At 42.5% G+C, this 144,179-nt stretch overlaps 1 protein-coding gene across 7 annotated transcripts; it reads right to left on the bottom strand.

The window, feature by feature from the left end:
- Positions 1 to 31,345: 31,345 nt before the first annotated feature.
- On the bottom strand, positions 31,346 to 143,119 carry IKZF2 (IKAROS family zinc finger 2). 7 transcript variants are annotated; one of them, XM_050899749.1, is made up of 8 exons: positions 143,114 to 143,119; positions 140,332 to 140,380; positions 139,498 to 139,605; positions 79,893 to 80,159; positions 69,998 to 70,165; positions 45,968 to 46,105; positions 38,480 to 38,623; positions 31,346 to 32,517 (listed from the first exon to the last, which is right to left on the bottom strand). In XM_050899749.1, exons 2-8 carry the CDS (start codon positions 140,363 to 140,365, stop codon positions 31,793 to 31,795), a joined length of 1,584 nt encoding a protein of 527 aa, XP_050755706.1. In that variant the 5' UTR covers positions 140,366 to 140,380; positions 143,114 to 143,119; the 3' UTR covers positions 31,346 to 31,792. The 7 variants fall into 7 exon arrangements, with proteins under 7 accessions (XP_050755706.1, XP_050755707.1, XP_050755710.1 ...); XM_050899750.1 differs by lacking the exon at positions 143,114 to 143,119 and having other exon boundaries at positions 139,498 to 139,602; positions 140,332 to 140,365; XM_050899753.1 differs by lacking the exon at positions 143,114 to 143,119 and having other exon boundaries at positions 79,971 to 80,159; positions 139,498 to 139,602; positions 140,332 to 140,365.
- Positions 143,120 to 144,179: the final 1,060 nt, after the last annotated feature.

Below are 144,179 nucleotides of genomic sequence, written 5' to 3'. Positions count from 1 at the left end.
TACCTCACCTCTCTTTCCTCTTGCAACCCAAAGGCTTTGATTTCTTAGCACGTGAACCTGAGCTCCCACTTCACACCCCGCCATCCATCCGTGCTTCTGGATACAGCAGTTACAAGTTACATGCTCTGTGATATAGCACAGAACTAACCTGAGCTTGCTCGCATCCCAGCAACCCACTCACCTGTCGTTACTGGACACGTGTCCATATGATACCTGAAAGCGCTCTTAGACCCTTCGTTGATAGACAAAGTTTCATTCATGTGTTTTCTCGCCTGTGAAATCCCCATTGCTCCCTGAGAGATGAATACATACAGATCCTAAAAACTAACCCGACAGATGGGAAGCAGTATAATGAAGGGGCCTTACTTCTTACAGAATCTCAAGCTTTCTCCTTGGGCCTCTGAAGAGTTGGAAAACAAGGTCAGTATAAATAATTTTGTATCCCAAAGCTGTTTAATAAAAACATCCCTATGTTTACCAGACTGCTGCTTAGCCATGCGCTTGCTGACATCTGCCTAATTGGAGAGCAAGAATTTCAGGGTAACCGCTTCACACTGATCAGAGTTTCTGGCCAGAAATCTGGGTCAGATCCAGTGTCGCATTCACTGGAATTTGACTTTTTCCACATTAAGAGTCTCCTCTGTAAGCTGACGTGTTGCATTTGAAAATAAATATTAGTAAGTAATGTCAAGTGTGAACTGCAACACTCAGGGGAATTCTCCTTAAAAGCACGGTTAGATCTGTATCAAACAAACACTCCTGCACATGCCTTGTGGTCTTTGGGAAACATGGGCTGTCACCTACAAAACCCAAATGAGCTTGTTTCATTTCTGCCATGAGATAGTGGTACTCAGGGACGAACACTGTGGCCGCTCAGTCCAGAGCACAGCCAGATCATACGGCCTGATTGTGCTGATCTTGCAAAAAAGAAAAAGCATTTGCACCATGATCCTTATGCAATGTGAGTCACAGACCTAAAAAGCTTGAGAAAAACTCAATGTTTAAGTTTAACATACAGATGTGGCGTCTAGAAACTGAACAAGAATGTCTGCATCCTATAGGCAGATAGCAGAGAGAGCCGCCATCAGCATCCATGGATGCTTCCCACTAACACACCTTTAGATAGCAGCTTCTATTCAGTATCCTACAGGAGAAAACATAGCTATAATATCTTAACGTAAGGGGATTTTGTTTTGATCCTAAGTGGCATCTTAATTTCAGATTTAGCAAGTGGCAAGCTGTGTGTCAGATACTGCCCAGACAAAACTTGTCTAAATTTAGAGTTGAAGTCACTGCTGACAAACCATGACTTTTAACCTCAGGAAAACCAAAATCTTCTCAGTTACTACCAATTTGCATCTTCAAGATTAATGACAAGCATCTGAGAGGGTCCACAAAGAGCCTGAGCTTGCGAACCTGTTGCTGCGGGCTCAGAAGAGGATGCTGCATCTGCCTGGACTGTGTTTCTAAGGACATAGATGGGTGAAAAGCTGGAACAGAGAACTGGGCAGTCTGTGTGTCTCTTTCCATGGGCTATTTTCTGACATGTCATAAAACAATGACTGTGACTACGCCGGCTTCCCCAGCTGGTTTCGGGCTGTCAGAGAGCAAGGGAGCTACTCCCAGCCTTGGGAGAGACGGCTTGCATGTACCAAGGAGTTACGTTTTCAGATCTACTCTGGAGCCCTGTGGCACTTACTGTGCACCGAGAACAGCATTTTTGTGACTCATTTATCATCTCTCCTTCCCCTCTGCCCTGCAAGCCAGCAAAGTGGGGTGCTCTGGGGAGACTTCAGATTTGCCAGACAGCCGAATTTGACCCACGCTGTCTGGGCTCGCCTTGCCACGGGGGCATGAGCTCACCCTCCCTCTGCCAACCTCGGTGCCACCCCAGGCTCCAGGGTTGGGTTGGGATGAATGCACCAAAGGAAAGGAGGGGAGGGGAAAAGAGACCTGCATCCCAAATCTGAAGCCCCTCAGAAGGGTGTGGAGGAAGGAGGAGCAAGGGGCTGGGAAGTGCCAGAGCCGCATACCTGGCGTGGGGCAGGTGAGTGGAGCACAATGATTTTTGGAGGGGGAAGGATCTTGGGACTGATGGATTTTGGTGCGGATATGACAGATTTCTTCTCTGGGTGGGAAGGGAAGAAATCCCCCCCCATCCACACACTAAGCACTGGCTGTAAAGCTACAGAAACTGCTGGCCAAGGCAGAATAGTCTTGAAAGGGGTTCATCATCCAAACTTAGACATCTTATCCTCCTCCCTCTTTGCCCTGATATCCACTTGAAAGCAGCTGATGAACAAACACACTGCTGTTTTCCTTAAAAATAAAACCAGCAGCCCTTACACTCTGCACTGATGTTAAAAATTCACTCCAAAGCAGACCCAAACCTTCAAATAATAGCAAAAGAGTGGACAACCATTGGAGCGCGACACTACCGCCGGGGCCATGGCAGTAGCATCCCAAGGCTCCCTGCCTTACACCCAGCAGGGGCTTCTCTTCAAGTCCACTTTTCCCCGCCTGTGCATCTGTGTGTAACAGGGGAGACGCGTCCCAAAGCATGGGCTCCTCTTTCTGCCCAAGCCCTCCTGAAATATTTAATCCTTTCCACCTCCACAGTTTTTAGGGTATCCAAGTAGCTTGTAGCTACTTATAACTATATATAGCTTATAATTATACAGCTTATGACTATAAGGGCAGTTATTACACGTGCCTTCAGATGCATCTAGCAATGAGGAGACAGGATTTCAAGGCAAGGCTATCTTCAGTTTCCCTAAGCAATATTATTGCACTTCATTGTGGTGTTTTGGAGTCTTAGTCCATGAAGAAACACGTGGAGAAATGCCTTTGGGTACAAAAGTACCGAGTTACACACCTGCATAGATTTCTGAAAGACAGACATCACCACTATGGGCTTTTAAATGCTATATTATTCAGTTCCAGATCAAATTTCTCAAAGAAGGCAAAAAACCCCATATCTTCTCCTTCAGTACTATGGACTGCATGTTCAAAGTTTCAATATGAGCTTTCCCATACAGGTGGTGTCTAGCTTATACTTGCCACACACGCTACATTCTTACTGCAGTATTACTACTTAAAAGCTATTTTTCTTCAGGACAGCCTTTATCCCCAATATCCTGGCAAAGAATGGAAATTCACAGGACAGAGCAAAAGCTGCAGCCAAGAAAGTATTTGAACTGAAGTGCTCCAACTCGTGGCTTGCTTTAGCATCTTCACCCTCAAAGAAAGACCTGAAACTCCCTCCATATTTCATAACCATTTAGTTACATATCTGACTAGCTTCAAATCTACGATGTTGTTCAAAATCCAATTATTTTACATATTAGAAGAAAAAAAATGTGTACAGCTCGCATTATGCATGAAAACTCATAGTCAAAACTAATTTCTTAGCAGGTTCGAACAGCCTAATGGGGAAAAAAGGTATAAAATAGACATTTTGCTTAATCTGTGGCTAGGGGTAAACATTCTTAGCCAACTTGTAACCTTCTGTTTCCAAGTTATGTTAAAGGACTACAAAAGTGCCCAAATTCCTGAAGTTTATATTTTTCCAGTTAGAATGTCATATTTTTCATTCTTGTTTTATACATCACCTTACCTAGTTGGTCATCCAAACCCACAGTGTCCTTTACCTGTCTGGGAACGTGTTCCTCCCAGAAGAAGAGGAAAAGCACCATAAAACTCCAGCTGAAGTGCTACATGAGCATGCAAAACAAAACACTGCGACTGCACAGCATGCACATAATCCCCTTTGTAAACAGCTGCAAAAATATATTCTTTTTCAGTGTCAGGAAACCTCAAACACTCAGGCTCTGGGTTTATTTCAGACCTGAATCCCGTAGCCTAATAGTGCACATCATCTAGCACCTACCCAGTCCACACGTACTGATTTCCCCAGCACAGATATTTTCTTGCCAAGGGGTGGCGAAGGCTTACCTGGCCTCTCACTGTCCTCTTCAGGAAGGAGGGGAAAAAAGAGTTGGTCTGGTATTTCCAGTTGCTGTAGTCAGGAGAAGGGGACAATAGTCCTTTCGTAACTTCCAATGGCAAATCTTTTTCTTCGAAAATGCCTTCCTGAATATCGTCTTAGATGTGTTGCTGCTGTCTGCTGGCATACTCTGAACCTTAGAGGTCAAACCTCTTTCCATCCCGTGTGTCCTCCGTGCTCAGTACCCAGCATTTCTTGCCAGCAAAGCAGAGGAAGGCAGAGGAGTGACTTTTCTTTCCAAGGCTCTTCATATCCTGCAGAGAAAGCACGGTTAATGCTGATAGGAACAAAAGCCGCTCTCGAAGGGAAATTCTGTCCTCGGATCCATCAGAAAGGAACGAGGGAGCAGGGTCTGACAGAGCAAGTAGAAAATCAGGATCATCCAAGTTAGACAGGACTGTTGGCAGCTATTTTCTTCCTAGTTTTGATGGCTCTTAGCTATTGTCATACCTGGAACCAAGTCAAATGCATGCTTATCCCGCTGTGCAAAGCTATTTCTTTCAGCTTCTATAATAAATCAGGGGCATTAGCAAACTCTTACACAGGTTGCAATAAAGAACCATCCCATATTTAAAATGCACCAACTTCCAGCTGAGATTGATTGTGCTCCCTTTTAATTTTCATTGCTTAATTTTAAGCCAGCTAAACTCTCACTTTTTCCAAGACCGCTCACGCCAAGTGCTGAATTCCCCGATCACCTTCAGGCCCCAGCAGGATGGAGAGAGCCCTCGGCTCCCTGAGCATCAGGCCCTGAATAGCTCTAGGATCTCACCTAGGAATCTGCTCCCCAGGGAACTGGTCTCACCTAGGTTGCTCATACCCATTTTTACTACTCACGTGGTGAAGCGAACATGCAGTTTTATGTATTTAGAATGGCATCCCCCACATGATTCTCAAAACCCTCATGGCTGACCCTGAAGCACTTCTCTCCATCAGTACAGTTTGCACCCGCACGTGCTGGCACCCCACGGGACCTCCTCCATTCCCACCAGCCACGCGGCTTTGCTTCTGTTTTGTCAGGAGTGGATGAGCACCCACACTGCCGAGGATGCTCTCTGGGATTCTCATTGCACACCAGCGTTTTCACGGCAATGCCATGATTCAAGTTAGTTTGGAAAGTTTGAGCAAACCCTTTCAGAGAGTTGTGAGAATAATTAGTTCTGCATAAACTGAAAAAAGCCAGAGAAACAAACAAATAAAAAATTCCTGAAGTTTGCCATTTCTGCAATGGAGAAAAATGTTTCGTTGGTGATCTAACATCAGCTATGAATAGCCACAAAAATACCGTGCAATTCTGAAAAATGGTGACTGATACACTTTTGGCTGCTGCTGCAAGAGGATGATGAACACTTCCCCTTCAGGATGATGGCAACCGTCCTATATTATTGCTCAGACCTGAGTATTTTAAGTGAGTAGAGAAATCTACTGCTCGAAATAAAATTAGACATGAATGGCTGAGGAGAGCCTTGACCTTTTTATGTCCGTTTTTCTGTGAAATTTTGTAAACTTTATTGGAGGCCACTTCCTGCATTCACAGAAAGCTACTTTTCTTCGTTAATACCCCAATAAGTCTGCAGAACGACGTCAGAGCCGGAACTGCTAAAGAACTGCTTTTAACCATTTCCTTTCAGATAAATGTAATCATCTGCTCAAACGCCGTTATCAGAAATCAGCTGAAATCTTTTGCCATCTCTTCAAGGGCTTTTTTCCCCCCTGAGGAGCAGCACGATGAACAGTCACATAACCAACTGCTGACAGTGGGAGATGGGAACTTTGAATAGATTGACTATGTCATTCCAAGTCCTAGCTCCATAGCACTAACTTTAATTGCCAGATAATTTCCACCTGCTCCTCTAAAATTTTGTATGAATATACAGGAGATTTCCACTACGAAGTAGCTTTCAACACCATATGGGAGACTAAGTTATTCCCATTTCAAAGATGAGTTTGTGAGACCAAGACAAACAGCTTGTTGACACTTGAAAATTGACTAGAAGAGCTTTTCTGGATGCTCTTAAGCTAGAATAAGAAAATATATTAAGTCAAGTTAAAATAAATCAACTCTTATTCCAATATGAGTGCTATTATATTTTGCATTCAGTACATCAAACCTTATGGATGTGCTTCTACATATACATGAGTCCAAAGGCTCTCAGAAGCCACTTTCATTGACTTTACTGGGGCAAGCTCTTGAGAAAGGGGCTAAAGGGTTGCAGCCTTGAGACTTACCAGAGTTCCCAAGAGGCTGGTCCCCATAGCAGAAACCTGGGCCTGGAATGGATGGAGGTGTTCCCTGGGCTGTGAACGGGTAGGAAGAGCCGCATGTCTCAAGACAAGATCCTTTTAAACATCACACCAACAGGCAGCTGCCCCAGCTCAACAAAAGGACTAGGAAACCTTCAGTGAGGGAATGATGAGGATGGAGGTACCTTTCATCTCACCTCCCCATAACTCTGCACTCCTGGGATTTCATCATGCTTGAGATTCACTCCTCAGTGTGGCACTTCAATCTTTCAGATTAAGAATTTGAGCAGGATAATTCTCCTTCCAAAAAAGGAGAAGGAAAAAGCAAAAAGCAAAAGCTTTCATTCAATATCTCATTGGTTAAAGTTTTTTCACCAAACATATGAGACCTAATTTCAACCTCTGTCTGAAGATCAGATGCATCTTTTCTGCAGAGTGAGAGGGTGAAATTGTCACTCAAGACTAACTCATCCAGGAGAAAAGGTAACTTCTACTATGGAGCCACCATCACTCAGTAAGACTCAAAGTTATCTGACGATAATAGCTTGAACATAAGCACTCATCATCCAGACAAATTATTTTAATGTTTGCAGAAGGCTGAGAAGCCCAAAGCTGTCAGACAAAATGAGTGAGACTCTGGTGCCTAAGTCCCTTAGACACTTTTGTACATCCCAGCCACAGCTTATCAGAGAAATACCCTATGGATGCTGTAAGCACTGCCTAGTTTTTCTAGGATTAACGATCTCCATTTTAACCACCTGCTTAACGATAAGCATTGAGGACAATCCCCTTCAGACCTCTTTTGTGCGTTCTTTGACCATCTAGCAGTCTTTCTTGATGGATTTGAGATCTTCTCCTTTCTACAAGAGAAAAATGCGATGGGTTTTATCCCAAGAGACTTAAAGCCTGATGCTCCACATATGGCAGAATCCCCAATCACACCCACCAAGACTGATTAGCTTTTCTTTAACTGGCTTTTGTTTTTTTTACCAGCATGACATTTACCCACGCGTGGTTTTCTGCACATGCCTGGACCAAAGCTTGGCCTCTTTGGCATGGCCACGGCCAGAGCTCCAGGGCAGGCAGAAGTGGGCACTGCCAGCTTCCCTGCCACATCCACCTACTCTGTGCCCAGCCTGATCCTCAGCATCCAAAACCTCGGTGAAGACCCCCTCAGCTCTTCTCCTCCCAAGGGATCTTGGAGAAAAGCTCTCCCTTGGTTCAAAGTGATGCACGGCGCCTCACGCCCTCTCTCCACAAACACGGTACCCTGCTGCCAGCCTTTGACCAGGCTCTTCTGCGGTCGTGTCCCCCAGCATCCCTCAGGAAGCCTCCAGCCACGGCAGGGAGCATCACGCTACGTTTTACCTTCGAATGCCTGCCTGAAGTCCGACCCCAGCCTTTGCCGCATACACCTGCAATCACTCCTGTCACAAGACGAGACTTCTTCACATCTTTCCAAGTCCAAACAAGATGACTCTAATAAAATGCCAACATTAGAAACGAGTGACTCCATTTGGAGCCCGGCTCCTCAATAACTACCTAACACGTTAGCTCCCTTGCAGGGTCTGTTCTGCATTTCATCCACTCAGTGCAGCTGACAAGGTGATTTCATAGCTGTCAGAGCTGGGATCCGGTGCCTTCAATAAGGCACATCCCCTGGGCACTGTCTCTGCGGACACCTCTCATCGTAGCCATTCTCATGCTTAATGACAGATAGGGGCCAGCTCAGTGGACATCTCAACTTCACAGGTACAATTTTGGGGGGCAAAAACCTGTTCTGGGTACCTAAGGCTTGTTTATCCCTGAGAATCAAACTTCAGAACGCTTCTCATCTTTCTCCCTAATTGAACCTTTTCTCTAAGTGCATGGGATGCAAACAGATTGGGGAAACCCATATTGCCCTCGGTGCTATGCCAGATTTTCAGCCTTGGGCCGTCTCTCCTGCCTGGAGAGAGCAGAGAGTTAACAGCACCCTGATCTTCTTCTGACCTGTCAGCCTGGTGATATTTTCTCATAGTTTAGCACTACCCCACTGCTGACATATTTCACATGACACACTCTACAGCCAGAGACCTCAGTTTCCCATTTGCTGTCACACATAGATAATCCCCTGAGTGCAAAAGAAGAAGCTGGGGGAGAAATTAGCCAGCAAAGCCTGAAGAAAATGGAGCGGAGGATTCCTGGGAGGAGCAGTGGACAGCAGAGGGGACCACAGCTTGGAAAAACAGAGGAAACTCAGGCGGAGCGGGACCGCCGGCACGGCTCCATCACTATCCCTCGTACAGCGGCAGCACACCGCTCCCCCATCCCGGTCATCAGTGCCTTTTGTGCAGGGAGATGCCTTTCATAAAGCCATCCCGGACTTTGGCACAAGCTCGCACAGCCGACACTGGCAAGAGGAGCAGCGAGGGTGCCGCAGGTTAAGCGTCGCCCGCGCTTGCCAAATCAAGCTGGGGAAATTCGTAAGGCAACAGCCTTCCACTTTGCTTGGCTCCAGGCAGTGCTATTAGTCTCTCCGCTTAATGAGCATTAACCACCGGCACACAAACAAACACGCCAAGCTTTTACATACGGCCGCCCTGAGTCTGATGGAGCAATAAACAGATGAGCTAAGCTGCTCTTTACATAAGGATACATTTCACGCATCGGTGAGGGAGGGAATGCGATTTTTCTGCCACAAAGCATATTCCGTGAGAAATTACAGGTGTGTTTCTCATGCCTAGAGAGAATAATAATGATTTTAGAATTCCTGAATTAGGCCAATCATTCATCCATGGGGAAAAAAAAAAAAAATTAAAATAAAATCCTGCCTGACAAGCTGCCACCTGAAACCAGAGGCAGGCTCTTGACCTAAAACCAGCCCTCGCCAGAAAGGCGTCTGAAGGAGGTAAAAGGAAGCCCTTTGTTTTTTGAATTTTTTTTTTTTTTTTAAGAAGATAAATCACATGGATCTTCAAACCAGCTGCATGACAGGTAGGACAGCATAATGTAAGGGGTTCCCATAGTACGATCAGAAAAGGATTGTTTCTTTGCTAGCTACACACATAGCAAGACAGTTTCTGTCCTAAAGTGCTTGCAAAAGGGTTAGAATATTATTTGGAGGCCTGAAATGGAAACATCTCAGGATTGGATTTGAATTTTCCCTTTTCATCTCCACAGCAAAACATAGATGTATCTGGAAAATATTGCATCGCCAGGGTTTCATTACCCCTTTTGCTTCTTCGCTAGCATCTCCAAAGGCAGGGAAAACACGAGGTAGCAAGCAACAAGGAGAAATAAAAGCATGGAAGGAAGCAAAGCAACAGGCATCAATTAGGCTTTTGTTCGGATTTTTTTTTCCTTCCATGGTGAATGGGAAGGGAAGAAAGAAATTAAAAAAACCCCTTATGTCAACATTTTTTAAAAGTCCGGGCCTTTAAAAATGCTGCACGTTTCAGTCCCCGCAGAATAAAGCGCCAGTTCACGCCAACCACAAGCTATTCTGATACAATCTGCAAAATTCTTTTTCTAGTTATTTTGATGAGCGCTGAAAAATTAGCAAGACAGCACCTGAAAGTACCCGTTTCTGTTATCCTAACCCTTGCGCATCCCGGCTCTAATACAGACTTCTCCCAGGGGCCAGGCAGGTGATTTCACCCCTCTTGCCCGGCAGCAGCGATGTTTGCTGGGGTGCGATGGGGAAACACAAACCATGGGACCAGAGCACCCATCAGGGCACTGGGGAGATCAACCACAGGCTGCCAGGATTTACTGTCTCCACCTGCGAAGGTGGCCTGAGCAGGTACAGGGTGAAGATGGGCCTCGTCCCCCTAGCACAGTAAATCTCCCCTGCAGACAGAGGCTTGAATAAATATTATCCTGATTTAATTCTTTTTACCATGAGAGCTAAACTGGTTCTTGTCTCTGTGTGGTGGTGTTAGACTGCTTGGTCTCCTACAGTCCATTTCAGCTCTACGTTTCTGTGCTTCTAACTTATTATTGGAGCTAGATAAAAACTTGTGTGGGGAGGGAAGGTGGTGGAGTCACTTTTTTCACCTTTTATTTTTTGTCAATCAAGTTTTAGAATAACCTTATCAAAAACTCCCCTAAACCAACATGGGTTCCTGGCTGGTGCCTGCATCTCTGTGCATATACCAGCATTTTCCAAATGCAATAGATGAGGCGATTCCTCTCCTGTCTGGGCACAGAGCAGGTTTTCCCCCTCGCTCCTTGCTTTCCCCAATGCCTTTCATGACATATTGCCATGCCATCGCCTCTTCTCACCCCCCAGTGAAATTGCATGGATAGGTGAATTAGCAAACCCCACCCAGTCTGCCGTGAGCAACTCTCAGCTATTAATCACTCATGGCTGTTTGGTGAGCTTTGTGAAATTTGACTGTTTTCCTCCTTTCCTCAATTCGCTTTCTTGGGTCCTTGTGCCTACATGGGGGCTACAAAAAAAGAAACACCAATTGCTTTGCAATTCAGCAGGGCTGCAAGACCCCACTAGCAAACACAACACCTGCTGGCGTGGGGAAGACCATCCTGCTTGTAACCTGGTCGGTGTCCTCATCGGAGGAGGAAATTCAGCTGTCCACTCACCCGCAGAGCCGAGCCCAGGTCCAGTCTGAGGCAGGGTATCTGAAGAGGATGGTACCCTCGGAGGTCGTACTATCTCACTCCATCCTCTGAGACTCGGCACCTGTACGTTACTGGATGAACTACAGCTACGGTACAGATGGACATAGGTGGACCTCTATCACCCTCGCCTTGTTCATCGGGTTTGCCTGCGGGTAAAAGCAGAGGCTAATCATTAAGTGACACAAACCAAGCCTCCATGGTGGAGGTACACAGCAGATTGTACTGAGTGACAGGAATAATAATTTATTTCTTTATATTTGAGGTCATTTAACCAACTTTTGCTCATCCCTTAGATGATGCGTCTAAATATCGCAAACCCGCTCACGCCTTACAATAACAACAGGGGCTTTAAAACCTTTAAAGTTTTTCACAAGAAGAGCTTAAACGGAGTCTTTGTTTGTAGCTCTACTTGTCACTAGCCCTGGCAATTGGGTTCCAACCTCTTTGGTGCCAAAATGGGACAGTGCTAGTAGTCCCATCCCAGGTCTCAGAAAATAGGCATCTGAGTAACACACGAGGCATGGTACAGAGACGGTGATCCCGGAGAGACGCAGCACCTACTCCTAGGTTAGGTCCAAGGTGCACTGGGGGCCAGAGGAGAAGAGGATGCTTTATTGGGATCGGACAACTTCAGCCTCAGATGCCTTTCTGTAACTATAAAAACAAAGGTTCTCATTCGCTTGATGAAATAAGCAAAAAGGTAAAATTATTTCTGAGTTTAACCAAATTCCAGCATATTTCAGCCAAAGCCCTGAGCATACCACCTGATGGGGAGGAGGAGGAGGGCCACGTCCTGTAACAGGAATCATCACACGTGCTCCACTTCCTCCGCTCTTCTCTGCTCACTAGATCTTTATCACGAGAGATCGCTCATGCTGTGCTGTTTCCTCTTCTTGTTACGATCTCCTGCACAACAGGGACTTCTCAGAATTTTAATGCTTAATAATATATTTGACCTTTCCATTAGTCCAGCTTTTGGTTGGCTTTCACATTAACTTCGTCTTTTTTGGGTGGCACACATTGCAAACTGGGCAGAAACATGCACCAATTCACATTAGAAAACACTGTAAAAACCAGATTAACGTACTCCACAATTAGGTTTCAGAGAATGCAGGAGTCATTACAATTTGGGAAACGATACCACCTTTTTCAAAACAGAAGTGGTGCCAGGTGTGTCAGAGATGACTAAGTTTTGAAGAAAAACAAGACATACTTCTCATTTATTAGTAAAATTCAAAAAGTTAAATAAAATAGTATTATTTGGCATTGCTCGAGACTGAGCTCGCTCTCTTACTGCTGCAGAAGCGCAGGGCAAATAGCAGCAATACAAATATTAGCTGGTGCCGGGACTCCAACACCACCACTTCTCAAGTCACCCTTTTTGATATTTCCCAAGAAATCAGCACTAACAGTTTCTTTGCTTTTATATCTCTGCTGCCTAGTTTCATTCTGTGTTATAATACCCTTATCCGGGATAATCTGAATTTATCTGACAGCAGTATTTCATGCATCGGTGTATTAAAATGCTTTCCGAGAGCCTACCTTTGGTTCTCTTTTGAAATAGGTTTCAAACTACACTAAATTGAGATACATTTATTGATTCTATTACTATTGATTCATACTGATTCAGGTGCTTATTTGGGAGTAAATAAAGTGAATCAATTTTATTTGAAATACTGCAGCTTTTTATGTGATCCCATTCCACCTGTGGGTGATTTTCTGGCTTCCCTTCCCTCACTTCTCCACAGCGATTTAATACTTGGTCCATTTTTTTTAACGAGGATAGCAGTGACAGCTATCAATTACCTGATGACAATCACCAGATCAGCCCAACTTGTCTTCTGAAGAACCCTTCCTGAACCACACTTGGCCTTCTCTGGGCATTTTCCACTGTCCACATTTTTCTAGAACTCCTACGCAAGCATAAGGCATCCTTCGAGCAGAGAAAGGTACTGCCTTTGGTCAAAGTTTAATTCTGTCAATTTGGCCTGAGGTCACACGTCAAACAAGTCCAGCAAAGCCTTCAGCGCCGTGTCTCTGGGCTCTGAGTGGCACCCGAGATGCTCCACACAACACAGCAGGAATCCTTCTTTCGACTGTCATGGTTGTGTTTCCTCAAACTCCATACCAATGATGACCATTTTAGCACGTCCCACTTCTCTGTATGTGCATACAGACCTCCAGGCCTCCTACATATCTCTATATACACATTAAAAAAGAGGCGTACACATACATTATATTGGGAAACGAAATAGTAAGAAAAGCTGAGAAAGAGAAATGTCCCTGTTCCTCCCCACCCTGAAATAAAGGGATTAAAACTAGTCGCGCTATTAGATATGTACAAAGGACAAGTTGGGTGCCTTTATCTTGTCATCGCTGGTTTACAGCTACAAGGGCCTGTTATTCCCCTATGATGTTTCCTCTGGGGTGACAAAAATCTGTTTCAAAATGTTCCCAGCCGTGGTTTGAGGCTTCCTTGCTCAGGGCCGGTAGATAAGGCGGCTCCCCGTCGCTACACGTGCTGCAAGCAGGGAGCGGAGCCCAGCAACTGGCGCCAACTGAAAAAGGAGCTCTGCCCTGATCTTATCCGTCCAGCGCGTGCAACACCCCGCCTTGCTCCACACGGGCATCCTGTTTCCCAACGCCGCCGTGATCTTTGCACAAGAAAAACACATTCGTAACTGTGAAGGTGGTCAAACGCTGGCACAGGTTGCTCAGAGAGGTTGCGGCGACCCCGTGCTTGGGGATATTCAAAACCCAGCCGGGCACAGCCTTGGGCAACCTGCTCTAGGTGACCCTGCTTGAGGAGGGGTTTGGACCAGGTGATCTTTCGAGGTCCCTGCCAACCTCAACCGTTCCGCGATTCCGAAAACTCCAGCCTGACTCAGAGCACAGCTACCAAAAGCGACTTTGGCAACGGCACAGAGAAGATGGTTACTCTTTAATGTAACTATGATCCGCACGGTGTTAATGCCAAATTGCCCCAGTCATCCACCAAGAGCTGGGAGTGCTAGATCCCGTACAAACTCAGAAAGGAAGATTTGACTCCATTCCTCTTTCTGCTCCCCTGTATAGACAAAATTACATTGCAATATCTGGAGAGGCAATGCTCTGACCAAAGAGCTAGCTTCATTATTAATACTGTTTAAATTAAATGTCACATATGGGATATATTAATTATACTGGTTCACAGCACTATTTTCAGGTTTTTTTCCCTCTCTCCATCCTCCCAAAATGAAGCATCAGGTGGTGCCTTGTGAGTAGAAGAATATGGGTACCATTTGGGTGGAGTAAGTGATCAGCAATTAATTAATTTTAAAGTGACAGGGAACAGTAAGAGCATGGGAGGTGAGAAGCAAAAGATGTGACACATGGCTGCAACTCAATATGCCAGCATAGTGAAATCATAGCTCCACACTGGCTAAGTGAAGCAGGTTTCATTCTTCCACCTATGAATGAATGCATAGAAAAAAAAATAATAAAATCAAAGGTGACGTGGTGAAATTGTCCTTGGGAAGCAGTGGGCGTAACAGTGACACTTCATACGATTAATAGAAGCAATGAAGGTAAATGCAAGAATGCGAAAGGCTGTGTGCCATGTGAAGATGCTCATTAACTGATTCGCTTGCTTGTTTTGCCATTTCCCAAAAGCAGAACCTGGCGACAACCCTTACAAGTTGGATGTGCACATGATTACACCCCTTCTTTCCTCTCCTTGGAGCTGAAACTATAAAGTCAACCAAGCGTCTTGTCACCGGCACCTTGGCAGCACTCTAACCAGTCCCTTCAACTGGCTTGGGGAGGAAGGGAAGAACCCTTAAGTTAGTCCCACTTCATAACCATGTCTTCAACTGCAGTGTCCATGGCTTCCTCTCCAGCAGTCTATCCTGGAGGGTCCAGAGTCCCGACATTTAATAATCTTACTCACAACTGCCAGAATTTTTGTCCTTCCTTGCTTCGCCAGACCATCCAGTGGCAACGTATGAACAGGATCATCTCTATCACACCGCTGGATTTGTTTGCACACAGATTCAGGGAGAAGAGCATTTTCTGAGCATTCCCTGCCACCCTGTATAGAATGGAAGCATTCACAAAAATTAATATTCAAATAGGAAACCGGACCGAATTCTGCTTAACTACACACGTGGTGGCTCTCCAAGAAACTATCTGAATTAACACCAGTCAGCTCCAGCTGATAAAAATATTTTGATAGATAATCATTCACTAGGAAATGGCTTAAAAGTACCAGCTTAATTCCAAATAAATTAACAAACAAGCTTGCATTGGCTGTACCTGCCGCTGGGTTGAAACTGAAATTTAAGAGACAATGCATTCACTGCCTTGACTACCTATACTCAGTCCTTATCCTTTTTCGAAGCTCATAAGGTGAGCACTAGCAGATTGCTATGCTTGCTAAAACATTGATTTCATAGAAATTGCTTTGGATATGGAAAAGAGATAACACAGTTTTGTTGGTTTTTTTTTTTAAAACAGCCAAAGAAAACAAGGTGACAAGTGTCAAATGATATTATTAAAGTTCTTTTCTTTGTTAGTAGATTCTTAAAAATGCTTAAACCCCAATAATTTATATGAACCAAACGCATCAGAAATACATTCTTAAAGCTTTGACCATAGATAATTTATCAGCTGATTAAGAATAGAGATTTCTTTCCTAATTATGTGAGCATGGAGCACTTGAAGATTTTTTCACATTACAAGAAAGTGAATATTATTCATTAATCAAGTCTCCCTGCCCCCTCCCCAGCTCTGCTAAAAGCAGAAAGTTAAGTGGGTCAGGAGAAGGGTTACAAGTGATGCTGCAAGACCAGAGATAAGCCATCAGGCAGTTGGAGGGGAAAGCATTTTATCTAGAAGAACAGGCCTGACTTTTGTTCCATCGAGATAAGCACTAGAGCTTCTCTGTGTGGGGAAATAGCCCAAAATAGCTGTTGTGGAATACCCCTGCCTAAATACTTCCCAAGATAGATACACAGTGCTTTGCACTAAACCCTCTTTTTGGTCCACTGCGGAACGGGATAAGCCAAGCGGTGCAAAAGGCTCTGAGAATGACGAATTAGAGGGTACCCTGAGAGAGCAGCAGTGGGAGAACTATTGTGCTATAAAATCACCATTCGGCTTATTCCACCATCATTTTCCCCTAAAAAGAAACTTCAGGTTAGGGATTCTGGTGGTGTGTAAGTTTGGTAGCGGAATGAGGCAAACGACTAAAGATAAAATTGCATCAGAGGTCATCCACGGTTTATTCAGCCTAGCTTAGATGTGCACAGATCAGCCTGAAATAACAGCAAAGGTTTCCCTGTTAACAACCTGGGTCTCAAAGAAGTCTCGGCAATGCAGCAATACACCCGATGAAATGAAGTACGTGGGCTGTATTGCAGTCGTCTGAATTTGGCAGGACAGGAGAGCCAGAGGTCACCAAAATATCGGCAACTTCACGTGAAGCTGAATGAACTGGCTAGTGATGCTATCTTCAAAACCATTCCTTCCTTAAGATCTTAAGTTTTCTTTCATAACTGAGTCTATACCAAACTCAGAAAGTCCTTCACCTTTCATCTGTTACATAAAGTTGTCTCCTAAGAGCAGTTGAAGTGTCTTGTACAGGGTGCATCACACCAGCTTAATCTTAAAAACTTCCTTTCCAGCAGATATGGCCAGCATAAAAATGGTATCCTATTGATACTGTTATCGCTTTCCCCCGCTCTGGAGAAAACAAAAAAAAAATCAATGCTCACATATTAAATGGATCACAGCCCATCTATGTACTGGAGAGTTTTCAGTAGGAACTGTGAATAGGACATCATCCAGCTGCAGTGTTTCTAGCAAGGTCCCATGTAGATCTGGTTTTGACCCAGATCATTTAATACCTTATCAAAAGATCTAATCAAAAAACCAGAGAAATAGAGCCAATAATGTTCACAGATGAGGCAGATCTGTGAGAGCATGATAAAGATTAGGACGTCAGTTATCCAAAGCCATCTGCAGCTGTTGGGTAGCTGGACTCATTTGCCCAACATGTGTTTTAGTACATCTCAGCTTCAGATCAGACATCCAAGGACCAGCGATGCCGGTCACATTTATAAGGAGGGGGGTTGTGTTGCGAAAAGCAGCGATTCAGGCAAAGCTTAGAGGTCAGCTAAACACAGGGTAAAAGTGCAATGCACAGTTGTAAGCACAGCTCGCTGCTCCACAAATACTGAAAAGCCATTCATCGGAACACAAGGATATATATCTCTGTATATGCCCATATATAAGTATATGGGGAAGAGTCTCAAGAAGCAGCAGCAAGATGTTAGAGGGGCAGTTACTGGAATACTGTCTCCAAGCCTGGTATCCATGCTTTGACAAATAAAGGAGTCAGAATAGCGTTACAAAAATATCTTTGGACTTCTGAAAATGAGAAGCAGCTTGGTTTCTTTTTATAATTAGATGATAAAACCGTTAGTGCTAGCTAGGACCTATTTTGCTCTGTGCTAGAACACCACCTAGCTCCGAAGGGCTTCTAAGAACTAACATAACGCAAATAATCAATATCAACCTGGACTGATTTAAACCTTGCTGTGTTCTAATGTCTACTGACAACTTCTGTTTTCTTACTGGAAGAAAGGGGAGAAAAGTTGAAGGCAAATAAAGAGAACATTTGACTGAAGAAATTAATTTTTAAAAAGAACTCCCAGGAAAAAGCACTTCAAATACCTTATCATGGCCACACAGCAGCAGCATAACACTCAGTATGTACTGCAGGCATCCGAACCGTGTATTCACTGCTCGGGAAATGCAACCGTCGCCCAAACACTACGCATTTCTGCCACTTCAGTAAAAGGACAAGCTTTTCAAGCTGGTAGGACTTGGGTTGTTTTCAGGTCAGCCATCGAAACATCTCTTTGATAGGTAACAATATACAGAAGTATCCAAGGACAACTATATTCCACGCTTTTCATAGTACGCTGGCCAAAACGGTCAAGCGTGGCCGTCAGTTTTGGGTATGCAGCATGCGACACCTAAACTTTAGTCTTCATGGAGACCAATGACTGATACTAGCCACAGCCTAAGGCACAAGGACTCTACACGCCTCAAGCTAACCATCAAAAAAAAAAAAAAAATCTGCAAAGACTGTGCTCCTAGATGTCTGGATTTATTCATAAATGAGATATAGACTGAACTGACAACTAGAAGTCAAGTTGCACTAACACAGGCAGATGCTGTCTCAAAATCACCCATTTTGGTGATTATAATGGCTATTACCGGAACAGGTACATACGAGAGGATATGCACAGATGAGAGCATATCCATAAGAGCACGCACAACAGCCCAGAGAGCTCAGAGGAGCGCTCGCGTCTCGCAGAGAAACAGGGTAAATCAGCTTAGCTCCGGTAAGGCTGCTCAGGCCACGTAGATTTGTAACAGCTGAGGATCTGGTCCTAGAGGCGACGTAGCCCCTCGTGCCTTATACAGCAGCTCATCCTTCCTAAGATGGGACCAGTTCAGAAAAGGGTTTTGGAGAGCCAGAGCATCTGCGGTACCGCTGACAGCGGGCTGCCAAAATGCCTCTTCACAGCTTGTGTGAAAATACAGCTGTGTTTCAGGCATGTCCGCTACGGCTCGTGTGGAACTGAAAACAGTTTGACAACTTTACTCAAGTCCAACAGCAACTGCAGAGCTCTCTTTTGTAGATTAGTCCTGTTTCTTCACCATCATGAATCACATTCAGAGGCAAACCTTTAAACTTGTTTTTTTAAAGTCAGTTATCAAGAGACAGCCAGTGGCAGGCTATCATGGGAGATGAATTTGAAAAGGGAGGCTGGTCAGATTTTGCAACTAACTGATAAAAACAAATCAACTGCAGAAACAAATTCCTCTACTCATTTCAAAGGGGGGGGGGGGGGGGGGAAGAGAAAGGCTTCAAGCAAGATCTCTTTTTCTCCATCTTGGAGATTTCTGGGAGTGCTTTGAATGCTTCATTTTAGCAAGGAATAAAAGTCCCTGCTCCTGATAGATTACAGCGTTCTCTGCCCTGAAGACAGATCAATATTACAGATCACAAATAAAACAGTCAGAAGGATTGAAAACAGGATTTACAACTGAATAGCTACCACACCTACATGAAAATAATAATTTACATTCCTCACCACACCCTATAAACTACACACAGGCAGCCTGAAACAGGAAAAGTAACAAAAATAATGGGAAAGAGCAGCAAATAGTGTCTTGACATTATTTGAACTGATATGAAAACAGGAGTTGAGGGCAGGGAAGTATTTCCTCTTGAAACCAAACAAAATAACCCAGAAACCTTCAGAGGGTTTAGAGTTTCAGGCTTTCTTATTAAGAAAAGAAATCCCCAAATCCTCCCAAATCTATGAAAAGCAGACACTTTCCATAGAGAATGGGTTCATTGAAAAGCAATTTTCTGTTAAAAATCAGTTTTGACAGGGTAGTTTCATCTGGGCTCAGATGTCGGATGCCACAGGAGCGTTTGCCAGGAATAAAAACAGGCATTTAGCTCTGAAGGGCCGGGTTGCCAGGGTTAAAGACTTCTTCTTGCCTAGGGGAGAGGTTCCTCCGTCCCAGGGACGGCCGGTGACAGATCAGAAGGGATAGAGGTTCACGATTTGTGTGGGAGTCTTGAATAATCTGTTCCTATTTTAATGGGAACATGGGTGGTAACATGGAATTAGAGCGTGTGGAGGTGGGCTGGTGTGCGCAGATTAATGAAAAATAATGAGATAATATTGAGCATTTATATAGTCTCATTAGAAGGGCTCGGTTTCTCCACCGACAGAAATCCCTGGGAAATGTCGTATTCTGGGACTCCATCCCTAATCTCTGTACCAGGAATTAATAGGACACACAGAGGCTATTTCACAAGTATATTCCTTTGAAAAGAGCTTTCATTCTTAGTCTTAAATTTTAAGCGACCCGAGTACTTACACAGTAATCCTTTCAACTCATATTTCATTGAATCCAGAAGTCGTTGTGGCTCCTAAGGTACTCTGCTGTGAAAAAAATAAACGCTGATAATTGCATGCTGGAAATTATGACACGCTTATATGATGCACCAAGAAGAGACAAAAATAAGCACTGAAGGGCGGAAGGGTAAAGCTGGGTTTATCAAGGACTAACTACATTCGGGTTGACTAAAAAGAAAAAAAGAAGTCAAGCATGTTCAAACTGCAATCCAAGCAAAATATATTTTTAGTCCCTGGATTATTGTGAGTTTCATAATGCGATTTTGAGGACCTAACCATTGCCTCCCATTAACACGGTTCTGTTATATATTCTGCGGTGTCTTGGTGGGAAATGATTCATTGGAGGGCTGGGATTTGACATTCGAGCACAGAGATGGAGAAAAACGTACTTTGATTCACCACGTTTTAAAAACACAAATTCACCCTCAGATGAAGCTTTAGTAATTTCTTGAAAGTACTGCATAAAAATAGAAATATTAGCGCTATAGAAGCAAAAGCCAGGAACCAACACTTAATCTTTATTAACTGGGAAAATTATATTGGTTTTGGTAAAGCTGCAGAAGGCACTTGTCAGAACGCACTGCTCAAAATTCACTTGTGCTGTCATGGCCTGTTGGTGACAAGGGGAATCTCAGCTTAATGCCAAGGTGCTGGGCAGGCAGGTCAGAAATAAGTCGCTTACCTGGCTACTAGATTGATCCAGTCGATCAACATGAAGGGTGATGCTGCAGTTTAAAAGACCCACTGCGATTGCATCATTTGATCCAGTAACAGAGAAAATGATGAAATATTTTGAAACCAGTTGCCTCCCATTGACCAAATTAAGACTCAACGATGACAGCATATGCAGACATTGGTCACTGGAGTAATTTTTAAGCCTCTGTTGCTATAAAGCAGGAAAAGGCTATTTTCAATAGAATAAGAGTTTCCCAGCAAAAGCGATGCAGGGGAAGGATTAGACGTGATTCCCTGTTGCCTAGGTAGAGTTGAATGGGTGAGGTCAACCTGCCCTTTGCTTGCAGCTGCTGACAGGGTGATCCAGAGAAAAAGGCTATGGTACACCACAGTGTGACACTCACCCAGACACTTCAACAAGCACAAACACCACGCTGGCCTTGAGCTGCAGCCAGGAGATTTCTAAGACTCTCTTCCTTAATAACATGAGGCCATGCACAGAATCTCACTCCTGCAAATGACTCAGCAGCCTTAATAATTATCAGTCATGTAGTTTCTGCCTGTGAGTTCTCCCCCTGTCTTCTCAGACCCTTATCTGAAGTCAATGAAAAGAGCATCACCATCTCCAGTAAGTTTTGGGACAGGACCTTGAGTCGGTCAAGCCAGTCATTTCTGTCTTACAATGGCACAAAGCGATTTCTCCTCCATGCATTAAATATTTGGACTGTCCCATTGGCTGAATCTTGGGTCTTTTTGAAGCAAAACCAGTAATCTGGCAATCCTGAGCGAAAGAAAACAGGGAAGCTTCTGCTTGTCGGACAGAAGCATTCCTCGGAGACAACATACATGAAACATGACTTAAAGGAAGATTAAGTTTTATTCAGATGATATCTTAAGGAGTTTCCATTCTCATGTCAATGATGAGCACTTTTATTATGGGGAGAGGCTGGTTAATCTTTAACCAAGAATTTACAAGAGAGTCTTAAAACAAACAACAAACAACTTATGAAGCTTCATGAGATCTTCCTTTTATTCGGAAGAGTTTGTACTGTGAATGCTACCAGATTGATAGCTGCGTTACGAAAGAAAGAACAAGTTAGGCGATGTGAACTACCCAATAAATCCCTACCGGGAAGATCACCTCTGGATACAAGAGAGGGGAGGGAACTCAGCCAAACACCCATGCTGAGGGAAGGGTTCAAAGGAATTGGTTATGTCGTCTGAGTGTTTTCCAGAAAAAGTCGGACCTTGGGCCACTAACTCATTTCAAAAACATGGTAGACCAAGTGGCAGGTGACCAATGCCACCATTTTACATAGTAAGACCTTAGGGGGAATACTTCTCTAGCTCACGCTGAAGCTGATGAAAAGAACGTCATTAGCTTCAATGAATATTAAAAGTGGATCTGCACCCAATTCACCAGTCTCATAACCCATACTCATAACCCCAACTCATAACGCATTCAGTCTCTCTAGTTCATTAATAGGATTTGTTATCAGGTAGAAATGCAATTCCTTTGAGGTGCCAAATTGCCATGCATGTTTCCTGCTGCAAGAAAGAAAAGTGTATGCATACACCAATGGTTCCAGAAAGCTTGAATGGAAAACCCTTTCGTGTCAGAAGTTTATTTTTATTGGTAAAATATTAAATAATATACAGAATTAAAAACTGCACTTACACTTCTGAGAAGAAATAATTCTTGGACAAATTATATGCTTGTTCCTGAGATTCCCTACATTTATTCCAGTAGCTGTGCACTCAAGACAGTACAAACCTTTATAATATAATCCTTTTCACAAAGTATTACAAAGTTTCTGCAGCTTCTTTTATTTATACACACATACAGACTCACACCCTCACATGGCTGTACAACACTCACACATGTACAGAGTACACACATACAGATGTGGAACCATATGTATGCATGTATACTAAAAAGAAAAAAAATAAAAACAAGTCCCATAGTTCAGTCTATAGCGGCAAAACTTTTTTAGCAGGGGGATACAGGTTTACATTAGGGTTGCTGACATGCACCACTGTCATAGTGATCATTTCTGAACTCCTTTTATAAGAGCATGTTCTAATGACCATGTAAAGCAATGGGACAATTCCCAGTGTCTTCACTGGCTTTTGGAATAAACTCTGATTTCTCTGATTTTCTTTTTTTTTGTTTTGTTTTTAAATTTCATTTTTTTAATTTAAAAGATTCCTTGATTTGAGCTCAGAACATGTCACACAACTAAAAAAGAAATCGTAACCGGGGAGAAAAGCGGTCATTTGCCAGATTATTCACCCGGCTTGCTTCAGGAAAACAGCACTGAAGTGGGCAGAGTGCAACTCCATATGAGTCAGGGAAGATGCCGTGACAAAAGGGTCAGACCCGATAGCCTGAAATTACGCTCACAAAATGGTGCGTGCTTTGCTATGATCCACTGCTTCAGTGGGGTCCCCATTTGTGGGAGGACCTGAACAACCTATGTGAGGTTACCAGAATTTGGCCCAAGGAGCGTGAACGCGTGGGCAACTGCGACAGTCACCCCCCGAATGCATTTTTCTTCTTGAACTCAAATGTGAGAGTCTGGGAAATAATTTTGGCAATCAATCAGAACGGGATACAGTCTCCTCATCTTTGTTATTATGAAAAAGAAATATCTTAAATACAAATTTAAAAGACAAAAGTGGCTACTGTGCATGCGCAGTAACTGCCTTTCAAAGAAATCTCAACGGGATTTTTTTTTTTTTATTACGTACCTAAATACATATTTACAGAACAGCGGCTTCAGTCTACTGGGGGGGGGAAAAAAAGGCATTAAAAATACACTATATATAAATATGTATGATATGTAAAACAAGTCCCATCTAAACTTATATAAGACAAGGACAACTCTAAAGAAGGTTTTCTGGTCTCTCAGGTAGATAAAGGACACGAGTCCTGCAATTCTTATGCAGGCAAATCTCTCCCATTACAGTAAATGGCAGTTTTGCCCTAGCTAAGAGATTAGGCCTAATCCAAAATCCATCATCAAAGTCAACAAGAGTCTCCACTGAGTGGGTTTTGGATCGGACCAAAAGATCTTTTTTTTTTTTTTTTTTTTTGTTATTTTTAATAAACATCAATATTAAGTGCTTTTCTTTAAAAGAAAGCTGCAATTATAAAAGAAAAGGAAGGAAGAGGCAAGAACAGGTACGTCCTTAATTCATATACTGGATGTGTTTCAATGTCAAATAACAGCAGAGTTAAGGTATGGGCTTTAGCCTTAACTTACAGTTTCTCACCTTTTGTCAGTCACAATCTTAATTTACGTAGTTACTTGAACCTCATCTTTGAATGTATTTAAGACAGAGCATTTTGTTTCACTGATTTGTGTGAACTGAGGAAAGAAAAAAGAAACCACTGTACATTAATAAGACGTCAGGGAAAGTATTGCACTTGAACAGAAAAATAACCCAAAAAGGTGGTTTTGTTGGTGACTTTTTTTTTTTAAACTAATATAAGCAAATCATCCATGTCTGCAATGAGCACGTTTAGAAAGCAAGATCCAAGAATGAAGCATAAGAAGCAAATTTGGGGTTGGTAACCCCCACCCTGGAATACAACAGTAGTAAAACTTTTTTTAAAGCATTTTCTTCCAACAGGAAAAAAAAATTATATGACTTTTTTTTACTTTACAATTTTAAATCTTTCTAAACATTTGCATTAAAAGTTTCCAGTTTCTCATAAAAAGATATACATTTTAGGAAAAAAAAATACAACCAGAAAATAAAACCAACTAAAAAGGAAGGCAAATATACAGTATTATAATTACATCACTGTGGAGTTATCTCAGAAGGTACCCTAGATCTTTAAAGTGTTACAAAGAGTATGTACCTTAACATTTTTTTTTTCCTCAAATCAACTATCTTTTTTTCTTTTTCCTGTTTTTAATATAAAACTACACTTGAGTACAAAAATATGTAAACAGACTGTACAGCCAATGAACAAAAAAAAACCAAAAAACAAACCCCAAAACCCCTAGACAGCCCAAAGCTACAGGAGATAAGAGCAGGCCCGGACTTAAAGCTGAGAGAAGGAAAAGGGGGAGAGAGAAAGAGAAAACCACGGAAAGCCAGAGGAGACTGCTACATGGCAGAGGAAGCGAACACGTTCAAGCTCTGAGGACACTTGACAATTCGTCAAATAATTGATCACAGTTTCAGAATCTGAATGACTACAAAAATAACCAAAAAGTCCTTCCCTTGTTACAGTGTGTTCAGGAACGAACATCCATTTCCAGTAAGCAATGTCAAATCCCAGTAAGTGCATAGTAGGGGATTCAGTGACCTCTACCCCTTCAAGAAGCTTTTCTTATTCGATGTCACTTGAGGTAAAACTAAATGGCCCGATTTACTGCAAACTGGCCTCGTTGTGCCAATAACGGAGTCATGCTCTCCACCATGCCTTGCGGGAGGCATCCGTATTTTATCCGTGATTGATAATACAGACTAGAGGCTACCGGTATTCACGTACCGCCGAGTGCGAGGGATTAAGGCTACTACACAAATGTAAGCGAACGCGTCTTCACTGCAGAGCCCCGCCACCGAGTGCTGATGACCGAGACCTAACCAGAGGTGCTGTGCTGCACCAATTAGCAAATAAGTCCCTGATCTCACAAATAATGGTAATTATTAAGCACATGGTTAACTGCAAAGCTCCTGTGCACTTCCAGATCTAATCGAAGGGATGGCAGGAGGCTAATCATGTGCTCAAAGGTTTTCTTGGGCTGCAGTGCAGCCGCCTAAATCAATACCTGCTGCAGGAAGGAAGGAAGGAAGCATCAGCCTAAGCTTTGGGTCAAGCTGCTCCCTTTCTCCCAACAGAGTACACATCATACGAGCCCCTCTCGAGACATGATCTGATTAACTTCGTCATCATTCACTCTGTTAAAATACTTCACATACTGCTAGTAAATACATCACAGTATTTTTTTTTGTAACTGTAAATAATATTAGGTTTTACTACAGCAATGTAAATCTTTGTTGAAACGGTCATTTCCGTCCACTGATTAATTAGGTCCCATGATTTGTATGTCAAGGAAAAATTTTTACAGAAGGAGAGAGCATGGGCAGTTATCCTCCCAAATGACGATCCACGTGAGCATACCGATAACCACCTTTCCAAAGGCTGGAAGTGAACAGGAACCGGGAATGCTTGTCTGCATGATCAACTGAAAAGCTAGGTGATTTAAACAGATACCAGTTTTATTGTTATCTTGGCCTATTAAGCGTGCAGCATGGCAAAACGTCAGCAAACCACCTCCTCCTGACTGTCCTCTGTTCACTTCAGAGCCTCAGTGGAGAAGGAGGACAGAAATCACATGCTTCCAGGCATGGCTGTAGGAGGCTAAATTATAAACCAGTGATGTTCTCCTTGGCCTCTACTTCAGGACAACTCGTAATGGGATAAAAGGGAATATATCTACTATGAAGCAAATTCTGCCTCTTTTCTACCTAATTCCTCCTCCCACATACTCTCTGGGACTGCTATGGGCCCAGACCCCAGCAGAGAGGTGCCGAGGAGCTGGCACCGGGCTGCCGCTGGCCTCAGGGTCTGACCGAAAGCGTGCTGGGCTAGTCACCTCCCCTGCCGGCAGGCTTCACGCCGTGCCCGTGCCGGCACGCTTAGACGCTGCACCCGTGCAGGGTAAATAACTACATCTGAAACTAGGTCACCAATCTGCCAGGAAAGTACCGAAACAAACACTGCACTTTTCACCAAAGTGAAAATTAGCTGGAACCAGCTAATAAACCCCCATAACATCTTCTACAGATGGGCTTCTCTCATCTCTGCGTCAATTATTAGGGCAGCAGCAGCGTAACAGTCAAACCTGCAAACCATTTCCAGAGGACTTCAGTTCTTCCCGGATCTCTTTTTCCAGGTTGAAGCAAGTGGCAGATGCTTTAAAGTCTGCTCCCGTTCCTAAGTGGGAACTGAAAAGCACAGCAAAGCCCATTTTCAAGCGTGCTTTACTTAAAGCTACGGAGGGGAAGAAAACAGGAGACCGCTGCCCTGGCACTCTGTGGGGCACCGTGCAGCTGGGGGCTTTTGCAGCGAGTCTCGGCGCCGCTCTGGGGACGCTGTGTTGGTTGGGACCAGCTCCGAGACCAGCTCTGGCTGGATAGCTGGAATGCACTCTGCTAGGGTAATTTTCAGCCCTTCCCACTCCCAAAAGCCAGCTGACTCCAGGAAATCTCACAGCAAAGTACTAAGACGGTCCTCTCTCCGGGTCAAGCTGCCAAGGAGGGCGAAGAAGGGGAGAGGGATCTGCCTTGCTACGCCGTAGGAGAAGGGATGTTTACTTTGGGTTGGTTTTTGTCGTGCATTCTGAAAGGGTATGGTAGGATATCATGAACGACACCACGAACTTCCAAAATGCATTTGAAAAAGGCACATATACAATAAAGCATATATCTAATTATATGATACCATATATATATAAATATACTTTCTCAAAATCTCCAGCTGCCCTAGACCGCAGGCCATTACTACCATCCATTTTTGTTTTTAAATGATACTAAGCCAAGCTAAGATGCACATTTCTAGTGTCAAAGCCAATTTCATCACACTTTTCCTAAAATCCCACACTGAGTTTAGGCGACTCTTATCAGTGCACCCTCCCTTCTCCCTCCTCATTACATTATAATGCAGAGCGAAGAGTTAAGGAAAGGAATATTATCTAGTGAAGGAAGTGTATTACTGCGGCTCTTGTCCTTGGCTGAAATAAGCACCTTTCCCTAAATTATACCCAAAGTTTCTTTCTGGAGGAAGGAGTGTCTGTTGTCTGGCTTCTCTCAAATATGACAAGGCTAGCTCTGGACCTAGACAACAGTAATAATGTCCTACTAAAGGCCAGTTTTGAAGGGTTTGGTTTAATTCCTGGCCTCCTCTTATGCCTGACAGCCCCAACTTAGGAATGCCCTTGTAAACAGAAAGAAATTTGGAAACTCTTAAAATTGAGACTTTCTTCACCTTTTACTAAATATACTTTAGTTCCACATGGCTATTTTGTAAGCTCTGTCCTCACATTGTAGAAAATGCTACCATTAAAAAATGAGGCCAATTAACAAATTTAGATTCTTTCTCTCTAATACAGACCAATAGAGGTTAATGCCTAGACACCTTTCACATCACATTATAGATGGAAGCACTTTTTAAGGAGAATAAAATTGTTTTAATCCCATAAGTTACTGAGTAAAGAGCTGGCTTTACTGAAAAATGCTATATATTTTGATGTGCACTCCTAACTGATTGCAAAGAGAGGTGGCTGTAAAATTCATTGGCCATAACAGGAGATATATAGATAATGCCCTTTGCTCCAAGAATATGGATCATACCAAGAGCAGAATAAGCAGTCACACTTCTATTTCAATTAATACGCCTGTAATACTCTAAATTGAGTCAGAATCTTGCCATTTTTGATGTAAAAAGAAGCGAGAGGTTTTACTGGCAGGGATGTGTGCAGAAATGGCTTTTTTTTTTTTTAATGAAAATGGGGAATGCTCACAGGAAGCCAATTCTAAATTTGCAAATGCATGTTTTTAACTGGAAACCTGATTCCAAGAATTTCAAGAGAGTCCAATAAAAATCAGCCAGGTTCGATTTCCAATACCAAATACTCAGAACAAATGGATCTGCAGGCCAAGGATATCTACTGAAATTCCTTGTACACTGTGAATGACTAATGAACTTGACAAAACTCAAGAGCTTTTCTTAGAAATCTGCAGAGAGCAAGCAAGAAAAAAAAAAATCTCTGAGGCCCCATTTTGCACACTTCTGTGTAGGGGCAAACTGCTTTATACAAAGCCCTCCAATAATTTTCAGTAGGAAGTGAATGTTAAAATAAACGCTAGTCCAAAACTTTGTTCAAAATTTGAACTAGAATTTAATCTTTCTCCTTTTCCTAGTTCTAGGATGAAAAACTTCAGTGAGCGTTCAGAAAAAGACATTGATAATAAAAAATAATGCAACCCCTCAGCTTCTTGCTCTCCAAAAAATGCAGTTTTTGGAAGATAACTAAACCAGCGTGTCTCCCCACGGCCTCCCCACTTCTCTGTGCCTGTGGTACCAGGACATAGCAGTGCTCACATACAGATCTTGCATGCTACCATTGGAACAAGAAGTTGGGCTTAACTGAAGCCAGCTAGAAAACCACTGAGCCTCCCCATCTGTTGTTTTAAACATCTGCAGAATATACACTACAGGAGGTATCAATGAATCACCAATGAATGAAAGTGCACACTAACAAACTGCAGATATAATTGCAGCCAACTTATTTGTGGATACACAAGAGATTCTCTGCCTTTCCCGTATTCTGGTGCTTTCCCAAACACAGGCAGAATTTTTTAACACTTTTTCCCTAGTGCTAACTATTCCAAGAAACCATAGCCCATGTTCTTTCCACTGACCACAGAGCGGAGAATGGAGTGGTGTCCCCCAGAGACTGAAAGGGATTGCCAGCAACCCTTTTCTCTGGCTCAGGCACGTGTCTTTCTGGAGGCCCATGCAAGCCTAGTGACCTTCAGGCCCAGCACCTTTCCCTTGGCACACTGTTCTTAAAAGACCTTTCCTGCCTCAGCAGAAATCACGACCGCTTTTTTTTTTTTTTTTTTTGGTGGCATGCTGTAAAAGCAACCCCCCTTTTCTGAATTTCCAAGCACATCCCGATGCAGAACATGGCCAGTCACCTCCTAAGCCAACCTTCATAGCTGCAGAGAATCAGCCATATGGAATAAAAGTGATGCCCTCCAGCATCTCCCCGTTTTTTCTCCTGCACAAACTCCTTTGATTGCACCAAGCACAAGAAAATGAGAATGGTCTGGAGGACGGCAGCGGTTCATTTGCCTGAGTTTCCTCTACATTAGGAGGAAGAAAGAAGGAGGGAGAGGAACCCAACGACATTAAGAACAATGTTGGGAATAGGTCTTTAAATCTGCCTCTCCAAAGCCCGTATATTCCCAGCCTTGATAGCTCTCACATTACACAAGATGACATTTCTCTCCATATTGTATTATAATTAATAGGCTACTGCAAGACTTTACCAGCTCCTACTTAATAGCATTTCAGTGCTGGGAAGTAGTCATCAGGTAATCTGGCCATGATCTACTGTATCCTTTCTAAACACAGGTTCTAGCTGCCAAGAATGTCACCATAAAAAGATTTCAATCAATACCACTCAGCTCCTACTTTCAAATGCTCCAGGTCTAGGAAGAGAAGAAGAAAAAAACCAGTACCCTCAAAACGAACAGCAAACTGGCATATGCATCGAGTACGCAGATTGAAGTGAGCAGATGGGAATTCATTATGGCCTGATCTTGCTCTCTCTTTTATACTTTAGTAACTTTATACTTTGGAAAAGGTCTCACCAAGCGCGTGGAGACCGCGTGCACAGAGGGGGTTAAACCCATGCAGATCTTTCCATTCTCAAGCTGTGCTCTTGTTGCCAAACAACAACATTTCAATTGCGATTGGTACAAACAGTTGGGTTTCAATGGCAATCTGTCACATAGGTTTAAGCCCAGTTTTTACTGATGCAACTTGCTGGGTGGTTGCTGGCTTTGTTATTTGTTGGGAGAGAAAGAAAGGAAACAAAACAGATTTGTGGTTTTTTTTTTTCTTGTCCAGTCTGTAGTTCAAGGACTTGCTCTCGAGTTTGTTTCTCCATTTGTTTTCCCTACAGTGAAATTAATAAATTAGGAATAAAAATGAAATCGGCAAATTCAAATCAAAGCACAGCACCTGCATCTCCATGTATCACTTTCTGAAGAAGTGAGGGAAGGTCATATGCGATCTGTTCGTTTGCAGGGCTTCTGTGCTCTCCAAGAGCAAAGGCTATCCAGCAAAATCTGCAAACACTTCCACTCCTAAATTAAAACAGAATTGATGACTTAAAACCAAAAGGAAGTCACTAGTTCAGCAAATTAGCAAATAAGATGTCAACAAGATAAAAAAAACAGTCAAGGCTCGGATCCTGATGTAGCTGAATTAGTTGGGGTAGTTCCATTAAATTCAATGGAGCTAAGAGGATTAATGCTGGCCAAGGATCTGGCTCCTAGCGTTTTTCCAGCTGCAAGTCTTAGTTTAGGCTGTTGCCAAGAGGTTAACACTGTGATAAGAAAGTATTTATATAGGTATATATAGATATATAATTATATTTAAAGAACACTTTGCTACTAGTACTTTTGTAATTTTAAAATCCGTAATTTTAAAAGAAAATTATTTCAGAAGAGCAGCAGAACCTCTTGAGTAAACTACAGACTCTCTCACCCACTCCTAGGCCACTTACTGTCCTAGAAGCAAGTTTAAATGTTATTTCTAAATGCTATTTCTTAAAACATAGGGTGCAACTAAATACGTAAGGCTCCCAAGGGTCTCTAAGAAGCCAGTGAGTCAACACATAGGCATGGAGTAACAGCAAATCAACAATTCTAAAAAAGGTGCTTCATAAGTTAAGGAAAATAAAAATGCAAAGCCTCAGACTTACCACAGAAGGCCCTCAGACTTATGAAACTAAAACTGCTGTAATGTGGTACAGTGTTAAGACATACATTTCTTTTTTTTTTTCTTTTTTTTTTCTTTTTTTTTTACATTCTAGGGGGCAATACACACTGAACCCAGGAAAACAGCTCACTCTAGAAAGTAATTTTGAAAGGAATATCAACTTTGATTCATGCTCCCAAATCCCTAACAGTTTTGCTTTAAAAATAATTGTTCTTTCTGCAGAATAAAGTTCCCCCCCTCTCCTCCAGCCACTGAAACCCCGCACCGTATCCACACGGTTGAAAAAGGCTCTCCTCTGAAATGTTTCTACCTATTCATCTGAAATTGTAAATGAGTGGCATCTCATCGGGACTTTAAAGCACCTAGCAGGGTTGAGCGATATCGCAAAACAGGACATGACATACAGCTGATTGAGACAGAAATGGACTGCCTTTCAATTCCCACAGAAAGCGAGGCGGGTCACTCACCAAAAAGTGACGGCAACAACAAACCCCTCTTTTATCCCTTCCCTTCCTTCTTTCCATTCTTAAGCTGGGCAGAGCAAATGAGGTTGGGTCCACAAAAAATAAGGTTAATAATAATAATTAAACAACAGCAACAACAACAACAGCAACAACAACAAAATAGGCGTCTCAATGTCTGAGGAAAAGTGGGATTGTAAGTGCAGTATTTCTTCATGTGCAGTTCTTCTACTTCATACAAGTCCCCTTTGGATGAGAAGGCCTAGTGGAATGTGTGCTCCCCTCGGACTATGTGCGATGAGAACTCATAGCGGTCCTGGCTTCGGTAGCCACAGATGTTGCACTCTAGCGGGTCCCGGTAGCCGTGGCAGCCCATGTGGATGGTGTACATGACATGGTCCAGGAAAAGGACGCGACAGTGCTCGCACTTGAAAGCCCTAATCTGCTCCCCTTCTCCGTTGATGACCTTGTAGATATCCTTTAAAGAGCCCTTAGAAGCTTTTGTGGCATCCAAAGCCTTGGCGTCCTCCTTCATATAAGCCGGGCTTGGCTTTCTCTTGGGATTTAAGGCAGAGTTTCCTTGGTAGGACTGGCGGTCTTCGTGGCTGCTCTCTGAGTCAGTAGAATCCAGGCAGCTATTGCTGGGGGAGCCCTCTCTATCCTGGGTTCGACTCTTTGGTCTGATGAGGGAGATGGGGCCATCCATGTTGTTCTCATGACTGTCAGCTGTTTCCCTGCTAATGGGCCTTTCTATCCTGTTAGGATGATAGACCTGAGCGTAAGCTGAGCTGATGACCGGGGCCACCTCTGCAATTGTGCTTGGTGTGTGCTGCATCAGAGGGTGAAGTGCCTCAGCTCCAAGGTAGGTGATTGCATTGTTGATGGCTTGGTCCATCATGTGAGACTGCATCAGCTCAGCCTCCTTCTCATAGGTTAGGTTCATATCAAAGGGAATATCTGGATAGCCAAATCTCATGAGCTTTTCACCTAAGGGACAAGAGCAAATGAATGAGAAAAATCAACGTAATCACTCCAAGGTTTCACTGTAAAAGGGGTGGGAAGGGATAGAAAACCCCTGACTTGGGGTGAAATTCGTTCCAGAGTCCAAAGTTAGCCTCCTTCTACTTGTTTACTGACCTCCTACAAACTTTCTGTCCTGAGACGGGTAAAACAGCAACCTCACCAACAGCTTTTTTTTATTCCAGGTGATGCATGTGGCTGCAGCGACCTCCAGACGAATTCCAAACCTGCCACTGGGCCTGACTGTGCTCATGCTTCACGTTAGGAAATACATGTTAACCGGTAGAAAATGCCATTGAACCACTGAGGTCAATGAAGCTCCGCTGGTTTATACCATTAGACATACTCTCCCAAAATTAAAGGAGGCAGTACTACATGTCTCCTGCACTCTGAGGTGCCTCATACATACCTTACAACAGGGTTGCATAGCGAGAAATCTAAGCAACAGGTACAGGGGGCTGGTATGGTGGCACCTTTAGAGCCACAATATGTAAATCCTTCAACCAGCAGAAAAAATATAAAATGACTGCACGTGGCCACAGAATGGAGCAAGTAACAGGAGCACTAGGGGCTGACCTGCCATCTCGCGTTCAGGCTATAGTATCTTTGTAGTTCGCCCCCTCAAAAAAAAAAAAAAAAATACCCTATCCCAATGTTTTGGACTGAGAAAAAAAAGATGCCCCCCCCTCCCCGTGTCTATTTAGGCAAGACAACAAAATAGAGAAACCGCATGTATAGCTTAGTTTCATTTGGTAAAAGGCAAAAGCAACTTTCATTGACACAGGATAAATAAATACATAATGATGATGAAGCTGGCTGATTCATCACTATGTGAATCCAAATTCACATCCTTGTAACCTTTTTAAATCAATGGCATTACAGATATGCGAAACCAGAACCACGTGCTGGTAAATTATGCTAGTCACAGGGCATGTTACGTATCACAGCTCTCCTTTGAAGTTAACAAATTTACCACTACTTACATCAGGGCTCAGCTCAGCAGCACTGCTTTTCCAGTGATGGCTTTAGAGTGTCAGTACAAGGAAAGTTCATATAATAACTCTTCTTTTTAAATAGAAAAGGTTATATGTATAACTATACGTGTAAGATACAAGATATACATGCTCATATGTTTTCATACACACAAATATTAGCTAGTTGTTGACAGTTAACTTTTAAAGCTGATTTTACAAAGTCTGATAAATAATTTTTGTTGGTTTTCATTGTCTTTGTTACTTTTCACTGCCTCGGTACATAAAACCAGACTTGTCTTCAATAGTATAAGCTAATAAATTCAAGGAGTCACTACATACAACTGGTTTGGCTATCCAAGAATTAAAGAACTCAAGAATCTTCTATCACCTTTTGCCAAAATAGCTTGGAACAAAACGTGTATAAACCACCATAAGAAAGAAACAGAACTGTAATCCCAAATCTCTTCCAAATAGCATTAGTACATTTCAACATAGCTATCACTCAGCATTTTATTTTTGACTATAATAATTCATTCCACTTAGAGCGGCTTATCTTAAAGTGATGCATAAAGAGAGAAATAATTTTACATTACCTATGGAACAATCAGGTTATCCTTGGAGATGATGCATCACTTTTGGTTGGGAACTTAGCCCTGATTAGCAAGGTAATTAAATGCAAGTCTGAAGTGAAGCACGTGAATATTCCTACTCTCTTCAGCAGCACTGCTCACATGCTTCTGATTAGACACCACGTTCATGTACCTCATTACGTTTCCCTACAGCCGGCTGTGTTACGCTTACAGCTTACCGAAAGAAAGCATACCGTAGAAAACTGTTCCTTTGTTACACGTTAGACATTTGGAGAAAAATAGGGAAGGAAGAAGCAAACGGTGCTACAAGGATGGCCTTTGTAATCTAACATGACCTAAGGATGATTTATGCCATCAAACATCCTCTTTTCAGTGTTTCTGCCATGGGCTGGCAGTCTTGTTGTCTGTGATGGCTGTCCTGCCGCTGATAGGATGGACAACTCCGTAATGGGAGGTGGCTCCAGCCTCACTTGAAACTGAGCAGCTCCTTCCCAGGTGGGGCCAAAGCGGGACTGGAGGACAGCTCCAGGATGCACGTGGTGTCTTTGGCACGGTGGGAAGAAAGAAATGAAAATGGAAAAGTCCATTGGTCCCTGTCACCTGCTCTGGCTACCTGTATCGTTCCTGTGTTTGAATAAAGAACTGGATCTGGCGAGAGTCTGATCCAGCCTCCAAGCACACTGTCAGTCCTTTGTAGGCTATATAGATCAAGAAATAATACCTATCCTTTATGGACTACTTGGATGAATGACGCAAACCTTACTTTGATTCCTTTTATCTTCCACATTTAGTTACTCCACCACAGACAGCAGAGTAGAGAAAACTATAAATTGGCAGTGACCTGAATTAGTAATTCCTTTAATTATGAACTGGTTCCAAAGGTGTCAGAGCCTTAGAAATGGAGTGTGACATAAAAACGTAAAATAAATTATAACATGAGGAGGAGAGGGCGTAAAACAGAGCTCAGAAGAAATATTAACAAACCAGTCCAACATGGTTTTCAATTTTAATTCCTCTTTAGCCAAATCTGTACTTAAAACTAACTAATCAGATTCATCATTTTGAATTTTCATGCAAAATTATGCTCAAATTCTATTTATTCTTGCCCTACATCAGTGAAGTAAAAGAAGAAACATTCTTCACTGTGGTCATCTTATTGTATGACATTCAAAAAAACCTCAAAACAGGTATTTGAAGCTAGATCAAAGCACATAGACACAGCTGTCCTGTGATACCTGTAGTCCATCTCGTCAAGTATCTAAAGCAACTGCAATGCTGGACACTTGGGAGAAAGCTGCAAGAAATCTTGGAGAAAGCAGTTACAGAATTTACCACTGGGTAAACTTCTTCTTGACCCGCATTAACTAGAAGTTAACTCTAATTTTAAAGCTGGTTGATCTTCATCTGTTCCGAGATGCCTGTGTATTTTTAATTCTTACTATAACAACCGTGGTCTTATCGTAAGCCACAGAAATGTCTCTTTTTGTATCCTACCAGTTCTTAACCTCAGTGACACTCTGTGAGAGTAAGCACCACATTCAAACTGAAAACACATGAATCTGCTTCATGTGATCAGCTTGAAGATGGTTGCTTTCAATTTCACTAGTGTCTGCTTCTCCCTTCATTGAAGGAGAAGCAAAAAGAAGTACTCAGACTCCTGCGCATCATAAGTTATGCTTTCTGCCTCCACTATTTCAACAGGTTTGGTAAGACTAGTACCTCAATAGCAGATACATAACCAAGTCTCTCACTCAGAAATTAACTCTATTTGCTGTATGCTGCTTCCTTTCCTCCCGAAATTTCAGCCAGAGTAAAGACTGCGGTCCATAACCAAGGTCCCTTGGAGATTGCTGATCAGAAAGAGCAGTAAAGCATTGATAGATGTAGCATGCAAAGATTTTAGCTTATGCTTACATGACCTTCTCATAAACACCATTAAGTTGTTTTGGACAGGTGCCACACTTGCAGTATGCACAGGAAAATTTCCTGCAAGCAAGAGAACCATTACAAGTTCTTCCTGATAGAGTTGAACAATATTTCATTGGGGAGAAAACGGGAAGAAAAGTAAGGTCATGGTGAAAAAAAGAAAAGTAGCAAAGCGGAGACTGCTGTTTTTCAGTTCAAACACTGCGATGCCGTGAAAGATAGAAAAGGCAGAAAAATAAGCTACAGTAAATATGAAAGAGGACACTTTTTCCCTACAGCTGGATCTGGATAAAAAGCTGCATGTCACATGAAACCCTGAATTCCTAGCCCCAGAAAAATGGAATACCAAAATGATCTGTTACACCTATAGAAGAAACAGGTTTATCTAACAACAAAGTAGTACATCCTACTGAAGAGAATAATAATCTGCTATAGCATATCTCAGGCAAGGATTTCCAATCAGTAAATTTGCCTTCAAAGACAATAACAACATATGGTCAATTGCACATAAGTGGCCAAGTAAAATAACCTTTCTGGTGTAAAAAAGAGACCATAATCTACAGCTTCCAAAAATGGATTCAATTTGTACCATCCAAAAAGTGGGTTGCCTCAGTTGCGAGGTATACTTATAGTCAGTAAACTACACTGCTTTGAGAGCAGGCATGGGTACACCAGAATTTAAGGGAAGGGAGTAAGGTCTCCAGCCCTCTCTGATAAAGTCTCTAGCCCCTGCAAAGTTACCCTCTGAGAGGTATTGCAGACACAATTGTGTTCAAGTCTGTGGACAACCTGGGGGGAAAAAAGACCGAGAGGTGTGAACTGCCCTTCTTCCTTTTGTGGCTGTAATATTTCTGAGGTCTAGACACACCAGTTTAAGTGTCAGCATGGTTAACTATTTCACTGTTGATCACAACCTGCAAGAACGTACAGCACTTGCTGAGACAACACTAGGGAAACCTACTATGATGGGGCCATGTTTACAATCTCATAAAGCTGTATTTGGCTTGTCAGTAGAGAGTCCTGCTCCCATTTCCACCCTCTTCAACCCCAACTGTTGTCACAGCAGTAAATTAAATCAGAGTATAAATCCTCCAGTTCTTATCAGCTATACAGTAATTCATTTCAGACCACTCTTAAAGACAACAGTCTAAGACTTAAGCTTTTATCTCAGAAGGACTAATAACAATACAGGAAATACTGATGCCTCCCAGCGTTCCTCCTGTGGGTCGGATTGTTCCTGACCTAACCTTGGCTTCGCACCGATATTTGGGAATGGTCAGATGACTGGGAGCAGCCAGGTCAGTGTGTCAGTGCCCCCCGGGTGAGCTGCTGCATGCTGCTAGCCCCCTACTATTCAAAACCATGTGGGTTAGCTTAAAACCACCTTTAGTGGTGATTTAACAAATCCATCTGAATCTGCATTTAGCTGAGGGGCAATGACTTTTCTAAATGGCTGTGTTAATTGCTTACAGTCCTCTGATCCTCCCTCCGTAAGTGTCCTCAGTGTAGGCAGAATGATTATATGATGCCCTTAAAATCTGTACAACTGTCCTGCCAGGGAGTGAGTGTGGAAAACGCATATTACATGACTTTGGAGTCTAGCAGCATACACTTACCCCAAATAATTCTCTGTCCCAGCTCCCTTCCTAAGTTTAGCATTGCCTCAGTAGCAGTAAAAAGAAGCTTTAAGCTACTGCTCAAACCAAGTAAAATTCCCCATACTGTCTCTGGTTACAAGGTGAACAATTTTAAGATGTCAAGATACAAAGCAAAATATGAATTCTGGGCCTAGGATTCTAAATTTGGTAATCAAAAGTCATTCAATGCTGTTTTATATTCATGCGTTAATAAGTTTATTGTGTGCAGAACGCTGCACTTGGAGCAAGCACTTCTTCCAACAGAAGTGATGTGATTTTACTTCCTCATGCCAGTATTATCAGACCAGTTGTTCCCAACTCTCAAGAATTTAATACACGTTACAAGTCTTAAGATACTTGTTTTTTGTTTGGTTTTGTTTTGGTGTTGTTTGTTGTTGTTTTTTTTTAACACACACATACATGGAGACAGATAATTATATGAGAGTCTTAGTTTTCATTTGCTGGGGCAAGGAGAGGGAAGGATGACAAGTCTAAATCTCAAAAGGGCCAGAGAAAAGTTAAAAAAAACCAAAACAGCCTTAAGGCACAGTAAAAATCTCAAGATTTTCTAAGCCATTTTCATGATTCTGAGGACCTCACTTTTGAATTCTCTGGGTTGGTAAAATTAATTCAATAATTTTCAGGATTTCTTGCTGTGATTTAACCAACTCCATTGTTGTCCCTCCCCATCACAACCAAGTTCTGAGAGCGCTACTTTTCCCCTTGTTCTTTTGGCTATTACAAATTACAAGTAACCTATACCTACGCACTAAAAATAATAAAAGGCGTATTTCAAGCTTACCCACAAACTTCTGTGGGGTGGAGCTTTTACGCTTTCCCATGTTGCTTGTCAGCTTCTCTATAACAGCAGGTCTCTCAAAAGGCACCAGAGAAATATTGTTGTCCATCACAGGCTCTTGTTCCTTACAATCTTCCATAGGAGGTACTACATAAAACCAAGAAAATCGTATCAGACAAGTCTGGTCTACACTTCACAGACAACACAAATCATTTGGGCCTGCTGATTGCGCAACAAGCGCAACACAAAATAAAGCAAGGTGCAAGAACACACTGGGCAACAAGATAGCAATCATCTTTAAGCAGAGCCACATTTACAAAATGCCTCTGTTTGGGACCATCTTATTTAGCAGAAGCCCAACGTTAAGCATTTACTAAAGGACTTGTTTTATTCTGTATACTCAAGATCCCCAGTGAGGAGGGGACACTTGAAAACTCACTCTGTAGATGACATTTTCTGTTATTCTCCTTTCAATATGGTCACCTGTTGCCAATGTAACTTCTTAGTTATCATTCTTTGTGTATTCCCTTAACTTCATGCTTATCATATGGCATGCTTACCGTTCTTATTTTCTTTTCACACTAATCTCAATGACTAAAAAACATACAGGGCATTGATGACTTGTGTTTCCTGAGCCTGGCTGCACATTTCCCAAGACAACGGCTTCCCAAATGAAGGATCTGTTTGTTAAAGTGCGTTTCCTCTCTCTATATGCAAGACTGTAAAATCAACAAACACTGTACTGGAATTACAGGATTAAAATCATATGGAAACTCCCTTCAGAATCAGTCACAGAAACTATTGATTTTTTTGATTAATATTTTATCCCTTCAAACACAGCCCTAACCACCTGTGAATGCAAGCCTTCTGTATCTGTCTTCCCACTTTTTGGGATCAGCAGGGACCACTCCTGTGCTAACTATGTTAGGGGAACGCTCATACATTGTCTTTGAGACAATAACAAGAAATCAATGACCCCTTCTCTCTTTACTCATTTCACTCTTTGTCACTTGTTGGGTTAGGGAACAAGGTGCTAGAGCAAAAGAAGTATAGGAATTCCACGGGCTTCCGACCAGCGTAGTAACCGACTCGCATAGGGTTTTATGTCACTTGCTGACATAGCTATTCACTAAATACCTACAAAGTACTCTGTTTTTGTTGAGCATCCTCTTATAAACACCAAGAAGGGTCAACGGTACCATGCTGTGGATCAGGCCCAGAGAGTCCGAGTCATTTGCAATGTATGTCAAGTGTGATCCCACGTGTAGCTTTGCTCTGCTGCCATGAATTTAGTACATGGCCTAATTGCCCACATTCATGTTCAGAAGGTGGCAAGAGAAACTTGAGAAGGATCAGCCATTAGTCCATGTGCTAATGGGATGGTTGAGGTGTAAAAAATTATTTGAGGAGAAGAATGGATGGCAGAGAAGTAGAAACTGGGATGATCTTGCACAGAGTTCCTACAATTTGTAAACTGTGAGCAACCCATTGCATTCTCTGTATTAGATAAATCTTCCAGTGAAGTCACAGGTGGTATTGCAGCGGTAGCAGAGAAGGACCAAAACCCCTGTCTTCTGCTAGTCCTCCTCTAGTATCTCACCATAGCAGCCTTTCATGTCACAGACACCTTCTCCCTGAGACTGTGCCATAAATGAACACCACCAGCCTCCTTTCCTCCCGTGTAACTTTACTACCTTCAGGATCCTAATATGGAATAATCACTCCCCTGTTCTTAAACATGCAGCTGTTTGCTAGCACATAATATATGAAAAATGGGGTGATAAAAGCCTTGTCTTTGCCTTCTTTCTAGCAAGGAAGAGCAAATATCAGGCAATTACAAAACAGAGTATCTGTTCAGGTGAACTTCTCAATTCAGACATTCATAATAAGAAAACATGGCAATTTATTCATTTGATTCCATTTGTGCCTCTGCTGCTATGGAAAGCTGAGTACTTTGAGGCTTAGAATCTACCATATGCTATAAAATGATTTACTCTGCTGCTTTTTTATTTGTACAGGATGCTCCCCCTGAGAAACACAATGGTTTCTCATTTACAAGGCAGTCCTGCTGGCATCAGTGAAAGAGAGGAAGAAAAAGCATAAATATGAAATGAATCTAATGTTGCAACAAAAAGGGGATGCAGTGTTCAAGGGACCTAATTAATGCCCAGTGCAGACTGGGAGGTCTGGAATACTTTAATAGCTAAGGCTAAATTTTTAAGGTTATTTAAATACCGTGCTTGGTCAGGAGCTATCTGCACTAGTTCTACTCAAGTATTTACCAAGGAGATTTTGGAAGAAAGCAAAGATTATGTCTGTTGATTTTCACTGGGAACTGGCATCCGACTGTCCTTTTGGCTTACAAAAAATCAGCGTATGCATGCACATGCACACACACTCTGTGTGAAACCCTGGATCCCTGCTCAGCGGCAATACCCATCATCACTGCAATGGGCCAGGTTTGCATGTGAGTGCCACTTCAAGAATTTCCAGCCGTTGGTGGACAGGACACACGAGGCTGGTGGTGGGGACCTAGGGAGGTGCAGAGGGCTCTAAAGCCCTCCGAGCAAGGCTTCCTAAAGTTATGCTGGCTTTGTAGGACTGTACTTGCCCACAAAATCAGTTGAAAACCTCCTGATTACTTTCACAGCCATCTGATTAAGCCCCAAATGTAGTGACATTTGTATGTCTTAAAACAATTAAGTAATAATTAAATAATTCTACTGTTGGGCATATGTGTGTAAAATTTCCTAGATGGAATTTGAAACCTTTCTTCCATGAAAAATGAATAGTGCTAAAAAAGACATCTGCTCTTCTCTAAGTCAGGCAAAAATTCTGCTTGGACTCCTTTTAAAAGTAAAATCATCACCAATAAAAGCATTTTTTTTGCTATCTTTCATGCTGCAAGCTCTTTTTCCCACCTCAGAACTCAACTCTATAATCCGGAGCATGGCTCTTTTGCAACAGAATCACTGAATCACGCCAATATTTGTGTTACGATGGGAATAAGTTACCGGAATGTGTTTTGTTATGTAGATTTCCTGGCAGAAGGGAGAGATGGAAATAGTCTAGTTTCTGAAACCATTTAAATTGCATGCAAGACCGAACCAAACAGGTGAGATGTCACATTTTAGAAACCCAAAGGGTTAAGCTAAAGATCACATTGTCAATTCTAGATACATTAATTTTCATTTCAATTTAAAAATATACAAATAAAGGACAAATAGCCCAGCCTGCATAATTTGTTTTTTCCTCAAAAACAAAATAAAAAAGGGGAATAGCAAACTGATCACACACAACCAACAGTTATCACAAATCAGCTGCTCTGTGGTAGAAGCTCATGTGTACACATTTACTCTGCGGTAAATGCAATTCCCTTTTTGTTGTATTTCATTGTACTTCATTCCCTTGGTAGTGGGAGCTACCGAAGAACAGCTGACATGTTATAACTAGCTTTGATACAGCAATTCATTTTAGGCTGTGAACCTATGGTCTCAGCTCAGGAAGGCTTTTTAATTCTAAAAGCTCACATTTTAGTATGTTTCTGTTCATGTTCTTCATCAGCTACCAGGGTGTGCTCCTGGATTGCCCATGCAAACATTCACCACCTCTGACACCATTAATGTCCTCAACTGCAGTTAACACCAAATGTTGTTTCTAAGCCCAAACTCTCAATACACAAACATGGATGGTCTTCAGAACAAAGACTTTATTTTCCTGAAGACATTGGGTTTTCAATCATAGTGCTCAAAGTGGCTATCTTTTAGTTTTTGCTTCTTAATTTGTAAGAAACCACACATACTATTAAAAAAGTTTATGCTGTTCCAGTGAGGAAAGAATAGGGGAAAAAAAGAAGTAAAAAAATTACCCAGTGTGCGTTTTGCTGATAAATACTTTTGTGTGCAGACAACAGACACTGGGCTAAGTCTCAGCTGGTATAAATTAGTATTACTCCATCAACCTCAATTTCCTTTCCTAAGCTCACAATATTGCTATTTAAAAAAAAAAGTGTGCGCAGAGAAGTGACAGGAAATATTCCCATGGACCCTGGCATGAAGTCTTCTGTGGGACCGGCATTTTAACGATGTTTTAAGCAACTATGTAAGAGGGAAGGACACAAGGCCACTGCATGTTTTATGTGGAGCTGGCCTTCAAGCCTCGCACAGCCTAGAGCTAGGCTTCTTTCTCCTTCTCCTAAAAAGAGTATCCTTCTCCACTCCACTTTAAGAATTTCCCTGGACTTTTTGCTTTGTAGAGATGGAGAAGAACATATAACTGGGTATAAACCATAGCTAGCATTTAACATTTCTCCCTGTTTGTTCCCACAAAGGTCATGTTCTTGGCATTCAGAGACTGTCACTTTTGTCACCCCCAACACACCGCTCGCTAGGAGACCGCGGACTAATTTCTACCTCCAGGGCCAGCGCTGCTTAGCCAAAAATTGCCAACAACAAAGTCATGGGAGCTCTCTTGCAGCAGCTATCATGCTGAGCGGGGAACAGGACCTAGCCACAAGGAGGGGCAGCTCAGCAAGCAACTGGCACCCTGCAAGAAGATGGAGAGAGACCCGGAGACTTGTACATTCCTACCCACACACGGAAACTAGCCCTCCTTCCCCTCCTCTCACTTCCCCTTGTGGCTTTAGTCAGGTGATCTAGCCATCTGCAAGACAAAGATAATTGAAATTAAAGGCCTCATCAGGCCATGGCGTAAGCACCCAAGTAGAGGTCTGTAGCAAGCCTATAAACTGATCAACTTGAGCACAATGCTTGAAAAAAATCCAAACTCTCTAGGGGCTGCCTCCGGTTTTCTGGAACAATTCATCTCTGCAGAAATAATTTAGACCAATGTTAAACGTTGGCCATATTGGTTGAGAGCCAGCACAGCTGCTTGCGTCCTTAAAGCAGGATGCCGGTAGGGATAAGAAAATCCCCACCTCTACCTATTCTGCGCATAATGGTGAAATTGTGACCAGGAGTCACACCAAAATGCAGTCAGAGGCTTCAAAACACTCAGCAAGAACAAAATACTTTAAAAGTATTTGGAAAGAGAGTCAGGAAAACTTAACCCCAATGTGATGCAAAATAAACCAATGATCAAAATCTGCAAAGCGTACACTCGCTCATCCTCAGGAATATCTTTGCCATGTGTGACATGGGAGAGAAGAAAATCAATACATTTTTCAGGGTTAGACTAAGACCTAACTTTAAGCTGAGTAATCATTTGTATACTCTTCCCTGGTGTCTTTATAGTCCCAGGAGAAAGGACTTTGCTGCAGACCTCTACAAGTTGGTGCTCATGACCCTCACTCCCATGCTGAGCTTCACGGGTGGGAGTGATGCTGGTATGCGAGGTGAGATTTATTACTGGTCGCAGCTGAATTTGGAGCTCCCTGTCGCTGCCTGTCCTTCCTGTGCTCTCACTAAACAGCTAAACGAAGACAGTAGATCAAACATCCCCTTAAACATTCACCAGGGGAGACTTAGACGTATTTGCCAAGAGGAGAAAGAGGCACTAGTTGAATTCAAAGTGCTGTTTTAAGCTAATTTTGTTGAGAAAAGTGAAGTGGTTGTGTGAACATTTCTATTTTAAGCCCAAGCAAACTCATTCAGGCTGTAAATAAAAGAACTGTCCACATGGGGTTTGCACTGGTTTAACTTGAGTTGGTAGAAAAAAAATCAATGCAAGGTCAACCATTCCAGCTTCTTTGGGTAGACAAGGTTAAGGACTTACCCTTCTTGTCATAGCATTAAGCAGCTTAAAAACAGCTTTAGATTTCCTCAGAAGTACACTATCAATGAGAGTAAACCCAATTTTAATAAATAACTGAATAATAAACCCAGAAGTTGAGTGGAATTTGGGAAGATCCTCCACAACGTGATCTCTGGAACATCCTGGCTGTCATAACTACATCAGCCTACTGTTACTCCCCTAAGGAAAGGCTGACTGAAATCATCACCCAGCTGGTTAATAAGACAAGCACACCCTTGTAGAGTGAAGAGCATGTATTTTGCTGGGAATGGAGTCAGCGGTTAAAATCCTACTATCAACTAAGCGCTCCATCTACCAGACCAAGCACACAACAGGTACCTGCAAATAGCAAAGCCCTGAAATCAGTCTTTCCACTGACTTTTACAAGCATAAAGTCAGGCCTAAAGCAGATAATCACTAACTTCAATGTCTTTGAAGTCATCCGTTACATTTTAAATGTTGATTTTAGTCTCCAGGCTGTCTACAAAGATAGTAATTACTTAATAGAGCTGTATGAACATTTCGCCGATATGTATTAAATACATTTTGAATGCCTTTATAGGACTAAATTGTTCATGGAAAAGTACTCTTAAAAATTTTTGGTGATTTCTTTCACCAAAAAATAGCCCATATTAGAAATGCTGAATAGATTTTATTTCAGCTTGTATTTTTAGGTTTTTAGAAGTGACCTTTCAGAACTTTTACATAATTAATTTCCAGATGAAGCTATATGACTCCACTCAACAATGAAAAGCAAAATGGAAAAAAAGAGGAAATGTTCTTTTGTCTTTTCATTTACCTACAATCTAACTTTTTGGTATTCTTAGGTATATGGTAATTTTTAATCAAAATGGAAAATGGATAATTTTTATATTTTCTGATTAGTAAGAAATTTTAAATACTTCAAGTATAAACATCTAAATACAACTTTTAAAAATTAAAAGATGTTCAGTTTTAGAAGAGTGTCTGAAACGCTAATTTTGAATGAAATTATAACAATTTTTGGACAGCTAACATTTAGTATTTAGTGCTACAGATAAGCCTACAACCCTGCAGTCTGAGACGTTATGCTCATTATCCATACTAATAGCTACAGAAATTTTTGAAAACAAATTCACGGAGTTTGACATTTCTTGCTTTCAACAATCTTTTTGGCAATCTTCAGTCTTTATGTATATTAACACATGCAGTGTTAGTTAACATATTAATACTAACACATGTAAATGCATATCAACATTTTTTTTGGTTATAATTACTTTCATCAACACTGTTGAATTCCATTCTGCTCTGGAGATTTTTATATCTATCCCTCCCTTTTTTGGTGATATAAGATAATATTACAGGGAGTAGAAATAATGACTTCTGAATACCTACACCATCCTTATCTCTTATAATTATCAGTCACTATCAGAAAGGAAGGGGAGGGGAATCATACACTTTAAACAAGGCTTAGTTCATTCTTAGGGTAACTTTGCACAGGTGACTGCTTTATTTTCATCTCTGCATATTTATACACACTAAAAAGTGAAATACTGACTTAAAAAATTAGCAAAACCAGTGCTGTTAAATTGGAGAGAGTGAAGATTTTAGCCCATCTTTTCTCCTCCTGCCTATCTGAGTATAAGCAATCTATAAGATGGAAGTGATGCAAAGCTGAAAGGAAGGAAGAAAAACAGATGGAAAAAAACCCGCAAGAGATGCTCCAAGTCCAAGAGACCTCAAAAGGCGGTTTCCACCTACCATGGTGACTCATGACCTGCCCGGCAGCCTCCATACTGACATTCTGCAGATAGTTGTGGCAGCGTTCCTTGTGCTCCTCCAGCGAACTGCGCTGCTTGTAGCTCCGGCCACAGTAGTTGCACTTGTGAGGCTTCCCCACTGCGGAAAGAACGAGAGCATCAGTTCAAATCCACTGCAACCCACTTTCGCTATCAAAAATCACACCTTTGCAACAAACAACTCTTGCAATGGAAAGACACCTAAGAAAGGTTACTCAAGTCCCAGACCTTTTTCCCAGCCCCATTTTCCCACTGAACACACCTCCTCCCACCCGCCGGGTACTTCACCTCATCCGTTTTTCACACTAACGCGCAGTATCAGCAGAAGGAAAAAGAGGCGGACTTGTTGGTCGCAAAGCAAATAAACAGACAAGAGGGGAAAACAAACCAAACAGCTGAATCACACCCCAGCACTGCCTGTGTGTCACCAAGTCTCGTGGGAAAGAAACTTCTGAGACATTTTCCCCATGGCATGAACAGTTGCCTTTGCAAAAACGAGCTGCCCCAGTGGCCTAATTCGGCTCCCAACAACTGTGGGGAAACCCATTACGTAGCCCAGACGAGTTCTTCTTTCATTGACAAAACTTTGCCAAAATTACTAAGGGAAGGTTGGAAAAGGAAAGACAACAGAAAGTAACTTTGGTAACAGCACTGTTACATGCCAGAACTGAGCTGCCACCAGTAATTCACAGAGACTGGATAATATTAAAATATATATAATATAAATATATATATATATAAAAAATATAAAAGGCCATGTACAATGAAAATCAAGCCAGATGAACGCAAGACATAACTCCAACTTTTTAAATTTTTTTATTTCACTCAGCAGCATTATGAACAAATGGCAAATGCCTCTTAATACATGCAAAACCTGGCACCAGATTCTCATAAAGTATATCCTTTTCGTAGCATGTCATTAAGAAACCACAAGAATGGCCTAACCCAAGGCCAGAAAGCTAGCCAGAAGTGTATTTCGCCAAGCCGTGCTAATAAAGGCTTTTAATATAATTTAAACTTGTAGAACACGAATCCTTATTCTCTAATAACTAAAGAGCTATTAAGTCAGTACTGCAAGTCTAGTAAAACACCATCGGCTGCGATTTTCAGAGATGGCTGAGGGATGGGGAAGGTGAAACTTCTTCCAGAGTTTTGAAAAACTTAGGTAAGAATGTTAGTTTCTGGCCAAAGAAATTGAGAACATCCTCTGTTGGATAATATACATGCTTCTACTGGGTTTGTCCCAATATTGAAAGCTTTTCACGGTCATTTACTTAATGAAATCCAAGCTGTACTAATTGCAGCCAAAATGCACCGTCATCACTGGGATGGGAAAATGCAGGGGAAATGGCGGGGAGGACACCCGTAGCCAACAAGAAGCTGGGCAGAGGGCTCCTTGCATTGGGGCTGAAGCCCTAAATATGAAAGACCCAGAGTCAGGGAAATTCTCCGGGGCCTCTGCAGGACTAGCACATAGCCCAGTGTGTGCCCCACATCACCCATATGATGGAAGACGAAAAAGCCTGTGTCTCTAGTATCAGAGCCGGTCAAAAAGTTTCAAATGTTTTCCTCTCAGAAAAAAGGGATTTGATGAAATGAACACCCTTGCAGAAATTTTCTGTTTTTCTCAAGAAGTTTGTCTGTGTGCGCAGTTCAGTGACACAACCAAGTTTTCCACTGGGGAAAAAAAAGCTGCTTTTAATAAGTGTCAAAACTGTGGATTTATTTCTCTTTATTTAGAGATAAGGCTTATCCTCAGGAAAGTATTGTGTCTTAGATCAAACAGTTGTTGTGGTCTTTATTTTATTTTGCTCACTAGCTTACAGTGTTGCCATAACTGGCGCTGGTACTGGAAATCTCAGTGGAGGCCAAGCGTGAGGCTCATCATCGTCCCCAGAGTAATTGCCCTTGATGTGAATGATCTGGATCAAGCCTCAGCTCTTAAACATAAACCAGCCATCTCATTCTGGAAGCACCTTTAGGAAAACACACTGGGAGCTCCCGAGGATGGAAAGACTTTTATCGTCACCATTACAATGCTTCATCATGCATCTAGATGGCATCAATGTCTGTCAGTCTGACCCCTTTATTGGAAGCTAACTCGGTGTCTAATAAAAAAAATCCAATGCAATTGAAGGGGTTAAGTTAACCGAGCTGAAGCCGTGCTGAATTAGTCCAACCCAGTCTGGCTACACCAGGTTATCAAGCAACTTAGATAAACTGTAAGACACAAGGGAAAGGGATGATTGCTTTCAGCTATTCAAGAGGTAGCTACAATTAATTAAATATATTACCATTTAGCACAGAGAAATATATTCTGCTACAAGCTCACAATACAAAAAAAAAAAAATTGATTCAACAATCAAAAAAAAGTTTGTATTACACCTCTTCAAATGGTTGCTCCCTGCATTGCAACAATTTCAGAAACTATTCACACACAACAAGGCTGAGCTTTTCCAATGTTATCTAGGATAGTCAGCTACCCAAATTCCATCAAATTTCAAGGTTCATAGAGATGATAAAAGCTAATGATAAAGGCACGATTTCTACAGGCAATATGGGATTTGAGGAACGTAACTCCCCAAGGAAAGAAATACTCCAGCACACATGCTCTTTCCTCTGGGGAGAAGATAAGAGAATAAACAACATGTGACAAATGTTAGTCATGTTGCCTAAAACACAACTGGAAGCTGCTCAGACACAACCGTGAAGAACAAAGTTTGTGAGCTCCAGTTGAGTAGGACTAAACACAACTCCTTTGGGTTCATTTCCAAATTCTGTCCCCGCTGCTCTACAGATGCAATCACATCATAGCCCCACACGTGTAAAATCTGATTTATACTATAAAATTACACAAAGTGACTGTGACTTGGGTTGCAGCGCAATTGATCAGGTCAGACCACAACAGAATCAGTTCTGATAGCAGCAGTTCGTGTCGCCAGCAATTCTCACAACCTATTTGGTAAGAGGTGCAACTAGCCAAGGTAGCAATTACGGTCTGGATTTTAGAAACCTTGTCATTGTGACAAATGTCAAGTCATTGAAATAGCTGCAAATTTCCCCTCGTATTCTCAAAGTAACTAATGACAAAATATATATATTTGTGGACGTGAACGTTGCCAGTGGGTGTACATTTTTCCATATTTCGTATTACCCAATAGAAAGCTGTAAAAGTGTACTAGAGAATTCAATTCCAGTGATGATCTCAACAGCATACTTTGTTCCACATAACAAACCACCGTATGAAACCACATGACTGCCAAGAGAGATTTCAGCCTTTGTCAAATACTGTATAGTAGGTAAACGTTAATAGTCAAAATTTGCCCCCAAAACACATGGCTTGCACTACTGGGCATGAGTAGTCTTGGTCTATAGGCCATTGACTTGAAGGCAAAGAGTTCAACAGCGCTATAGCCTACCAAAACCCTCTCCAAGCCCCCACTAAAAGCAGCTGTTTCCACCATGGAGCCATTTCCACCGTGAAGCCACTCAAAGTTTGGCTCAGCTTGCTTGGTATGAAGCTGCCTTCTCCGAGATCCTCACTGAAGACCATTGTACACGGACACCACATCAGGCATTGTATGTAACCACTGCTGCCAATGGTAGCAGCACCCAAACAAAGTCAGTTTGGAAATCCCTGGTTTGGGGTAATTATTCCTTTATCACCTTTTCAGGGTAAGCAATCAGATAAAAAATTACCATCACTCATTCTCATAGAAATGACACAATACAGTGAATGCAAACAAGCCCAAAATCTTGACAAATCTTCGATCTGTTGTTGAACTGGGAAAGACCAGGGCACTGGGCAAAACCCAGCGGCCATACCTATGAAACAGCTAACTTGAAGAACATAAAAAAACACTTTATATTTCTTACTGAAATGTCAGAATTTCCACGCATTTAAGCTCAGATTCGTACAGATGACAATGTGGCACAGAAAACCCACAGTGGAGTCTCAGCCTCAAATGGAAAATATTATGACAGTCACAGTGAAAAAGACATTTAAATTTGAAGTACAATTTTTACCATGAAACAGGTAAACCACTCATCAAAATTCACAGAGAAACAGAGTTTGCTTGTGAAATTAAAATGCTTATGTGGAGGGAGGAGGGGGAAGAGGAGGAGGACATAAAAGGCAAAGTGTTTCTGAGTTAGGAATACTTTGAGTCCTGTGGGTGAACTTTGATAGCTGAGAAGTCTGCGTGCAGCGACAATGAGATGGTGTAACTCTAAGGTCAATATTCAAGACAGAAAGCAGACTTGGGCCTAGGGAAACTTCTTTAGAGTCATAAAAAAAGGTCAGTGAAAGAGAAAGAGCCCGTAAGGCGTTCGCACAGCATTTTGTTCTCAAAAGAGATGGGAGTGCATAGCAGAATATAAAGTGAGGCAAAGGGAGATAACAAGGCATCCCAGGTAATACCTTGCCATAAGCATATAACATGAGAAAGGCTTACAGAACAGGTTAAGAGCAACAATACACTTCACTGAGCTAAAATCCTGCCTCCATTAAGACCAATGACAAAACATGCACAGGTTTCAGCAGTCAGGATTAACTACTCCCACATTTCCCTATTTCAGGTACCACATTCTCCTCTGCAGCAGCGCAGAGCAGAACTCCTTCCCGTCCACCTGCCCACGTCCCGAGTCCCTGCGACAGCTCATACAGGAAAGGGCATTACTATGGCTGTGTGACATATGTCAGCCCAATCCAAGGACTAGAGACTTTGCACTGAGCTTTGTACCAGACTTTTATTATTTTTGCATTATTGCCCCATCAGGGCCTTGGAAGGGAAGCCAGCCAAGAGTTCTGAATTAAGTGGCCATCTGACATAGCTACTTTCAGTCTGAGGAAGTCCCTCTGACAGCAGCGCACCGAGCGTGACTTATTTCTGTAAAATCTGAATTCCCACTTGGCCCCTAGCACCCCAGAGCTGGAGGAAACCCCAGTACTCTCCAATTGAAGCTTTCTGAAGCAGCACTGAAGAAGTTCGAATGTTCTTTTGGGCTGATACTCACAGCTATCAGTGAGGTTGCAGAATCGTCTGTCACAATCATAACCAGAATTAATTCATTATTTCTTCTTTCTTCCCTAAAACTGGAAGCTGCCTGGGAGAGGGGAGCTGTTCTGCAGTTACACAGTGCCTACCACAAAGCAGCCCTTTGCCTCAAACGGGACTTATCACAGTAAGATCAGTTTTAACACAGAGGTAGGAAATACAGTTAAGGCCCTGGGTTGGGACTAGGGAGCATAGGGTTCAACTCTTAGTTACGCTACAAATTGTGTGACTGCAGGCAAGTTATTCTGATTTCCTGTGCTTCAATTATTCATACGTATGATTAAGGTAATAATTCCCTTCTTCACAGCATGTAAATGAATTCATGCACTTTGCGAGATGCACAGAGGCTAATTTGGTGAAGCTCACACAAGTAGGTAGACACAGAAAAATACGGCCCGTATCTCCACTGAGAAATTAAGGACTTAATAATACACTGTGATTTTATTAGATATGGGAGTGAACATTAAAGAGCGGGAGGAGATATTTAGGATGGCGCAGAGTAGAGGATCAAGCAGGAATAAGAAAATCAAATCAGAAAAAAAATAGGTGGCATATGAGGCAATTTGCAGGCATGGTGTCCTTTCAAGCCACGAAATGGTCAGCCCAGGGAAATGTAAAATGCCCTTGAGCTTGGTGACATTTAACACCACACAGGACAAAAAAAGAGAGTGTGCAATAGTCACAAAAAGGTGGATATAATAGCTGCTGCGGTCCTTTCCACCTCCAGATTCCTCGAGCCGAGGAAGCAATTGTCAGAGCCAGGGAGGGCCGAGGCAGTGCTGAGGTTTCAGCAGGAGGGCTGAGGCTGCAGAGAGGCGACACACGGTCCCCCCGGTTCGCTACTGTAATTAAACAGCGCACTTTGGCTTTTCTAGAGCTGCCTAGCTCAAAGCTTCACACACAAAAATATTTACATGAATAATAGACCCCTGCACGAATTAATCACAAAAAAAATTAAAGTGAGACCTAAGCCCATGCTGGCTCTGAGCAGCATGTAGCTTTGCAAAGGAAACTGCCTCCCACTCCGATGCTGTATCTCGCTGCTGTGCTTAATGACTGTAAATGTGTTCATTGAAATTCATGGGGGCTCTTTGATTTGTTGCTTTTTTTTTTTGCCTGGGAGATTACACACACACACACACAATAATCGGTATATACCGGAGTTCAGAAATAACAGCAAGTCCCACAGCTAACCCGAGATTGTCCAAGACAACCTGCATGCAGAAGTCACAACGTGTGAACATCTAAAATAGATGCTGCTAGAGCACACAAACACACGGACTTGTGACACGCAGTGTCAAGTTACCTCCACTTCTGAGTGCCCAACCTGTGACATCTTAAAGCAGTCTGATTTTCAGAAAGAACCAAATCTCTAATCACATTATGAAAACTTTGCCTTAATCTTTTAATGCTTGCCAGTCCAAGCGGAGGCAGCAATACCTTGGGTACGTTTCATGGGATGCACGTACATTTCTGGACTTCATGGAGTTCTGATGTCTACATTCATGTAGACTGATGTCTACAGTGCATTCTACAAGCACTTTTTAGATTATCATATTTTGGGCCAAGTATTAGGGTTCATGAGGTCACGTGGTAAAGGACAGGTTCACTAGATCATGCGGGCGGTAGAGGAGACCATACAGCTAGATCTGTGCTTAAAAAGGTTTCTGGACACTCCGGACACCTCAAAAGGTTCAAACACCAAAATGCAGCAATACAACAGGAGAAGCCTACATACCTGCCATTAAGCAACTAATACTTTCTTGACTTGGAGCTTGAAATAGAGCACTTGACTCACTTCATGACCTCGTGGCCCAATGCCTCTTAGTAAAGATTATTATCAATTGCCTATTGATATATATGTGGCTGTTCAACATTTTGTGAGCCTCCCAGCAAATGAAAAATGGCTTGTCCTGACTTTTTGCACAGCGGCAGTCAATGATAAGTTATTTCTGTTGACAACTACCACGTACTATTACAGCAGCCCTATGCAGCTAGCAGTGAAACACCACTAGATACCCGTGGTACATCAGCACACAGTAAAACAATGGCAAAACATTGCACCTACACACCCTTTGTTTTCTAGACACGCCTGCCTTTCCTATAAATATCTCCAGGGCACAAACCAGCAGCTTGACACCTGCATCTACCTGCCAGTTGTTTACGATATTGTAAAATAAGTGGCTAGTGGTGAAATACTGTAATAGTGTTCAGTCCTCCCTTGATCTTCTGTGGCAAGCAGTATTAAACGTCAGATTATATATAAACTCCGAAGACTTCATCCATGCTACATTTTGGCTAGAACGGACCACAAAACCATGCGCACGCACATGCAGAAAACAAGTAAATACACTAGTCAGGACAAACTTTCAAGCATCTATACCTTCTCTACATATAAAAACACAGGCCAGAATCTGGTGTAAATTAGTAAACATTAGTGTTCATGTACAACAGCTAAGGGGTTGGGGTCCTTATTTGTACCTTCAAGGTGGTTCTGTATGCAGCCTTTTATTACTTTAGTAGTTTATTATGATTTATCTTGCAGCTACTGGTAGCTCTGTTATTTAAGCTGATTCATCAGATTGTGCTTATTTATTAACTGATCTGCAGGATTTTACAGATAAAACAATGTTCCAATCTGCCACAAGGGTTATAAATAAGTAGGTGGCATTTTTGTGCCAGAAGTTTAATAAACAAACAAACAAACAAACTCACTCACTCACTCCTGTTTCATTGTCACAGTCACAGAATTACTGAAATCTCCCTAACCATCCAGATACTTGCAGGGCTCCTGCCACAGTCTCTCAGCACCCATTAAATAATTAAAAACAGAAAAGCAAGAATCTTACACCCCATTTGCTTCCTTTGCAGCACAGAAGACAAACAGTTCACTTCGTAGGTTTGTATGTTGTATCTACGTATGTGTGAAAAACAAAGAAAAATGTACGTGTCTGTGAAACCATGCAAATAAATTACATAGTAAATCAAGGAAAACACAGATAAGGCCACTAACGTTGTATTTAGTTCTGAAAAAGATGAAATCCATGGATACTTGCTCCAATTCCGTGTCCCAAGAAACATATATTGCAACAGATAGAAGCTCTCCTCATATATATTTCTCTTGGCTTACCTTTATTTCCTTCAATGCAAGGGCTTCAAAGCTGGCACATGGCACTCGACACTCATTTTTAGTTTATATTAATGGCAACGGAGCTCTCAGATCCCCCCATATGTATCTGAAAATCTCAAGTGCAAATCTTCTGCACTTGCGCTGTGAGGCCACTGAGCCGGGTGCACTGTCCTTGTCCCACGCCAACATATCCCAGTCCTTCAGGCACCCCTGGCACTGGTAGGGTTCCCAGACTCTTTACACTGACTCCGAAATGGTTAAATATTATTAAAAAGGGACTCCGTTTAAATAGCACTCTGGTGGTGAGATAAACTAACAAAACCCAGGAAGTTCACAAAATAACTGGGTGTTTTATCACCTGGCCAGCTTCAAAATTGCTTAAAGGCAGCCAGGTTTACGGCAACTTACTTTTCAAGGGGGAGAGGCCCTGCAACGAATACGAGAGAGGTGACTTCGGAAAGGAGCCTCCTCCCTGCAATACCTCCACAGTATCTGGATGTGGGTGGGAACCACCTTAAGATAGAGGTTCAACCTTAACTGTATGTACTGGCTCTGTACTTTCCACTCCACTTCAGACCTTTAACGTTATATTAAAGTCGACTTGATAAGTGGAGCGTTAATTGGTTCACACGACAAACCTTCCAAAATACGCTCGTTGGCTTCTCTTCATTTTAACCCTGCTCCTGGGACACAGCGAGTAAGAAAAAACGAAAACAAGTTTAGGTCGATCTGTTGTTCTTCTTTGCCCTGTCCTGTCACTCCCCATCAGTGCCACAGCTCAGCAGGAATTTAAGGAGGTGACTGGAGATCCACACATCATCGCAAGCCAAGCTCTGCAGCCACCGACTGCAGGCCGAGAGGAACAGCTTACGCATGCAGCACAGGGTGTGGGTACCTCGGTGCAGATCTGGAATGCTGCTGGACAAACACTCCCTTGAGAAGTGCTTTTGTTTATTTTGGGGGTTTTTTTCCCACTTTGGGTAAAACAAGTGTAGATGTTGGGCCAGATTCGTAGGTACTATCAATGGAAGTAATACCCTGAAGTCAATTTACATCAGCCGCTTACAGTTTGTTTTTATTCCAAGTGCTGCCCCTTTGCATATCTTGCAGAAGTCCTTTAGCATTATAAAGCCAACAGAATCTATGAGTTATTTGAAGCAAGCAGTGCCAATCATACTGTTACCAGTTATTTTATACTATATAAACAAAGGGAGACAGACAGAATACATGACATTTAACTTCTACTATAGCACTAGATAGTTTTCTTCTGCATAAAACCACTGAACAAGCCCTTAACTCTAGCTCATTTCTTCTCATCCCATGGCAATGAGTTCCACCGTTCCACCTACATGCTCCTGCATGAGAAAAAGCATTTCTTTTAGCACCTGACACCTTTCAATTTTATGTCTCATATTAGGAGATAGGAAGAACGCGCTCCGATTTCCCTTTACGTAAGTAAGTTTTCCCTTTTCTTGTCACTGTCAGAAACAAAGTTTTGGAAACAGACTACTAACAGCAAGCTGTCATGAAGATAATAGCAACACGGGAGGAATAATATTGACAGCTCCTCTTCTTTTCCCAACTACTGAAGTTGGGAGTTTTCACTTATTTTGATCAAGGCCAGCAGGGACGGAAACTTTGCTTCCAAAAACAGGTCAGGCTGTGAAACTAATGGGCTCCTTTGGGACATGAAAATTTTTACTCATACTTTCCTTACTGCCCAAGAACCAGTGTGGCCCATGCCTTTGTGTTACCCTCGTAAAGATCTGCTGTTCAAGCATGTGGTTTTGTCATGTCTTGCATAGATGTCAAATGAGGTCAAACAGAAAAAGAGCTGACTGACTCCTTTTACCTAGGCAGTTTTCCTATCTCCTCCTGTTGCTCTCTGCCTAACAACATATATATTTACCACCATTACAGAGGAGCTCGAAATAATGGTAGGACTTCTCTCAAGCAGACAGTGCTGAGCCAAGCTGTGCAGCATACTTTGGAAAATCTCATATGCTAAAAGCTCCTCCAGGATGAGACTTTTTGGGCCAGCTCACTGCTCCCAAATGCTCTTCCCAATACCCAGAGCATTTACTCCAGCTTCATCAAGGCAAATGAATCTGCTGCCACCAGGGCTGGACAGATGCCTCCTTTCCCCACCACGCTCGTCACCAACACTTGTGGTCTTCACTGCTCCACATTCAAAGTTAGCCACAGTATTTGGCAAGGGAAGTCAGGACCGTTTTGTATGAAAACAATTCTTAGCACAACAAAAATTAACAGTAAAGAAATCTTTTAAGGGATGATGGGATCCTTTAACTCTCCGAGAGATGAATCTGGGATACTGGACAACTTCCATTCTAGCGCAAACCTCTACATCAAGCAGTGTCTATGTCTGACACTGAAGCCACATTAATCTTTTCTGGGTAATAAAATTCAGCAATTCCTGTTAGCCTCAACATCTTTCCTAGTTGTATTTTTTTTGGTAACACAAAAAATAAATAACGACAGTTCCAGAGCACTTCCTAAACCCCAGGATTTTTTAGGTTTGCTCAGTGGAGAGAATGAGGAGGGAGGGGGGGAGGGAGGAAAGATTTGGGGGTTTAGGATGGGTTTTTTTTGGTGCGATTAGTTTTGCACTATGAGCCCTGGATAGATTCAGAAACTGTTATCGTGGCTGAAAGGGGGGCACACAAAATGAAAGGAAATTAAATATGGGTGTGAAATTAAACCAAAAGGAAGAAAAAGAAAAGAAGGAAAGAAAAAGCAACTGCTTGGGCTGAAAGTAAAGACAGAAAAGCTGGAAAACACAAAACAGAGCTCTCTAAACATCCAGAAGTAATTTTAAAAGGCTTCCTGTAACAACAGGGAATTTAGGAACCTCTGAACATACTTAACTGCATTCCTTGATGGAAAAAAACCCAAACAAAAATTCATACTGAAGGTTCCACTAGGCTATTAAAGAGAGGCAATTTCTCTGAGAGGTTTGAATCAAGAGTGAAAGAGTGTAAAACTTCTCATTTCTCAATACCTGGAGAAGAGAGAAGAAAAATCTCTCTTTTTCTCATTTTCTTACATCTAATTTTGTGTGTGTGTGTGGAGAGTCTTGTAACTGAGTCAGCAGACAGGGATTTAGGTAGGACATCTGGGTTCATTCCTATCTGCGACACTGATGTCTGGAATGCCTTTGACAAGTCCCTTTTTGTCTGTACTCTAGGTTCATCCTCTGCAGAAGGTGGTTGGGCAGTAAACCTTTCTGTCTTCTTGTCTTAGGCTTGAACAATCTGAGAAATGACTGTCTCTTACTATGAGTTATATATTACCCGACACAAAATGGTCCTTTCCCTTCTCTTCACCAATGGTGCAATCCTATGCAAGGGACTGTACACCAGTCAAGTCAAACTCATCCTGGACTTCATGCTGATCAAGGCAGAAATCTCATGTATCTCAACCAAAACTGTACTTGCAGTCTCCTGAAGTCGGCTCATCATTAGCCCTTGGGACAAACTCATTGCTCGTAGAAGACTAATGATATGAACATAATGGATACATTTTTCACAATATAGCTAACGTGGACGTTTTACTGTGGCACGTAAAAGTCAAACAAAGCACTTTTCATGGTGGATGATCTATTCTTTGAAGCTCAGCAGCTTCATTCCAACAAAACATGCCAAAAATCCATCCTTTGATGCTGCTCAATGGAAATGTAGCTACGGATATTGAGACAGACCTGATCCTACAGTGTTACCACCACCTGCAGTGTCACCCTAAGTCAGATACAATACTATATTTTCCTTCATCTCCAGCTCCTGGACTCAGTTGACCAAAGAGAACAGTTAGCTTGCGTGTTTTCTCACTCCCTCCCCACTCACAAAATAAATATCATAAGGTAAATAAAAAGACCAATTTATCACCTTTCACTCTCCTTGTTTGTAAGTATCTATGATCTGGGGGATCCAGATTCATGATTTTTTAATTCCTGGGGCTAGAAACATATCAATAGCGTAAACTCTGAGGAATCACGCCAATATCAATGGAGTTTCTTCAGATTAGTACTACTAGAATTGATATCAAAAGCTCGGTCATTTTGTTCAAAAACACTTTCGTGAACCACCTATTTTCCTACTGGAAATCTTCCACTCTCCTGTTGTTTTAAAATCCAGTGAAGTTAAGATGGCTTTTCTCCCTAAATGTGCTCTTGTTTATGCCTTAAATCATTTCGCTGTTCCAACCTGGTGTTTTATAGGAAGAAAAATAATATTATATATGAATCACAAAATAAAGTGCCTCCTACAAAAGACATCACTCTGTTAGGAGCATATTTTAAGTGGCACATTCACTGTGCATTTAATTTTCATTTACAATATGCGCTCTAAAAGCAATACACTGGCTGTATGAGTTTTTGTTTTCATAACCTATTCCTGACACCTAACAAGAACTGGGAGTGCTGCTCCAGGATTTGGCAAGAAGGAACAGGTTGTGGATGAGCAGGTTTCTCTGACTCACCTACACGGATCAACAAGGAAAAATAAAAGGGAGAGGGTGGAGATTGCAAAGGGGGAAGAGAGAGAGAGAGGGGAGGGGAGAGGGAGAGAGAGAGGAGTGACGTGTTCCTTTGGATGCGGTGTGTAATGCAGCTGGCAGACTGCCTGCTCGCGGTGCCACAGAGTTCCAGACATGCCAGTCCAGCTGACTCAGCTCTTCGGAAGAAGGAAAGGGAAGGGAGAAATTTCACAAACGTTTCTGATATCCAAGGGACGGGGATCGCTAGGATCTCCTCAAGGATCTTTGAACCCGTCTTTCACACCGGGGACTCGAGTGCTGTCCCCAGAGAGGTATTAGAGAAAGATGTTCACACAATAACCTTGTACAGAACTGCTTATGCTCGTATCAAATCATGCCCTTGTGGTTGTTGGAAAATTCAGCAGCACAGCTTCATCCCACAAACCAGAAATGTCAGGCCTTTCCTAGCCAAGGCTAGCTGCTCTCAGACAAGCCACTGTCTCCAAGGAGACGAGCAAAATGCATGCACATGAAGGGTATCCAAGTGAGAGAGAGTCTACGGCCCATGTCGCTTTTCTATATAAAAATTTCATCATCAGATTCTCAGCAGTGTATCCTTTGCATGTGATTTATTTTCTAGGAAGAGCTTGAAGCCCTTAAATACTCTGCGCTCTGCCTACCTGTGAGACGAGCTCTATCCCACGATACAGTACCGTGCTGTAGGCAGCTCAGAACAGCCCCAGTCCTGTCCGGCTAGGGGGAGACTCTGTGGTGTCCTAGACTTCCACTCCAGACTGATGAGGCAGGAGGAAGAAAGTACCTATTTCCCAGCAAAAGGAACAGAAACACAGGCTAATGCCCAGACTGTCAAAGCCCCTAATTCCTGCTGAAATCAAGCAGACCTCAGTGCTTTTGAAGATAAGAGCCACGGTGAACTGGCCCCAAAATCAGCACCAGGATGAGCTTGTCTTAATCTTCCGGTCAGGATCCTCACCACGGGCCCTCGACCGTCTCAGAGCACGTGAGAGCATTCCCGCCTGTCTCGCTGGAAGGGAAGGAAAGGACGTGTGCTTGGGGAGCACATTCCCCCATCCTTAATACAGAGTAGCTGGCTCTCTGGGCAAGTGGAGTCTCAGGGCAGCAGCAGCATCCCAGGGTACTCTGTTGCCTTACATTGAAAATCCTACTGAATTACACTGCCCCACTGCTCCCTCACAGCGCTTCCCACAGAGGTACAGCGACTCTTGCATACTTAATACAAAAAGAATGAACAACCTTTAAGTAGAGGCTTTTCCGAAAGCGAGTGCTTTGCAGTGTACAGATAACTGTGTGGTTGGGGAGCGTCCCAGCCAGGTGCTCTTTGTCAAAGTTTCAATAGGCAGGGCCTCAACAGCATTTCTCCAGCTTCAGGAATGAAGATAGAGATCTTGACTCTCTGTTGCAAGGCAGGGAGGGAACTTGGGGCACCCTGTCTGAAATCAACACAGCACAGTTATGCAAAACATGTGTGCAACTGGCATCTCTTGTGTAATCCTGGCTGTAATCAACCTCTCTAACCACTCCAGAAAGGAAGGAGGGGCAGAGGGTGGAGAAAGTTCACACTTAGATCAAATAAAAAATGGGAAAATATCCAGAGAGCTTTAGTCAGGTAAAAACACAGTTCCCTCTCATGGGAAACCTCCAGGACAAGTTTCCTTGAACTTCACACAGGGTTATAAATAGGAGGAGAGTCACACAGAGTTCAGTACAGGTTCACTGTAAAAAAATCTAGACATTCTCATTTTCTTCCTTGAGTGATATCCATAAATATCTTAGCTGTAAGCCAATTCATAATTACAGGTTGCTGAGAGCTCGGGAGAATGTATCAGTAGCAGCTTTCTGCAGCTCTGCTATGGCATGGTGTTAACTGTGTTATTTTTTTCCCCCTTTAGTTTCTCTTGGCTTCTTTTCCAGATGGCAAAAATACCTCTCTTACACCTTAAAGCACTCGTATATTATCAAAAATGTCAGTGGCGGTTCTTCATTTCACACTGCCCCATAAACCAGCTCTGAGATAGCAGTGAAAGGTGGCCTCAAACCACCGCTTGATTCCAAGCTCAAACTTTCTCAAGCTGAAAGGTTTCACAAACTCCTTCAAGAACTGACAAAGGCCTGCTCCAAGTGCTGGATCTCCTTTCCTCAGAGGCAGTATGCAAAAGCTTTTTGCCCTTGAAAATAATTTTCTCAGGAGAAAAAAATAAAACCTTTTTCCTCCTTAGAGCTGCTGTGGTATTTTGCTGCTCCGAGTACATGCAAGAAGTGGTCTTGGTTTTGCTGAGACGTGGCTTCGTCAAGTCAAAACTATGTTCTCATCTTAAATGCACGAGAAAGCTCTCAGTCACCTCTTGGATCTCTCTTCTGCAAAAACCACTGCAGCTGCCTCAGAAGGCTGCCTCTGGAGCAGGACTCCTGATGCACTGCATCATGTCCCTCAAGCTTATTCTAATGCAATGAGACATCCAGCTCTCAAAGACGGTCTGGAGCCTGGCCATGCAACGCCTGTGTTTACAGCTGCACCTTAAATTCTGGTTTTGTATGTACATATGCCAACTCGAGCATAAAAATAGTGGATTTCTGAAGCAATCCCTGATAACAAGGAAAACAAGGCCAAAAGAGGCCTCTATAGCTTGAACTTAAAGGAGCAAAGGACTACACATCTTTAAATACCTAAGCTACTAGACTCTCACCTGCCAGCCTGCCCATAGTAGTTCTGGTGCAGAAAGAGAAGTGATTCACATGAAGCTACCTTGGTGCTTAGGTACCTGAACTTGCAAATTGAGTCTCTCAGGGTTTTTTCCTATTTCATTTTCCCATCACTGAAAAACGGATAACAACGAGGCAACAACATATACCCACTTCACACAGGCTTTGGGCTGATGAAATAGATAGGGTTCATAAAAGAAACAAGACGCAAAAATTGCAGGCTAAGTAGTAAGTCCTTTAGCATTATTAATAATCACCTTACTATTGTGTCTAAGATAATCACGCCAGTATCAGAGTATAATACCTCAGTGGTTATGGTAACAATACAAAGTTATTATTCCTTCCACTTTGTAATTATCTCATTTCACTATTGCACAAAGGCTAAGTAAAACTAAGGAAATAATATGCAATGCTATGCAGCAGGGGCACCAGCAGCACTGGAATACTCTGCTACGTATTTACATGACCTTCATTGCAGCAATATGCACGTGCCTTGCAATCATTTGTGCATGCTGCCCTCTCACCATCATGACAAGGTTGAGAAGTGCTCTTTATTTCTACTTCACTGACAGGCAACTGAGGCAGAGATGAGGTTAAGGGGTCTGCATCTGTACTGGCCTGTGTTTCCAAAGCGTAAAATGACTTCACAATTTAGGTCCCTCATAAATGAGTGAATAAGGGTACCAAAAAATTCAAAATTAGTAATAAAAAGAGATGAGAGGATTGGAAGATAAAGACAGACTAGAACAGAATCAATGCCAGCCATATGACTACAGGCTATCACAGTGTAAACTGAGCACAGGAATTACTCACAGTCACAGAAGATAGTGTTAGGAAGAACAATAATCTGCAGCAAAAGAAAGGATAGTTTAGGTTGAATATCAGGATGAGAGTCACAGCTTAAAAAGCAGATGGGAAGTGGAATTGTCTCCCTAGGGAGGCGATAGAAACAGTCTCTCTGGATGTTTAAAAAACAGGTTAGGCATGCTGTTTAGAAGGACTGCTGCTCTATATGCAGAAGTCTTATCACATTCATCTGCTTTTTTGATGCCAGTGAAATCCCACATATAGCACCGTGGCAGAATAAAAGCCTAGAGGAAAAAGAAAGTCACTGTCTCATTTGCTCCTCCAAAGCAGGATGGCTGGCATAAGAACTGGCATCACCCAGCAGTGGAGAAGTGTCCGTTTTCTCTCCAAATAGCAGCCCGGTAGGGCAGGACCAGGTGCTTCGTTCTGGTTGTATACGGCCTGAGGCAACACAAAGAGGGACAGAATCTGGCTGATGATGCCAGGCTGTGAATTGCTAATGTGGAGGGGAGACAGAACACATGCAGAAAACTGGATGTCAGCAGTCCCGTCCCAAACACACACTTCCATCTTGGCACAGGCATTCCGTCAGGAAGAAAGGAACTGGTCAAAATTAATGGGGGATGATCCCATGTGAATCTTACACCACAATGATGCTGTCTAAACAAGGACCTTGTTGCCCGTAAGTACTGCGGTGCTATCTGACTTTCTGCATGAGGGGACAGCAGGTTCAGGCGGTCTGAAGAAAGGGGCAAAGGACACCCCGTCCCCTCCTTGTGAGCACCTTGCTGCACTGCAGAACTGAAATCTGCCCTGGGGAAACTTTCCCTCATGGTGAAGCTTCAGTGTTGGGGCATTAGTACCCTTCCCCATTTTGGGGTGCAGGACCTCCTGCCTTAACACAAAACTCTTCCTTGCCAAGGGTCCAGAGACTTAACCTGACACCAAACACACAATTTCTCATTAAGGAGAGGAAACTTGGATGATCAGGGAGGAGACAATGCAATGTGCCTCCAGACCTGCTCTCCCCCTTCTCTCTGCTGAAGAACGGAGGACTTGCTGGTAGACCTGCAGGTGGCAGAGACATAGCAAGGCCACGTTCCACCGAGAGATATAGCAGGAGGCACAAGACTTGTCTCACAGATACCACGATAAATCTTAGCACCTACTAATCTTGCTGTGAACTGATATTTAGAACGAGGATACTCCCATGGTGTTGGTGTCTCTCATCACTAGCAGAGTGGGTGAGTCTTTCTCTATTCAGCCAATTTACAGACAGCCCCCAAGCACTAAAGGAACAGGCCACCTCCTGCTTACGCTGGGGCACCACGAAAAGCAGGGAGCCGCACAGCGTCTGTTCCCCTGTCATCTCAATCATACACCCGGGGCGGGGGGGAAGGAGGGAAAAAAGCTGATACCCAGTACTAAGAGAGAGAAAGAGATTCATGAGGCTGGTACGCAGCACATCTACCTTTGCTCTCCAGGACCACTTCTCCCGTTTCTCTGTCTTATCTGTCGGAAACAGGTCTCCTGGGTTGAACAGTCAAAGATTGATCCACAACTACTGCAGATAAGAGGGAATCTTTGTGGAATTTCAAGACTTTTAAAAAAAGTCCAGCAAGCAAAAAGAAAACACTTCTTGCTTTGGGTGGAACCATATCTTTTCACAACTTCCCCCGAAAACAAAGCCCAAATGTACTTTTTCTGGAAAGATCATGATCCTACAGCACCCCTAAATCAAAGATGGTTTCTCAGTGATAATTATGCTCTGTAGAAAAGGCTTAGCATGACCAAGCTTGTATACTGAGATAATCCTGAGCACATACAAGATGATCTTTTCATATAGCTGATACTAATACTTGTCACAGTAGTGCTCTGGAGGTGAAGAGGACCCCACCACTTCAAGGATCAGGTTCAGATGGGGTTTTAGCGAAGCATGGGGTACAAGTTGGCTCTACAGAGGATTACACTTTAAATAAGGATGCCAAGGGGATGAAAGACCTGGCATACCAAACTCCTACCCTTGAACACATTTTGATCTTACCTTCCAAAAATGCACATACAAACAATATGGAATGCAGAATACCAGAGATTTTAGACACTACAACACAGAGCAAAGGCCTCTAGGTACTGAAGCATTAATGAGATAGCAGAGCTGCTGCAGTATTGTGTACATGCTAATAACAGTTTGGAACCTGGAGTCCGATAAGAAAAACGCAAAATGATTTTGTGACGACGTTAATTCCACTGAGTTTAGCTGAAACGGCGTAAGAAAACCTGAGAGAAGAACAGCTCTGCCTGACTAAATAGAGCTCTAAGTATCAGATCAACAGAATAAATGCCCACTGGCTCATCACAACTGAGGTAAGATGCTGTTTGCTAACCTATTTGCAGAACTGGGATTTGTATGCAAAATATCCCCTCGCCTCTTCACATACTTGCTTCATTTTTCACAGATAGTATCCTACTTGTTCACATTTAATTTTTACTTCCCCATTCACAATGTGTTTGAGTCCATCCAGCTCAGAGTGTAATGAGGTCCCAAGATTCTTCTAATTATGATGTTCCCATCCTCAAAAACATGGTTACAGAGTAGATACTGGGCCTTTTGAGAGTGGAGATGTTAATAGTGGTAAAAGTCTCTTCAAGATAAAAAAAGCAGTTTAAAACATTGACTCATCATTATTCTTAATAACCATCCTTGCCACTGTTTCAGTAATTCTCACTGGCTTTTGACAGGCAGGACTTCATGCACAGCATTGTGTTTTTCAGCACTGTGCTTGTTCATCCAATTTTTCAGCTGGACCGAGACACTCACAGGTGGGATGACTCTCCCAAACATGTATTGAGTCAGGCACGTCGTCCGAATTAGGAACCAGGTTCCTTCTGCCTCTTGAGCACAGTCGCACACACAGATACCACTTGTCAGTTCTGCCGACAACAGCCATGCAATTGCAGGCGTGTAGGACATCTCGAACGGCTCACTACCACACAGGAGGAGCTGAGAAGAAAGTCCTTATGGAGAAGAAGAGATGAGAAAGAAAGACTTGCAAACCAAGAAACATACAAAGAGTTACTAAACTCCCTTTCCATTAACAGGGCATTTACCTTTTTAATTATACATGCCTTTTATCTTTCGCACTGTTTGCTAAGATTGTGCTTTTGGGAGTTTTTGCCTAAGCCTTTCTTTTCAAAACAAATGCTTCACTGCTTTTCTTTTGCAAATAAAATGATACCATTAGTTCAGTGCTATTGAAGAGCTGGGCAGTAACAAACAATGTGCAGCAGCAACGCAGGAAGAAGAGGGGGAGGAAAAAGCAAATATTTGTTAAAAGCAGAAAAGGGAAAAAAAGCATTTTCTAAACAGGAAAGAAGTAGCTTCGAAGCAAATTTTAAAATATATTGTGAGGAAAAGCTTCTGTGACAGGAAAAAATAATGATCTGACTACCTGGTTTTTAGGAAGAAATAAACAGTAAAACTGTTTTCATATATGAATAACACTTACATACTCCCACAGTAAGGGAATGTGATTGAAGTTGCCAAGATAAAGAGAAAAATCAGGCAATTCCAGAATTCAGGTTGCCTGAGAAGGCTTCGTGTGGCCAGTTCGTGCGTATGCATGATGAGACAGTCTTTTAATCACAAAAATCACAAAATAATTTGCCAACAGGACCATCCTTGCTTAGTGCAAAGGATGGATGGAAGGTTCTCACTTAATAAAAACCTAGCCTGTGTTTTGTTTTCCCCTTAGCAAGTGATCCTATCCCTCATTTACGGCTTACTGCCCAAGCCCTGCTCTGAAAACTAACGCACTAACGTTTTCTATGGGCTCTTCTAGATTGCTCATCATTGCAGTCTTGACTTTTTGAAGAACTATCAAAGCATTTATGTGTATAATAGCATTATGAGGGGAGGGCTGACTTGGCTCCATTTTAGACACAAGAGAAATTAATGTCAAAACCTAACTGCTAATTTTACGTGCCCATTTGAGGATGCCTGGCTTTTCAGGGTAAAACAGCATCAGGTTGTACATCATATCTTTCAAAGTACAGAGGTCAACATCTAGGTGCTTTAACCATCAGATTGATCTGTCAGATCAATTGTCTTCCTTAAAACTTCTGGGTTTTGTTCATTAATTGCCTACAGTAGAATTCGTCTCATCTGTTCTGTATCTGCCTTTGTCTCGTCATGCAATTCTAGAGATGACAGAGAAAATGGGCACGTCTCAGGGTGAGATAGCAGGTACTCTGTGACTGCCATCAGGAGATTCGCTTTGCCTGGATGTTTTCCTCTTTAAAAACAGCAAAAGCTAGGCAAGGTGAAGCCAATTCCTGCTGGTTTGTCAAGTGCATCCTGCAGGAGGGGGCTACCAACTTTTGCCCCAGCCCTCCACAGCCTGTCCTTACACTCACAGCCTGGAAGCCCACTCGGGCACCTCTCCTGTATTATCTGTGCGGGGGAACTATGGAGTTAATTCTGAAAACAACATCTGGAAGTCCTGTAAGTACCTTGAGGCTCATGCCCACTCCTAGTGTAATTCTGTGCATGAATCTCACCCCAGGCGTTATCCTACTGATGTCCTGAAGGCATCATTATATTCCTGAAATCAAAGAAGCTGCATGTGGGAGGAAAATATAGACACAAAGTTCATCAGAACTCCATATGTCAGTAAAAGGTAAATAATCGCAGGAGTAAATCACTGCAAGATAAGTCCTTAATTATTTAGGGTTAAAAAGCAGTAGCATTACAAATGTGAAGTAATGTTTTGTTAACCACTCATCCTGGGAACACTTATATAGTAAGATATTATTCTGCACAAGAAGGAGAGGCAAACTGTGGATTGTGATGTTTAGAAACATTTTCAAATAAATAGGAAATAATATTAAAAAGCATGAACAAAAAAATCCATCCAAAGCAAAAAAACCCCACAAAAACCTGTCAAATAATTATTTTTTAAGTTAATAGTAGTTTCAGCTATTTCAAATATCTGAGACGCTTCTGCTAATTTCTGTTTGCAGTTACATTTCCTTATTTTTTCACCTTTCCTGTCTTACAGTACAAAAACCCTGCACTAAGCACAGGAAAAATTGACTAACTGGCAGTAGTGAGAGAGTGTAACTGACTAAGTGGTGACACCAACAAAGTGCTTTCAAATTCACAGATCAAACTAGCTGGGAGAAAAAAAAAAGATATAAAAAAATTCTTCAATTCCTTTCTTGCACACTCTACCTTCCATAAAAAATGAGTAGTTTAAAACCTTCTTGGGAAGGAAAAAAAGAGTGGTGTTTTTTTTTTTTATTAATAGCACTCTCTTATTTAAGGAGGAAAAGGACATACAACATAAAAAAGGAAATTGGTCTTGCATTTATGAAATCATGTGCCAGATTCTCAGCTGGTACGAAATAGCAGTACTTTCCTTGCTTAGGGGATGTAATTCCAATCTTTATCTAAAGAGCTTTCCTCTGATAAATATAAAAACATATTGAGACTCACCTCAATTTAGACATTAAGTGTACCAGATTGAAACTGGATTGAAGTCTCATATTTCAAAATAGTTTTCAAACTCTTCTTTCTATATTTTATCTGATATCCTCTTTTATGGTCAGAAATAGCAGAAGATGTAAACATTCGATGTTTACTAGATTTGCTATACCTTCAAGGTCTACTTATGGACTTTGATGTGTGCTTTATTAAAGCAGAAAGTGCTTGCATAGTACATCGATACGATACTGTTAAAAATCTCTAGGGAACACCTACCCATCTTCTCCATGAACCATGTTCACATATGTACGCATAAACCAACCAAGCTTGCCTATATGACAGAGACAGAAAGACACCTTAACTTCCATGCTCACGTTCAGATTGGCATTTCACCTTTGTGTAGGTGGGTGCCACGTTTTAGGGCAATATCCCAGGTTTTTAACTCTTCACCTGTGAGTGCTACTCTAAGAATTGTCTTGGAGAGTATTGTGGGAGCACTTGTCTGTTCCTGGTGGCCCTCTGCTGAAAACTATTGTAGCTCACTGCTTAGAGGGGTGACACCTTCTCCACTGAAAACAAAACATAAAATTACAAATGGAGCACAGCTGAACACAGCTAAGTCAGTTAGGGAAGCAGCTCCAGGGGAACTCGTGTGCCTAAGGAGCTTAGGTGCCTTCTGAAAATCCCACGCCTTTACATTTCATCCTTATGCAAAAAGCAGAAACATCAGCCATGTACTTTTCACACAGGAAGAACGAACAATCTCTATCAATAGCTGTATCTAGGTAACAAAATCTATATTCATATTATGAAAACAATCTTCAACCGCAATGTTCATGTTTTGTAATGTGGGCTATTTTATGTCACAACTCCCTTTTTTATTTTAATTGTGAATATTTTTATTGTGTTTTCTTTTTTACTAAATTTCAAGTTGAAACTATGGTTATGGTCAGATGTGTGAAAATTGCACCTCACAGTTCCACAGACATTTTCCCTTCTGACTTTCAGATCAAATCCTCTCGGCTGACAACTCTCAAGCAATTCTCTCTCAGCCTAGTCCCAACACTTGCACTCCCTTGGAAGCTTATGCTTTCTGTCAGCAGTACGTTTGCATCAATACAGCCTCCTGCGTACTCCAAAGTCTACCTGGAGAAGCTTACTAGCTTATCCTTTCTGATTCTTGGAAATGTCAAGGCAACTCTGTATCTTAAGACCAACCTAATGCTCATAAAACAGAAACCTCTACTGAAGCGAGGCTGACCCTGTAGAAGAAATGCATATAAAGAGTCAGGAAGCTCCATGATTACATTTTCACATGCAGAGTTTCTGTCTGTGGCTGCACTTCAACCACTGTGTTTCAGTAGTCACACATTTGCTAACACCTCAAAAAAGTTCATCTGTAATGCTGTCACTTGTAACCAGTCCAATTATCTCTGCTCATTCAACAATGAAAAACACAGTCTCCTATAAATGGCCTGGATACAAAATTGAACATCCTAGGAGATAAAAAACACAGCAAGTTCAGATCTTACTCAAGAGTCCTACACAAATGAGTAAGTGGGCGGAATGCGGCCCCTTGGTGTAGTATACAGGGACTAGAAACACATCTGATCCTGATCATCAGGGCTACCAACGTGACTACTAACATGCAGTTATGCGACGGGTATTCCTTTAGAACATATCAAGAAACTATATCAAGTAGACTTGATATAGACATGATACTATCAAGTAGCAAGGCAAGACAAAACCAATCTCTCTCCGCCACCTTCTGCTCTAGGGTGAGTGCTGTGGCTGCCATGAATTAGGACTTTACAGCAAGTGTAACTGAATCAAAAATGCAATTAGGAGTTTTTTGAAAGATGAACACGTACGAACTCCACCAGTATATAGCATTTATTAGATGAAGAAATGGGTATGAACTGCAATGCAGGTTCCAAGAGCACACGGTTATTCTTTGCGATCTTTGGAATTTCACAGCCACTTTGGAGCTGAGAGTGTCAAAACAATCTGCCAGCGAAGCCTGGATACACCCAAGGAGACATTCAAAGGGAAATGCGATAGCATCAGCAGAGGAGCTCAGTTACACAAAAGGAGAGGTGTGGCTGAACCACAGCTTTTCTGATTTACATCAAGGCTTTCCCAAAGTTCAGAGCTGCGCTATCTGAAGAGGATGGTACGGACCCAGAGCCACCAGGAACAGACAGTTATTTTCACAACCTGCTTCACTTGAACGGTAATGACAAATGAAAAAACAAGAGGGAAGAGAAGACAAGGCGGGCTTACCAGAGTGCGTCCTGAGGTGTCCCGTGAGGGCGTCCCTCCGTCGGCAGGCATAGCTGCAGAAGGGACATTTGAACGGTTTCTCCCCAGAGTGCAACTTGATGTGCCTCAGCAGGTTCCCCTTCTGGGTAAAAGAAGCTCCACATTGGTTACAGTGGAAGGGGCGTTCACCTGGAAGGGAAATGGAAGGGAGAGAGCTGTCAAGAAACATCGGAAGAGGCATGGAGCCCGTTATCCCGCTCTTTGTAACAGTGCCATCTTACATAGGTACGGTCCCCACCAGCACCATCACACGGCACGTGCTAAAGTCAGAGGCCGTTTCTTTTGCACAACGGGCAAAGCCTCCACTAGTGCTTTGAGGCTCTTTCCTTAAGGTCATTAATGCAGCCTGATTTTCTTAAAGTTCTCTACCTCAGAGGTTTTATCCTTCATAAAAGATGAGCCCTGCTCAAAATTTAGATCCATAACTGTGGTTTTGTAGTATTTATCTCTATGGTTTTGCACTTATTTTTAGTATAGGTCCAATCCATATGAGTATTTAGAACTGATCATAACAATTGGACTTGGACAGATGTTAAGGTCTTTGCTTCAAACTAAATCTTTTGCTTACATTATACTTTAATTGAAATCCCTTTTTAAAGGCTGCTTTGCATTGCTAGAGTGGTATGAAGAGAATCAATGCAAGTGAGGATCAGGCCCACAAGCTTTGGGCAGTAGCAAACGCTGACAAAAATCTTACACCATTAAACTGTGAAATAAGCAAATTTGTGCTCTAAGTAAAACTAATTGAAAAGACTTGTTTGATGGAAAAAAAAAAAAATTAACAGAAACTCTGCACTTTACCCTCTCCTTTCACCCCATGCATTCACACACACACATCCAAAACTTATTTTGATGTTAATCCTTCATATTTGCCCTGGACAGTGGGGATTGGATCCGTAAAAACAAACACCCTTTTTTAATTATTATTATTTAGAGGAAAAACCCTGACAAACTCACACAGGTTTTGTGACATATTATCAAAACCATACTCTATGTCAACATTTGTTGAGGACACTCAGTCTATTCCAGCATTCTTGGGCAGGCAGTCGGCTCTAATCATCTGCGTACGTCCCACTGTGCAAATCAATAGGGCACAAGCACATACTTGTGCTAGCCACTTGCCTAAGCGCTTTACTGCAGCTGGGCTTTAGATACTGACATGTTTTCACCAAGTAGGGCCCCAGTTCAACAAGGTCTTGAACATCAGATTTCAGATGTAAGCAGCCTCATTCATTTTTTCAGTGCATCGCCTATTACGGAGCCTTGGTCAAATCCTGGTGGGACTTTCTGAGGTTCAATTCACTGGCCTGAAGCACAGACCTCGTGAAAAACAAACACATTCGGTGATCTGTCACATCTCTCCAAAGCCTTTTTCAACTGCTTTAAAATGATTACTCCCTTGCTGAACAAAATTAATGCTATGTTTTTATCAAAGTAGTTCATGTGTCTAGTGTGAAGTCCAAAATAAGTCTGTAGGTTCAAATGGAAAGAGAGGAAGAAAGAGAGCTCTTACAGATGTCCACAAGCAGTTCTTGCTTCAGTGGTCTAAATCACTGCCAGCATTATGGTCCTGCCAGGAGGGCAGCAGAAGGCAGGTGTGCCACATATATGCCATACCTCTGCAACTTTACTTCACATGCGTGAGCTGGAAATTACATCTGAAACCACTGCAGATGCACTGAAGAAGATACTAAGGTTCCTACAATCTTGCCAAGAACATTGTGGAGTAATGATAAAAAAAAAAAAAAATCAGGGCATAAAGCTCTTCTTCCAATACACTGAACACGAGCTCATTGGAATTGATAAAGAGTTTGTGGTTTCCCTTTCAAACTCCCACACTATACTTAAAGGATCTGATTAGCCATTATCTTCTTTTATATCATTTCAAAATGTCCATAACAGAGATATGCAAAGAGACTGCAGTAGAAAAATATATGGGTTTTTTTTTTTCTTTTCTGTTTTGCTTTTGCTGTCTGAGAAAACAGGCAAAACCCCTCCCTTTGACAAGTTTCTCAGTATTCAGGAATGATAGCTTCAGTTTCAGGATGACAACATTAAAGAAGGTAGCGAGTTTCTTACCAAGTCTGAAGTCTTTCCTTTTACTCTTGCTGTATTTAAAACTACGCAGTTAATGTGTTTTACCTGCTACATCACCCACTTATCTTTGTTATTTTGGAGGCCACATATGAGCAGGTATTATTCCTCGATAAACTGGCAGCTGAAGAGATCCTGAAAGCCTTCGGTCAGGAATTCAGTCACTGCACCACAGTTTGGTGGCAAAGATGACACAAAAACACTCACCACAAAGTCACCAATAGTTTGCTCCTCTCTTGCAACAGACAGAATCTGCTACAATAGCACATCTTACCCTAAATAACCTTTGTATCTATTTAAAGCCAGCATGAATTCATTTTTTCCTACTGGCTTAATTCTGGGTAAATAGCTGCTTTGATCTGTTGGTTATACTTTTGTCCAATCATTTGATTCCTGCTCCTTGTTTAAGCTGCAGGCTTCTGGGATGACTCTTAATTTTAGTCACACCTTTGAGCTATTGATTAGCAGCTTTTACATTTAGCACAGCTAATCTGAGAGACCATTATCCAACAGAAGGGTGCACAAAAAAAGTAAAGGCTGAATAAGAAGATTTTGCTGGTTTTCCAAGAACTGTGCTGTCTGATGCCCACTCCAGATACTAGCAAACCAGCCTTCTTTATCTCTTCAGTGCCTTGAGAAGACTGTTTTCCAATTATCTCTCCTGCTGCCTTTTCCTGGTAGGTTTGTAAGCAGTTCTCCAGTATTATTATTTCCTAATAACAAAATAACAGCCTTGACATCCTTATTCACTTCCCTTCCTCTTCTGCGAAAACTAAAAGTTTTTATCAATAGGCTGAAATTAATCACACTTCAAACTAAACATCCACTCACAAAAAGTCTTTAAATACATTTCTTCTCTACATGACAGTCCCTGACTGTGTTTAAAATGTTTTCCTATCTTTGGGGGTGACGGCAGCACAGACATACCAGAAACTATAGACCTATTGAACAGGTGGCATACACGACTACAAGAGGGTAATGACAATTATACGCATGGTGCATTTTTCACCATTTATAGCTATGTATTTACTGTTTGACTCTATATACTTATACTGATTTATTAAAATAAGAACTCCTTATAAGAAGAACATGTACTGAAAGGTGACTAAGCAAGCTTTTTGCTTTTCAGCACTGGAAACTATGTGACTGCAATGTAACTGCAAAATATTTTTAGTCCATTTTATGTATTAAACCTTTTCTCTATTTTAGAGCTAAACCAGGGCAGAAAAACCTCAAACCTTAGTGATAAAAAAAAAAAAACACCAAACCAACAAAAAAACCCCCCGACTTTGAGTGGGGAGAGGGGGAGGAACAGCTAACCAAACAAAAAAGATGTTTCTTTTCAACTCCAGATTTAAGATCTAAAGCCAGACAAAACCAAGAATGCCTAAAAAGCCTTGTTCTCCAGAGCAGAGAATTTAATTATCTAAAGTTACGTCAGGAATGGACAAGGCAAGGTAAGCCAGAGCTGCAAAGTATTACCTTTCCTAAAGGCTTAGTAAGAGGGACTTGTGCCAGGGAACAGGCCTGATAATTAATTAATTAAATCGATGGGGTTTTATCATTTTACAGTTAAATAAAGTATTAATTAAAAAGTATGATTTCAAATATTTACCTCCAAATTACAGTAAAATACTGTTGAAACTTCACAGTTCATTGTTTAACATGCATCCATTACAGCTATGTCTCCTCCAGGATAAATAATAATGAAATATTACTGCTTTTTAGCTACACCAGTATCTAAAGTACACAAGTTAACTTGCTGGTGTGTAAACAAATACTGAGATGAAAGGTGAAGTGGACCAACAGAGTCAGGGTTATTAGCAAGACACGGTCCTTTCATAAGTATCTTTAATATATGGCAGCTGGCTGGAGACTTCATAGCACAAGCTACAAATGCTGTCTAGCTGATACAACCTGAAACCAGGCGAATGAACTGATTAACTTCCTACTAATAGCTTTCATATTTTACCATGTATATGTCAAATGTTATTTCAAAAAGCAAACCAACTCCTTTTTCTGCTTAATTGGAAGCTTCCCTGCACAATAACTCTACTGTCTCAGCACGGAAGTGCTGCGCAGAAGTTTCAGTATGAGTTATCCTTCTTCGAATCTCATACCGGTGCAAAATACATCAATGATATTTTCTGTATCAAAACAGAAATTTGACTGAGGACAAAGAGCCTGCAGACCTCGCAACCAAGGAGACTTAGGTTTTCATAACCCTTGGCTGGTAACTTTTGTCCCTTTGAAACCAAACGGAGCGACACACAAAATAATGCACTAGTTCTCATTAACAGTGAGGCCTGGTTATTTCTACAGCAGTGCTCAAGTCCCTTCCTGTGAATGTTTTAATTACCTTTTTTTAAAAAACCCTGGTTTTAAAGTCTCTTCACAATAACAAGGAAAGCCAGGATAGAGTCCTTCTACATATAAGAACCAGGACTACATTTAACATCTCTCCTGGCTAAATGTATATCTAAGATCTCAGCCTTTTTTGTTTGGCACATACTTTTGATATGCAAAGGATAGCTTAGGTACTTCTCAAACAGGATTTTTTTTTTTTTTTAACCTCTTAACGCAAAATTACTGTGCCTATGCTGCCGTCAGAAAGTATTTGCTCATACTAATAATATTGATTTTCACCCTTCCATAGTAGGCTTTTTGTTAATAGTCAGTTAAAATGAAACATTTCTCCTGATTCATCAGGTGCTGCAACTGCTCTGATTCTGCTCTGTCCCAGGAGCACAAATGAAATATCAGCTGTGCTACCGACACACTGACAGGCAGTGAGTTGCAACCTGCCTTTACCCAAGTGAGACACAGAGCAGCAGGCTTTGCTCCATTTCTGTATTTGTTATTCTGGGGACTATCTAGTCTGCGTACCTACTTACTGTTCTATCAGATTCACTTAACTGGCTGCACATCACTTGAAATCAGTGATTTTACTAGGGTTTTTTGTTGGGAAAAACCTACTTCCAGATAGGGCAATTTATTATAAAACAGTAGTGACAAATCTGTCGTGAAAAATTCCTGGGAAATCCTGGGTGATTTCCAAGTGTCCTCTGTACACAAACTTACAACCATATTCTTAAGAGAGAAAAATCCTTTAAGTGAACTGGCAAAAATATCAGAAGAGTTTAGCTACTGAGTACTGCGAGTAAAACACATCCTTATGCAGAGAGCAATTTCAAAAACCTAAGCTCTCCTTCCTTATGCTTAAGTAGAAAATGAGACTTTTGGAAAAGTTAGATTTAGGAACCTAAGTAGAAAACATCACTTTTAGTAATTTGGCCCTACAATTTTTGATTCAGTGCCAAATCAATTCATATTGCGAGAGGTAGGAGCCTGCACTGGGTTACAAATTAAACCAAATAAAACCTTTCTACTAGAAGAATAAGGCAGGCAGTCCAACGGAGTTAATTGTAATGTGTTAATATGATCATTTGTTTAAATTTGTTCCTGGTTAGCTGCTTTAGGCGTAAAAATCTTTTATACTGAACAGCACGATTGGGTTTTTCCTCATTTATTAATTGTGTCCCAAAAACTTGAACTCTGCATGAAAAAAACCTAAATGGCATTCAGAGTTCCAGTGTTGCATACGTTCAATTATAATGCTACAGATGCTAAAGCAGAACTTGAGGATTTCCTCATGGGCACGTAACGTATCTCATTTCACTCACTTTATGCTACTAAAACGCATGTGGACTGCAAGCAATGATCTGAGACCCTCCTGTAGTTAGCACCCCAAAAAAGCCTAAAAATAACCTATCAGCAACCCAAAGAGAAAGTGAGGCAAGATTGCTATCCCTGCTGCCTGCTGTACCCGGGGACTCGGCTTTGCTCTGCCACTGTCCCGCTGTGTCCACCCAGAGAAAGCATTTAACCTCTGGGTGTTCTTAAAACAATGAAGATGATCCCAACCCTCCCTTAGAAATAAAAAGTGTTTCAAAATCCAGCAGTGGACTAGATAAAGGACTGAATGTTACGGTGGAGAAAAATCACAATTCACAGCGCAAGGGAGAACAACGTGTGGACCTTGCAGATCATAGAGGGAGCAGCATGGCTGTACCAGCAAATGGTTTCTGCTTCACCAAAAACGAGGAGCAAGGAAATTTTAATTCAGGCCCACTAGCAGAAAGCCTAAAGAGGTGAGAAATCACTGGAGTTCCTTTTCATTACCTCAGAAAAATTGGATTATTGACCTTATCTTCTTCCTCTCCCCTTCCCTCAACAACCCCAAGCCCAAGCCCCCAGAGTATCCAGCAGCAATATTATGTGACCAGTCATCTCCCGCAGTAACAAAAAACTCTGATAAAGATGCTGCAACTCGGGGCATGTGCTGTGGAATATGAAATTTGGGCCAAAAGAAGATAGTATGGGAAAGGAGGAAAATAAATCAAACCTGACACATGCTATTTTTCTGACACGAGGACGTGGCACATGAGGGAGGGGGCCAGGGGGTTACCCCACTCACTAAAGCAGGGAGCACATCACGCTTAATTCCAACATTGAGTGATTTATTTATTTTCTGTCAGCGATGACAGATAAATAGAAAGGCCTTCTCCTGATGCCCATGCAGATTACAAAAACACTTCACCTGAATTATCAGTATTTCAGAGAAACGTGTTCTGTGGTATCAGATGAGCAGTGCCATGGGCTCTGTGACAGAGGTGCCGTGGACCAAAGCTTCGCTTCCACCACGTGCACAAGGCAGCACTGGCGCGGATCCGAAGGATGAATGGGAAATCCCTGGCTCAGTCTGTCACGGGAAGGGGCGACTGCAGGCATCAGAGGAAATGGATGCTGCAGCACATGAGGATGAGAGATGGGACACTGAGCTTATCTACTCTGGCCTCATCCACGGCACAGATTATTTTCCCCGTCCCTATATCTGTTTGACTGGACTACCATAATGTGGCAGGGGAAGACAACTGCTCCTCAGGAACAGATGAATAATGGCTGAAAAAAAACTGTGCCCCTTTACGTGTGTAACGCAGCCAAAGCCATATGGCACAGCTTCTCGCAAAGCCTGGGTCCCCGGTGTAAGGAAAGCCACACTCTCGCCCCAGCATACATGCAAATTACAGCCTCTACTATGGACCACAGCATTTTGTGTGATTTACATAGAATGCTGACAGGTTTTTTGGGAAGGGAAAAGGACGTTAGTTTTTGCCAATGCAAACAACTGGCCAGACCGTGCTTTGGTTGTGTACAGATAAAGAGGAGAGTGAGGCAGCATTCAGCTCCCAAAACATACTTAAATTGGCGTTGAGAGGTAAGGATTTACATGCCAGTTGCATTAGCTGATAAAGAATATCATCCGTTTCCACTCACTAGGGACAACCTCCCTTCCCTCCACCATTCTCCCTTGGGCTGCAAAACCAGACTACCCACAGGTCAGGGCTCATTCCAGAGCTGGGGCCAGCCCATCGCGCCCGGCTGCCGAGGAAGTGGCAATATATTTTAAAATACTGCACTTTAAAAGATAGATACCAGTATGTTAAAAATACTCCTTAAAATCAAGGATGTGGAAATCCAAGCAAACTTCTCCTTCTGTTGTGGACAGTGAAGTAGCAGCATGTATTAAAAAACAAACAAACAAAGTGGAGGAAAAAAAAAAAATCCCCCGCAAAATTTGCCAACTGGTTTACTGAGAGTAGAGCACCGAGCTGCACGTTAAAAGGAATGCCATTTCTATATGCTTGAAATCATCTGTATAGAGCAATACATCGCAGCTCCTCTGCTCAGATGGGAAAAGAGCCAGAGCTCTACGAGGAACCAGCAGTAGCCCGAAGGAAAAAGCTACCAGTTATGCAATTCCTAGCCATGCACCCGCATACAGCCGTCTTGCCTGCACGCAGATGAGATTTTGTTCTGTTCGCTTTGAATTTGCATGTCCTCTTAAACATGAAAAAGGCAGCTTGTCTGTATTTAAAAGATGCGCTAGCTGTTCTGTATCTCAAAAAAATGCAGACCATTTAATTAAGTACCTAAATCTAAATTTAGCAGGTCTAATTTAGCTGCTCAAGTTCAAATACGTGGACTCTGATGCACCTACAATACATATGCTCAGATACATGCAAGTGCCAATGAAAACTTTTAGGGAAGTTGAAAGCTGGGGACTCAGTCTGTTACATTCTCTGTTCTCTTTCCCTTTCCTAGTAATAGCATGTCAAATTGTTAATCAAGATTTTGGTTCTCCAGCTAATGCTTTTCCCCTGTCGTAATTGCTGTCTAAAATCATGACTGCATCATAAACGATACTGCAATGCTTTGCATTATACATTTATGTTAAGTTATTATCAATACAACTTATATACAGGGCATTAACTATGTAATATATATTTATTATTCCTCTGTACAGAAATTCTATTGATTTCTTTCCCATCAAGGGCACACTACTTGACTGCAAACTACCAGGTTTACAAAGGGATTACACAAAGTCTTTCTTACTCTACCTTAAACCCCCACTTTTCTTTTTATATCTTCGCAGATCTCTCACAGTCAGTGTGAGTCTCTCACCCCATTAAATAATAGCAGAGAAAGATAAAAACCAAAATATCTTTCATTTTGTCCAAAGAATATGAAGAACAAACATGCACTGAGGCTCCAACACAGAAACCTGTGCTTAACCTTAATAAGATTTAAGAGTGTATCTTAAGCATATATTGTAGCACTTCAGGTGACTTACACGTGCTTAAATCTCATAAAAGTTAAGCACAAGCTTAAGTGCTTTTTTGAATCAAAGGCTCTGCCAGGTAGACCTCTGCAAGACCAGAGAGCATTATTTTCTGGCATCATCTGTACTTTTATCCTGTTGGAGGTAACTGTCACTCCCACCTGAAGAGCAGTAGAGGCGAGTGAGTACCAGCCTCTTGGGCACCCCAGTTTGTCATACTAGCCAAAACTCCCCTGAAATTCCCTGTTTTGAACTTGAGGCCTCATCTTTCATGCCCCAAAGACCCGCTCAATCAGCATATCGCAAAGGTTTTGTCTGCCTCTTGAATTCTCAAATCTATAAGCCTAGTAAGCTGTTTTGGTCTCCAAACAGTGGTAGTACTAATAGCAATAAAAATAAACGATAGGAGAGTGCAAGCATTGAAAGGTGCCACAAAAATGGTGTCTGGATGGTGAGGGGGAGCCAAGAGCTAGCCCACGACAGCGGTTCAGGTGAGGTTTCCCTGATGGAGCTGTCATGCGATGAGCAGCAAGCCAACCCTGGCAGGATCACTAGGTAACGAGTGTCCCCTGTGGGGTTTGCTAATCCCAGGTTTGCTGGGCCACCGGCACCATGCCCAGCCACTTGCAAAGGAGGTGTGAGATCCCCAGGAAGCTGCTGGCATTGTCCACCTATGTGGACCTCCAAGGGAAGACCATCTAAGGCTCACCTTAAAGGCTCAAAAGCCTTGCACATGCCCACACACATGAACACACACAAACACACACACACACCCATGCCAGAGAAAGCCTCTCACCATCTTGCCCCTGGTCAAGAACAGTAAAGAAGGCAATTTCCAGACTTTGTGCTGGTTTTAAGAACCAAAGGCTGGAAATCAATATCAAGGAAGCATCATGCTTGCCAGAAACACAGCATCACCAGAATTTGGGGAGCAGGAAGAGAACCAAACCAATGAAGCCCGTCTTTCCCCTCCCCAGCCTCCTGCTACCCCATGAATGAAAAGGGAAGAGAGAAGAGTTGTCAGGTAATATCAACATCAGACGCCACAGGCAGTCATCAGATTTTCTTTCAGCTGCTTACCAGTGTGGCTCCTTTTATGTACCATTAGCACATTGGGCCCAATGCAAACCATGCCACAGACGTCACATTTCAGTTTACCATTCGGAAGCCGGATTCCTCCCTCGCTCGATAGCTCCTGGATCTTTCTGTTATCCGCCATCTCGTTACTCTCAGTGAGGGGCTCTTCCAGGCTGCTTCCTTCATCATGAGCCCTGATCTCATCTTCCTGACTCAGGGGCTTCCTGTCACATTCCTCATCACTTTGCATTTCTAGCTTTACTGAATTTGCTGAAATAAAAAAAAAAAAAAAAATAAAAAAAATAATTAAAAATGTGTATTTTCTAAGTTCCCAATCGCTAACATCACGATAAATTTCTACTATTACCAATATTAAAGCACAGCCTTGAAGCTCAAACCAACACAAGGGCCTCGTGGTGGTGATGGCACCACAAGTTACAACTGCATATTTCTTCAAGGCCTTGTTTGGTTTTCTTTAAATTATTAATTTCTATCCTTATTTTACAGCTCAGAAACTAAGGCACGGCGTGATCCAGAGACCTACCAAAAGTTGTAGAGATGCAGCAGGTTTAAGAACTGACCTCCTGCTTCTCAGCTTGAAACACAGGAGCTCCCTTCCTTTCAAGGAGCCTCAGTCACAAGAGCAAAGGACATAGCCACAGCCGCTTCTTCCAGGTCTCTCCTGCCTAGTGCACCAAGACGCAGGGTTGCCAAAGACAGGACACTGCACTGCCACAGCTTGCGGAAACAAGCACCCTTCGCAGGCAGGATTGTTCAAAACACAGGGACGTAGTGAAGCCGGGCTTGTGGGCTGTGTTGGTAATCTCCAAATCTCCCTGCCTGCACGGGCAGGTTTTCTGATGGAGGGGAGACCAATCTCTGGATGAGCCTCCAGTGCTTTTTTGCTACCATCTTCTGATTCACATAAATGGGACACTGCCAAGGCAAACAGGTCTGAAGTGAGACCTACGCTGCTGGCTTATTTATATTTGCAAGTGAAATAAGCGCAGTTGAAGATCTTTCATATCTACCTGGTTAGACTGACGGGCTCACCACTGATTTCTGTGATCCTCGGGTCACAGGACAAGCCTCCTCTAACTAGCAATAGCTTGTGGGATGAGTAAATCTTTAAAGAAAATGAATGTATCAGGCTTTTTCACATAGGGGTGTCGGTGCCGGGGTGTTTTAATCACCAGACACCTCCATTTCAATGCCTCAATGGTTGGTCGAAACTGCCGAAAGGCCTGTCCCAGATTCACACTCTCCATCCACACTGTCAGCCAGAAGGCAAGCCCACGTGCCTGCTTCCCTAAGCCTTGATCCTGCTGAGGGGTTTAAAAAGGAGGTGATTCAGCCTTCATATCTAAGCAGTCTTTGACCTCTGTACTAAGGCCATTAGCACGAGTGCCGGTGACAGCAGTGGACCCGCAGTGCAAATGCGTGCCCTGGGCCTGGCCAGCGTCTCTGAACCCTGGCCAGGCGTGCTCCAGAGCAGCCACCCAAGGGGCCCCTGTCCGGGAACCCAACGAGAGAGTTAGGAGTAAATGTGTCTGATCGCTGTGAGGCATCACAGTTTCAAACAGCCAGCCTGGAAATGTCAGAAGAACAAACCCTACCACTTAAGACTTCCTCCTTCATCCTCCTTTCTCTTCCTTCCCCAGAATTTACGGTTAAAGAAAACACAAGGTTCAGAGACTGATGTTGATGTTGCAACTCTAAATCACTGCTGTTACTCCTAGGCAAAGCATAATGAACAGAGTAAAGGCACCAGAGACCAAACAACGGTAAGACGTTGCTTTTTAATCATAAAATTGTTGAAACACATCTTCCACTATTCATCAAGGCACTAATGGGAGCTAAGGAATGAAAGTACTATTACACCAAAGCACATCCAGAGCAAGGACATAGCCAGATCAGATCACAGCAGACTAATATCAGCACAGGCACTGTCATTGAAACGGTCTGTAACTACAAAATATTTGAGCACTTCATTTATAGAAGGGAATTGATATTTTTGTTGCCACAGAGATGCATTTATTGTTTAAAAAAAAAGACACAATGGCACAGACCGAGAGCTTGACCGTGACCTGGCCCCAGCTGGTGCCCAGGGGCAGCGCGCGGCTGTGCTGGCCTGGGCGCAGGACGGCCTTCCCCACCTGCACCCAGCGTGGTGGAAAAGCACAGTCCCCCGGGGACGGCTCTCTGCTCCACAGTGCTAACCGCGGTACCAACGGCACACACAGGGAAATACGTGGATGGCAGCAACCTCTTGCTGGCCCTGAAAAAGATGCCCTAAAAACTTTACGTAACTGCAAATCACCCCCCAAGGACAAGCTATAGTTTTCTTAATAGCTTCTTCTGCGAGGCCACCACCACCTCAACAAGGGGAGGAAGAAAGGCAGGAACAGGTCAACAGGAGGCTGTGTGGCAAGCGCGAGGGGGCCTGCCCCACCACGGCAGCAAGAGAAGCAATGGGAAGCCATCCGATGCTTGTGCGGAGCCCAAGGTATGGTGGGTGACACAGCCATCACCAGCCTTGTGACCAGGAGGACGCACCCTCGGTGGAGGGGCTGGGAGAGCGGGAGCTCTGCCAGTTTTGTGGGCTGGCAGGGAGAAAGCTGAGGTTCTAGTCCCACCTCCCCGTGGAAAGCACGCATTGGTGATTTATGGACAGCTCACTTTCAGAGCTAAGGAATGGCAGTTCCCTCTAATAATAGCAGCCTTTTGGGGTATTCAGCAAGTCTGAGAATGAAGCCCGAATAAACGGTTTGCTGTCTTCAGGAGCAGGATTTAATACACTTGGCCACACAAGTAGCTAGGGTAGAGCCAGAAATAGTGTCCTGTGCTCCTCACCTAAAACCCTGGGTCACTGCCACAAGCCTGCGCACTCTCCATGCACAGTAGTGCACAAAATAACCAAAAACCCTCATACCAATTGTGTATATTTATACATACTCACAAGAGAGATAGAAAGCCTTGTATCTTACGTGTCTTCTTATGTACATAAATTTTTGTCTCTATTTCTCTGACATGGAATAATAAACATTTGACTGTAATAAGTGCTCAGCACCACGAGTTCCCATTCAAGTCTGTGGACCTCTGCCTGCTCAGCACACACGAAAGCAAGGCCGCAAGAGCTTACAAACTGGAAGATCACTTACTTTATCTTGCCCTAGCATTTCTTTCTGCTCAATGATGGCTTTCATCCAACAGGATAAACAGCACAACAAAACGGAGTGAGCTGTTTGCTGAAATGCAACCTCCCCAAACACACAGTGCTCCACAACTCCTGCAAGCGTAGCTCACAAAGCCCAAGTAATTCACGTTGCATCTTTCATGATATGCCAGCTATTCTGCAAAGTTGTGCAGGCTGTTTACTCTTCTTGCTTCCCTCACCTTCACACGCACACACAGAGCACCATCGTTGCCATTTTCAGAAACACTCCGCTAGCTCTTGTTGCTGCAGAAAGGTTGCCTTCAGCTGGGACTAGCTGCAGGTCTCCAAGGAGGGGAGCACTGGTGCAGCAGGGATCTCCTCAGCTTGTTGCGAGGGCTTTGCTAATCAGGTCATCTCCGCTGCCTTACATCATACTGGTGTATATATTAGGCTTGTGTGGCAGCCTGCGTACAAACAGGCACTTAAATTGCATATAGTTTGGTTTCTCTGTTCTCAGCCAGCCTTTGAAACTACAATCATTTTGTGGCACTGTCTGTGTTTTCACCTACAGCCACAAACTCAGAGAGCATAATGAACTCTGCTGCAAAGAAAAAAAGAAATATTCAAGGGATGTTTATGGCTATCCTGCATTGTACACAAGTCTCCACATCAAATTTCACCCTGGGTTCCCTTGCCTTTCTTGTTCACACGCTTGCTAAAAGTGGCAAGCTTTCTCATTCCTTGGCAAAGCAAAGCATAAATAAGTAAATGGAAAAATTTTTTAAAGTTTTTGGCACTTTTCCTAAAAATCACAGCAAGAGAGATAGCAGGGATAAACTGTAATCCAGCTCACTGCAAAAGCATGAACTTGAAGTCAAACCATTTCCCTCCAGTTGATACAAGTTCCTTCCACTTTTTTCCAGTCCAGCACAACACCTCATGGGGGGGGGAGGAAAGAGTCAAGCAGCCACAAAAGCTTCTACCTATGAACATGATGCTAATGGCACATATTCACTAGACCACACAGCAATGTTTCTTTTTCTTTTTTTTTTTTTTTCCCCCCAGAGCACCAACCAGCTGATCCTGAATCACACTTTATCCTGAGTGGCCAAATTGAATACAATTATTGTTAATGTCTCATAAGTGCTAATTAAACTGCAATTCCCTGTTAAACAGCATTTTGGCAAGTTTTCAGTACCAAAATATTTCCTTCACCCACAAATTAGTGTAGCTACAAACCAGAAGTTGGAAGATCCACCTGAGAAAAATATTCCTAGCATTTCGTCCTCTGTCATGGAAATTTGTTTCCCTCAAAAGTGAGATCTGGGGGAAAAAAAAACCCCTCCTGTCTTGCTGACTGATTTGATCCCCAGGTGGGATGTAAATTAAAGCACTGGCTGTCTTTTTCTTAAGCAAGCAAGCTAGGGTGCAATTCCCACTACAGAACAAAAATCCTTCTGTCCAACACAACAGGGAGCAAGCAGCAGGACTGTGCCCCTCTTGTCTCCTCCACTGTCTGCTGTCCTAGGTCGTTGCTTATTTTATCTGTGGCCTTGGAAAACCAGGCTGGCCACTGTCACCAAGGGTTTGTGGTCTCCAGCTAGAGGTTAGCCTTTCCTGGCAGCAGCCACGCACCACCAGCCTCTTCCTGCTGCCCCCGGAGCAGCAGAAAAAGCAAGCCTGACCCCTCATGCCCTCCCGTGCCTCTTCCCCCATCCCTCTTCTCTCGCCAGCAGGAAACAAAGCTTTGGCCCAGCTTCAGATACTCGTCCTTGAGGAGGCAAAATTCAAATCTGCCGCCCCCAAAGAGCCTTGGGGTGGCTCTGTGGGCGAACACAGCAAAGGACATTTGCAGCTAATGCAGACACAACGTGTTCTCTAACCAAACTCGTCTGATAACGGGGGGCAGGTGGTGCATTAGCTCTCCCGGGGTCTGCTGCAGATTCCTTGTCCAGAACACAATATAATGCAATATTCAAAGCCTGGATAATGTGTCTGTCTTTACCCCAGAACGCAAAGAAATTAAGAAATTGTTACTTCCCTCTGGAGAATGAGACCGAGCTCTAACTACCACAGCACAGTGACAGGCACCTACAGCACAACCTTCTGCGTATCGTCTTGTCAATGGTCAACGACACCGTCTATTTTAATCATGAATTTCTCCTAGGCAGTGGATTAATGACATTGCTAATTGGCAGCTAAAGACAAATAGAAAATGACCCAGCTTCTCGCAAGTTTTGAACCTTGGTACCTAGTTCTTACACACCACAAGATTCAGATGTGGAGTGTTTCTATACTATCAAATGCCCTGTTTCTATACTATTAAAAGCACTCAGTAATGGTGAGTGGAATACAGCTAATTTTAAGAGCTGGAATGGCAAACTGATAAGTGTTTTGTAAAATGAAAATTAAGGGGGGGGGGGGGGGGGGGGAGAGGGAGAACTCTTCCATCTTGACAGATTTTTAAAATTCAAGGTAAGGAATGCCAAAAGCTGGAAACAATGAGCCCTGACTCTTGTTCAGTCTAAGAGCACTCTGGTAGCAAAAAGGGTCCTTAAAGAGGGTGTTTACACCACTCCAGAAGCGTAGTGAGACTTTAATGCATGTTTAAACATACTTTCCTCTTTGAATAGTATAAAGGGGTCTTAATGAAAAGAAAACTTCATCTTTGAGTTTCTTGTTACTGGTAGAATTTGGCTCTTAATTAACGAGGCTGTTCAAGTCCATTTTGGCTTAATTGTGAGTTATTAAATGTGTAAACAAGGGAGCACCAACAAATCTTCCCTTTTTAAAAAGGCACAGATACAAAGGGTGAGAATGCCAGCCGAGCAGCGGCAGAACCAGGCTAGGAATCTGCTCTGTTGTCGCCTCATAGCCACAAAGTACTTGGCAAACAGTTTGACATTAAAAAGCAAATTAGCTGGAAATTATATTTAATTCTTGAGAAACGAACAGGCCTCCCCTTCTCCTTGTGCTGCGCTGGTGCAAAGCAGGTATCGCTCCAAAGCGGCCTAGGTGTGATGCTGAGGAATAAGGACAGTCAGGTCTGCTCAAGGCACTGGCAGCACATCTGCTGCTTCGGGGTTGATAACCACGATCTTCAGGAGAAAGGAAGATGTCTCTTAAATGACACCTGTAGGCAACGCTGCCCTAACAACACTGTAATGGAAAATGTTTCAGTTGGGGGTTAGGAAAGGTGTATTTCAAGGGAGCCAGTTCTGCTTTCACATTAGATTGAGGCTTTCTGGAGGCTTAGAGAGAAGTGAAGCTGCATCTGGATGGAACAAATGATGGTGAACGTCACCTGCAAAGAAAGGGGAATTACCCAACTCGTTTCTTGAGTCAAGCGACAAAAGCCCGAGCAGGGCCTCTTACGTTACACATGGACATCCCCGATGCCGAGTGTCAAATTTGTTTATTACAAGCTGCCAAAGATTTAGCTTTTAGCCAGTGAGTAAGTGGGAATCTTAGATGGTGACACCATGTTATCGTGGTGACCGCAGCAGGCGTATGTCCATTCGTAACAGTTAAATCAAACGAAATATTTCATAACTAATATAAAGAAGGAGGGAAAGGAAAGATTTTAGAAGCTTAGTGCAGAGTCCTTTTCTGCATGCTACAAACGGGATTCTTCAAGCCCACATGGAGGTAGTTAATACGCCAAAAATTCAGTGAGAAATGATCAGCTTATTTAGGCATCCTTAGAAATTTTTAGTTTTCACATTGAAGAATCTCAGTTTAAGCCTGCTACCTCTGAAGTCAATTTAAACTCTCACTAAATGCAACAGAATACTTATTTCATATCTTCTGGAGGTGGTGTGCACAGTAAGTGTAGACTAACAGGTCTGTTACACCCAAGTTTAGTTTAAATTAGGATGTGGTTGCATAGCTAAGCCAAGCTTCAGTCAGGTTTTAGCTGACACAAACCATTGTTGCCACACTCTCATTCCCCACCCCTTCCGTCTTTTATACTGGCACCAGTGCTCATGGAACTGGGTGGTAAACCAATCTGGTTGAAAATTAACCTTCCTGAGAAAAATCCACCATTTTCAGCTGGATCAGGCGCCTGACCAGGTGTACTGTGCCATCACAAGAACCAGCTTTGGCTGATGTGGAGCAGCACCTCGGATGTCACTGCATGCTTTCAGTAGCAATGGTTTTAAAATACCAGGCAGCTTCTCCCAACCCAGCTGTCCATGGCCAGACACAAGGAATGAAGACTGCAGCACTGAAACCTGTGGAACAACTTTTATGCTGAAACGGCTAAACAAGCTTATACAAATATTAAGCTGAAAAGACCACAGTTACAGTTGGGAGGGCTCCGATTTAAGCACACAGCATCCCAGCAAGTGCAGCATTAAGACCTGAAATTTCTTTTCTATCACAGGACCAAATTCTGATGGTTTCCATGATTTTTGAGTCGCATTCAGTGAGAACCCTGCTGAAGTCCAAAGGCTGAGACGCTGAGTAAGGAGTACCTTGGTATAAGTAAGGATGGCAGTATCTAGACCAGAATTTTCACCCAGATGCCCAGCCTTTAGGCATGACTGTTTGCTCGCCACAAGTCACCCATGCTGCATACCTCCATCCGGCAAGAGTAAGAATTCCTAATTGAATATATTATGATTGCTCAGTGTCGCAAGATTCCTCTCCAGAAGGACCTCAGGCCAAATTTCACCCACAAATCCATCTATGCAACTTGTACTTACACAAGTGAGAGTCATGTATTCATATCCCAGGGTAGCAAAAGTACTCCTGATGACCCATCCTCCCCCTCCTTTTTTGCCGATACTTACAAAGTAATTACGGTGCAACAAGTATTGCGCTTAACATAATACAAGGTTTCTGCCGATTCCCTATAGGTGCAAGGAAGAGCTTCCTCACTCCCATGCCCCGCTATCCATTTGCAATGTCAGAACCTGGCCCCTGCGAAAGACGAGTGGAACGCAGCAGTACTCGGCTCCTAGCTGCTGTCCCCTCTACTGATGCTTGAGCTATGCCACTTATTAGGCTTGGACTCATGGATTTTTCCCTAAGGTCAAATTAGGAGCAATTGTTGGATACCTGTTTATTTGTTCTGCTACTTTTTGGAATGTTTTGATGGGGTGAGAGGGAGTAGGATTTTTCTTTTTCCTCTCCTTTTTCTGTTGCATGAAACGTGCTTTTCTGGGCAAATGTCATCCAGCAAACTTTCTGCCTTTATGCAAGACCTGGTCAGCCCTTGCGTTCCCCTGCTCTCTCCTGCCGCATACCGTAATCACTAAGACTTTCTGCCTTTGTCTTAATGACTTTACGCTTGTTACAGACGGGCAGGTGATGTTGGGGGGGGCTGTGGTGCATAGCAGGTGTTCTGCAGGGCCCCTTTTCATTGTAAACTTTTATTTCACAGTTACCGTGAACTGCAGGAGGCAGGGTTCAGTGATGTGGGTGGTCTTTCACAGCCCTTTCCCTTGCCGATCTAAAGCAAGTCTCTTACTGTCTGCAACGTTCACATTAAATACTGTCAGTCTCCTCTCCTACCACAGCTCTTTTTTACTTCAGAGTTATTTCTGATGCACACTGGAAAGCAGAGAGGAGGAAAAATAAAACCAGGCTCAGTCCTGTAGTGAAACACTCTGTCTCTCAAAACATTAAACCATGAACACCTTTTTATTTTTAAGACGGATTCAAATTCTAATAAAGGAGCAGAAGAAACACACACTCATTGAGCAGTGACACAACATTCACCTCTAAGTGGATTTTCTAAGAGGCTGCTGAGAGCTCTATATGGTACCAAAAACTAGAAGTTTGTAATGGAAAATGCTGACAAACTACAGCTATATATGGATCATCCCTTATAAACAAAAATAAAGTGATTTATAACATCCATTTAAAGTGACCAAAACCTCATTGCTCACTCATTGTCATCTCTGCTTCTTAAGAAGTGCATGACTTCCTAAAATGCTTTCCAATGTACGCAAAGAGTAGTAATTATAACAGTAATGATTATTTCATTTATAAGGAACTTTCCATTAGGGATCTGCACTATATTTGAAAATACACCTGAAAAAGTTGTTTGAAGCCAATGGAATGACTTCTCTGGGTCCAGACTAGGTACTTCGCTTCATTTCTGGCATTTTTACCACTAGAGACATTATTTTAAATAAGTGAAAGGCCTTCATTACAAAGTTACACCTTTGGATCATTCACAGCTTTCAGGAAAAGATGTATTTATTTTTAATTATATAAACTCTAAATCATCTTAATGCAACCTGACCTAGCTGTATCCTCCTCCCTCTAAAGGAGGCACTTCCCCTGACTCATCAACCCATGGAAAATTATAGGATAAGCACCTGCCACAAAAATATTTTCTGTCTTTGTCACTACATTGTAAAAAGGAGATTAACAACAAAACCTGTTTCATTTATTTGAGTCAAAGCCTTGTCTGCACCCTTGGAGGCAGATGGCTGATGCAAAGCAATGGGCAGATCCCCAGGTACAGGACCATTTGCAGCCCTGGATCACTGCAAATGTCTGAGCGTAGGGACTTCTCACCATGCACTTCACAGTCATTGCTGTGTTGGACTCCACCGTGATTAAAAGAAAAAAAGGGAAAGCAGTTTTGCCTAACCACAGTATGACTGCATAAAGTTGAAGGAAAACTCTTAAAAGCCAGTGTCTTTGTAAATGCCGAGTTCTGTCAGCACAGTGCTGCTTTGAGACATGTATTTTCACTTGAGACAGCTGAAAAAGTGTATTTCCCTCACATTTTTTTTTTCTTTACTTATTTCAGATGGCCATTGGGGACCAGGATTTGGGGATCTGGGATCTAGAGAGACCTGCTCACAGTTCAGAGACCCCAGCAGTATTGAATTCAGCACATTAAGGGAGGACTTAGAGCACAAAAATTCACCTACATCTAAAGAAGCACATGAAAGGGCTACTCCAAGAACCAGACACTGACGGTGTGTTATAAGGATGGCAGAACCTGGTTTAGTCCCTTAACTTTTCCAAATTTAAAGGACAGACAGTTTATAATCATTTTCCACTTTCAGAAGTCACTTCAAGCATCTAAATCTGTTTAAACCCAAAATTTAATATACTAAAAATGGGGGGAGGGTATCTCTGTTGCCTTCTTCCCACAACTTAAAACACACCAGCTATTAAAGCAGCAAGATATTTAAATGACTATTCATTCTGATTTTTTTTTAAAGCAGTGCTAGGCTTTCACCTGTATCATTATTATGTAGGCAGTGACAGATGGCAATGGAAAAATATAAAATAACTCTTAGAGTATTAACTTTTTTTCAGTACCGTATGTGTCAGATTCTTTAGCATAAATAAATGGCATTACACAGTCTCATTAAATCTATACATCTGTGTAGTAACTTGCAATTTATGGATATTTTCTGACACAATGTTCAAACCGACAGGTTTAGCTCACATGTTTCTTTTCTCACTATGCCATCTCCAAGTCACCAGAAAAGCAAACAAAAGCAAAACCCTACAGTAAATATTCCTGAAAAATTCTATGAGAAGATTTGCTATTCATCATCTACACATATTGAAGGGAATGAGAAGGGAAGAGGGTGGTGGGATCATGGAAGAAAGGGGCTAGAGGGAGCTGGCAAGTAAAATAGATAATTAGGTACCTAAAAATCTACATATCTAACAAGTAAGGAATGTTTCCTCAAGCTAGATTAAAACAATAAGAATGGGGACACACACACACACACTTTCTCATATCAACCACTTAAACACCAAAAGCACCCACCACATTTTCACCACAATACCCAAGAGTGCTGAGCAGATACCCCCATTGACTGCTCAAACAAGAAAGGACTAGGGATTGCAGGACCAAACCCCAAGCTGAAACATTTCATACTGCTGAGGAGGTCATACGATGCACCATCACCGAACAAGCTGAAAGATGCTGCAAGTGGCTTTGAGCACCACTTGGTATTATTCCAGAAGAGTCAAGAAGATGGAGACAGATTCATAGACTGAAGCATCTGATACTTCCTCAGGAGATACATGCAGCCCTCTCCCGAACACGTCCCATAAACTCAGCTACTCTGTGGAAACTGCATGTTCAACCACCATGTACAGCCGTGCACACAGCCTCTCTGATGGACGGCAGAACTATTTCATTTGTTTGTCTTCGGTTAGCTGTAAAGCAGTGTATGTCCTTTGTTTTATTAAGGGGCTGAGGCTGGGCAGCATCAAGGAAGGTCCTTGTTTGCCTTGTTCTGGTTTCTGCAGCCCGGGTTACAAGGGGAGAGCGGGGACACTGCTCCCCTGGGGCACAGGGCTCTGAGGAAGGCGGGATGGGAGGAGAGGACTGGCTTATACACTTGTATATACAAACCTACTCCTGGGAGCACTCCCAGGCCCACCTTCGTTCATCCTCAAGCAGGAGCAGGGCAGCTGCGGGGACCTCGTAGCTGCTACAGTCTGTCCCAGTTAAAGAGTCTCTCTTTGGGCAACAAGTTGTCTTTGGGAGCCCTCCCTTTAACACAACAGCCCGCTGGTCCAGGCTGGTGAAACAGGATGCAGCACCACTCACTGTTACTAAATATTCATTAAAAGACATCAACAAAAGATAAAAATCCATAAACATAGCCGCAGTCAAAGAACAAGCACCTGCCATGGAGGAGTACAGCAGCCCTGCAACTACATTCCTGATTGCTGTATTTCAAATGGTACCTCCTTTTTCAACTCCCCTGATAGTACCTTTGGAGATGTTCTCCAAAGAGCTCCAAAGGATCTGGAGAGCTGTTAATACCTCCAAAATATCACAGAGTATCAAGAAACACTCCTGCCTGAACATCAAGTCACATCTTACAAACTCAAACCTCATGTATGTGACACATTCCCATTGGAAAGCTCAAATTTGGCATTAGCAGCAACTTCTGCACGTCACCCTTTTGTCTCCTTGGGTAAAGGATCTGTTGGGAGCTATTTACGTACTGGCTCTTTTCCTCTAGGAGGAGCTGGTACCTCTGCCTAAAATTAAGATTGCTTGACACTTCCTACGACGAGGCCCTGTTTTTTACTTGCTTATCACTTTGCCAAAAAGAATTCAGGCTGAAATTTATAGGCAATATTTTAAATTTTTTGTGTGAAACTGCAAATCAAAACAGTTCAACTGGCTCTGACAAAGAGGTCGGAGAAACCACCACCACTGGTTCTTAGCGTTCAAGTAAGACGATCCATGACCAGGCAAACTAACAAAGCCTGCTTTTCTATGGATTTGTACCCACGGTCTCTTTCAAGCCCTCTTTCCTTGCAGTAATCCCAATTAGGGTACCTGCTGCCAAACAGAACAAGTAACATCTGAGTTCCACTTGCCTTTCCCCTCACTAACAAAGGCCAGCAACCCCAAGAGATCCTCTGACCATGCCCCAGATTTCATCTCATGGGTACACTTCTTCTATTGTGTCAGTTCAAGAAAAGTGAGACCCAGAGACACGAAACATCGCTGACATGCCTTACTTTGTTTTTGAGGATGGGTCCTGTGCATTTAAAAATCATTACTCACTGCAATGAAAAGAAAAAAAAAAAAAAGAAAAAAAAAAAGGAAAGAATTTGGCATCCTAAGAGCCTCACTAAAGCTCTTTAAAGTGCATAATTCCATCACCGTACTGTACATAGCACACAATCTCTGAGGGGTAATTATCCATGGATTGGAAGCCAGTGTGAATATACACACAGTCAGTCAATATGATGTTGTGCTTGCTGCCGCTGCTTCTCTTTTTTTTTCTTTTTCTTTTTTTTTTTTTTTAAAATCAATTTTAATTGTTGTGGATCTATTTCTGCTAATAAAAGAGAGTGAACCGATTCTGGTCGGATAGATTTCTGGATACGGAAAATGAGTGAGCAAAACATGTGAGAGTACTTACTGTATTACCAGAAATATTTATAAATGGCTCTTCCCTCCCTCGGCTGGCAGAATATCAAAGCACTGAGGAAGCAGCACGGATGGCTTCTAACGGGATGGAGAAAGCAAAAGTCCACCCCTTCATCATCCACCTGGGAAAGCAATGCCACAGAGCTCCGGCAGAAGCCCAGACTGGACCTGCTCTAACAGCAACATCTCCCCTCTTGTCAAAGGGCTAACACTATTCTGAGCGCAAACTGTATTAGAAAGGATCACAAATGAGCCTCTACAGGGAATATATAATGTGTCTACTGGGTTATGACAACATATGAACTGGAGACCCAAGGTTTTTTGTAATTCAGATGTGATCCCTGGGACTGTCAGTCATTCCAGCTGAGGACAATCATATTCTCTGAAGGCTTGATGCCTGTGTACACCAAGACCAACCTAGACTCTTTGGGCTTGACAGTACTGCAGCCTTCTCTATAAAACACAGCACTATCACAATGCATTAGGTGTATTTGTATCAGCAAGATAAAAATGTGGAGACAAGCACATTTTCAAGAGGCACACGGAAAATCATCCATATCCTTGTGTGAGAACTTGGCTGAGAAAGAAAGGACTCTGCACCACGAACTCCTGCAAACAGCGTTTCTGTAGAGGTACACACACACACAGAGCTATACTGGGACGCAGATTCCTGGCGCGGATGTGTGCTTTTGCATAACTCATACCTGCACACAGACTAATGGGGCTTTCTAGAATTGGATTAACCAAATACACACTCTGAACTTTGTCTAACCATCGTGATTTGTTTCCACGTATCCCACTTGTGTTAATGCAAAGGCATACAGGCCAGCTGTGGTCTGCAGATTTACCTGGGAGGAGACGAGCACCCAGCTGGGCTGCTGTGCTCCCAGCTGTCCCTGTGCACAGCCAGGCGCTTGCAGCGACGGCCGGGCTGCGGGAGTGTCCCGAGCCTGCTGTTCGTTCCCATCGGTGGAGAACTACAATAAGGTGCACCAATTCCCAAGTTAGCTTGTGCATGTGAAAACGCCTGGGGGTCCTGATTCAGTGCAATACTTAAGCAATCACTGATCTTTAACGTTAAAGTCAACAGGACTTCGGTACATACATAGGTAATTACATGAAATCATCATTGGGCTGAGCAAGCATGTTCCAGCTCACAAAAGCAATGAAAGGACAACGTGCAGGAAGAACGAAAAGCCTTCAGGAAAGGATTAGTAGTGTCACAAGTTAAACATCTCCTCCCTGATGACATATAGGATCGGGTCAACTGTGCAGACAAGCGAGAACGCTGTAGCATGAAGTTAGAAATGGTAATAGCCTGCTCAAACTACTGCCTGTAGTAGCATTTCAGATAACAAACGCAGAATACTAATCTACAACAAGCAATAGTTTAATAGCTCTCCTGTATAGGAGAGGTAGAGGTTTTTCAGTGTTTAACTGCGCATCATTTCTATTCCAGATCTCCTAACTTGGCTGCTTTAACTTACCTAGCAGATTTAAGTGTAAGAAATAACAATAAACTTCTCCCTGTAATCAACTTCTGAAACGCTGCAACTCTTGCTTTACAGTTCTGAAAATCATAACCTAGGAGGGCTATAACCTAATAGCAATATGCTGTCATTAACAGTCTACTGAATTACAACAAATAATGTAGAAGGACCTGAGCGACAACTCTGCCCCACTATCTCAAAAATAGGTAACAGGGGTTTGGTGACAATATGAACACATTTCAGTTATATAGTACTAAGTAACCTACCACTAGTTATGACCAATCTTGGTCTTTTAAAAAAATAAAATAAAAAAAGGTATTATTTAAAAAATTGTCTTAATCCACACTAAGTATACAAGTTCCTCAGATGATTACGTCTTCTCATAAGTACAGGAAATATCAAGAATTTACAGTAGGTCATTTGAGTACCTTCGCTCACAGCAAGCAGAAAGTAGTTCAGCACCTGGTGAAATAATTGCCAAGCAAGGAAAAGATAAAGATATAAAACAAATTTATTGGCTGTCTAGCCGACTTTACATTCAATTTTCTCTTGTCACATTCTCGTCAAGTGTATGTACCCGCACAATTCTAGTTGCAAAGGTTACGATCAGAACTGTGTCAGATTCAACTACCCTGGTGCCAAATTTGATCTGAGGGGTTCAGGAAGGCAGTATGCATACTCCCAGGTAGGACATATAGTTTTATATATCACATGCGATGCTTCATTTATCTGCTTTCATGTGCATAGTGGATCCATTGATTTCCTTTAATGTTCCCGAACATTCATAACCACCATTATTCATGCATATACGCTCAGTCTGTGCAGACAGAAAGTGACTTGTTCATCTAAGCAATGCCTCGTTACTACTCTGTTGTCAAGTTTCTGGCCTGGGGCTTTGGGATCATTGGCTTCCTTAAAGACATCATCAAGAGGGGATTCTCACTCTAGGGTAAGAATAAAGCATCTACCATGAAGCACAGCCTGAGATGGTTAAAGCTTGGAGATTTATTTTAGGCAGCTGCACCCAGCACACACGGAGGTGGAATATTCCAGTCTCCAACTCTCAGTTCTGGTCGGAGACATAAGGGAAACAGAGTTGTTGCAGTGACTACTGAAGACAAAAAGAAAGAAATAATCATATGGGTCAAACAAACGGAAACATTTCATTTAAGCAAAAAGAAAACGTTTGTGAAGTTGTATAACCTCCCCCTTTCAAGTGCTGGCCCTTTTGAGTTGAAATACATAATTTTGAAACAAACATGGAAATGTTTTCTACTTTCAAACATCAAAAGCCACTTCAATGTTGCTGAAGTGTTTTCTCCCCCAACATTTTCATCTAACTTGACTCAAATTTCATTCTGGTCCCGCTCACAAGCTGCCTTTTTCGACAAATTTATTACTTGTCATTTCCACCTAGCGGTTTCCACAGCAAGCTCGTTCCCAGCAGGCTGTAAGGATGCAAACCAGTCTCGAGCTAGTCTTCTGCATCAGGAAGTAGGGAAGCACTGAACTCATTTAAATCAAGGAATTTCTGAAACAGGCATTGTTTAAAACTAAATACATAAATGTAAAAAAAATTTTAAAAATAAAAAAGCAAACATTTGAAACCTGTATATGTCCTTAACTGTATGATGGCACAGCTACATAATATTTTGGAGAGTGAAACAGCTGTGCCTCCTATCCCTTTCTTCAGCACAGATGGTCAATTCAGAAGCTTCCTCTGTGTTCCTGGCTGCCCAGCCATGACAGGGATATAGGAACTCTGCAGTCACTACACCTCCACGGGTCCTGGAGCCATACCCTCTGTTGTGCCTGGGACTGATCCGGCTGAAAAATAACCTGAGGTGGGAAGGGGGTTGCTGATAGAAGTACGAGGCTGGGAATAAACAAAAAGGGGGAATAGTGGCTGCGTATGCCTGCGTGAGTAGTGCTGTCCCCAAACACAAGCTGCAGGCTCCTCAAGGACCCAGCTTTCATCTCCTGCACACAGTTTCTGCCTACCACGAGGTGCAAGTCTGGTTTCGGCTCTAGCTCTGCTCCCAAACACAGACAAGACCAGGGAAGTCAGCACGAGGCTGCTATAGATACTCCAGTGCCTAGCTGAATTTATAAAAGCCCCTCACTTCTCTGGGCCCTAAACCTCCACTCATAATCAGTTAAGGCACTTTCATAAATCTTACTTGGCATCTAGTCGCATCCTTAGGTGCCTAAACACACATTTAAATAGGAACCCAAATCTCTTTGCAACTCAGTTAATCTACAAAATAGAGGCTGTAATTCTTTCTCTTATGGGGGTTCAGTGACAATAAATTGATTAATGTTGGAGATTAATGTTCATGTGCTGAAGTCAATGGAAGCAGAAACAAATCCTAATTCAGCGTAAGTGACATACAAATGCTGGGATTCCTGTAAGCAGTGTAAAGCCAGTGCCTTCTCTATCAGGGACAAGATACATCTGCTTGCAAAGAAACTTGCACAATTTTCACTCCATATATTTTGGCTCAAGCTAGTAGTAGCAGCCTGCCTCTTTTATGAGCCCTTCAGAAAAAATATCTCTGTACATCCTTTAAGTTCTCTACTGTTGGGTTCAATGAAATTGATGCAGAAAAACTTGGAACATAAATTCAAGCGACAACTGAAGTTTAACACAGGCTGCAAAAAAAGAAAGGCAGGCAGGACTTTGCATATGTTTGCACAAAAGAGAAATTGTTCAAGCGAGTGGGAAGAAATTTCTAACACTAATGTCTTATAACGTGACCCCGTGCCAGATGAGATGTCTTTCACAAAGACCACATCATGTGCTGTTGATTCCATGACTCATTATTTCCAATGTTAAAAGAAAAGTATGGCTGGATACTATGCTGAGAAGGAAAACTAACTTGTGTCACTACAGTAAGTTTTTCTTATATTGCAAATAGAATATCTTGACTAAAAAAACCCCAGAATCTGAATGTTAATTTAAGGCAAAATAGGTCATTAACAGTAATTTGGAAAGAAAAAGTAACTACATCTGCTAAAATAGTATCTATTTGAAGAGACACGGAACAAAATCCTATCTAATACATTTTATTATCTCCCTCTATAAACACAGTGCATGATTAGCGCTGGATTAAAGAGGGGTTGCATTATACAGAAAACGTCAAGGCTGTCATTGAGAAAATCATGAAGATGAAGCAGATCCCGATTCAAGCAGAAGGAATAACCTCTGCCTCCCTTTGGGGTCTACAGTGACACTTCAAGCACTTGCTCAGGTTGACTGAGCCCAAGCGCTCCGTGGCACTGCTACAGCCTCTACTTTCTAAGCTGGCAAGGGTGTTGATCACGCATCTGTTTTCATCAGAAATTCCATCTGGATTTTAGAAATCTTCTCAATTTAGATCTCATCAAGACTTGCACACATCTGCAGAGAGCTTTGATTTCTAGACACCAAAGGCTTCCAGCAGGAAAAAAGCTTCTCTGAATAGTTTCCCACACACTCTCGCAGCAAGATTGATAACAGTACATTTGTGCCTGTGCTTTTCGATAGAAAAGGTACACACACACACATATATATATATATGTACCTACATGCGCTTCTGCTGGTGAAGCTATTGCTCTCTTCTTAGCTTGGGTTTGGATGTCCTTGCTTGAAAAATATCACAGCATCCTGAACTCGTCAGAACACTGTCCACCTTAGAGCCCAGCACCACAGGTTTTAATGAGAAAACGCCTATGCTGATAGGTTTTGTTTCTACCATATCTTTATCTGCTGGCTGGAGAACTTAGGTGCAGGAAAGACCGTGGATGTCAGCTGGTTACCAAACGCCATTGGCCACTGGTGAGTCAAGCAAACAGCAGAACTGAATGGAACGGATTTGACCCAGAGGTTACCAACTTTTCAAAATATTACACGTGATCATTCCTTAAATAGATTAGATGACACATTCTCAGCCAAACACAAACCAGAAAATGGGATTCTTATCCTCCTATTTACCCTTTTTTTGGAAAAAAGGGAGGGCAAACTTTCAACCTTCTTAAAAAGGCAGTGAGCTTTCTGCATTCCTGACCTTTCACTTGCAGAGGGAATGCTGATTTCTTGCTGAGCTATGGCTCTGATCATCCTTGCCAAAGCTAAGATGTACACGAGCTGGCTTACCCTTGTTTCCACTGGCTGCTGGAGCACGCCAAAGAGACTCTGTGCCCTACTGCCTTAAGCACCGAGCCAAGCAACGTGATACTTTTCAGAACCTTATATAGCACTTTCAGAGCTGTATAGAGGAGCTCGAAACAGGATGACATAGAGGGCAGCGGTGCAGGGAAGTTGAGAAATGTCTTCTACTTTTGCTCTCAAGCAGATCAAGTGGTCAGTTCCAAAGTGGGGCATGATAAAATCCCTAAATTTTTGGAGTCAAAAGTTAGTTGAAAGACTAGAATAACACAGAGTAGGAGGGGAAAGTGGATGTGATCATCCACAGACAGAAAAAGAAGGTTTATTCAAGCATTGCAACATGACAATCATGCATTGCAAATGCCCCAGTGAAGTGAAAATTTGCAGTCAGTACTGGAGGCCTGAGGTTTCAGCATTCACAAGGTAGGTCAGCTAACTGAAGCACTCCGGGAGCTGTGTTTGGCTGTGTCATTTCTCCCAGTAAGCCCAAGAGGAAACACTTGTGCTGAACTACTACTTCTAAATATCCAAGTTACTGTTTGAACAGACTTACTACTACCTCTTCCATCAGAGCTGTGCCTACAGATCCTAAACAATGCCAGGGTTCCTTCCTGCCCAGTGCTCCGTTTTACCTAGCATAACAAAAAGGTGCAACAGCGGTAAGTCAGGAGGTCTGTACCTGCAGTGCCCACTTAGCTATCCTGTTATTTAGTGTAGTGCCTAATACATGCCGCAGTCCTACAATCCTACTTCTGAAGGAATAAAAAGGGATCAGAGTTTCATTTTACAATCATTGCAGCATGTATCTGGGGTACTCTCTACCAATATCAGCATAGACAGACTGTATCTTCAGGCCTGAGGAGAAGAGAATTTGGCCCAAGATGTTAAAGGGTTATTTTAAGGAATGCTCCCCCCCCGCCCCCCCCATTTGTTTGTTTTGGAATTGATACCAGGAAAAAAAAAATGTAACTAGGAAACAGAATACATAACCGCCTGAGGTGATGTACAAGAAGTTTCTTCGCATTCTCTGACTTTTTCCTGGTTAAAACCAGTTTGCCTGGGGATGGGCCAGCTCGGTTTCGGCTTCTCCTGCTTTCCCAGCATTCCACAGACTAACATGACCTTCATTAACTCAACACAGCAACTAGATCCAGCTAACAAAATCCAACACATGTAGGCACTTGTCCCCCTCGTCCTCAAGGGTAGAGAAACAAGGATACAGTTGTTCCAAAACTGGCCTTGCCATTTCCAATCCTTATCCTCACACAACAGATGCTATCAAGACTGCTTGTTGCTGGTCATAGGCTGCAGCAGCTTCTCTGCACCCTTTCTGCTCACTGGATTAACACCCAGTTGCTCTCTTAAGGAACTGTGGATCTAGCGAGGGAGCTTCATGAAAAACAGTTTACAACAAATGATAAATAACTAGTAGCCGGCTTTATACTTGTGTTGGCTGGGTGTCAGGGTATTTGTTACTGAGAATACGGACTTGTCCCAATTTAAAAAAAGAAAAAAAAAACCAACAAACAAAACCACCAAACAAACCAAGCAACAACAGAAAACCTCAGAATTGTAGCAATCTGGACACAGTTTGATGGATTAGGGGGCGTGGGGGAGGGAAAGATCTAGTCAGCCCCCAAAACTATGTATCTGGAGGTGCAACAGAGATAGTGGGGAATGCACTGAAGATAACAGACCGGCCTCATATTTCATTATTTACTCAGACTTTTCATGTTTTCAGCAGAAATTCCGCTAAAAAAAAAGTCCAGTAGCTATCGGTAGCAGAAAGCAGGACACTATTACGAGCTAAAACCCGCCCCCCCCATACCATTCACACTCAGGACCAACACTCACGAGCCCAGATTCGGCAGCGGCAGGTCTTATATGCTGCCAACATCCTGCTGCCTTCAATAAAACTATTTTTCTGAATTTCCAGGTTAGTGAACAAGAGAAGCTTCAGACCTAATAACTCCAAAATTGGACTCCGCACCTCATCTAGAGCAGAGAACTACAGTACATAGAGGGACTGCATTATTTTATTGACTATGCTGTTTGTCAGGCTGTACTATTACTCATGACAATCTTACAAATGCTAATCCTCAAAGGCTCCTTCAGTGAAACCAGCCCTTTGCAAAGTAGCTGTGCTGTCTAGCTACAGATCCAGAGGCAGACGCTGCAGCCTTGCTCTAGATGAAGCCTAAAGCCGTTCTGAATCAATTCAGCTGTAAATGGATATCTGCTTTAACTGAGACAGGAAACCAAAGGCAGCTGGGTGTGATGCCGGTCCGGTCACCTCCTTTAGGAGACAAAAACTGGCACACCTCCTACTTGGGGCCACGTAAGACCAAGGAAGATCCTTGACATATTTCTGACCATGATGCAAGTGTAAGACCTTTCCAGACTGGGACCTTTTTCCCCATTCCTTCTTAAAAAATCACAGAAAACTCCATAAAGTCCACAGACTAAATAACGAGAATGGAGATGGGCAATGGGAGATGGTGGAGGAATAACCCTGAGCAAAGTGTTGCATAAGGAGTGTTAGGGTTTTAGTGGGGTTGGTTAGTTTAGTTTGTCATATCAGCAAAGTAACCAGAGAAAAGTGAAAGTGTTTCTTATTTATAAAGTTAAATAAATACTTCTCAGGACTTTGCTCCTCAGTAAGGACTCCAGGTACCACAGTAATACCAGAAGGAATAAAAAGTATCATCAAGCTTGGATGGCAGTTGCTATGGCTCTGTTATTTGAGCAAATGGAGAAGTCTGTCATTTTTATCCCCAGTTTAATCTCAGATGTAATCATCTGGTGGTGCGTGTATTTAACCAAACTCCTCATTACAGCGCATATGAGTTCCACTAGCAGACAGCACCCTGGATGATGCTACAAAGATCATTACTGTTATGAGCATATAGTATATCAAAACAACCACTGTATTTAAAGTAACCAACATGAGAGATGTCCTCACCATACTCAAATTCCAGAATGGTTTTGTGCACGCATTCCCATCTGCCTTTGTCCTTCCCCATGGTGAGTTTAACTATCACCTCACCATTTACTGCTGCGAGGGCAAATTTATGCCACCTAGTTTTACACATCTAACAGCTAGTTAGCCAAGTCCCAGCTAGCACTGTCTAGGTTCCCTGTGAAGTCAATCCAAATAAATAAGCATCTCCAGAGGGCAAATAATTTCATCCCACCTGTTCTGCGAAATGATGATTTCTGGAGGAGCCTACAGAATAAGATGAAATGACTAGTTTGGACTAGATATCTAGCTTCTGCAAGGCTGAAGTTCCTTGAAATGAACTCCTCGTGGACAGGACTATTCAGCGCAGAACTTCACAGATCCTTCCACAGAAACTGGAAAATCTTTTACCAGCCATTTCAGCTGAAACCATTTATTGCTAAGACAACAGTCCTAAATCATCTTCAGAGCAAGTCATCCTCACTAGATATCAAGCAAAGCTGGACCACATTGCTATGCCTTCCCAACTTTGGGGGGAACGCTCAGATTGCTCACCACCACCTCCATTCTACTTTCTTGCCTGTTTTGTCCCTTCAAAAATCCTAAAAGGACATGGCTTACCCATGCCTTCATTTCCATGTTTGCCACATGACGTTGAAGTCAAGTTCTTATAATATTATAAGCCCTGTCTGGATTTGAGAAAGTTTTAGTCAGAGTATTTTATGTTACTGGAATTTCTTATACCAAATTCCCTTTTACAGATCACGGGTTAATTTATGCCAGAAGAAAATCTTGTACTTATTTTAATTACTTTATTGACTCTTGGAAAAAGAAATACAGACTCAAACTGGGAAGAGGGAAAGATAACATGCACTTGTCTTCCACATACAAAGTCCTTCCAATGATGCTGGTTTTAATAACGTCCAAGATCTACTCTTCTGCTCTACAGTGGTAAAAACCAGACCCTTTTCTTTCCCCTGTTCCCATGGGAGAAACAACTACAGAGAAACAGCAGGAGTGAAAAGACATGGAGAGACACGCTCACCTACGAAAGCTTTCACATACTACAACTTTGCAATGAGGTTACAAGCATTCACGCAAAATATTGTATGGCGAGACAGAACCTACCGTTAAGTCACTGTGAAACCATAAAAGGAAAACTACCAATAACGAAGGGGGTAGAATGGTTTGAGAAGTCCAGAGTCAGGAAGGATTCGGACACATTAAGATCAGGAGAGGTTGTTATGATCTTCTAGTCTGACCTCTCTACCCACAGAGCTTCTCCTGTCAATGCCTGCACAGAAGCCACAACTTGTTGGCTGTTATCTTTCCCTAAACCACTGACGCTCTTTCTCTGCGGGTGCCAGAGGCAGGTAGTTCAAAGGTTTCTATCAACTTGTTTCACTCCCTTGTAAATGACAAGCACATTACGTACACAGCTTTTCTGTGGACAGTCCTGAACTCTAATGGTGCGACCGATGTAATTAACTCAGGATTCATTACAGGCGTGCTGTGATCCGCCCTGAAAATACCAGGACATGTGGCTGCGCTTGGCTGTCCACCATGCTAAGTCTTCCTTCCCGTCAAGCTTCCAGCCAGGATACTGAGCAAGGCCAGGTTTAATCCCAGGTTATGAGCACATATGAGAGCATACCGCTGGAAGAGAGCGGATTAATAGAAGCTGGAGTTCCTCCTAACTCCACAAGTGTTGCTAGGGCAGAAGTCCTGCAAGCTGACTCACACAGTTCCCCACCCTCCCTGAAAGAAGCAATCTTGTCGAAGAGACCTATAAACTTAAACAGAAAAGAAACCCTATGGGTTTTCTCAAAGGGAGAAAAAGAAGACAGACAGGAAAAAAAGGTCCTGAAGAAACACACAGAGAATTTAGCTATGCTTGGGTATTTTCTAGGACATTTAAAAAAAAAAAAAAAAAGGTAATGGAGAAAAATAACTACTTTCTTAAATTTAAAAAAAGATCTTAATTTTTTTACGTAATTTTAATAAAAGCTAGTTAGTGCTCAAAAGAATTGTACCAGCTATGTTCTAAACCAGATCTGCATAAAAATTAGAAATGAAAAAATCCTCACCCATAAAACACTGCGTTTTGGTTTTGGTTTTTAAACTCTGGCTTTTCACAGCTCCAGGTTTTCTCCTGATTTTTGAAGCACAGCCTGGTCACACATAACTCAACCAGAAGAACAGGCAGTGCACAGCCTGTGGTAGCAGGGACATGAGAACAAGCAGGCAAGGGATGGGGGTCCTATCCTCTCCCTGTTGCCAGCAACACTGCTGCTGGAACAACAGCACACCAACACTGCGCGAGCCTGGGTCCTGATCTGAGGGATGGAAAAAATAATCACTTCTTCCGACATGAAACTGCAAAGGACCAACAGGTTTTCTGTGCTATTTAAGGGGGGGGAAAAAATGCCTATTTGGCTTTTGTTAAGAATGGCTGCTCTCAGGTTAGAGATTATTCTAATAGGCATTATCACCAGTTGGTTTGAGTTCTTTGGTTGCTGCCTGAGCAGAGCTGGAAAACAGATTTGTACTCCCTGCAATAAATTATTGACTGCTCTGACTCTCAGGAAGCCCAAGGTGTGGTCCTTACTGGCAGGTGTGAGGGTGTTTGTTTGCCAGCCTTTCCCCCAACTGGAGGAAAGGTGCGCATAAAGCAGAACTGCAGAAGAAAAGCAAAAAGTGAGAGCCAGGATTCCCCTAAATGACTTTTTGGTGTTCAACGGACATGCACATTTTGACCACATTGAACAACCGAAGCGTACGTCAGAGCACAAAGGCGCCCCACACCAGAAAACTGGGACTTACTTTGGTCTGTATTAAAATGCATGGAGACGGCCGACCTTTGCTACGTCTCCTTCTTCAGAGCCACAGGTAAACAGTATCAGGAATGCAGAAAGCACAGATCATGCATGCACCACACAGACCAACTACAGAGCAAATAAGGACAGACCACTGCTGTGTATCAGACCACCATTAATAGCCACTAAAGGCTGTTTGGTGTCCTGTATGGTGATGTTTCCAAAGATTCAGGTGGGATTTAATTAACTATTCTGCCCAACACCCATCCTGGGAGGCAGGCAGGGAAACGTCCTTAACCCTTTCCTTGCAGAGGGGAGAAAAATGAAACAGAAAGGTGAAGCAGCTTGCTTAAGTCTGCCCCGTGAGCCAGGACTAGATTTCACCACCTCCTGCCTCCCAACCCAGTTTTCATTCCTGCAGACCACACCACCTCTCAGATCTGCTCCAGGTGAGCAGATAACAGACATGTACTTCATACCACAGAGGAGGAAAAGTCATAGCGAAAAATGACTCAAGGATTCAAAGGTTTGGTGTGATTTATAACTAAGCACCCTGGGAACAGTGGAGGCTGATGGTATTCGAAAGCGAGTACGTAAAAGCATAAAATTAGGACTGGAGCTAAGGTGCTGTGCTAAGTGTGACAATCTGACTGCAAACAGCAACTCCTTTTGCACTTCTCCAGTGCCCTCAGAAGCCTTCAGACACAAGGCAATTCAGATTTAATTTGTGAATCCCTGGTACTACACCCAGTTAACATCTCAGCACCCTTTCCCCACGTTTTTCCTCTTTGAGCAGCAAAAGATTAGTTAAAGGTTGGGGGGGGGGCAGGAATCTTTATCAATGGTATAATTCCTTAGGGCACTGCCAGTACAAAAACCCAAGGGATGTAAAATTAAATGCCGTGTGTCCTTAAATCTTGTAAAGTGTATTTCCTAGGGGTTTTTGTTGCTGAAAGGTTCAAATGACACCAGGCTGTTCAGAGTTATCCTTCGTGGGTGTTTTCATCGTTCTGACCTCCTATTCTAGAACACAACTGCTAATTCCTCCTAGTTAGAAACAGGAAATTTTAATAAATCGGCCAGCTCTACTTCATATCATTATCAAGTGATGCCCCTTGCTATCTCCCGATTGTAAAAAGTTGGACTTTGAAATAAATTTTAGGCTCTAGAAACAGAAAGATATCATGCCTAGACTTACAGCAGTTGGAACAATACAAATACTCCAAGGTGAAATGCTCTATGGCCAGAGGCTCTGAAAAAGAGCCGCTTCACTTAAAAGTCCTGAAGTTACAGGCTAATTTCAGTACTTGGTGAATCTTAAAATAAAGTCTCCATGTAAGCCTTTTTAGGATTGTGGCCCTCATTTGTTTCTAACTGAAGAAATGAAAACTATCATTATATAGCTCTGGAAAAGGCTTATTCCCAAATAGATCCTATTTACAGGCCAAATTCTACCCTCCCATGTTTACATGCAACTCCCATAAAAAAATTAAATACCGTCCCCTGAAGATCATGAGATCATGCAAATACACACGGGCTCCCAAGCATGCTCAACCTGGCCAGCGCCAACTTTACAAAGGTTCCTCTAAGGCAGCATCTGTTGCTTCCCTTGCTCTCCTGGGTACCAGTGCCACAGCCGCAGTACCCGCAGGCTCCCCTGGGCTGCAGTCAGGGTTGATACCCAAAGCATGCTAAGCCTGTGCTGCTGGGGTGCAGCGCTTGCCCTCCCTGCACCTACACACAAGCTAATTTAGAGCCAGCCCAGGTAAATCTGCAGAGGCTGCATTCACGCCTCTGACCACACTGTAGATGTACTTTGAGGGGAGCAGAGCGACCCCGAATTCTTTTGAAAAAGTAGCCCTTAATGGTCTAATTTCAAAGACAAACTTTTTCACCTATCGCAGACCTGACAAATTTACGGTTACAGAAAAATGAGTTTCCATAGACATAAGAAAGGTGCTGCATTTCAGCTTATTTAAGTTAAGACTTTCAAGATCACAAGTGTTTTCCCCATCTCCTTGAAAGCACCACCTCAGCCATACCTTGGGTGGGCCAACATAGGTGAAACCAAAAGGGCGTGTCAAAATTTTAAATCAAAATCACTACCTTTCGGGATGACAGATTGCAGCATTTCTTGCTGAAAATCATTTTCAGTTTCTTTTGATAAGAAATACATTTGGTTTTTTTGAATGCTTTTTGTGAGTAAGCAAATCTGCCGGGCAGCCCCCTCTGCATGGTGCTGCTGAATTTTGATTGCCTGGGGAAGATGGGATGGCTGTTAACCTCTGTATCGTTGGGTCAGCATCACAACAACATGCTCCTCCAACAATCCTGCACGAGCATTCCTCTGCCTCCACTTGTTTTTCCACGTTTAATTAAAATCCACCACAATTTTTTCCCATCTGCTCTGAGGGGTTGAGCGCCTCTGCCTCGTTTCTGCTTCTGGAAAGCAGCAGGAACAGAGGGGTTAATGCTCTGTATTCAGAACAAAAACCACAACGCTGAGGCAGATCTGCACTCATCCAATCCATTCCCTGACAAAACTTGTTGCTAGTCCTGTCTGCACCATCCTAGATCTCCCAGGTTTCACTGGCCTCTAGCCAAAAGTGTCGTTTTACTCTCATAATGAAGGGGGCCAGAAGGATTTATCTTTCCCAACCTCTCCCTACATTATGTCCATCCCTGCAGAGCAATCTTCTTGTTTTTCCACATTTTCTTGCAGTCTGAAACCCTCCCAAGGGCATATCCTCAAGGATCTGCTCTGCTGAGATGGAGGGCTTCTCAGCTTACAGCTTCTGCCTACAATGCTGTATTTAGCCCATTAAAAATCCCAATAAGGTTACACATAAAAGCTCCTTCAAAGTTTTGGCCCTGACACTTTACTCCTCGCCTTCTAAATCAAGTTATGCCTTATTTGAAAATCTTTAGAAATTGTTTGGAGGAGTGAATGACCTATTCTGATGCTTTAAAATTAGATCAAAAGTATAAAGTTTCTTCCTTCCAAGCCACTGTATTACTAAACAAGGAAACGGTCACACAATAAAATTTCCACAAGAAGAATGGAGTCTGTAAACTGAAGCTGTCACAGGTGAAGTAGTAAAAAAAAAAAAAAAAAAAAAAAAAAAGAAAAGGAAAAAACGCGAAGGCTGATGCTTTATTACTTGTTAAGGACCTTAAAGCTAATTCAACAATATACAAAATACAGTTCCCATCTTCCAACTTGCATCGAGAACTGCCTCCCCCAAAACAACCACCCCTCCATAAAACCAAACCTCTGGGGTCAAACATTTTCCCTACAAACTAGGCACAGGCTGAGAGACTCGGGTTAATGAGGGGGATGCCAATTTTACCTTTATCTGCTCGAGTAGTCTGCTACTCTGCCAGAGTCAGGGGGTTACAGACAAGCACAAATAACAAAGTCTGCCCGCTGCATCCCTCCTTTCCCTTTTCAGTCTCTTTTCTCCCTACAAGGTATCATGACCAAGTTAGTCATAATATTCCCAGTGACTCATGAAAGCCCTCACAAAGCACTGAAAGCACACCTGAAAAGCAACCAAAAAATCCAGCTCCATACAATGATATGTTAGCTGTCTCTGACATGATTTATTTTCCTGGGCCTGGAAGACTAATCCAAGATTTAAATTGTTCTCCTCCTGGCCCATGAAGAAAACTCAACAGTAAAAGTTCTGCAGCTGGAACTTAACAAATAATCCCACTGACCTGTTCTTCTAACGTGGCAGTTATGACTCTACTGGCTCAGTCAATACTACAGTTGGAGTAGAAACCTCCCTTATTTTTAGGCAGTGAGCAAATACAAGTCTGAAAGCAGGGGGAAGGATCCTGAAGCCAGTAAGCACTATTTTTACACACTAATTGCCGATAAAACCACACTTAAGGAAAGAATGAACTTCAGCAGCACATCCATTGTTCCCCATTGCCATGGTCTACTGAATGAATCTACTGAGATTCCCTCTCAACTAGATCGAGCCTGCCTTGAGTTTTACTTTGTGTTTTGATTCCAGCTTTGATAAGGTCACACCTTAGAAGAGCCATGCACAGTGTAACAGATGGGAATAAAGCTTTCAGCTACTCCCAGACTCCGCTAATAGCATTTCTAAGAGAAGAAAAATCAAAATTTTTTTATATCTATATAAATAGGTACGAGTTTTCAAGTTACTTTTGCTCCCACCTCATCCTACCAACCCACACGGGGATGATTTCTGCTGCAGTGGAGGCTGTAACAGCTGAGAGCGCAGAGGCAAATACCCACTCAGGCAGGCGGAGCGCCTGCAACTGCCTCCCCCCAAGGACCATGATCACGCCTGGCCTCCTCTCTGCCGAGCCACAGTCCTCAGGGAAGCAACTCCTACCACAAGCTCTGCAAACCACCCAGATCCCCAAACCCAACCTACTCCTACAGCGTCAAAGACCAGTTTATGCTTGGACCTTCCTTCCTAAATAACCCAGCCATCCTCCACTGCTGCTCCACTCCTGGCACTGAGTTCACACTCTGAATTCACTCCTCTGAAGCCTCAGGCCCTTCCTTTGGTCTCCTTCCTTTGGTGTCCTTCCTTCGGTCTCCTTCCTGCTGCCAGCTTGGGATTCAATCCATCTTGGGTGTCATTTGTAAGACAGCAACAGTGTCAACTACAGGATATACTACAGAATTCAAAAAAATAAAATAAAAAAAAAAGTGAGGTAATGGTGACCTAATTTCCTAGACTGGCTGTCTGCTAACCACAACTTTAAGGTTTCAGAGACTTTGGCTCACTATCAGCTTGCTCTAAAACTGCCTTCTCTGCAAACCAGAAATAAGCATATTACGTTGTTTTCAGATAATACCATCCAAAAAAATGAAAGAAGGCCACAAATTTGCATCCCCATGAGTAACAAGCCAAAAAACTTTTTTATTCATATCAAACTTCTAAAAGAACTATGAGCTTTTACATAGAAAGGAGCTTAACTCTAGTCCATCACAAGAATGATGCTGTCACACAAATGACCCTGCACCAAGATTTCTACAACATAGGCTTAATCTTCAGTGAATTATCTTAGAAAGGCCTTCGGTTTAGTATCACTTTATATCAGGTCAAGAGATAAGCAGTAACATTATTAGCCATAATGCTGAAAATCAACTGTGGGGAGAAAGTTTTGGAAACTACATGCCATAAGAATGAAACGCTAGGAAAATGTGGAAAGCGATGTGCATAAGACTGTGGCAGCTGGACCAAGGCAGAAGAGGTCACGCTTAGCAAAGCCTCTGGAATTCCCCGGGGATGGCACTGCAGTGACATGAAAGAATTTCGGGGGATGTTGTATACTCAGAGTACTAAAAAGCATTTCACGAGATTCTGCACCAGACAGCAACAGCTAAGGTGAAGAGTTTTGGAAAATCTAAAGTAAGAGCCTATACAGTAAACAGAGTTAAGAGCAGGAGCCAAAGTGTACCAAAAGTGAAAATATTTCAGGTTGGAATGAAATCAAAAGATCACTCCAGAGGTCAGTTTAAACCTCTTAAAAAATACATAGGTACTCATTTATTTATACAGGCTCTTCTTGCCTATTTATGTGTTTGACAGAAGTATAGTAAGTCCATAATGTGGTTTTGGTATACTCTTCCCTTCCATGTTTCAGTGTATTACATTTGCACATCATGTTGTAGTTGCTAAAAAGGAAAATAATGAAACTAAATTGAAACAGGACTAGATCAGTGAAGAAACAGAGCCATCATACATCAAGTGATGTTTAATAGAAGTGAGTCTGAAGTAGCTACATCAGTATACAGCCATGTGCGCCTAAATAGTTCATACTCAGGGGTTAGTATACAGAAGTACTCAAAACCACAACCCCATACATTGGTCAAGAAAAGAAAAGATTAGGCTGCATTTACATTGGTCACAAAGACATTTGTTCTGGAAACTAGAAAAGGTCTAGAAAAGCTGTAGAGGAGAGGGGGCAAAAAGCCTAGGCAGATTCAAGATGGAGCTTAAGGGAACTGAGACACAGTTGCCTCTACCATAGCTGAAGACAGTAAGGCTCCTCCATTCTTAACTAGGGATCACGGCAGAAACGTGGCTGAGAAATTTCAGTACCATACACAGGAATCAGTAAAAAAACAAATTACGTGGTTATTCTTCTAGAAGGCTTCATTCAACAAGGCTCTTAGGTGCACACTCAAATCCTGTACAAGCCAAAGGGACTTGCTAGTGTCTTCAGACCCCTGGTGAATGGGGAGAGGATTACTCAAAGGTAAACAAGTGCATAACTGTTAAACCAAATAGTGCTCTACCAAAGTTGGATCTAAGACATTTGCTAAATACCCATATTGATTAACTTGTATAAATCCCAATTCAGTTCTTCAAGGACATATTATTACTATCACAGAAACAGTTCAATGAAAAGCAATCAGGAAGATGCCAAATACCAAACCCCATACATTATGAAGAACAACTGAAGGAGGCAGGTTGATTCCCAGCAGAAAAGACAATTTCTAGGAGACCTTTTTGAAATTTCTCATCAGTACAGCAGGGACAGACATCGTTCACACGCCAACTGTTTCACAGTGGTAAAAGGTCCAGAAACGAAGGAGCAGTGTAAAAAGAACAGAAGTAAACAGATTTACTTCAGTGCCTGGTTAACTTGGGCAAATGTAACTTGGAGAAGAAAACTGAAGTTTTTAACTTAGCTTAGAGGAGACTTACTCAAGAGCAGTTCTGGATGAATCCACCTAAGCTCCTGGATCAACTGCTTTGTGTTGGACCAGCCAACAGCAAAAATCCAGCTCCAGGAGCTCAGAAGGACTAAAAGACAGTGAGCATAGGCCACCTGATACTTTTTTCAGCAAAGAAGAAAAGTGAAAAATAAAATTATTCCAAAGACTGTCTCCTTTCCCTAAAGCGTCCTCAATTTTGCTAGTTCCACCACCACCAAGCAGACAAAAACATCAGCTTTGCTCATTTGCACTGAGTACCTCAAATGCTGCAGATCACTGACATGGTTTAAGAAAAAGAGGACACTTACCATTCTTATCACACAGCATTTCCTACATCCAGTGGCCTCTCAACATATCCTATACCTAAATTGCAACCGTGAGCTTCTCTAACGTGTCACGGCTGTTTGCCAAGTGATTATTCAGCAGAACTACCATGAGAACAGAGGAAGACGCTTCTCTACTTCCTGGCTTTTAGACACAGATATTTCTCAAGTCAACTGTTTTGCTTTTCTCCAGCTTTACTGCAGGCCACGGGCATAGAAAAATCCTGGACCTGTCAGGTCTTAATAGTATCGCTAATGCAATATTTAAAGGATGCTGTATTACACTGCGGTCTATTTGCACCCATAGACCCTAGGTGCCATTTTTCAGCTTGCCTCCAGCAAACAAATTCCTTGATAAAAAAAGAGATACATTATGTTGATGCTTCCATTTAAAGGAAACAGGTAAAAACTCAATGACAGTTTTAACCAAAATGTGCTTTTCCTTCCTGTTGTCAAGCAGCCCTTGTAGAGATAGTAACCCAGCAGTGGAAATAGGTGTAGACACAGAAACAAATTTGCAAGAACTGATCCTTACTTGTCACACTGTCCATGAGATAATGAATTATCACATTCCAAGAACCAACCTCAGGGTGAGCAGGTACTAATCTGTGGTGAATCTTACCCCTCAAAAAACCCACCAAAACACCAAATTATATTCAATGCATATACATGCACAATTTCTTATTGTTCAGGTTTGACAGACAAGATATCTTGAGGTAAGGGTGGTTAGAATAGCCTTTCTCCTGAATAGCACTATAGATATATTCTCCTACCTAAACATAATGAACATATTTATCTCCTAGAAAAGCCCAGCCTCTTTCATTGTCACATCAGGCAGCCCAGAAACATGAAAATTCTGCATTAAAAGATAATTTTGAGGTAGTCTTTTTTTTTTTTTTTTTTAAGACTCACTTGCAGTAGTTTCTTCCAGTATATACTTTAGATATGATAAAAGCTGAGAGCATTGGGAATTTCCTATTCTTAGTCTTTAAAGAATACAGTAAGTCTTAAACGTGTGTCCAGAAGACTTCTGACACGTAAGGGTACGTTTTCAAAGCAGCTCATAGGAGGTACATACACAAATCCCATTATTTGTTAACAGGATTAGCGAACACTGCTTTGAAAATATATCCCAGACTGTTTGGGCATTAACATGCACATTTACAAATCTCAAAGACATTATAATTTATTCTTTGTAAGAAAACACTGGCCTACTAACTATTGTCCAAAAATTCCAGTTAGCCAGCCCCAATTAATCCCTTGTCTCATTTACTATCTGGGCAGCATACCTTGTTTGTCTGACAGACACCATCCTATTTCATAGTAGAGGAGAGGTAGATTGTAAAACTGAATTTTGATCATTGGAGTGAATTCATGATTTCAACCATACTACAGAAGAATGGCATTCCTTCTCTTCTTATGATAAATATGTGGGAAAGGAAAGCAAACAATGTTTTATTATGGAGCTTTATGTTAAATAAAAATGATGGCACATTTTTAAAAACGAAATAAACGATAGTTAGTAAACTAGAACATCAGATGCTCTAAATCAGAAGCCCTATATTAGATCTACACTTATGGCACTTTACACCAAATGAAAATTTGGCACCAGCTGAGGATTTTCGTTCTGTATGAACGTCTTCCATAAAAATCAAAGCAAATTTGTCAGAATATTTATACACAACTTACAGTAGGTTTTATAAAAAAATTATATATGGTTCAGCCAAAATTTCCATAGCCATTAGAATTTCAGTTAGCCAAGGGAGAGTTAAATCTCCGGTGCTCCAGATACAGGCCTGAGCCTTGATTTCTGCCGCTACTCTTTCATTTAAAATTGAAGATGGGCCTAACCTTGCCCTGAACAAAGCGAGTGGAAAAAGGAACGCACTAGGTTTTCAGACTCCACACCTACTGTCACTCGTCGCCGGTGAGGAACACTGAATCCTCAGACTTGCTCTTTCGATCTGATTTTTCCTTTTTACTCAAGATTAGATTCTGAGTATAGGGGTATAGAAAATAATATGAAAGTCACTTAAAATGCTCATAAGGGGTGTGAAACAATTTTCAAGGGAAAAACATCAGACTAAAACTATGTATTTTAACGATATTTATTAGGATTAGGGACATATTGTTTAAAATGTTGTTTTTCTCTACTGGTTCTTCCCCTCCTCAAAATATTTAGTGTGCTGCATGGCTGGCCTCGAGTTTGGGTAGCAACGGTTATTATAGAGAAGTGAGTTCACCTTGCTCCCAACAGCTAATGAAAAAGCAACACTGAACAGTGCCAAAATGTCACATCATTTAGACTCCTTCGACAGCTGCTCAGCGAGATGACTTTCCTTCTTTCATCTGCCTCTCGTAAGGAGAGGAGGAAACACAAATGTCTGAAGACTTTCATTTTTTCATTGCCTTGTGGCACAGCAAACAAAAAAAGAAACAGACTCTTAGTCCTCCTCACTAACGCCAAGCTCACGAAGCTCTACAGTAAAATATGGAACATCTCATCCAACTAAAGGCAGTTCATAACCATGCCTCCATGTATCTCGGGGCTTCTTGTAGGCAACTGCCTCCTTGCTATAGACCTAGTATAGGTCTTGCCGAGGAAAACCTTGGTTTTCCTACTGGAGCTCACGTCAATCAACAGGGTAGCAAACTCATGCTGGAGTTGCAGAAAGTCATGAAAAGTACATAGAAATCGTGTTTCTGCTGCTGCACAATTGAACTGTGGCCCATGAAAAGCAAGACCTTGTGTATGTGCACAGACATTGCAGGCCTTGGCTTGGAGTTCTGAGAAGAGAGGGACTGCCATCAGCCTTTGAGTGAGAATTTGAGAAGATGAGGAAGGCGTTGCCTATGGCTCCAGGCAGGCCACACAATTGGTGACCTCTATAAAGTGAAAAAGTGCCTTGTTGCCCTGCGTGACTTTCAGCCCTCCGCTGTCAGGCCATCATGCCATATGATCCCATTCAGAAATGTGTCAGACTCCTGCCCACATTCTGGCAGAAGCAAAGGGTAACTTTGGTTTATTCGTTGTCTGCTGCTTCTTGTGACAATTTTGTAAGTTTAAATAGCTTGCCATCCTATCTGATATTTACCCCTTCCTGTACTTTTCAATGGGCCCAATCTCACACCCTTTCAAAAGGTTTAATTTACCAGGCTGACTAGATGTGACAGAATACACCTTCATTTCTTGACATAGAGGAGAGATTCCCGAACTAGTTTGAAAAGGGAGTTCATGAAACGGAAGATGTCTAGCCACTGAAGCGCAGACCTCTGCGTGGGCTAAGCTACCCTGGTTCTCAGGCTTGTAAAACAGTGTCAACATTTCCCTTCTCCACTGGAAACACTTTACCTGCAATATCACATCATGGCATGTGCCTTTTTCGTAACTTTATCGTGTTGGTGCCTGACAGACATCTTGTGTCACCTAAAAACATTCAGGTCTTTTTCCTCCTTTGTCATTTTCAGGCATGCAGGTTACAACAGAAATTCTTTTTAGTCCCTGTGTGTCCGACCTTGCACCGTGCACTATCATGTTACATCTTATTTTCAGTGCTCCAGCCCAAGTGTGTCAACCTTTTCTGTACAATTTTCTGATTCTTTTTCACGTTGATATTGCCTTCTGATTTGACTGGGAAGATACATCAGTACCTCCTCATTTTTAATGGCAATTCTTTAATGAATATTTGAAACAAATCCGTTTTGAGACTGAACCAGAAGGAGCTTGCAACCTTCTTTTAGCCTGATAATTCCCATCTATTACAGCCTGCCATGATCTTCCATTTAGACATTTTCTCATGCGCTTTATAATAGCTGTATCAATTTCTATCTTCTTAGTTTAACTAACAACTTTCTCAGTAATAGCATATCAGCTGCTCTACCAAAATGCAGATAGATTAGCTATACTGTGTTTCTTGTTTCTAAGATAAATATATTTTATTGAAGAGAAAGACATGGTGAATCAATTCATAATCAAGTGATTTAATCACCCTTTAAAGTTGGGGTTTAAAAAAAGCAACCAGGAAACTTCAGTTTAAATACCATAGCTTAACCTTGTCTCGCATTTGGACTTCTCAGTTGTTTACTAAACAAAAACTATTACCCACAGAGACCAGTGATTTTGCAAATAAATGAAAGCTTTATAGTAGATCAGGCACTTCTTTTTATTACCTTAGGGGATATACCGTGCACTTATTTAAAAAGCTTAACATTCATTTATTCACACATTTGTTTTACATGTTAATATATTAAAGATAATTAACAGCTTCATCTCCTAGATTATTTTTAAATTCATTATTTATGTCAACCTTATCCTGAACGCAAATTGGAATTTGCCTCAACCTTTCAAACCAGTTTTTATTCACCAGCTTGCAGAGCAGAACAAATCTTTCTGCTTTTTTATCTCCTAGCTGTCTTACTCACTTTGACTGAACTCTGAATAAACTGAAGAAAATATCCCTGTACCAACAGAAAAAGCAACAACTATAGTAATAAAGCACTTTCAGCAACAAGCTCTGCTTTTAGGTGCTGATTTTGTGACATCCCCAATTTTAGTAGCTAGGCATTCTTTAACATTTCAGCAGCAAATATTTAAGTAGCACTTTTGCTGTTAAGTGATTTTTCTGTTACAGTCGATTTATGTTTTAAAATAGGCTCTCTCAATTTCAAACTTAAGTAGAGTTTTAAAAAGTTATTGAATTGAACCTGAAAATCCAATTGACATTTTAAAATTTCCTTTTTAAACTATTGGATATTTATGTACTCCGGTGTTCAGCTTGCTCAGCCTGCCTTTGGACAACTTTGGTTGCACATGTTCCTGAAGGCATCTTAAGGCGTTTTCCCCCTCATCCTCTCTCCCTCCTTTCTTTCCTCAATTCTTTGTACTATTGAGGTCACACTAATCCAGCTATAGTTGCTCACATGGCTTTTGTCCCGAGATATGCCAGTGGCTACTATGCCATCCCTGTGAGTGGTATTTATTAAATTATGCCTTTGTGGACATTTATTTATTTAAAAACCCCAGGCTTGTGCAAAATAGTGTTAGCTAAGAGGAAGTACACAGAGTTTAATAGACAGGGATGGGCATGTATTGCTAGCTAGCTAATCAGACTCAGAAAAGCATAAACCCATTTAAAACTTCCTGGTAAAACCCGGTGCTGTCACAACCAGCCAGTCACCAGAGTACAGAGGAGTCACTCTCCATATTGTCCTCCTCCCTTCATTTTCCGCTCTGTTCACTCTGTGGGTTCCTTCTTTGAGCAAACCAGTATTTAAGGCAGCACGAGCTGCGCTCATCTGCACCGGCTGGCCAGGTCAAATAGCTTCCCAGGGACACTTAACATCTACAAGTGCTATAGGATAATCCTGGAGTCCTGCCCAGCATTCCTGCTCTTGCTTTCATAATGATACATAAATTAACTGGCACTAATGAAACGTTCATAACTGTGTGTGGAATATTGTTGCGTGCCTAATGTCTATCTTCAGGTGCGTAATTAATTGCTCTGTGAGGCATTTTGAGGCAGGGGGAATAAAAGCTCAGCATAAATGCTGATACAACAGTCTGTAAAACCAGTGGACTAGAACAGAAAGGCCTCCGAGATCAGTAGCTTTCAGCTAAGACTCCCGCTATTGTTATGCGGAGGACTAATTAGGATATTATTTGTTACCATTTGGAGGAGCAGCTTCTCAGTTTGGTTAGAGGTGAGCACTAATCAGCTGCTGAAATCTAAACTGATTATGTCTGAAGTGTCGACAGATGCAGAACTCCCTGAGTGAAGAATGAACATGTGTCAGCTTTTTGTGACAAGCTAAGGGAATACTTGTTTAACAGAAAAAAACTGCACATTATTTAACACTGTGCAACAGTCGTGTACAAATAGAATGAATCATATGGAGAACAGTGGGATAGAATGTACCAGTCTAACACATAAAAATAATGATATAAAATGTCCTTTTTCTTCTCAGCATAACCAAACTCTTTCCCCACCAATGCTTTTCTCTTAATAGAGTTGTCAGGGGTGAGAGAGGGCAGAAAAAAAGCAAAACCTCTCAGACTTGTCAGCAAAGCATCCTGGTTCATTGCTCTGTAGAATGTGCATTAACACTGTTGTTTAAACAAGCGTTATAAATAAGTTTTCCATTCCTCAAACACTAAGCTCAAATCCTTCCCCTGATCCCAAAATCATCTGTGCACTTACGTTTTTACACAGTAACCTACCACCACCTGATATATCTACACACAACAAAATAGCAATCTTTGCCCTAAGGAATTTAGAAGGGAATTTAGAAGTAATACTCCCATCCCTGCTTCAAGGCAGTTCAGAAGTAGCAGAAAGGTCCTAGTTCTAACCAGGACACTCATGCGGGCAGCCAGGGAGGACTGCCTAACTTGGCAGGCCCTAACAATGTTTTAAATTTTGCCAGAGGGGCACTCCATCCTGTTTTCAAAACGCCATGGGACCGAAAGGGAGTAAAAACCAACCAATTTCCTTTGATCATCTCCCCCCGAGCAGCGGGGTCTCATTCAAAGTACTTTGTAGAGTCAGGACTGAAAAGCTCAGCACCTAGCAGGAATAAACATCAACACTCCACTTGATACAAGTAACGTGAACGCATTAGTTATTTGCAGGACTGGGGCTTCAAAGACAAGATTTGAAAAGTGAAAAGAACAGAGGGATACAGCATCAAAAATGACATGTTTCAGCATAATCACCTGTTCACACAATTACCAGATACAAGACAAAGCAGTTGCAGTCGTCATGCTCATTGCATTAAGTGAGGCAACAACTTGCACACTTATGCCGTCTGCACTTTGCTGGACCAGATATACAGCTAAAAACGTGCAACAGTTCAAACTGCTCTTTCGTAAGTAATATGATGAATTATAAAGACACTGCAAAAGCATCTAAACTACATAAGGTGCTGAGCATATATATGGAAAGAGACAGCCCATATCCCAAAAAGCTTTAATCCTCCTGAAAATTAAAATCCAAATGAACGTGTGGGTTTGAAATGTCATTGTTCAGCACCAACCAATGAGATATTCCAGTCTGAGTTTCTGAACCATCTGGTAAAGCATCACAACAGCTTTAAGCATCCAAGGATCTGTCAGGGGCTTTAGTTTAGAAATACTAATAATCCCATCATGTGCAGCTCCTGCTGAATGGAAGATATACCTACTCAATGATTTACTCCCCCCTCCTTTTCCCAACTGAGCTAGGGAGAATTAGCCTGAACAAGATTTCTTAACATTTCTCCATTCGAATACAGCATTGCTCAAATGATTTGAGGACTATTACCCTCCTTCAGCTTACGAGTCTCGGTGAGGACCTTTGGTGGGCCAAAAGGGAAGAACAATTTCCAGGGCAAGCATTTAAGGAAGAGAAAGCATTTTGCTTTGAACTACTTAATTCTACTGATTTTATGCCAGGGATTTCTTTCTTTCTTACAGTTTACCTTGACTTTTAGAGGTGACATTTGGGGGGTGGGGCGGGGGAAGAGGGAGGGAGCTTCATTAAACACATTTAACACTTCTACACAACCCACAGAGCGAGAAACACAGGTCTGGTGAAGTGAACTCATAGCTGGAAGACAGGCGTTTCAGCTTGTTTGTGGCTTGGTCGCTGACTCACTGCATGTCATTGACCAAGTCACTTAGGACCAACACTTCAAGAGTCCAACTTCATGTATTCTTGACCCATTTTCAAACGGTCTAGCAATCCACACCATCTCAAAAAGTCAGGCCTACAGTGTCCCAAGTGAGGCATCCCAAAGACAGGTGGCTCTTGCTCAAAGAGAGGGTAAGCTCTTCTCCCACCTCCATTCTCTGAAAGTGCAGAGGACGCTGCTTGTTCATCATTAAAGACGGCTTTGAAACCTTTGGATGAAATACCCTTTCTGAACCTTATCCATAGCCAGCTAGCACTAATAAGGGGGCTTGGGGTTCTTTGTCCCTTTTAATTCCAACAGGGTTTAAGCCATGTCTACAAGCATAAAGTTTAACTAGCAGTTTAGGACTGTTGGCCCTAACACGTGGCTTGTGGTCAACGTGTTGCACTTGGGAGACTTTGATAATGCTCACAGCAACAGAAATAGAAAAATGAGGTAACACAGAGACTTGAATACAATACGTTTGCAGCACTGTTACTGCCCGTGGGCTGAGAGTGGCTGGTGACTGTTTTCTAGAGCAGCAGTTTGCAGTCACTAGAGCATGGGATACTCCTAGGGGGCCACATACACAAAAAAGAAGACATGCAAAGCTGTTATTAAACAGTCTTAAATTCACTCAGTGAGACCCATAGCTACAATGCAAAATGGTTTTGGGTCTGGAAATTAGAAAAAAAAATTGAAAATAAGCACTTTTTATAAGAAACCAGCCTTTGAAAGTAGCCTCACAGTCTAGCCTCACTAGAAAGGCACTCTAAGCCTAATATGCAGAATCTTCAGGGAAGTTGTTTAAAAATGCTTTGTACACAGCCAGTTAACTCTAACTTACTGACTGAGATGGCATCTCTTAATCGTTCAATTTGTTAAATATTTCTCTTTGAAGAATTTTCTTTCCAAAGAGCCACTTAAACCAATTTCTGTAACTTGCCATTAAAGCTATCGGTGGACACATACACATCCATAAGAGTTATATACATGGTGATGAGCTTTTAGTAGTTCAAAAAAACAGCAGCAACAACAAAAAGCAAAAAAAGGTTTGTCTTAGAAAACCACACTGGAAAATAACCACTCACGGGTAGTTCTAAATAGAGACTTGTAAAGTAAAGACAAATGCAACTGCTAGCTAATAAAGTCCTATCTGTTAAACTAAGCATCCTGTGAGCCGATATTGGGCTTTTAGCACTCACCATTCTGCAAACCACTGGAAAAAAATGGTAATGGGTAAACCCCAAAAAGATGTGATAAAGTCTTCCTATTTCGCTGAAAAGCCACATGTCATTTGCATGAACACTTCAGCAAATCATTGCAGAAAAATCATCTGTCAATCAGCTGCTGCTTCTATACCACAAGTTGACCAGAGGAAAAAAAAAAAAAGTGATTTTCAAAATTAAGAATTGTGTTGATGTACAAAAGCCGTTGATCAGTACGTGGGCCAACAGAGAAGTGACACAAGTTACAAGGTATTGAATTAAGAAGGGTCAAAACCCACAAAGTGCCAGCCCTTGCTAAATTCATATGCTACCAGCATCTAAGCAAGAGTGACAGTTTTAGGTAAATGAAGTATTGTTTACAAGGGCATGTAGTGATAGGACAAGGGGTAATGGCTTTAAACTGAAAGAAGGTAGATTTAGATGAGGTGTAAAAGGAAGAAGTTCTTCACTGTGAGGGTGGTGAGGCACTGGAACAGGTTGCCCAGAGAGGTGGTAGATGCCCCATCCCTGGAAGTGTTCAAGGCCAGGTTGGACGGGGCTTTGAGCAACCTGGTCTAGTGGAAGGTGTCCCTGCCCTCGGCAGGGGGGTTGGAACTAGAGGATCTTTAAGGTCCCTTCCAACCCAAACCATTCTATTATTCTATAATTGATGGGAAAGCAACCCAGTATGGGGTTTGTGGCCTTAAAGAAGAAAAAAAAGCAATTTACCGGACAAAAAGTCAATGCTGAATGGAAACCTACTGAACACAATTGACAAGACCTACTTTTTTTTGCTGGCATTTGGGCCTTTTCCTAGTAGCATCACAACTTCACACTTTCCAGTGCAAACCAGTGAAAGTCAAGCTGCCCCACAATCAAGCCATGTGTGAAAGCTCTCCCCATACAGGATTACAGTGAGGGAATTTACCATGACAGTAGCCTTAAATTGTTTTAGAGCAACTAAGCAGATGAGAAACAGTGTTTGGCTTCTAAGTGTTCAGTTTCGCTCATCACCAGCTCTTCCACACCCTCTGCCTAAGACACAAGCCTGTGAAGACCGAAATGCATGAATAATTCTACCCGTGTGGGTATTCCCATGGCCTGCTCTGATAAGCCAAGGTATACATGTGCCAAATCACAAGCAAAACTCACACTTTACACTTGTTAGACCTCTGGACATAACTGGAGATTCTCAAGTCTCAAAAGGAAAGATGTGATGAACACTCTGGTCTTTCTCTCCCTCTCAAAGCTGAAAAGGCTGGTGAGCATCCATGCACTAGATGACAATGTTCTCAGAAGAGTAAAAGGCAGGTACTGAGTTATCACACCCATCCCAAGCCCAGCATGCCTTTTATTGGGGCAGATGAGAAAACAGAGTGCAGTTAGGCCTGGACAACAAATATCATGGATGCAAGACACAACTCTGTCATTAAAGAATGCCCCATTTTTCAATCAACAGCAGAGCTGGCTAAAAATAATAGTAAACTCAAATGGAAAATGGAGGTATTTTTCATTAAAACTGATTTTTCAACCAGCTCTAACAAAAAGGAAGTAGAGGAAGAATGAAAATAAGAGACATGGAAATTTAATATTAAAAGTACTCAGTGTTTTGTGGCTCTTACTACAGTAATAGCATCTCCCTGCCCCATCCACAATTTTCTTTGCAAGATCAAAACCAGATCGGCCCAGCACCTCGCTCCATATAATTTAGCCTTCCACCGAGAAACATAAATAATACTCTCATACAGTCTCTCTCATACAGTCTACTATTTATCAGCTACAAACACCTTTACTCTGAGATAAAGTAGGTTTCCAGCTCTCTAGAACAGGGGATAACTTACAGCAGCATTTTGAAAATGTGTTTGCCCAACTGGGGAGAATTCAGAGCAAAAAGCAAAGTCCTGCAGGACGTGCTGGCCTCTGATAGTCAAACCTCTGCACTGTTACGTGAAGAACCAAGACTGAATGAGGAGGAGGAGTGAGGAAAAGGAAATGGACACATATCACGACTTCACACTTATACAACACTTCCTCTCCACAGTCCTCTACAGAGAAACAAGGCATGAATCTTCATCATCCCCATCTACCAGGGATGAAACCAAGGCAGAAGAGAGGGGGAATTTCCCCGAGATCAAAAGGGTACTGGGGGGAAAGCAAAGTTCACACTAAAAAGTTTTACTGGCTCTCAGGATTATGCTAATACTACCACCCTTGTTTTCTCCAACAGAAGAGTCCTACCACATAATTGCTTCTCCAACACAGCAAAGGACATTGAACTTGGAGTTCAGGGAAGCAGGAGGAGGGAGGCAGGGAAGGGAAGACAAGCAGAGTTTCAAATCTTTGGTGTGTATTTATAATGTTGTAGAGAAACTGCATTTCAGGATGGAATGATTATTGATTTCTTAATGGATTACTGCTGCACAAATTTACACTCCCCCCTAAAAACATCAATCTTAGGATAATAATTATAAAGCTATCACAGTGTATAGAGCATTCTGACTGAGTAGAAACTTATCGCTATCTGCCGGGAAATGACCAGTTTTCTATTTCTCCCACTCCAACCACATTGCAGCATGGCAAGGAGCTACTGAAAAATACATGCTATTATAAAACAAAGTTTGTAATAGCCACAGGACATACCTCCAGTCAACTTTCATTAAACGGACTCTTTTAAACTGCTGCCCTTAAGACCATGGTTGATCCATTAGTGAACAAGTTAATTAGTTATTAGAATCCTTTTATGTTATTTTTATCATAGTAATGAAGCAGCCCCAGCATAGAGTGAGACTCCTTAATGGGCAACATACATTCACAAACCCACACACCCTCACTTTTTCTGCTTATCAGCCTACAGTCAAATGTTTCTGTAGCTAAGTAATTTTTTAGCAAAGGCATCCATAGAACAGCTTTGCTACAAGCAGCATCATGTTGCAAAAATGACTGAATGACCACAAGGACTCCCCTTGACTTCAAGAAGTGTCAGACCAAATCACTGGAGACAGGGCACTATGGAAATTTAAAAATAATTCTAAAACAAAAACCTCAATACCCCAAAGTTTGTGCAAGGTACAGGAATGTGGAAGATTCAAGTCTGTCTCTGTTTAGTAGTTCCCACCCGTAACACCACCTATCTTCTGCCCACTGTTTAACTAGAGACGTTATATGAAGTTATATTCCAACTGTGAGCCAGGAGCTAAAGGCGACCTGCAAAAGGGCTGGTTGCGAAGCCAGTGCCTCTCAGCTGCTGGCCCCATCTCTCTGCAAGAGGTGACCAGCCTTTGCACTGGGGCAGGGGCACTCCTTGACCAAGCTGCCTCCTTGATGAACACAATTTACAGATCTGTTAGCTCCAGGCATTAGCACAGTTCAGCGTACCTTCGCCTCTGCAGAAACATCAGCACCAGGAGCTGCCACCCCTGCTCAGACATCACCCTCTCACTGTGTGAGACCATGCAGTAAACCAGATCAGTGAATCGATCCAAGCTAAAAATACCCCATTTTGTTGTTTGGTTTTTCTTTTTTAGAAAAACTGCTGCCATTGCCACAGAGAACAAGGCACGTTGAACTCTGCTTTGAATGCTTGCCTTAGGAATAGTCATCTCTGCTAGAAGGGCATGTGGGACACTTGCCAGTCATAACATCTTTAAACAGTCCTAACTAATGACAGCCCACACATCCAGTGCCATTAAAACACGTGCAGGTTAAAACCTGGCACACAACAGATTTTCAAGCTCCTGCAGCACTGTTCAACTACAGTTTGCTCCGGAGCAGAGTTGCAGTTACACTCAGCTCAACACCAGTCCCATTGTACCCAGTGCTGAGCCTCGCTGTAAGCAGTGGATAATAGAACAGATTGTAGAAGCCAAGTGCTAGAATTTAAATGGAAAGACGAGGTACAACTTGATTGTAATCTGGCTCTTCCCTTCCATGCCTAAAACAATTTCATATACAAATGCAGCCAGTTGATCTTCCCCCAGATTAAGCTTGTCACTACCCACAACTTACCCCCATGATAGGGGTCTGCTCCAAAAATGTGTGGAACTAGATGGATAATCTCCTACGAAGTGCAGTGGGCTTTGGATAGGTCCTAAATTACTCCTGAGGAAGCTCTCCAGCTACACAGCACAGGATCAGCACCTTAACTCTCATTTCTCTAAGACACTACAATTCAATTAGTGCAGCAACTTCTCCCCTTTCTCATAACCTATCATTCCTCCTCTAGCCCAGGAACTAGTCATAGCTGCTGTAGGACAGCAAGAGCATCTCCAAAAAACCTCATCCACTCAAAAGGTGGTTAACAAAAAAGAAAACAGCTGAAGAAAGCAGCATTCTCCGAGGTACACAGGCCACATAAAATAAAAGCAAAGGGCCCAAAGCGCAACACTTGCCATCAGCTTCAATTAGCAGCAAAGTGGGGTTTGGGAAAACAAGGGCCTCTTCAGAGCTGCTATAGGGCAAAGATGAAATCCCAGAATTAAAAACAAAATCCCCACATGCACATTAATATTCAGAGGCAATTACCTTTCAGCTTAAAGTCAGCCAACATGCATCTTACTACAGCAGCTCTTAAAGCAATCTTGTTTACAATTGGAAATGGATTACATTATCTCAGCTCCACCTATCCACATAATGCAGCGCAAACTGTCAAACATAAAATTACAAAATGGTTATTGTAAGGTATCCCCTTCAGCATAAGAATTAATTTGACCTATTTTATTACTAAATTATTACTCCCACACAAATTTTCTATCATAGATATCTATCAGCGCTGACATTTATATTCCAGCAAGGCACTCTCAGATGCATATTTTCTTCTTCTCCATCTCAAAGGTGTATTGAGCAGATTTGATGTAAACAGCCTCCTGCCAAGCTAGTTAAAATCTTTAAACTTTATACATACAATTAGATTGTGACAATAACCATTTGCTTAAAAAAAAAAAAAAAGAGAGAGAGAGATCTACACAGAGTTTCAGATTCTGAAACAAAATGCTTCACAAGTTAAAGAAATGATTAATCTAAATTTAAGGCGGACCTACAGATCTTTTTACTATGGCTCTGGCAGGTTGTTCTGATTGTCACCAAGAGACATGATTTGACACAATGGCCCTGATTAAGAATGTGCTTAAGTCCTATTAAAGCCAATGGAAGTTAATCATCTGTTTAAGAGCTTTGCTAAATCAGGACCAGAACAGGAGACATTTCCAAAAAATCTGGGCCTAAATTGAACACACACTAATTAGCTGCACACACCAATTACATGATTATGGATGAAACGCAGTTGTTTAGCATTTACAACAGCACACTTTGTGTGGAATCATTTAGAAATAAGGTCTAATTATCATTCTGTAACAGGTCCCACAATGCATTATAACCCACATATACCATCTTAATTTTAGTTGAAGGAATAGCTTAAAAAGGAAAAAAAAAAAAAAAAGAAAAAAGTCCTTCCAGTAATATTTGTCCAAATTCTCAAGTGGATCAAGATCTGACCCTTTTGGAACTTCACTGTGTTCACAGTGAGAACATCTGAGCACTCTAGCTCAGCTCTGTTTTCTTATTGCTACATTTTGCTTACAGAAAATATTCATTCTTGCATTTCAAAATGTAACATTTGTACTCTATGCAGCCTAACGACTTAAGCCCTGCACTCAGGAAACAAACAAATTGGCACAGATTTGCATATCCAGGATTACAGATATCAGCAAATTATTTCTAGCAAATTATTGTGCATACAAACCAGGAGTTGCTGAAAGTATAATTGTGAATGATCTCAACCATTTGAGCTATTTGACATTAGCCAGGATTGCCAAGTCTCACTTTCATGTCCCTTAGCCCGATATTTACTGTTTTTTCTTAGCAGCAAGATTTTCAGATAAGTGATTACAAGAGTCTCCACTTTCATTAAATGAAGAAAAAAAGGCATTCCCAACCCCAGAGACTGCTGAAAAGCCATGCTTCAGTGCAAAACACAGCTCAGAAACGAGAAGGTACATCAAGAATTATATTTATTAAACAAACACACACACAAAAAAAATCTCATGGCACGTAAGGCAATCTTGCGATTTAAAACTTGACTCATGATTGTGAAAGTTTGAAGTTGGCATGCCAACTTGGTGAACCATCTGCTCACCAACAATTTATAAACGAGACTGCTGCCAAAGCCACCCGATTACTCAGTTCTAATATTAGTGATGTAACTAAAACATGCTTGTAGGGTTTTTCTCCCCCTGAACCAGGAAGCACGAGGAAAAAAAACCTCACAGAGGAAAAGTTAAAAATAAAATAGGTAAAATGTATTTATGCTCAATATTCCTTTCAAGTCTGATTAGTAGGAACATTCAAGATTAATTCAATGCTTCAGTTCTGTAATTCCCTCTAAACCAAGTCAGAAGGAAAAAAAAAAAAAAAATCAGTGGAGTGATTACAAATGATGAGACAAGGTGAATCGTATATTCTGTATTCAATGCCCATTTCTTTCTTAATGATTCAAATGGTAGTTTGTTAAAATAAAACACACTATGCTAAAAAAACCCAACACCTCATAATAGCATTTAATATATTTTGACAACAGATTAAAAAAAAAAAAAAATCAAGAAATTGTGCATACAGGCTAGCAGGTACAACTGCTGATTTTACTAGCGATGCTAATTTTACTGTTAGAACCGGGCAATTTGGGATAAAACCACTACCCTATTTAAACAATTCCTTTCTTATTAAAATTCTAGATTACATATAGCAGTGAAAAACTGCTGGAAGTTAATCTACAGTAAATAAACCTTGGGGCAAAAGATACTGTAATGAAACTGCATGGAAAATTACTCACTCAATCATTTTTAAAACGTTGAGTCACAATTCAGTTTTGTTGGCCTGAAACTCCAGATCTATCTCCATGGCAAGTCACTAGCAAATCCCAAAGCACAGCCACTACTCCCAGAGCTCAGACATGCGGATGCGCTGCTACAGTAGTAAGCCCAGGAGCGTGCAATGTCTTACCCTAGCACTTCCATATAGCACCTTCTTCCCATTGAAGTGAAAAAACAGTTTAACCACTGGCTTCAATGTGAGCAGAACTAGGACATTTCCGAGTGCTCTACAGGGGACACTAAGAAGACTGAAAACACAGGCAATCCTGGTGGTATTAAGAGGACAATGACAGCAATAAGCATCCCACTTCATTTCAGAACACCTTGCTCTATCACTGCCAAAAGGAGTAGCTTTTAAATCTGCATTTTGAAATTAAACGCATCATCATTACCCAAGTACCGTTCTAATTAGCCTCCTCAACAACAGATCAGCTTTATTTACGATTAATTTTGGTTAATGAGTTAGTTGTAGTTTTATCTGATGGATAGCAGGAGAGAATTAATGATTGCTTAATCCACACAAAATTTTGTTGTTCACATAGTGCACAAAATTTTGACAAATGTTTCTGAATCCTAGCCAACAACCACCAGCACATTTTCACTATCTGAAAGCAGCCAAAGCTCAGCAAATGTTACCATATTACATTATAGTAGATTACACTGTTTATATATATAATTAGAATTATTATTATAAACTACAGTCATAATTATAAATTGAAACTTTGTCACCAGCTCATAAGGAAGCTTTCCCCCTTCCAAAACACTTGGCCAGAACAATTAATTCAGGTCATCTCTTTGATGGTCTATCAAGATCTATTCCATTTACAGTCACACAGGAAAATGGTGCGGAGACCCAAGCTGGACAAGAAATTGTCTTGTCCACGTGTCAGGCGTCCGGTATATCTCACACCTTTGTCCATACCCCTGCAATGAACTCCACCCTGCCTCTGAAGCCAGTTTAAGGTCACAGTCCTAGTTTTTGAAACAAGGCATTGCTTTTAAATGGTTTTAAACCATCGCCTTCAGTTGCCACATTGCCACCTTCTCTCAAAAACACTTTACCCTTCCCAAATGCAGGGCTGGTTTTGCCTCCACCCAGACCCAAGTACTGACCTCACAACAGGAGACACGTCAGAAATTCCTCAAAGGGACTCTCATACACCACTAGTTTCATAAGGGTGTTCGGATGCCACAGCAAAAGTGAGGAAAACACGACAAGCTGGGGCACCGAACGACATTCACGTGTTTGAGAAAACAGAACGGATGATAGGGAACAGCATAAGCAAAGCAGAACCGATACCCTAGCTCAATTCTCTTCTTCTAGCACAGTAGTCTGTTGCTGGGGTGCTGTCTATCAGATGCAACATAAAACTTAAGGATCTCCCCATATATAGTCACTAAGGAACCTTGGATAATTATACTGCAATTATCATTCACGTTTCTGCAACGAAAACACTATTTTTACTCTTCTCCTAAGGCATTGTACTGTGTTGTTCTAGGCTGTTAAAAAAACAACCAGAGTTCCACTGCAGGAATGGCTGCAGTTGGGACACAGATAAAGCATCTTGACATGAAGATGAGCAAGTACTTTACAGTGCATCATTATAGATTATTTCCTGGAATGCACTGCAGTTTGCTTTGGTTTTGAATACATGTGTGATATATATTTACTAGAGCAAAAATCTCACCATTATCGATTTTTCTATAAATATTTAATGGTTACCAGTCAGAAGCTAAATTTAAGTAACAATAGCGCTAATGACATTAAATAAACGAAGCACTTTAAAAGTGTGAGAAAAAAGCAAATACCTCTTCACAGCATTTTAGCGCAAGAACAGTAAGACAGCAACCTGAAACCATGTTACGTGCTGATAGCCTGAGTCATGTCTGGTCTCACAGTCCGACCAGCGAGGTGATTTTGCACAAACATCTAACAAAAAAGTAGGTTCTGCGAGAAACTGACTTAGCAGAGACTGGCTTCCAACAACTTTTTCCCATGCATTTGACATTTGAAAAGGGTGGCGCTTAATAGCTTTTCCTTCAGCAGAGGCACAATTCACATACCTCTCCTCTTTCTGGCTTCCTAATTTCATGAGACTTGCATGATTCTAATATTTTTCAAGCCTGTACATCTCTATCGTATGTGACTGAAACTCTCTATAAGTGCCTTCAATTTGTATTTACACACATCGCACATGTACGGGCTTGTCATAACCGGGCCCTGGATACCTTTTCATATTTTTTTCTCCAGCTGCCAACCTTCTCTACTTGGTATTCGCTAATTTGGGGGCAGCTGAGTGGTGATAGCATTTATATTCTGAGAACACTCTGGGTTAGGATTCACATATAAGTGCATGGGATTTTGGAGAAATAAAGAAATCGTGCAACTAATACAAATTTAAAAGAACACAAGAATAAACTCAGAGCTCTCATGGTCTCCTAATGTCATATACTACTTGACTCTTAAATACACAACTAGCACATCATTCTTCTGAACTCTTGAGAGCTACCTATAATCTGACATTTTGAAGTCACATACACAAATGATGAAGCTGCCTCCCACCTATACAAGCTGAACTCATACTAACACTAATTTCTCTAATTTTTCTCCACCTCTTCAGCCTATAATTTTATTCACCCATTTGTATCTCTTCAACTGGCATCCTTTGTGAAGCTCGTAAAGATTTATTGTTGAAAAAGCATGATATAACGAGGAGATATTATTACATTACACTCTAGAAGAATAGATTATCCAAAGGATAATACCTAATAGTGATGGAGAGAGAGGCCTGTGTATTTAAGCTAGAGGAAATTTTCAAACAGGGGGTTTCAAGTAAAGCTGATACCCCCAATTGTTCCACACAGCTGCATGGAGATGTATTAAACTCACCCAGGAACCACCTGTGCTCGTAACAAGGTCAAAACAACTGCTAAAGTCAACCCAATTTTGGGACATTAAACCATAAAACCATTACACACGTCTACGTCTAGGACATGCCTGCATCTGAAAGGTGATGCGATTAAGGAACGGTGTGAATTTAAGGCCCAGCGGTGTATTCTAAAATATTTCTGTATTCGGGCAAACTCTGCACAGGTGCCAGATCATTGCAGACTCTCCAGAGATGCAGGGAGAGAGGCCCCTCACCACAATACTACACATGCAATACAAAGGCTGTACCTAGGAACAGACAATTAAAAGCAGTATGCAAAACCGCTAATTAATAAGATTTGTTCCCCTTCAGGGGCCATTATCTGGACAAGGCAAAACACACACTGCAGGATATCAATTTCTCAAGAAATAAGATTAAAAACCACCAAAACCAAACCCCGTTTTCTTCTTTTGCCTGAGCCTTCTCCCCTTATCACAGACCTGGCTGCTAACCAGAACAAGGTCTTCAATCTACTGCAACTCTTTCCTGGAAACTTTTAAACCATCCATGACTTAAAGAGAATAGCTGCTCTTCCCCAAATGAACAGACCTCATATCTCTTCTGTGTAAAAAGACTTGCTGTTTTCACACAGAAAGAGGCAACTTCTTTCATTTTCAAAAGAAGGGAATTCACACCATCCTGTTTGCTGCTCTTTGGGCAGAAGCCGGTGTTTAATTCACGCTGCTAGAGTTTAAAGGATGCACAGATACAGTTACCAAAAATTCTCTCAGTTTGTGTTTTATGGCTAGACCATTACCTAAGAGAGTACATTTGCTTGCAGAGGGAATCATAAAATGTCCGAAGGGTGAGCTGAGGACTAGGAAAGAGTAGGTGTGACTTCTCGTATGACTGCACACACACGCATTCCCAAATCAAAGAGTAATTATGAGAAAAATTAACATGGACTTGGGCATATCACAGGCTTCTCCAGCCAGCTTTCAGGGCCACTCACCAACATAACTTTCACGGACTGAGGGAACACGTGTCCCTTGAGAAAAACCAGGACAACATCACTTTCTTCTGATGGAATTACGGGGTTTTGGAGGCTGAGGGGAATGCAAGGGAAACACGACTGATAAGGAGCTGAGAAGACTCCAGCCTACTGTTGAAGGTCACAGCATTGATATCTTTAGGATAACACTTATTTTGTTCAAGTGGAGGAACAAAGGGGATAAACAAGAAAATATCCCTCATCGGAAACTCAAGCTTTGTCACGTATGTGGTTTAACTGCAAACGGAGCATCTCTATTGTAAGCCCTGCCCAGATCTTCCATTAGCTGGAGACGAGACACAGACTGTCTTACCTCCTTCTGTAAGAGGAAACTCCATGAGAAAAAAGGTGATAGACAGGACAGGCAAAGGTGAATGGATTTTCTGTGCTTCAGTATGTCCTGCCTTCTTTGGAAACTGCTGCAGACTTCCACGCCCCAGGAGAAAGGACCTGACACCAACAGCTCCAAGATATGGCTGGGTCTTCTATCCCCACTGCGTGAAGCTTCAGGGTGGACAGTAGAGCTGAGTTCTCAAAAGGCCTCCTCTAGCCCAGTGATAGGGAAAGGACTTTAATATCCCCACTAGTCTTCCCTTTCTCTCTCCCCTACTGCAGTGACTACATCTGTGCCCACAGCCTCACAGGTGGTACCAATACCTCAGCAGAAGAGGAGGTGAAAATAAACAGTCTTTGCAGCTTCTCTAGGTAACATGAAGCCATGGTGGGGAGAGTGGAGGTAGGTCTGGAGTCAGTCAGATTCCTTGGCTCATGCCTTGCGTAAAACTCACAGCCTGCTAAGAAGAGGGGCTCCTACCTACTTAGGGAGATGATGCACTTAAACTCTGCTGTCTTTTTCGTTCACCACCAGCTGGTAGATGCAGATATTCACACCCTCCACACCAGGGTTGGGAGTGCAGTTTGGCCCTAGGACTGACCTCCAACCATCTACAGGTGTTGCCCCCCATTCCTGAGGGGGCACAGGGATCCAACCCACAGTCTCAGCTTCACCAGAGGGGAGATTGAGAGCCCTGTGACCTCTCTGGACAGGCTGAGCACAGAGCAACCGTGAGCTAAAAGAGTGGGTACAACGCACATGGAGCCCACCACCTCTGTGGTGCTATGCCTTGACCACACAGCGTTATAGGAATAAACTCCATAACTGGAAAGCAAAAATAAGAGCTGTGTAGAAAGCAAAAGTCAGTTTAAAAAAAAAAAAGAGGTTCTAATTCACGGAAGTTTACATGACCTATCAGCACAGAAATGAGGGGGATCAATCAACCCCATGCTTTTCCAGGAACAGTGTCTGCTGTTTTACAGTACACTCCAATGTAACACCTGTAACACCACTTGCAGGTGACCCTGCCAGCCAGGGCTACGCTCACAGCAGGAGCTTCTGCCAGCATCACTCCGCCTGTGAGGGATTACAGCTCTTCAAAGCCACAGGCTGACACAGCAGTGCCAGCAGAAGCCAGTAATGTAGACCTGGCTCCGGATCAAGGGCACATTTTGCTGGGTAGTGTAAATAGGGGTTTGTCCATGCACAGACCCGGTAATGCTCAGCTGTATGGGAAGAGTTAAAATGCTGTGGTTGCTCTAATGTAATCACACCAGAACAGGGTGCTTTAGGACTACCGCAATTATTCCTGCGCGGGACAGGAAATAAGCTATGCTGGTATTAAGGTACTTCGGAATGCGTCTCATTGTAGGGCTGCAAAAATTAAATGTAAAACAACCCCTAAACAAGGTAGATATTGTAATAAAATTCCTACTTTTGACAAGGCCTAACACGTACCATCCAAACCTCCATCCTAAGTGATCTACAGCCTCTGTGATTCAGAAAAAAAGGCAAGAGGGGAAAAAAAGCGGCACAGAAACATGAAGGGACTCTCCTACAATGACAAGAGTCAGGAATAAAAACGGGCCTCTGGTCACCTAGCCCAGAGCCATACCTGTCAAGCCTCATTGTTCCTCCGTGATAATCGCAGCTCTGCTTCCTTCCATTGGGATGCAGCCGCCTGGACCCCAAACAAGCGTTCACCGCTCTAGGCAAGGGACAACATGCCGTGGCACAGGCTCCACACCCAGGCTGGCAACAGCTCTTGTTACTGCAGAGAGCAGTGGCACAGCCTTCTCTTACATTTTCTACAGAGCTGCTTCAAGGTGGATCCCCTAAGGAGTTTCATTCACTGGGATTACTGAAGAAAAAGCAGAAGAGGACTATGCCTTTTCCTCCTGGCTAGAACAGCATCACTCCTTCAAGGTGCCCTCTTGGCACTGGAAGGAGGATGAGCACCGCTCACCCTCAGTAATGCACAACGATGACACAGGTAGCTGCATTTCCACCTATAAAACCTAGTCCTGCAAACTGTCACTTAGCTGGAGGACTAGACAGAGCCTGTGGCCCATAGGAATGGGAAACAAGGCCTTGATCCAATTTCCCAGGAGAAAATACCCATCGATTTCAACAGGAGTGGCACCTTCCCCCATGTTCAGGGACGGGAAAGCCAGAGCGCTCTCTAATGGGTATCTCGTCACCCAGCTGCTATCAAAGTGCCACACTTCAAGGAAGATGAGGATTGCTCTTTTCGTCGGCACGTCTGAAAAGGAACTGAAATTCCAGAAGCAAACATTGAAAACTTGCTGACTACCAAGCTAGCAAGAGCACCAAGTGTTGTAACAGGGTGTGTACCAAGGAAAGTTAACTGAACCTGACAGTCCAAGAGAATAACAGAAGCTCCTTAAGAAAGGTGTGTGCTGCAACAAAGCCCTGGCAGATGACCTCTCGAGAGACTTCCATCAGAATGAATAAAAACCTATTTAATGAGATTAACTGATCATTTCGCTCCACCCTCGTTATAACACTCACCGAGAGAGAGGAATGTTTTTGCAGCCGAGTATCTGACTCCATAGGGAATGCCAGAGAGACTGTGACAGAAGATATGAAAAATACAGAGGGGAACCCTCTGCTGTTGGAGTGTGAGCTACAGATAGTAGTTACTTGACCACCTACTAGTTTCAGTGGCTACTCGGTGTTTGTTTATGCACAGAGTTTGTATCAGATCAACTATTTCATGATTTTAACCATACCAGTGTGAGAAATCTAAGCTAATGTGGACGAAGCTACAACAATCCAAGGTGCATCCCAGCAAGTATTTCATTCCCAGGTAATCCTTTTTTCTTTCTTTTTTTTAAAAAGAAACAAACAGTGTAACACTACTCTGCAGAGCTTCGGTTTCTTAGGTGTGGACAAAAACCTAGATTTCTGTTTAAAGCCTGATCGTCACCTTTTTATTTATTATTTTTCCTCCTTAAACTTCTAGAAAGCTAAACCCATTGGCTAAAACTTTGATGAGTGTTATTCCTCTGGCAGTTCTCAGGGAGTCTGAGGTTAAAAGACTGAAGCAAAGTCAGTGCTCCTGTAAGTGTCTAAGGAGCTCACTTCTTCCAGTTCCCTGCCACACTTTATTGAGCTCATCCCTTATGTCTAAGCTCGTCTTGGCATAGTGCATCTTCACCACCCTCCAACCTGTAAAACCACAGGTACGTCTGTATCGGGCATCATCATGAAATTCCACAGCTGAGCTCTCTAAACATCAAACTGTCAAGATTGGAAAGTCAGACACAAAGGACTGGAGGATATCTCAAGTGACTGTCAGAAGTCCACCTCCCTGCACTGAGGCAGGATCAAAGATACCCAGAACAATAGATGTTGCCTACCCTACTCCTTAAACGCCACTGAGGAAAGAGATTCCTCAGCACCTCAAGGTTATCCAGTCGAAGTTTTTAGCACCATATGCAGTGTTTCACACTTTCCAAGATATTTGGAAGAACCGGAGACCTGAATCCCCACTTCAGAGCGCAACAGTTTGGCTGCCAGAATTCTTCATGCCCCAATGCACGTGTCAGGGGAGTGACTGCCTCAAAGCACTAATTCAGTCCCCCCGCTGCAGCCCAGCCCAGACAGTTTCAACCACCCTCCCTAAAGAAAAGCCTCTTGCAGAGGCTCAGCCTCCATCACCTCATCCTACTGAAAAAACACATACTGAGCCAAGAAGAATCCCAGTGCAAGGTCCAGCCTCACGTGCCTGGGCAGTAGACTCTGGCAATGGCAAGACTTGTTTGCCGCGTAGCTGAGGCGTGAAGCAACCTCTAATTTTACGCAGTTTCATTCCAAAAGGCAGGCTCCACAGTTACATTTCTTTATCCATACAGATGTGGTGCTGATACAGCTGTGGTACCTGAAACGTTCTGCTTGGGGCAACACAACTGTGACAAAACAGGGCTTGTATGACAATTTAGAGTTGAAAAACGAAAGTAATCAAGAAAGATTCGGGGCTTTGAAGTTACAAAAAAAAAAAAAAAAAAAAAAAAAAGAGTGCAACTGATAGTCCACCCCAGTCTACCCTGATCACTGGGAATACAGTATTGGCTACATTATAATAAGACCTTGCCCGAGTTCTCTTTAAATACTGCTGCTGAAATCACTCACGCTTAATACTGTTGTCCCAATAGCTATCTTGTCAGACAGCACGATCATTCCCCACGACAGAGAAAATGCAATTGCCTCATTATTTTCAGCAACAGTCAGTTGACAATACTTATTTTCTTAATAAATTATTTCTCACAATCTTAGTAACACTTTAAGCTACTATAAACACATCTTGAAAGCATACCACAATTTTAATCAGTTTCAAACATCAGATGTTGGGTTTGATATTTATGATTGTTCTGACTCTGTTTCGTTTAAGGGCTCCTTTTGTCTATGAAAGCAAAGATAAGAAAGTTATCCGGGACACCCACTGTAAAGTCTCTAATTTAAGAGGAAATTTCCTCTGTCACTGACTGTCAGATGCTAATAGCTGCTGTTGTCATTTTCCGTATGATACCAGGCAAGTGATCTTAGGGAAGTATCCTTCATCCTATACAAAGCGGTCATCAAGTCAACTAATCGAACAACTGTGCCCCTGCAGTTTCTAAAGGGGACATTCTTCTAAGTCCATTTTAACCCACAGGGAAAAAAAAAAAAAAAAAGTACCTCTAATAACTATAGTAAGAACTCAGTGTGGTATTATGAGGACGTGACTGGGAATTATTTCTTTTTAAAGTGTCTTTTATACGGATTCCCCATCAGCCTTTAATCAGCATGCCAGTTCCTATTCGGAGGTTCTTGATCACTTACAGCCCAGTTCAAGATTCACCGAAGGCAACAAGACAGATTCCCTTGAACTTGGCGGGGTCTACAGGACTGCTTAGGGCCATGCAGGGAACTCTCTAATACCAACACGAAGTTAATTGAGCAGGCCTTTGACACCCAGCTCTGGATGTCAGCCTTTGGAAGAGTTTTTCTATGGAAGATCAGAAGAAAATTTGGACTTCCAGATTTGGGGCTATGTAAATGTATCATCTGTACTCAGCAGTATAGCACTAATTTGTCTTTTGCTGTAGAGGAAAGTGAGAATGGCTATCAACCTATTCAGCTGACTATTTACACATATTTTAAATCTTTGCTTACATAAAATTACAATAAAGTATTTTAGAACAGAGCATCTGCCAACATACATACAGTATTCTGCTAAAGGCAGATACATACCGTAACGTATATGTAAGATCATTAGTTAGCTATGACAGCCGATTTACTGTGATTTATCTTTCACAATCATCTCATTCACAAGGAAAATTGAATGTCAGCCCCATCCATAACCTATACGTACCGTCCAGATACTTGAAAATGATAATAGGTTAAAGGATGCAGCAGACAACTCTCCAACACAAGGCAAAATATTTGACCTGAAACCTTTTGGAATAGAATTTGAAAACATCAGTAGCCCAGCCAGAACTCCTACTAACACGGATTGCCAGGGGCTAGTGAACATAGAAAACTCTTTACCTAGCACATAATTTTACTGTTGCTGGGAGAGCACTGCTCAGTCGTTTCGGTACAGATCCAAGAAATTTGCTTCTTATGGTTTTGTCTCTGTTTGAGCCAGACACAAATTAAGGCTAAATTAAGAGCTGCGGTTCAAAACGATTCAACGGAATGCAAGAACAAAGGTCAAAACTTAGATCTCTGCCCTGCAGGTGCACATCCTGAGTGCACAGCTGAATAGGGCCATCCACCTTCTGGGGATGACTGGCAACAAAACCAGGAGCGAAACATTTGGGGTCTGATCCACGTACCACCTTACGTACCACCTCCTCCATTAGCAAACCTTACCCAGCCAGAATGACATGCCCTGGGCTTCACTATAATGGCAGGCCAACAGTAGATCAGTCTCCAGTGACTCCACTGGAAATTAAACCATACTGAAATACAATGCAGCCGCTTCCTCCACTTACAATGCAGGATGATGGATCGATCCAATGGGAGCTACCAAATGCATACAAAATATTTCGAACAGCCATTCCTCCTTACTCTTCCACCTCCACCTCTCCTAAAAAAAAAAAAATTAAAAAAAAAAAAAAAAAAGAGAGGTCGCAGGCCGCTGGGTTACTGAACCTTTAAAAGGATTTCCTGTACCCCACAAAACAGGTGGAAAGCTCTAAAGCACAGCCTGGCGATTTAGTCTACACATGCCAGATTCAAGATTTGGCCAAAAACCTTAAATGAACCAACGTAACAGCTGCCACAAAAGCCGACAACCTCTAATCAATACCTTCCATGTTTAAGACAGAACAAACCACCTCTCTGCAAAACATTTCTATGCCTGCAAAGAGTAAATAAATTACAACACATTTAAGAAGCTTGAGTTTTGCTTGGCTTAAGAACTCCAGGCAGAGCCCCTAATTTTTTTAACAGCAGCACACGCTTAATGCAGAGCAGCAGTGATGAAAGCAGTTGAGATGCCTGTGAGATACCACAAAACACATTTCAAAAAATAAGATATTCACCAAGGCTGCAGATACATGTGTGTTGCAAGAACTAACGAAGCTTAAAAACCACTGAAAATGTTAACACAATGAACAGGAAAATATTGAATGTGTTGAAGTATTTTTGCATGACTTCATCCCAGATCTTTTTATTCCCTAATTTGACTCTGGTTTTTAGTCTAGATTATAAAGAAGATTTAAAACAGGGAGCTTTTTTTCCCTTCCAATGAATGCTTTCCATTAATAAAAAGGAAACAAAGAAAATGAAGAAAGTGAGTAGTAAAACTTTTACAGCATAATAAAATATATCAGAATCCCAGTGCAGCAGGACTGGAATTGTCTAAAGATGCTGAATTATGATCGGTTGTCATATAAAGTTCAGTCCAGAGTATTAGCAATCATGTTCTCTAGCAACATGTATATAATTGGGAGATCTTCATAATAACCCTCAGTTTTAAAGGCTCATAAAAACTGCGTTTTACTCGTAATTTGCAGGAGGAAAGAAGAATTCTTAAAGGAAAGTAACATCTTTCTCTCAGTAAGAAAGACTCTGAAGGCAATACGCTGTGTATTTTAAAGCAAGCAACCCTAAAAGCTCTCTTTTTCTTTCACAGTTTTTGGTGGGTTATTATACAAACACTCAGTTTAAAAAGATAAATACATATCTGTAGTACACACACTAGAAAGAAAATCAGTATCACATAGAGAGGAACCCTCTGAAAGTATATTGGAAGCAAAGCATGTTACCTTATTTTTGAATACAAGCATAGAGTTACTTTAAGGTAAATATCTTGATGTAACATTGTAACCAAGAGTAAAACAAGCTATGGCACTCACACACACACAGAAAAGAAAGGATGTTGGTTTTATGAGATGTGTGTAAACTGCATTTATCCACCTCCAAAACATAGCATGAAAATAATTACAAAGATATTATAAGCACTTGACACTCTGGGTAGATTCCCAAACGTCTCTACATTTTCTCAATTTCTCCCTTGACATTCTAAAACAAAATCCTTTCAGTTTGTTAGAGAGTCAGCTACCGAGTGCCATAAACTTCCAATTATCCCAGCCACTTTTGGACTTGCCAAGGCAAAGCTGAGGTAATGAATAGGATGCTGAAGTTTCTATATGGAATAGTAAAATACAACCTGCCACCAAACCCAGATATTTTAACTTTATACTTTTGCCAGAGTAAAGCCTCTTTGTAAATAAAATGTGTTTGTTTTCAAAGAAAGCTACTTCAAGCTGTTTTGGGAAGCACAGTAAGTAATAATAACAATAACAACAATTTCCATTTGGATTTCAAAACCTGATGAAACAAAACCAGCACATGTCAAGCCTAGTGTTTTCCTACCTGGAACAGGTAAGGACCAGCTCTCAAATGCCACCTTGGAATAGTTCAGACTAGTAATCCCATTCATGTTTAGATGAGACACCAGCATGAACAAGAAAGAAAAAAAAAAAAAAAAATCTACCCTGTCCTTCTCTTCTTTTATTAGCAACGCCTACAGCAGTGGTTAAGACCCAGTAAGCAAGCCGAGGACCCGGAGGACCAGACTAACCCAAACCCGCTGCTAGAGAGAAACAGGTTTAAGAAGAGACTTACTGCTTGCCATGTGACTGGGGGAGGTATGCTGCCCATTGGGTGTGCTGGAGGTGAGGTCAATGGCCATGCCGGAGTGCTCCCTTTCGGGCGAAAGCTCATTGTCACCTGCTTTCACAAAACAAGTCCCCCGTAAGTTTCCATCCCCTTCTTCAGCAGAGCAACACAATGATTAAAAAGTACGACTCGCTCGCTCCCTTCGCCCTTCCCTCCTTTACCAGCGGGGTCTTCCACAGCCTAGAAAAACTGAACTCTCAGTGGCCACAAGTAAACATTTGACTGACTGATTTTAAGAGCCCCCCCAAATCTACTGTCACCAGTCTTCTACGCACACACCCGTGACCAACCTTGCCCCAGCTGCTTTGTCTCAAGAGAAGTTAGGATTACTTTTCCATTTGCAGACACCGAGAATCCAGGCTGGGCAGGAGAAGACTGAAACAGTACTTCACCATACAGACCTTCCCCCCAAAGCTCTGGGTTACCTGACAGTTAAACAAAGCGCTTACACAAACCTTGACACAGAAAACAGCAGAAATGCATAGTGAAAGGCATAAAGAGTTTTAGGCTGCAATTGGAATTTCTGAAGATGAACTCTCTCTCATTTGCAAAGTTCATTCATCCTCAGCAAATATTTAAACCTACAGGTACTCACCCGTGCACCCATCCCCATGCATTTTTCAGTCATACACAAAGTTTATGTTTAAATGCTATTAATTCAGTGTCATCTCAATGCAAAGACCATACACAGGGAAGCTAAAGTTTCAGGTGTCTACATTATAGAAAGGACAGTGGGAAAAGAAAAGTAATTCAGAATAATCAAATGAAATGACTACTTACATGTTATATATCCATCAGCAGCCTCTGCTTCCATAGTCAAAGTGCAGTGCTGCAAGGCAGAAAAGTACACCCTCAAAGATGCCTGTCAGTATCAACCATTAAATGATTAAACTTACTTAAAGCCCTAAGTAGTTGCCCATTTTACTGCTGTTGCAACCATTGCCTAGAGAAACACACAAGTGTGCTGCATGCACTCATTTGCAAATCACTGAACTCTTCCTGCAAATCATCTAAGTAGAGAAATTCAGCTGCCTCCTGGGCAGGCGGCACTGGGATCATCTTGGTCTGACTGTACCCCTCTGTCCCCCACTCGCATTTTTACCTGTCTGAGAGTTTTTTCCCTGACTTTCCACTTGTTTTGTTCTAGCCAGGATGGTAATGCTTTATCAATTACCAGCTCTCGCAGCCAGAACAGACTTTGAGGAGAGGGATACTATTAACAATTGCTCTTTTCACATGCACTCCAAGAGACTCCATCCTGATCAAACAAAATAAAGCCCTCCTGTGCCCGTTCCCCTTCGAGAGAGTGATTACAACTCTTTGTCTCACACCACCATACGTGCACACACACCTGTACACGCACCTGTTCACTCTAACCCTATTTATCTGCCACAGCATGGGGCCGAATGTCACACTTAATACTCCCAGATCATGCATTTTGTGGTGTGAAGCAATCTTAAAGTTTCTGGAAGCACTTTGCTGACACAGAACAAGCTATTACTTTCCAGAAACCCAAGTAACTGTATAGAATGACACCCCCTAGCTATCATTTGATATATATTGGGGGGGGGGGGGGGGGGAGAAGAGAGAGATCAATAATCATAACTATGTTCTTTTAAGTGGAAAAGTTAAGAATCTGACATGACCAGAGGAGAATTTTATTTCCTCTCTCCCTCCACGGCCTCTTTTTTGCCTTTAGTTTCAAAACTCTCACTGCACCAGGCAGCTAAATTATTCACAATGAGCCATTTCTGTATTGATCGCCAAGTATATTTAGCCCTGGCTCCTGGAATTTCTCCATTACTTACTGGAAAACAGGCAGCTTCACTTCTTGTCTCCAAAACCACTTCCCTCCCCCTCCCTTAACCCGCTTTCCTTCCCCCCCCACCCTGCCTCTCCCCCAATAAATAAATACTTTTCTCTGTGCTCTTCTTTGGTATAAAGCAGATCGAATTCCCAAGGCATTCAGCACGTAACACTTAAATTTCAACCTGCCCAGCTGCTACCAAACTCTCTTCAATTACTGATTTTTCACAGGACTCTTAAAAAGAAATCTCCAAAAAAAAAGTTTTCAAAACAGGTAAGCCGCTTCCTCAAGCCCTTCAAAATTACCTTATCTTCCCCCTAGTCCAGGTAGGCAGGCACACACTGAGAAAAAGAAAGAAACATCAGAAGCAACAGGGAAAGATCATCCCAGCCAATGAAGTGGAAGGAAAGAAAGGGGAGGAAGGGAGGAGGAAGAGAAAGGAAGACAAAAAGAAACACAGAAACATCCATAACCGAAATTAAAACACGGTTTGATTTTTATTTTTTATTTCTTCACGGGGGGGGGAGGAGGAGGAAGAGGAGGGGGAAAAGAAAAAAGTTTGGTCACCATTTTTAGGCTGGTGATGGCAAATCCCAGCTGCTAAACCTCCCTCTCCACAACGAATGGAGAGAGAGAGTTTTGCTCGGGCTGAAGACACAGCAAGATAGGGAAAGTTTAAAAAATATTTTTGAGAGAGAGAGAGAGACAGAGAGAAAGGGGGGGAGAGGGAGAGGGGAGAGGAACCCGCCCCCGGCACTTACAGGTGGGGCATGCGGAGCCGGGGAGCCGGGCAGCCCCGGGGATGAGCCGGCAGGGAAACTCGCTCAGGAATGGCACATACTTTGAAGGAAGATGAAGAACAAAAAAAAAGAGAGGGAGAGGGAGAGGGAGGGAGGGAGGTCAGCCGGTGCTACAGCAATGCGATTAACCAGCGGGGAGAGAGAGGAGAGAGAGAGAGAGAGAAAAACTTGATCCACCGGTTCCTTACGAATCGGCACGAAAAAGGGGGGAGAGGAGGGGATGTGGGGAGGGATGGGGTGAGGGGATGTGGGGAGGGATGGGGTGAGGGGGGGCCCCGGCAGACGCACTCACACCCCGCGCAGGAAACCTAGGCCAACTTCCCCGGAGTGCTGCTCCGGCCCTGGGCGATACCGGGCTCCGCGCCTCATCCCTGCCTCTCCCCGCCCATACCACAACCTGTCAAAGTCATGGAAGTCCTGCCTCGTTTTTCATTTTATTTTATTTTCTCCCTTTCCCTTCCACATCCCCCCTCCCCCCCCCGTCTCTCCCCCCTCCCGCCGCCGCGTCAGGCCGCAGCCCCCCGGGGGCCCGCAGGTGGCGGCGGGCGCTGAGGGAAATGGCAGTTGGGGCCGGCGCTGACTAACGGACCGGGCGAGCCCCGCCGCCCCCCGGTACACGCACACCCACCCCCGCCGCCCCTTCTCCGCCCGCCCGGGATGGATTTGGGGGGCTTTTTTTGGGGGGGGGGGGGGGCTAACAGCAACAAGTCATTGGAGCCCACCGCCGTGCGGGAGATGCAGCACAACCGCACTTTACTCGGGGACCCCCTCCACACACCACACACGCAGAGCGAGCCCCGCCGTCCCCGCAGCCGCCTCGCACACCGGACGGAGCTGTCCTCCCCACCAGGGAAAGAAAGACCGGGGGGAGGGAGGGGAGCGGGGGGGGGGAGGAGGGAAGGGAAAAAAAAAAAAGAAAGAGAAAGAAATAAAAAGAAGCCAGGCGCAGATTTACCTCAGCCGCGCAGGCAGTGAATCACTTCCATCACCCTTTTGTTTGTGTTTTTATTAGTGTCGGCTCTCTCTGCCTAGTGGAGGTGTGTTTGTGCACGGCAGTTGGCTATGGAAACTAAGGCATTGGAGCTGTAGCTAAGGGTAATCCTGTTTTTACTTCCTCCATCTTCAGAGAGCAGGGTTAGCCTGGGACAGCTGGTCAAACCCCGAGAAACCGATCCGGCGGCGGCGGCAGCCGCACGCCCGCACTCACTCACTCACTCACTCACACACACACACGGACACACACACACACACGCTCGCACGGACACGCGCGCTGCCACCGCCACACGCGCGCGGCCGCCGACCCGCGCGCGCAACCCCGCGGGCGCGCGCCGCCCCAGCCGCCCCGCGGCGCCTCACCCAAGGGCCGGCGCGGCAAGCGCGCGGCGAGGGCGGGAGGAATGGGGGGGGGGGGGGGGGGGGGGGCGCGGGGGGCGGGTGCCCGCGCCGGCAGGGCCGCTCAGCACGCTCGGCAATCGATTAGAGGACAAGTGCCGCCGCCGCTGCCGCTGCCGCGTGTGCGCTCCGCGCCTCACGCGGACGGACACACGCGCGCGCGCGCGCGCCGCCCCCTCAGGGCACCGCCGCGTCCCCGTCCCCCCCGCCTCCGGGCACCGGGCTACCCCGTGCCTCCTCCCCCCCCCCCCCGTCTCCCTCCGCTCCCCGCTCCTCCTCCCCTCAGGAGCGGCAGCCGCTGGGCCGCCGCCGGGCGGGTGAAGTTGCCGGCGGAGTCATGATTCAGCACTTCTATTTTTAACCGCCGGGCGGCCGCGGGTGCGCACGCCCGCCGCCCCTCGCCGCCGCCGCCCGTCCCGCCGCTCTCCCCGCCTCGTATTGGTCTTCGCGCTCATTAACCGCCGCGGTGGGAGCCCCCCCGGGGGGAGGCAGCCGGAGGACGGCGTAAAGCCGGAGGGGAAGGGTTCAGAGCTGCCGTGCGTGTCATCTAATTGAACATTCAAAGTAAATATGAGGTAATTTCTTCTCCTTTTTGTAAGCGTTAGGCTTAGAGAGGAAGCCCGGTTAAA

Source organism: Gymnogyps californianus, chromosome 7 (assembly GCF_018139145.2).
Source record: "Gymnogyps californianus isolate 813 chromosome 7, ASM1813914v2, whole genome shotgun sequence".
Taxonomy (NCBI): Eukaryota; Metazoa; Chordata; class Aves; order Accipitriformes; family Cathartidae; genus Gymnogyps; species Gymnogyps californianus.
Note: the sequence above shows the minus strand (reverse complement) of the source record. Positions and strands in the feature narration are given on the sequence as shown.

Bases quoted from the DNA above. Each gene is read 5' to 3' on its own strand.
- IKZF2 (XM_050899749.1), bottom strand. From the start codon at position 140,365: ATGGAAGCAGAGGCTGCTGATGGATATATAACAT. The intron at 46,106-69,997 runs GTAAGCCCGCCT...TTCTTTCCGCAG, and splicing joins ACACCTCAGGACGCACTCTG to TGGGGAAGCCTCACAAGTGC. The intron at 38,624-45,967 runs GTAGGTGGAAAC...GGTTTTATGTAG, and splicing joins GCAGGTCATGAGTCACCATG to TACCTCCTATGGAAGATTGT.